At 43.0% G+C, this 120,401-nt stretch overlaps 2 protein-coding genes across 4 annotated transcripts; one reads left to right on the plus strand and one right to left on the minus strand.

The window, feature by feature from the left end:
• Window positions 1–2,440: 2,440 nt before the first annotated feature.
• KIF20B (kinesin family member 20B) lies at window positions 2,441–83,640 on the minus strand. Of its 3 annotated transcripts, none has more exons than XM_083149033.1 (35): window positions 83,411–83,640; window positions 75,658–75,820; window positions 73,834–73,923; window positions 73,628–73,747; window positions 70,708–70,846; window positions 61,785–61,969; window positions 60,177–60,249; window positions 58,409–58,642; window positions 57,254–57,365; window positions 56,153–56,224; window positions 55,163–55,309; window positions 54,322–54,484; window positions 53,765–54,046; window positions 53,536–53,675; window positions 52,951–53,089; window positions 52,146–52,305; window positions 49,297–49,358; window positions 48,443–48,562; window positions 47,446–47,569; window positions 34,904–35,996; window positions 33,982–34,120; window positions 30,603–30,725; window positions 27,366–27,423; window positions 22,239–22,364; window positions 21,771–21,910; window positions 20,169–20,324; window positions 18,316–18,492; window positions 15,970–16,086; window positions 14,240–14,356; window positions 13,042–13,251; window positions 12,174–12,242; window positions 5,890–5,985; window positions 4,779–4,896; window positions 4,535–4,677; window positions 2,441–2,720 (listed from the first exon to the last, which is right to left on the minus strand). In XM_083149033.1, exons 2-35 carry the CDS (start codon window positions 75,817–75,819, stop codon window positions 2,643–2,645), a joined length of 5,484 nt encoding a protein of 1,827 aa, XP_083005159.1. In that variant the 5' UTR covers window position 75,820; window positions 83,411–83,640; the 3' UTR covers window positions 2,441–2,642. The 3 variants fall into 3 exon arrangements, with proteins under 3 accessions (XP_083005159.1, XP_083005158.1, XP_083005160.1); XM_083149032.1 differs by having other exon boundaries at window positions 52,146–52,350; XM_083149034.1 differs by lacking the exon at window positions 12,174–12,242 and having other exon boundaries at window positions 52,146–52,350; window positions 83,411–83,639.
• Window positions 83,641–83,715: 75 nt separating this feature from the next.
• LOC146009042 (C-signal-like) lies at window positions 83,716–90,032 on the plus strand. Its single transcript, XM_083149035.1, has 3 exons — window positions 83,716–84,214; window positions 86,968–87,145; window positions 89,681–90,032. Exons 1-3 carry the CDS (start codon window positions 83,888–83,890, stop codon window positions 89,965–89,967), a joined length of 792 nt encoding a protein of 263 aa, XP_083005161.1. The 5' UTR covers window positions 83,716–83,887; the 3' UTR covers window positions 89,968–90,032.
• Window positions 90,033–120,401: the final 30,369 nt, after the last annotated feature.

A 120,401-nucleotide genomic window follows, 5' to 3' on the forward strand; every position in this document is an offset into this window, starting at 1 on the left:
TCTGTGACAGTGCCCCTGTACTGTGCGGTGCAATGGCGTACCTGACTCTGGAGTTGATGGCTTCAGGAATCTTCACGGCTTCTTCTTCGAGAACCTAAGGCAGGGGGTGGCAAAACCCATGGAGAACCCACAAAAGGAATACTGCTACTGTTAGCAGCGACAGTAATTTATTTGCTAACACACGGACTGGCTGCTGCAATATTTCAATAGGCTGCAAGTGACATAATACATACTCAAACAGGTAGTCACAGTAAAGCATAAGATAACACAATTATCACTTCAATATTCTATCCTGTCATCAACTTTAACAGTTACAACTGACGCTATGAAAACACTATAAAACTCTCTGGCTCTGTAGCCAATCTAAACGCTTCTTCAACATTGATGCACATTAATGGTAACTCAATATACGTGGTCACGGTTAACCAGTCACTGTCTCTGAACAATGGTCCCTCGTTGACAAGTCCTCAAACATATTAAGGGTACGTCCCTATGATAGTGTGCACACTTATTTATGATTCACAGGGAAGGGTGAATGACAAAAACGGTCCTCACTGAGGGGCAGGCAGATTCCCGGCTCAGGGGTAACCTCCTGTTTGTAACTGTAAAACAGGCTGCAGGGATAGCCTCAATATAGAGCTGTCCTGGACAGGGTGAATCTAGCAGGCACTTCTCTGCCCTGCTTCTATATCCTTTTACTGGGGTTAGGCAGACCTTGTCCTGTCTGTAGGGCTCAGTAGGGTACTAGCATTTGTAGTGGGAGTCTATGAGGTGGCTCTATTTCCTGATATCCCCTTACAAGGGTGCAGATGCTGTCTCAGGGGGACTGAATCAGTACCTTGAGTGTTGCTGGCTATACTGCTGCATGCTGTCTGGCCCCTCTGCTGGTTGCTGCAGTGTGCTCCCTCTCTCTCTTCCTTCTCCTCACACTTGGGACAGCAGCCTTTCTTCAGCTTTCTTCACACATGCCTCAGTGCTTCATCCTCCTGCAGCAGCACACTCCTATAATCACACTGATGCACTTGTTCCCTCTGTCTTTAGGCAGCACACTCCTTTTCTCCCTTCACAGGGCTTTCTCATCTCTTCCTCTCTGCACACTTCTGCTGGGATCACCTCTGACCTCTCAGCTTCCTGGGGAGCTGGGTCACTAGCTGAGTCTGTTAACCCCTCACAGCCCTGCTGACAGGGGAAATAATCTGTTCTGGCAGCATTGGCTACAATTGGGAGATCTCCTGTGGGCATACAAGGGGTACCCCCTGGATCAGGGTACCACACATCATTTAATTACATTTTATTGATATTCTAATATTCCAATTTTGCGCAGTTTATTCTTCCTTCTGTTGTTTTCACAAAGCCTAGTGTTAATTTGACTCCAGGTCTTGTACCCATGGCGCTAATCAGTGCAATGCAGGTGGCATCTAGACTGCACAGAAGTGTGGCTACCATGTGGTTACACTTCAAGGCCTCACCCACTGACCGGTGCTGAATGGTCTCTAGCATTTCATTTAAAGTGCTCCTGTTTCTATTTAGTTGCAGAGCTAGACCCATTCTGGCCTCTGTGCCACAAATACTAGTAAGGTTGGAGGATAACTTGGTGCATCGCGGATGGTTAGCATTACTGCCTCACAGCGTTGAGGTCATGGGTAACTGTGTGGAGTTTGTATATTCTCCCCGTGCTTGCGTGGGTTTCCTCAGGGTACTCTGGTTTCCTCCCACAATCCAAAAATATACTGGTAGGTTAATTGGCTCCCAATTAACCTACCAGTATAAATGTATGAATGTATGTGCGTGTACATGTGGTGGAAAATATAGATTGTAAACTCCCCTGGGACAGGGACTGATGTGAATGTTCAAATATTTTCTGTAAAGTGCTGCAGAATATGTGTGCGCTATATAATAACTGATAATAAATAACTAAATCACTGCCCACACACAGACACTCACCTACTGACGCAAATTTTCTGCAGTAGGCAATACTAGTCATTTTGGAGTCAATCATGATCTGATATTAGTTCAAGTGACTGTTATTGGCTAAGATATTCTAGTATGGGCGGCCAGCATTGCTATAGACCACATGTCTTCAACCTGTGGCCCTCCAGATGTTGTAGAACTACATGTCCCAGCATGCCCTGACAGTTTTGGCATGCTCTCATAGGAAAAAAGTGGCAATGCATGTTGGAACATGTAGTTTCACAACATCTGGAGGGCCACAGGTTGAAGACCCATGCTATAGACAATAGTATTGAGACAACGAGTATAATCAGAAACTGTAGTATAGTTAGCATTCTATGATTGGATGAGGAGTGGGCTTGCACGAAAGTGTACTTGGTGCCTTTTATAGCAGAGATTTGAGACCATTAAGTTTTGGCCCTTTCCATGGCAAAAAAAAAAAGAAATAATTACCAACTCTGGAATACGGTTCAGGGTTTATTCCGTAATGTACCAAAAAGTACATGTAAATATTATATTGCATGCTTAAGAATATATAAAGCTCAAGATATACATTTACATACAAGGCAGTAATCATGCTTTAATAAGCTTATTTTTGGGGGACTATCAATTTATACAGTAAGGTTATATAAAAGCAGCATAAAACTTATCTACATATTTTCTATATACCACAGTATAAATGTACAAGAAGTTTATTTGGCTGTTCTTGATCTTAGTCGCCTCTTCATTATAAGGTGGTCACTTTCTTTTTCATTAGTGTCCATAATGATCTGAAAGAAGAACACACTGTTATCAGAATATCTAGTAATTATATATTCTATAGAAGGTTATAGAATACACAAACTGCCACTCCAGCGGAAACCTATGTGAATGAGAAGGTTTAGGATCTCTATAATGCCCCCTACACACGGTGCCATTCAGGGTCACTTTCACAATTTGATTTTGACTAGTACATCTTTGCCTCTGATATGATGTCCAAGTTTGCACATACAGATAGGCGGTAGATTTTTTTTTAACTTAAATTTATGAACTTTTATTATTGTATTTAAGTGTTGTTGCTATATTATAATACAATATTCGATATCCATTTCTTATGTGGGTACCAACACGTATGGATATGGTCATAATCTGAAGTGGGGCGATCATAGAAGGGATCCCGATGATATTTTGCATACGCTGAAAGAATAGTGGTGTGGATACCACTTTTTGCAGGTACTACCTTAATTAATAGGGTGTTTTTACATCACCAGGTGGTGGGTTCACTGCATATTATAATACTACACCAGGGGGCGCTGTTCTCACCCTCTTCTCACAAACACACACACACACATATATACTGGATTGAAAAGTAATGCCTGCATGGCTATCAGTTTTTTTTATTTGTGAACACATTTGAACACTTTTTTTTTGTACATAACTCAATTTATCCTCTATGTAATGCACTATTCACTTTTCAGCATAGTCCCGATTCCTTTGCAGCGCCTACAGTTCAAGGAGGTTCTGCCACACCCATCTTACAGCCCCGACCTTGCACCCTGCGACTTTCACCTCTTCCCAAAGATGAAAGAGCACCTTAAGGGTCAACACTTCAACTCTGATGACAAGCTGAAAGCTGCCGTTCAGACCATATGTCGACAACAACCACCAGCTTTCTTCTCCGACGGGTTTGCCAGACTGGTCAAGCGTTGGCGCACATGTGGGGAAGGGATGGGGACGTTAAAAAGTGAATAGTGCATAACATAGAGGATAAACGGAGTTATAATGTACAAAGAAAAGTGTTCAAATGCATATACTTATAGCCATGTAGGCATTATTTTTCAATCCAGCCTAAATAGGAGGCACTCAGATGACTTGACAAAAGACACAGCAAATCTGGTGTATTTTATCAATGTTTCAGAACCATTTTATATGTTCTTTTGTCAGGATGACATATGAAATGGTTCTGAAATGTTGACAAAATACACCAGCGTTGCTGTGTTTTTATCAAGTCATCAGAGTACCTGTCCTTCTGTGACCGTTCTATGGGTATTGCCTTTGGCTTTACTGGAAGGCAACCGGATGCAAGGGGTGCCGGATGACTCACAGACAGTAGGGATTCCGACGGTCGTTTCTCCAACAATTGGAATCCCAACTGTCAGGAGCGCAATAGTGAGAATCCTGTCTTAGGCAGGCTATTTTCTCTTATTTTCCTCATAGAGGAAGAAGAGAATAGGTGACAAGCGTAGCTCGCCACCGCACCCGCAATGGGCTTGAATGCAATTGCATGTATAAAATGAATATCTAGGCTCATGAAGTTTAAATGTCGATCCAGTTTATGGTGTACCATTAAAATCACAATATTAGATGGCACTACTGTATTTGTAAAATTAGTTGCTTTGAACAATAACAGACAAAAACGTCAATGAAGCCATGGGCAAAGGCTAGTTTAAAATAATTGATCAATAATAATCTTCACTTGTCACAAATCTTGTTAATACAAATGCATAAACATGAGGGACATTATCTTGGCTTTATCCAAAATAATTACACAAAGATAGGAGTTCTGCAAGGTTACCAGTTACTTGTCCACGCTACATCTACTTACCGCATGAGCAGGGATATCTAGAGGAGCCGAGATCTCAGTAGTGTACAACTTTCTCTTTCTTTTCGGTTTATGTTCCTCATCTTTTTTGACAGCCTTTACATCTGATGTCTTGGGAGCCCCAATTGTTTCAAGTATTTTTTTTGCTAAAAAAAATAAACATACCTTTAAATTGAATCTTCTTACCCAGAATAATATAATTAAAAATGTTCTAAGACTCAAAACAAAATGGCAAATGGGACAATACCTTTGGTCTGGAAGATGGATGGAGAACTCTGTAAAAATTCCCCAAGCTTTTGTAGGGTCCTTTCTTTTTTTGTCCTTGATGCAGTACTTGTAGTAGATGGCTGTTTTTTCAATGTGAGCTTGTAAAAGTAGAAATTGGAGAATTAATGAAGTACATTCTACATAACAAAAATATTGTGGTTATTATTTTCAAATACATTTTTAAAATATGAAAATATTCAGGAGAGGAAGGCTATTTTACCTGACCCTGGTCCGCACCCCCACTACCAGGCGCCCTACTTTATCATTGCCACAGTTACCACCCCTCCATGATCTGACCCAAAACAGTCGGCCTCCCAGACAATCTTCACCATACATTTAAAAAATAAGGCCCTGGAGAAATCAGATATTTTACCATGTTCAAAAATCTGACCTAGCAATCCAAATCTCTTTTTGAGCAAGGGAGCCCATACATCAGCAATCCTCTACAGGATGGAGAATTGACCCAAGTTATCGCAGGTGTATATGGCCCATTAAGTCAGGACTGGCCAAAGCATGGCTTGTGATTTAACAGGCCAAGTTTTCCAGACCACCTAGCTGGTGCACACACGTCATCATTACTAAGGCTACACAGCCTCCTATGCGGCTGCACACACATACTGAACCTGGAAGACCGATCGTCCGATTTTTGCCGCAAATTGGCCGATCTTGATCAGATGCTCGCTCCCACGGATGTTTTGCTAAATCTTCTGATCTTACATGCTGCATGAAAGATCAGAAGATTTAGCAAAAGATCAATAGGAGTCCAGGATGGACAAAAGATTTCAAGGCTAATTTATGCGCACATCTTAAGATCGCAGAGCTTTCTAGTATGTGGGCACCTTTACCTATGACGAATAGTCACATTGCAAACTGACAAATAGCAAATTAATTAAGTGCCAGATAAGGACCTATATGGATACTGAATGTGAGAAGAGAACTGTGGAAACATGAAGACAGACCACCTTAAAATAAGTCAGAAAAATAAAATAAAGAATTATGTACATTAAACTAGCACATGCATTTTTGCAACTTCAGCACGATGTCAGGGTCATCAGACACTGGGGTATAATGAAGATAAAATGTATACAGACCTTTGATTCATAGCTGTTCATGGCAGGACTTGGCAAAGGTGAAGGGGTCATTTTATTTGTTCTTGTATTTTTACGGTTCTCATTTCTTACAGCATCCTAAAAAAAATAACAAATACAACTAACTGTAAAAACAAAGTATATTATCAGTGCTTTAAGAGAATAAATTCAGATATGACTCTAGTCTCAGTGGCCGCACATGGACAAAGCTTCATTTATTTACAAATCGACCATAGCTGCGGCCTATGCAATAATCCTTGATAGACTTGAGTGCATTCGTGGCTTGTACTGTATTTGTCCATTCTAGAGCCAGAGTATGGATCATTTTTGACTCAAGGGGTGGAATGTAATAGGGTGTGAGCAGTTTCCCATTTTATTATAGTGGCAATCATTTACACTGCAAAACAAGGTTCATTATGTCATGTAATTGATATTTTAATAAAATAGGAACATCTCACAATATCTCTATTTCTTATTCTCACACCCCATTACATTTCCACCAATGAGTAATCCTCAAGGGATTATTATCAAGTTGTTGTAATCCTTAATATCTAGATTGGTGCTCTTGAAAACCCTTTTCTGAGATTTTCTTTCACAGTTCTTGAGCTGGATAAAACCCTTCATTGGAAATGCATGGATAGACTCTCAAATACAGGCTGTTATATGTGATTTTGAAATCATAGGAAAAGTATTGAAAGATTGCCACACACTAGAATGCTTTTTTTTTTGCTGATCGGCCGATTTCCGACCTATCAGCCGATTTTTATCGCTGATCTCGATCGGATGCGCGCTCCCGCTGATCTTTTGCTGAATCTTCTGATCTGACATGCTGCATGAAAGATCAGAAGATTTTGCAAAAGATCCATAGGAATGCACATCAGATCTTAAGATAAATCTTTGGTAAAGATGTGTGCTTGCCTGAAATCTTTTGTCCAGGAAGGACAAAAGATTGCAAGGCTAATTTCTGCACACATTTTAAAGGCCGCCATACACTATGCGATTTGGGCCCGATTTGACCCGGTTCAGAGGAATCGGGCCGTGAAATCGGGCCAAATCGCATGTGCAGACATCCCATCCGACCCGATGCACGGTCCCGTGCGCATCGGGTCGGATTCGGGAGGTCGGACGGGCTGCACATAAGATTTGTTAAATCTTATGTGCAGCCCAAGGCAGGCAGGGGACGCAGCGTATAGTACGTGTGGTGGAGTGAGCCGAGCGGGGGACTGTAAGCAGGGAGCCGGGCTATAGAGTCAGTGGGCGCACTATCCTGGGCGGGGGGGGGAATGCCGCAAATAGATACTTCCAGGTGGTGAACGCCGCAAGGGGATCAGAGACCGGGTAGCATAGGGGAAGCCGGGCACATAGAAATGAATGGACAGCCAGTAATTGGCTGAGAGCTCTCTGACTGAGAGAGCTCTCAGAAATGAATTAACAGTCAGTGATTGGCTATGTCCGCCCGCTGCTGCCCGGCTTCCCCTACGCTACCCGGTCTCGGCCTGGACCAGTGCGCCCACTGCCTGGCTCCCTGCTTGCAGTCCCCCGCTCGGCATCTGGCTCCCTCCACCGCAGGTACTACAGGCTGCGTCCGCTGCCTGCTTGCAGCCCCCCATGCCCTGCTCAGCTCCCGGCTCCCGCTGACAGCAGCTCCCTGGGGGGACTGCATGCGATTTATCACATGCAAAAATGGCACATCAAGTGCCAAATCGTATGTGACCCCCCCAGGGGAGTTGTCAGTAGATTAGGTCCGACTTGTCCTGCGGACAAGTCGGCCTAATGTATGGGGGCCTTAAGATTGCAGATCTTTCTAGTGTGTGGCCACCTTAAGGGGGGTATTCAATGTCAGGGGCACGGCTGTCGAGCTAGCGCGACAGCCGTGCCCCTGCCCCGTTCTCGGTGAGCTCGCCTGGAGCTCGGCAGTCGGGATTCAATGTCCCGGCCGCCGAGCGGCGAGAAGGGGGCGTGGCCGCGAGTTGCGGCCGGGAAGTGACGCGCTGCAGCCGGCAGCACGTCACTTCCCAGCTGTTCTCGGCAGAACGAGCCCGACAGCTAGAGATGTCGGGCTCGTTCTGACAGGAAACCCTGTTCAATGCTGTCGGGGAAGACAGCATTGAATAGGGCCCGTCGAGCATCTCCCCCACGGGAGATGCTCGACGGCGATTGAATCTCCCCCTAAGTCTACTCTATTTATTTTGCCAAATGATGGCAACTAATGTCATCAGGGATTATTTTTATGTGCACTTTATTCATATTTAAATAGACTTATTTATTTTGTAATAAATAAAACTTAAATGTTAAAAGTTAAACCGTTGTTTATAACTAAAGTAGCGTAAAGCTGTGTACACATTGTGAGATTTTGACTATATCGATTTTGTCAAAATTGAATAAACATCGAACGGTTTTCAGCCTCATTTAATGCTAATTCGATCCTGATTCGAGCTCCCGTTTTGTGTAAATTGAACAGTAAAATAGATGGTTCAGGCAAGACAATATAGTACAAATTTGTACTGTATAGTCAAAATCAAATACGTTTTGCTTGCCGCTCAATTAGATCCCAATTGAATCGCAAGCAAATTGCACCGTGTGTACACACCTTTACTCCGACATCGAATTCCAGTTTTTAGGCATTGCTGTGTTTTTTAGATCAGTCAGATGTGAAAGGAAATTTGTTTGGTCTGTGAGTAGCAGCTGAGCTGATGTCAAGTAAAGTTAGTGACAATTTTATATCTGTGACTTTATATCTCCATTAGAGAAATGGTAGATGAACAAGTAGCTAAATAATTCCTTTCTCTAACCAAGAAAAAGTATAAAAAGCTTGTGGTACTATATTATTGTAAATATAATTCTTCACACAAACCGATAGGCAAATCCCATGGGAACAGATTTAAAGTTGACAGTACCTTTAACACCTACAGAACTATACAAACAATTTCCCAAATGCAATATTCCACTGAATGCTAAGGATAATAAACAAAACATAAAACTTAAAAAATAAAAATACATTTTTACAACACTACCTGATAGAACAAGACAGGAACATGTGAACCTGCATGGTTTTTCCCGATGTGAAAGTACATAGAAATATTACAATAATCACTTATAAACATACATCTGAAATGTATAATGGTGCAATATGTGGTTGCAAGATGAGCAAGATAAATAATCAGAAATAAATGCTTAGTATATTGAAGATAGTAAACTGTAAATGGGATGGAACACGATGTTTGGTATCAGACTGAAAGGTTGAATAAAAAAAAAAGAAAAAGTCCCCACTCGCCATTGCCTGAATGAAAGAGCTGATAGACACAGTCTGCCCATAGTTATACATTACCTTATAAACTCTTCCATGAAGTACAGTTGAATTGATATATAGTATGTGACCTGTAGTGTTCAAGCACTCTAATTCGTATAACAGGATGGATGGACCAACACATGTAACAGGAAGGATTGTTTTAATCATACATGGGGCAGTATTGTCCAATATAATTTGTATATACATGTTTAATAATAAACATTTGGTCATACATGTTTCTTCACACAGAACCCTAATTATCTCTATGTTAAAGTTTATGAAGATAAGCAGGAGCTGCCATCTTGTTTGCTTTGGTAAGAAATCCCAGCCAAACAGGCCCCTGGGAATCAGTGGAGAATCATGTTATCAAGAATGCATTCAAAAACTTTACATAAAATACAGGGGCAAATTACTATTACACATCAATTTCCAAACATTGGGGCAGATGTATTAAGCTTTAAAAAGAATTAAACACGAGGGTGATAAAACGTCCAGCCAATTGGCTACTAACTATCATGTTATAGGCTGTGTTTATCACCTCATGTTTATCTCTTTTTAAAGCTGAATACATCTGCCCCATGTGATTTTATGACTATTTCCATCAGACACTCAATGGGGTGTTTTACGTAGCACAACCCGCGGATGTAGGTCATGAGTTGGCAGAAGACACTGATCAGAAACATGATGAGGGATATTTGTGGAACCGAGACTATGGGGGGTAGTCAATCCAGGGTCACGAGTGTCGGTCCGTCCCGACAGCCGTGACCCTGGCCTGTTTTCGTTTTCCTCGATTGCATATCGGCAGGCGGCATTAAATGATATGCCTGCTGATCAGCAAAAAGGGGGCGTTCCCGTGAGTTACGCCCGTGGATCGTCGAGATACGGCCCCGATCTCGACAATCCACAGTCTATCTCAGCAGAACGGACCCGACAGTTTTTAAAGTTCTGACGAGATGCCTGTTTAATGCCGTCGAGAAAGACTGCATTGAATAGGTGCCCGCCGCTATTTCCCCCATCAGATATCGTGGCGGGGATTAAATATCTAACCCAGAGCAACATGACCTTGGCTTAATGATGTAAACTACACTAGAGAAATAACTCAACAGGAGTTTGCAATTAGTTACAGCAATCTCTAAGGCTGTGTACACACGGGGGCGATAGGGGCTATAATCGGTGGGAATATGGTCGCAGGCAACCATATTGCCAGTGATGGAAGTGTGCCCCTCCCGTTTTCTGCCCCATTGTAATCGCTGGTCGCAGGAGCTTGCTCCTGCTACCAGCTAATTACCTCTGCGGCTCCCCCACCAGAGCTTCCTTTTCATCAGCGACCATCTCTGGTCGCTGATGAAAAGGAGACACTGAGCAATATATTGCTCAGCAATATATTGCAAGCAATATATTGCAAGCATTACTGTTACCTCTCAGTTTATAAAAAGTTTTAAAGGATTACTCTCCGGTCATATATTTTGCTTGTAGACTAAGTAACTTTGGTGTAAGAACCACATCAGCAGAAAGAACGTCTCCTGACACACAAAGTCTTACAGCATGGCTATATTCATCCTGCTGCTGGTAAGAATAATTATTGGAGAAGGAAATATTAATCCATAGGAGATTTTGGGGCAGGACTACAAAGAGTCTCTACTTCTTAATCTCTGCAAGTGTTTCTCGTAATTAACCTTAGTTATTAAAATTCTTCTTTAAGCAAAACTGTAGGTGATCCTCCATATATACATAATGCATAACCCTCAGCACTCACATAACAGGCAAACGTTTCTTCTACACCACTAATTAAATTAGAAATCATGCAGCGGTTTGTTACAGAAAAGAGCGCATGAGGCGACTGAAGTATGAATGGGGAAGCTCCCAATATGGTTAGTAACAGAAACACAAGTTTATAATAAGGTCCCTTTGCAATAAACCATAATACTCTATATGGGAACAATTTACTAATGGATGAAAATGATATTAAATCATTTATTGAAGAAAGTAAACCGGTAAAAATCAATATTGATTGCCCAGTTACCAAATTTGATGACAAGAAAAACATTGCCATGGGAGAAAATAAAATGTGACCACATACCTAAATTTATAGTAACCTATAGAGATGTGGGGCCAATGCAGAATTCACCTGTATCTGCATTCGAGAATCAATGTTACAGATTTTTCCCCAGTAAAACACTACCGTTGCACATTATTTGCATATACAGCCGCAATGACACCGAATAATATAGGCATGCTGCATATCATTGTAATCAACATAAGCTCATTGGGAATCCTATATGCTTCAATTTGGGAGACCTATCTCTATAGGCTACTTTAAATACTTAAATTGAAAGTAACCTATAGGGATGTGGGGCTGATGCAGAAATAGCCTGTATCTGCATTTGAGATTCAATGTTACAGATTTTTCCCCAGTAAAACACTACCGTTGCACTTTATTTGCATATACAGCAGCAATGACACAGAATAATATAGGCATGCTGCATATCATTGTAATCAATATAAGCTCCTTGGGCATCCTATATTATTCGATTTGTGAGACGTATTGCATCATAAAGAGTTGCACACAAACACGCTCGGCGCTACCGAGTCATGTTGTGCTCAGGCGTTATGTGTGAAGTGACTCGTAGTGCACCATAGACGTATGTCAACACATCTGTAGTGATGCAGAATGGAGTGCTCAACCATGGCATGGGATGAATCATTGCTTTGGAATTGGTCAGTAGAGTCTTGAACATTTATAATTGAGACTAGATATGATGGCAATGTTTTTCTTTCTATACAGATTCAAATTAGCAAATTATTTTTATCAATTATTCTTTTTTAAGGTTATTAATCTACAATCTGCACATTTTTGTGTTTTTATTTTGGATTGGCTTTAGAATTTTGCCATTGACCCTTTTATAAACAAAGCATCAATATGAAGACATGAATGGGGTCACAGGAGATATGACTGCAGGTAATGAATTTACCCAACACCATCAAGGAAATTCAATACCTGATATAAGTTGCCAGACATATGTGTCTCTTTATAATTCATTTTCCAGCAGCTTGAAAGAATTTTATTCTTGAAGAAAATCAATTAAAGAAAACAATTATTACAGTAATAAAGATTTGAGCCAATTTACGTAATTTATTGCTAGGTATTATGAAACGCAAATAACGAACGCCTTATAATGAAAATCAGAGACACTGACATCTTACAAACTTTTGGCCTGGGATCGGCATCTCGCTTTGGGTATATTCCCCATATGCAGACATGTAACCATGCCTGCTAGCCCCAGATGCAACAGACATCCTTGGGACTTGTATCCCCCATAAACCTGAACTAGGACCCAGCCCAGTGCTAAGGTATTTGGAGCCGCAAGCAGGGTGCACTATCCGGACTGCATCCTGCCACTTTCCATTCTTGCTGGCTCCAAATATACCCTTAGGGGTAAGAAGACTTCACATGTTTTTTACATGTTTTACATGCTTATTATAAACACCGTTATATATATATATGTTTATGCATCAATAAACCTTGTCATATTTTAAACTCCTGGCGCCAATCCCGATTGTCACACCTAACTTTCAATACTTCCGCCAAACCCTAAGGTCTGAGGGTGACCTTAGTGATAATCTGAAGGCAGCCGGAGTAGGTGTGCAGGTACGAGCCCACCTAAAACCTATAACTACAATATACGCTTCATTGGCAAATATCAGCCTTTAGTGTTTAGCAAGGCAGAAATGTGAATATGTACAGAGAAGAAGCCAATAACTGTGAAAGTAGAGACTATACATTTTATTATGACAAAAATGCATCACTGAGGCAGGGAGGCTTATACCACATTCCTTAAAATATTTCTACATTCAACAAATATTACCTGCTCCATTTCATTACTCTTCCTCTTTCTTGTCGTTCGTGATATTTTCACAGTAATGGGCGAATCGTCCCCATGATGTTTTACTTCCATTCGGTTTGGCTTGACTGGACTGAATCGGATTTCCATCTGAGGCTTTGGAAACCTGCTGGCTTTTCCATTTTCTGTAGAAATCATAGAGGAGTCTAACACTGTATCCGACACGTCCGGTGACTACAAAAACCAAACAAGATGCAGATTTTATTACACCCAAATCATTATCTTGCAGAACTTTGTGATCATCTTTCTATTTTCTAGGACAGTAGTCCGAGGAGTAGGTAGTGCAGGCAGCATTGCTTGCAGTGCGCAACTTTAATTTTTCTGGAACTTTTGGAGGTGATCATCATCTGACAAGCTCATCGGTAGCCAAGTGGATTGCGGTTAGAATTGCTTTTCAATAGTCTAGAAAGTCAAACTATTCAATAATCTCTAAATTAATAATTACCCATGAGCTACATATAAAACGGAACATTAGCACTATATAGGGGGGTATGCAATGTGCCGCTGCTATATCCGACCTGGGAAATAGCGGTGGCTCCCTATTCAATGCGGTCATTAACGACAGCATTGATGCGGCAGAACGGGTCCGACTTCAGAAGCTGTGTGGCCCTTTCTGCTGATAACGGCCGTGGATGGTCGTTATCCGGGCCACAGATCGATAATCCACGGCCGTTTTCACGGCCACGCCCCCTTTGCGCCCATCAGCAGGCTGGACATTGAATCCCATCTGTCGTTATGTGGTCGATCTGACCACAAACGGGCCAGGATCACGGCTGTCGGCGGGGATCGACAGTCGTGATCCCAGAGTGCATACCCCCCATAGTGTCTCAATGGGGGAAGAGATGGTAACATAGATAATCCAGATAGTGACATGCACAGTATCAATGACAACATCACGGCATACTTATTGCCTATATTCATTGGAGCTTACTATTCTATGTAACTTGGAGATCAAAAGTTAGATAGTTGATAACCCCCTTTACATGTTTCCATGACCAATATGCCAAGGGTTCCTAGCACCAGAAACAATGTTTAGGGAAATACACATGGTCTTTGAGAACCCCTTTAGCATAGGGGAACACAAAGTCTTTGTCTAACAACTAGACAAAATTGCAACCATAACATTTATAGCTGCCAATATGTGTTCTCTCCGCGTACTGACCTGACTGTCACTTGTTGAAACATCACTGCTTGTGGAAGATTTTGCTTTATGGCAATGGCTGCTCAGCAGGGTTACCGTTTCAGGTTGCTCAGTGATGACAGCTTGTGGTTTCATCACCTGTGTAACAAACAAACTCAGAAGTTCAATATTTAGCCAAGGAAATTATTGCTGCACATGTTACAGGTGCACATATTACGCCAGTCTTTTTTTATTTACAAAAAGTTTCATCCGGTTTATTTAAGCTGTTACCATTTATTTCTGTGGAGGAAATTTATTTACAGTAAATAAATGTACAACTGTCAGAGGTATGACTAAAGTGGTGGATGCCATTGGTGGAGCGTCATTCTAATTGTTAAAACAATGCCATTTCACATTGCTCTTGGGTTTCCAGTATTTGCTTATTTTCAGTCTTTAGGCCAGTATTCAATGCCTCAGATTCACCATAGTTTACAGCGAATCTGGCATTTATCCGGGCTAACGGCGAATTTTGAAAAAACGATTCTCCCTATTCAATGGAGACAATTCGCTGCAAATGAACAGCAAATGTCTGGCCGATTCGCCGTGTGCGAATTCGCCGGTGGTTTTCAATGGGGTTTTAAGTCAAATTTGCAGAGTGTATTCAATGCTCAAATGAAGAACTGCTTTCTCCAGTGATTTTCGCCATGATTCACCATTTTGCATTTGTCATCTTTTTTAGTAGAACTGGAATGTGATCTTTTAAAATCAAGGTTTTTTTTTTTTTTGGTGTCAAAAAATCTGATTTTTTTTTCTGTGAAGGGGCATGCTATTCTTATTCATGTGCTTGCAGCACATGAATATATATTTAATTTGTTTTGTTTTTTACACATTCGCCAGCAGGGGGCCGGGAGCCGCTAATATTCATATATTCACTGCACACTGGTCCCGATCATTAAATATGCAGGATCAGAACCAGTGAGTGCAGCGGCTCCTTATCCCAGTCCCCTGCCAGCTCTCTGGGGGCTCTCCCTGTGTCCCTCTGCCAGCCCTCCTTCACCCCCAGTGTCCGGCGCAGGCAAGGAGGCTTCCATCTCCCTACCGCCGTCCCACGACTCCCTGCGGCATTTGCCGGGGGTTTAAATTCACCGCCAGGGGCAGCGAGCCCCTGAGGCGTCGAATAGGGGGTGAGGGAGGGCTGGCAGGAAATACACCAGCCCTCCGGAAATTGTGCAGCGAATCCAAAACAGGATTCACTGCACAGGACGAATTAGGTCATTGAATACCTGCCTTAGTATTCAATCCCTCACCGCTATTTCCGACGGGGGAAATAGCAGCGGGCGTCTATTCAATGCGGTCTTTCCCGGCAGCATTGAACAGGTATCTCGGCAAAACAAGCCCGACTTTAAAAACTGTCGTGCTCGTTTTGCTAACCACAGCCGTGAATTGTCAAGCTCGCGGCCGGACCTCAATAATCCAGGGCTGTTTCTCATGGCCACGCCCCCTTTTCGGCACTCGGGACATTGAGTCCCGCCTGTCGAGATGCAGTCGAGCGGGTCGAGAACGAGAACGGGACCGGGTCACGACTGTCAAGCGGCCCGACCGTCGAGACCTGGAATCAAATACCGCCCTTAACATGAGAAGTCAGCGTTTTCTTTTTTTATTTGCCCTGGGTGCTATTAACCCTGGTTATACATCTGACCAGTATATTTTCTAAATTGAAGACTATAAGCCAACTCTAAACCAAACAGTCGTACAGGTGCTGCAATCACTACCTTCCCTTCCGATTCTACAGGAACATTTTCCAACTTCACTAATTGGTCCTGTAGCTCCTTGACCATGGCTTCTCTTGCAGCCAGCTGCCTCTTCATTTCCTCCAAGACAGAAGACTCCTAAGGTTATAAATAGGAGTCAATCAACAAAATCCCAGTAAAGGAAACATAAAAATGAGCATTATAATTGCTTTCTTTTTAAATTAAACTTAAAAGATTCTTTGGGCAGAGAAAGCTTTAATCTGTTCAAAAGTAACAAGAGCAGTATGATGAGATTTTATTTTTCTTAATACAGAAAAAAAGATACTCAAACCGTATGAAAGCAGACTACATGGGAAAGCCACTATTGCTTAAAGACATGCTTAATGCGTGGAGAGATCATTTACATCTCTTTGAAGTACTGCTTTAAGGTTTTACTTCCTAACCACAACAAAACCGTTGTGTTACATCTTACGGAAACAACAATGTTTATGATTTCTAACCGCATGAAAACAGCAGGACCGGCAGCAAAAAAATAATTGTGCTGGAGTTATACATAAATGAAATATGTCTAACTTAGTTATTCTCAGAACTAAAAGTACTGCATACAACTACATTTACTTTGAGGGTTCTATTATAATAATCAAAACTGAAAACTTGTTACTTAAAGTTTGTTCTTCCCATTGTGGGAAGACTGCACACACTATATTTCATCAAGGCCCTATAGCAAAATAAGATTTGAATATGAACTAATATAAATATAAATATATATGGAAGTCACTAACATTGCAGCTCATGCTAGAGCACAGGTTCTCAATCTCGGTCCTCAGGACCCCACACAGTGTATGTTTTGCAGGTCTCTTCACAGAATCATAAGTGAAATAATTAGCTCCACCTGTGGATCTTTTGAATGTGTCAACGAGTAAAGAATGCACCTTAAGGGTGACCTGGAAAACGTGTACAGTATAGGGTTCTAAGGACTGAGTTTGAGAACCCCTGTGCTAGAGTAAGAAATCACCTGATTAGGAAGGTTGATATTCTAGTATTGATGTCACCAAGCTTTCCCACAGGTTAGTTAGGACACCAATGAAACAAGTTGGTCATCTCTGACCAAGCAGACATTGCCTAACAGAAAAACATAGAATTTGACGGCAAATAAGAACCACTTGGCCCATCTAGTCTGCCCCTTTTTTTCTTTAAACATGTTACCTCAAATCATATTTGATCCTTATTATTTTTGTAAGGATATCAATATGCTTATCCCAAGCATGTTTAAATTGTACTACTGTATTTGCCTCTACCACCTCTGATGGTAGGCTATTCCACTTATCTACTACTCTTTCTGTAAAGTAATTCTTCCTCACCATTCCCCTGAATCTTCCTCCCTCTAGTTTCAGTGCATGTCCTCGTGTTCTGTTGCTCCTCTTCCTGTGAAAAATGTCTCCCACCTGTACCTTGTTAAAACCCTTGATATATTTGAAAGTTTCTATCATGTCCCCCCTTTCCCTTCTCTGCTCTAAAGTATACATATTTAGATCTTTTAGTCTTTCCTGGTACGTTTTATCATGTAGGCAATGCACCATTTTAGTTGCCCTTCTTTGTACAGTCTCTAATGTATTTAAATCCTTCTGGAGATATGGCCTCCAGAACTGAACACAATACTCTAGGTGAGGTCGTACCAATGACCTATACAGTGGCATTACTTCTTTCTTTTTACTGCTGATACCTCTCCCTATGCAACCAAGCATCTCACTTGCCTTCTTCATTGCTTTGTTACATTGCCCACCTGCTTTTAAGTCCCCTGAAATAGTGACACCTAGATCCCTCTCTTCCTCAGTAGTTTCCATTATAGTGTCATTTATACTATATTTAGTCTTTGGATTTCTGAGACCCAAGTGCATGATTTTGCATTTTTTGGCATTAAACTGTAGTTGCCATGCTCTTGATCATTCCTCTAATCTACCTAGATCCTCAATCATTTGTTTTATCCCTCCTGGTGTGTCTACCCTGTTGCATACCTTTGTGTCATCTGCAAAAAGGCACCGTTTACCCTCAATTCCATTTGCAATATCACCAATAAAGATATTAAAAAGCACCGGTCCAAGTACAGATCCCTGGGGTACTCCACTTGTAACCTTTCCCTCCTTTGACTGTACTCCGTTTACTACAACTCTCTGTTTTCTGTCCTGCAACCACTGGCCCCATTGATTTATCCACTTTCAGTTTTGAGAGTTCTGTGAGGACTTTCTCCTCTGTAAATGTACTTGTCTCTCCCTCAGTTTTCTGACTATACTTGCAACTTAACGTGATACCTACTTAGATGTAACATACCCGGGACAGAGAATGTAAGATACTAAGACAATATCTCACCCCTTCTGTGTTTACTGTGCTAGATTTTCTCATATTTTCAATCTCTCGGTCCTTCTCGGCGTTGCTGGTAAGTAAGCTTTTCAGCTGCTGTTCCAGTGCTGATAGGAGACTGTCCCTTTCCTCCCGCCACTTTTGAAGTGTGCTGTCTTTACCAGCCAGTTGTGTGGAGAGTTGTTCCTGGAAGATATGGGAGAAGTGGTGGTTATTATATATGGCTTTAATTATTTCCAGCTTCGAAAAAACCCTACAAGACATGCAATGGAGTTACTATGAAATAAGCTAGGGCTGGCCAAAAGGTTGATCGCGGAGCTCTCACAGGTAGATCAAGATTAAGTTCCTAGCAAATAGCTGCTGAACCCTCCTAGACAACATTCTGTATGGCATAATGTGGATTTTGGCTCATTCTTTGTGGCATATGAATTATGGCTCAATCCGTGTGGCATAATGTGCATTTTAGGTCATACTTTGTGGCATAATGTGCATTTTAGCTCATACTGTGTGGCATAATGTGGTTTTTGGCTCATTCTGTGTGGCACTATGTGAATTTTGGTTTACTCCGTTATGGCATGTGTAAGGGATGTGTTGACTGGGAGGAGAACATTTTGCACAGGGAAAGATGCCGGTAGATCACTAGTAAGTAAGTGTACAAAACGTAGATCCCGGGTTACAAAAGTCCAGCCACTCCTGATGTAAGCACCGCTGAACAATACATTAATAATTAATTCGATCAAGTCCCTGCTTGATATCTGCAGGTGTCGCAACAGTCAGTTACATTGCATCACATATCGGCATGTAGATAGAAAAACACCTGTCATTTCACACATATCTTCGACTTCATACATAGCCCAAACCCTGAAAAATAGCCCCATACCATTTATCCCTCCTCCACCGAACTTCACAGTTGGCATGAGTCAGGCAGGTAAGGTCCGTCTCTGACTGCCAAACAGAGAAGCATGATCTGTCACTCCACAGCATATGGTTTCCCTGCTCCACAGTTCAGTGTTGTTGTGCTTTGCACTACTCCATCGGATGCTTGGATTTGGACTTGGTGATGTAAGGCATGTGTAAGTCTGCTCGGCCGATGAAACCCATTCCATTATGCTCCCACCACACACTTTGTGCTTACATTAAGGCCAGTGGAACTTCTCAGCTATGGAATCAGCAGAGCGTTGGAGCACCATGCGCCTTAGTGGTCATTGACAACACTCAGTGATTTTACGTGGTCTTCTGCTTCATGGCTTAATTGATTGCTATTGTTCCTAAATGCTTCCACTTTCTAATAATATCACTGTTGACCGTGTAATAACCAGAAGGGATGACATTTCATGAATCATCATATTAGGAAGGTGGCATAATATCACAGTACCACGTTTGAAGTCACTGAGCTCTTAAGTACGACCCATTTTGTATCACAAATGTTTTTATATGGAGACTGCACAACAGCTAGGTGCTTAATTTTATACACCTGTGGCAATGGGTCTGATTAAAACAACTGAATCCAATAATTAACAGGTGTGTCCAAATACTTTTGTCCATATATTGTTCCTTTGTTATAACGGCACAAAGTACCACCTCCTTACTAGGAATTCACATTTAGACGCACGTGTTCTAAACCTTGGGGAGAGATAAAGTACCAACCAATCAGCTGCAAACCATCATTTTTAAACAAGGCAGCTAAGTGATGAGTTGCCGGTACTTTATCTCTTGCCACTTTCTCTCTCGTCAAGGCTTTATACATATACACCTAGGACACAATTATAAGCACTTGCCCTATCCCTAATTGATGCTATAATTTAAACAAGTGACCAAGCCCAAGTGACTCAAGTTACAATCCCAAACATGAATTCATTTACCATCTCTGCCTGTTGTTTGGCATAGCGCTCTCGGTCCTCTGCAAACTTTCGCATCTCTCTGTTCCTCTGACTCTCCGATTCTTTAGCTTGTGCAATAAGGGACTTTTTCTCTTCTAACCAGTTCTTTCTATCGTTACTGTATTTTTCTTCAAACTCCTACAAAGGAATAAAGAAAATAAACATATACCAAAATCATACACATACAGAGATCTCAGCAAGACTATTAGTGAGTTTTATCTGTTTGCTGGTACAGCTAGCTGCTAGAAGATACACACACTAAGCTGAAACAAGGAAAGACTCATCACATATACCACAGTGTGTCCATAATTATAATAATAATAAACATTTCAAATATTCCACAACACTTTGTGACTTATTTACTAGTTTATATAAGTGCATACCTCCCAACTTCTGTCCGTATGAAATAGGGACACTCGCACGGCAAAGCCGCGCGAGCGCCCGAAAAGGGGGCGGGGCGTATGCAAATGAGGGCGCGGCTTATGCTAATTAGCCGCGACCTAATTTTCATACGAGAATAGACGCTGTGCGCATGCGCACAGCGTCTATTCTACTAGATTGGGGGTCTCCCAACTGCCTCCCCCCCCGCAGCGGGACAATGCCTGCCGCGGGTGGGACAGCGGGACAGGACCCGAAAATCGGGACTGTCCCTCTAAAATCGTGACAGTTGGGAGGTATGTAAGTGTAATAGGATGAGTGGAAAGTCCATGCAATTTAAATTATTACAAAAAAACTTTACATTTCCATTTTTATTAAAAGAAGGGAAAATGATTTTCTATTTACCCAGAATAAATCATACAATCATACAGTAACTGGTCTGATGTGTGCAAAATGCTAGACTCAACACCATTACATACAGCTCTGAGATCTCTCCCAGGTGGCTTCCATCATGCAATTCTTCAATGCCTTATACGAAGAGCTTATAAAAGAGGCTTCCCAGGAGAGAGGGTAAGGTCAGTATTAAGCCTAACTATTAACCCCGAGTGCCAACATCTCTGTGAGAGAAGGTCAAAATAAACACTAAAAATGCCAGCGTCGCTCACATTGGTTATATAAATTCAAATAAAAAATTGATGTGTAAAAAAGATTGTATTTCCTATATAAAAGGTAAACATTACAGGTCACAATGATGAACAAAAAGGTTTTCTTGCCAATTTTCACATCTATTTGGACATACTCACTAGGCACTCAAAGGGTTAAGTCATGCTATCTAATCATAATGGATAAAGATTTAGCAATCCTTCTCAAGAGGACAAGCAACCAACCATTCACACTTAAGGTATTATTTATGGTAAACCCCTTCACTTGTCCTCTTTAGAAGGTTTGATAAAGCTCCATGTCACATACACCATTTTTTCCATTGTTCTATTCACTATCTGACAGTGTGTTGGCACCTTACAAATCTATAATAATAGTATACTATGGTCTGGGCAAGGAAGGTATAGCAACTAAGCATACTTTGTTAGAGGAAGACAACAGTCAGCGGCTGTGCAGGATGCAGGCCAAACTCAGATGTTTTTTTAAAGGGGCAATCAGTTATTGTACAAGGCATGGGCAGCAATAACTCCCGCCATATACACCTACCTCTAGTCGGTTCTTTAGCTTGGTCACTTCTGCATTAGTAGCCTCTGCATTCTCATTAGTTCCGCAGCTGAGCATTGTCAAAGCTTCTTTGCTGGAAACCTTTTCGAGCTCTCTATATCTTTGTTTCCACATTTTCAATTCTGTAGGGAAAACAATAAATGACATGTGGAATAAAGCAGCCAGCGATACCAGTGTTAGCACATACCCAGTGTGTATGCACTGGTGGCAACAATGTATATGACACTGTAGCCTATAAACTACTGTCATCACTGAGACATGAGACTTCCAAAATAGCTGAATCCAATGCGCAGTGTTGTCTCACTTTAAAGGTAACACATTAAAAAATGACAAAGCTTCAATGTAATAGTGAGTACACACAAAACATACAGCGGTGTTGCCTGACATATAGTCAATACCGAGCCTCGCTCTTGAACACAAATTACCCTTTTCAGCAGACAACACACTTACTTTCAGATAATGCTTCTGCTTCTTCTACTTTGGCTTCAAGTGCTCGCTCTTGTTCCTCCTGAGTCTGCTCCTGCTCAATAAGTGTCAGCTTCATATCCTCAATTATCTTTTCCTTCGTCTTCACATCTACGACACACAGAAGCAGATAGTTTTGCTTTTTTTATAGTGATTGTTTTTATTTATTTATTTTTTATCTTTTTATATATATATATATATATATAAAGACAAAGAAACAGAGTGCGCTTATAAGTGAAGGTACACAACTTATTCCTCACATTTGTTTAAAACATTTATTCAGTAAAAGCCTTAACAGTTCGGCTCATATAAAATACACAAATACATATAGTCTTTTTGTAGATGACCATTGACGTAATGTACAATTTTTCCGATACAACAACTGGCCCAACGCGTTTCGTCACCTGCGTGACTTCCTCAGGGGCACTTGGCAACTTGGTTGACAAAGGTACAATTGCACTTTATGTAGTATCTCAAAATGAATGGGTACAGAAAAATAGTTTTTTTTGCAGGAATGTATATTTTACCAGTTAACAGCGCTCTTGTTAAGGCTGGCCCATACAAATAAACAAAATTTTTGTCCCAGTTTCACTGAGTACACCCACTCAGTGGTAGATATCAACATCCAGGTCAAACTAAGCTGTGTGACCAGGAAGTAACCTCTAGTGTATTCAATGGCAGAATACACTAGAGGTTACTTCCTGGTCACACAGCTTAGTTTGACCTGGATGTTGATATCTACCACTGAGTGGGTGTACTCAGTGAAACTGGGACAAAAATTTTGTTTATTTGTATGGGCCAGCCTTAACAAGAGCGCTGTTAACTGGTAAAATATACATTCCTGCAAAAAAAACTATTTTTCTGTACCCATTCATTTTGAGATACTACATAAAGTGCAATTGTACCTTTGTCAACCAAGTTGCCAAGTGCCCCTGAGGAAGTCACGCAGGTGACGAAACGCGTTGGGCCAGTTGTTGTATCGGAAAAATTGTACATTACGTCAATGGTCATCTACAAAAAGACTATATGTATTTGTGTATTTTATATGAGCCGAACTGTTAAGGCTTTTACTGAATAAATGTTTTAAACAAATGTGAGGAATAAGTTGTGTACCTTCACTTATAAGCGCACTCTGTTTCTTTGTCTTTATCTCTATCTGTCTTAAGTCCCGGCTAACAGGGGACTTTCAGAGTTGCTGCTAGCCATCTTTAAGGCGCGGACGGTTAGGTATCCCCCTTTTTATATATATATATATATATATATATATATATATATATATATATATATATATATATATATATATATATATATATATAGTAGAAAATATAGTGATTGTTAACTGTTGCACTACATCATGCAATAAACAATAGCATCTATCCAGGAGTTTCCATCGGTCAATCGGCCATATCAAATCTCAGTGATGGAGGTAGAGGCGGGGTTTTACTATGATAGCAATAAGTCACTACTGCTGCAGCACGTATATTTTAGGCAGCTGATATGTTTGAGATGTAGGTATAGTAATAAAATTTGGGTACAATTATAAACCAGAATAACCTACTTCTGCACCTAACTATTAAAATGTTTGCACAATGCTATTCTAAAAGGCACAATCAAGTCTTCCAAACATCATGCACAGAAAAGAGAAAGCGAGAGAGGTAGAGGTGGTGGTGGGGAATGCGCCCCATATGTAGAGCCCCATATAAATAATCATTACTATGCTTTTTCAGACCCACGCAAATTTAGATAAAAACAAGCAAACAAATACACAACTAAACCCAACACTAATTGGCGCAATAAAAAAGATCAATTGAATTTTGCCCCACGATCTCATATAATGTTGGGAGATCTGGTGGCGAAAACATCTGAATGATCAACTATGACACCAGACCGCGGGGCCGATTTAGCCCCATCCCTAAAGGTGGGGGTCTGTGCATGTGAAAACCCCTGCAGCGGGAGCCTTTGGTGAAATTTTCATTCACCGAGACGCTCACTGCCGGAGTGACAGGCAGGGGGCGTATGCTTGGGTCACCCAGTGTCTTATGTTTGTGCCTACAAAAGCGGTGGGCACGTCCATAGTAATGTTGGGCGGACCCAAGCAAACGCAGGCTTGCCCTTGTCTGCTCGGTCAGATGATGTCACATGACATCAGCACCCGCCCCCATTTCGGCGGAATGTCCTGGCTTACTTATCATAACAAACAGAGGGAAAATCATTCGATGGTAAGTAACCATAGAATGGTTTTTCCTCTCTGTAGGTGCAAGTGAGCGGCTGTGCAAGCGTACACATCTGCTATAGATTGTAAGCTTGCAGCAGGGCTCTCCTACCTCCAAGTCTGTCTGTTGTTACCCAGTTTGTTTTATCACTGTCTACTATTGTAAAGCGCAACGGAGTCTGCTGCACTATATAAGAAACTGTAAATAAATCCGCTCGCAACGTAATGCGGGGATTGGACAGCTGGGGGGAGGCGTGTATTCAGCGGGCTGCGTTTACCTGCTCACAAGGCAGCGTATATATGCAGCCTAGCGAGGAGGTCTGAACAGGGCCCTATATATCAATAGAACAAATGAAACAGAGGAATTATAGGAGAGACCGCAGCACACTAGTACATCTGTAGAAGCCGCTGGAAATTATGCAAATAACAATAATACATTAACTTGCACAAATATGGAAAACGGTTTTGAAGGGAAATTATCTCGTTAATATCATCCAGAAAGTGCAGCAGGAGAACACGAGCACAGTATCTCACTTGTAAGACCACAGAACAGCTGATTAATCCCAGTGCAATGCTGGTGCCTACTGTTTGCTGCAGCTGTCACATTTCCCATGCATTAAATCAGCCAATGCAATAACAAGCTGATTGCCGATGCAAGTAAAAACAAATACATTCCCGGCTTTTCATTCCTATTTTAATTAAAAATTCCATTAAAGTCAGATACAAGGTTGTAGATATTATGGTCATTGGCAGTATTAAATGTAATAGAAATACAGACTATAAACCCTGTTCTACAGCTCCTCTACATCCTCGCGGCAGAGTTAGCGTCGGATTATTGCCATAAATTACCTTCTTGATGATTTCTGGTTCTCCAGGTACAACTGGAGTGCGCACAAATGCTTCCCAAGCGATTATACCCTCACCCAAAATATATGTATTTGCAATATCTGAACATTTTTATACATATTTTTACAAAGAAGTCACACTTTCTTTAGAAAGTATTTGAATTTAGTTTGCCAACCAATGTGGATTTCCATGCACACTTAATTAAGCATGGAGTACAGATATGTTGCATGTGATATAAATAAAAATTGCAGGGTAATAAAATAAGCACTGGAAAATAGCAGACCTGGGGCCTAATTCAGAATGGATTGTACAGCACATTTTCTCTCTAATGCAGTGGTTCCCAAACTGTGCGCCTAGGCTCCCTGGGGTGCCTCGGAGCACTTGCAGGGGTGCCTCAGGTTGGTGGTCCAGAACCAATTCAAATTATTTATGGCCAATTAAACAGGCAAAATCAGTGCTTGGGGCTTCCAATTATAAAATATGTGGGGAAAGAGAAATTAATTGTGTTCCTCACCACATAACTGGACCTAAGGATGACATTTAAGCACAACTTATTTCATTATTTTTTTTTTCTTGGTAACAAACTTTGGCCTAGGGGTGCCCTGAAAAATATTCTGAAACTCTAGGGTGCCGTGATTCAAAAAACTTTGGGAACCTCTGCTCTAATAGATAAAATAATGTGCACTGCAGGTGGGGCAAATGTGCAGTTAGATTTGGGCGAGTTATACTCCTTTTACACCAGCCGGAATAACCTGGGGTTATTCCGGCTGGTGTAAAAATAAAGCAGCCAGTATTTACCCTGCACAGAAACTAAATTGCTTAAAGTGCTTTAGGAAATGTCCTTTTCCAGTTTTTGCCTTAATCCATTACTCACTCGTGCTTTTGGGTGGATATAGAACTAGTATAAGGCTGGTTGCACCTCATATGTCCGAGAACAACGTTGTTCACAAACAGATCACGTCTGACCTGCAGCACAGCCGTCATGGATATACATTCCATATATATTGATACATCTAGATGTGTGTACGACTGGACCATACAATAGGTCAGCGGCTGACGCCATGACATCACAAGTGGGAGTGGACTAGACATATTGATGGGATTGGTAGGTAGGTATGTATGTATGCACAAGATCCCTTGCGCATACACCTCACCAACTTATTGATAGATTGCCGGCTTGGCTGCATGTCCGATCTATCGGCTTAATATGTACTCAGCTTAAGCTGTAATAAATACTTTGCAACCCTTAAGAACCTCATCTGTCAGGGAAATGTTTATATTTTATTTGATTGCAACAAATAGGTGAATATATAAATGAATGAAGAACCGCTGAGTGCCTTCTTGTAAAAGCCACAAGTAGGCTGCAATTTGTAACTGTTAAATTATGCGCTTATTGAGCAGAAAATACATTAAACAGCTAATTCATTTACAGCGCCATTCCCGGAAATAAATGTGGCCATATATAAACATTAAAAGACTAATTCTGCTTATCTTCATGAATATTAAGCATTTACATTTCCAACCAAGGAACTATAAATAGATATTGATTGTTAATGCAATGCCATTTAACATAGGATAGATAGGACCTACACTTATGTTTTATTGCCTGGATTAAGGCCCTTATTTTGGTTCACTCGAAAAGGCAAATTCATTCTCAAATGGACAAAACCATGGGCACTGCAGGTGGAGCTGATGTAACATGTGCAGATAATTAGATTTGGGTGAGTTATTTTGTTTCTGTGCATGGAAAATACTGACTGATTTATCTGTACACTGAAATATAGATCTTACTTTGAAGTAAAATCCCACCCAAATCGAATTCTCTCTGCACACCTGTTACATCTGCCCCACCTGCAGTGCACACGTTTTTTTCCATTTGAGAAGGAATTTACCTTTGCAAGTGAACCAGAATAAGGGCCTCAGTGTCACCTATTTATTAAAACTCAGTTTCGGTGGAAGCACATTCAAATATCAAAGTAATCCAAACCACTTTAAAAAAGGAGGTTACATATGTATTTAGGTATATACAGCATATCCAATATTAATCGTATTACCTTGACAAGTCTTTTGGTAAAGCTGCATTGTGTCTTCATTTTTCTCATCGCGGTGTTCCTACATATACAGGGGTATAAAAAAAATGTTGAATCTCAGCTTTTCTACAGTAACCTTTATGAGAACATAAATCAAAGACTGATCAGTAGGTACAAACATGTCCATGTCACAATGATTAACCAGCTTTATTTTAGCGGATGCCCCAGTTATGAAGTAATATCTTATCATCTGAAAAGGAGAAATTAAATGAAGACAAAATGATTAAAAACCCAAACACTTTGACAACACAGTTGTTCAGATCTGTTATTTCATATAAATGAGACTTCATGACCTGGGGCTCTTCAGATGTGGAACTACAGCTGCCAGCATGCCCATCAGCTTTTGACATAATAAATAACTATATTTTTATCATCTTGTTGCGGATATAAGCAAAAACTTGTAGCCAACAAATCCTTATGTAAACAATAAGAGAGCTTTGGGGTAACAAATTCTTTAGTTGTAAAACCAAATTTAAAATGATTCCTTTTATGCGATTTAAAATAAATGGTGCCACATGTGACAGTGATTGTCGTACAGAAAACTGAACACAAAGGTGCAAATATTTCAGGAGCTGTTCTCATTTGTCTAGACTGGTCAGATCAATATATGTACATAGGCATTTTATTTATATTTAATCAGTAAATGGGTCCACAAAGTAAGAATAAAAGTGCATTTTTAGATGTATAAATCTAATAACCAGAGCTCGACAAATACCGGTCGCCAGGTCGCCATGGCGACCAGATTCTGCTTCCTGGCGACCAGATTTTTTGGGAGAGAGGAAGCAGAATCTGGTCTGGTCAGTGGCAGCGTTTCCTAGCCCCCACCTGCTGGAGGTCAGCAGAGTGGCCAGGGTGCATGACCCCCCTCTCCCCCTCCCAAGGGACCAGCGGCAGCGCACTGAGCGGCGCCCGCCCCCTGGAAGTCAGCAGCGCGGGCTGGGTGCCCGACCCCCCCTCAGGGAACAGCGGCAGCGCACTGAGCGGCGCCCGCCCCCGTCCCCTGGAAGTCAGCAGCGCGGGCTGGTGGGTGCCCGACTCCCCCCTCAGGGAACAGCAGCAGCGCACTGAGCGGCGCCCGCCCCCGTCCCCTGGAAGTCAGCAGCGCGGGTTGGTGGGTGCCCGACCCCCCCTCAGGGAACAGCGGCAGCACACTGAGTGGTGCCCAACCCCGTACCCCACCTGCTGGAAGTTAGCAGCGCGGACAGGGTGTCCAACCCTCCCCCTCCTAAGGGACCACCAGCGGCAGCGCACGGAGTCTGCAGGAAGTCAGCAGCGGCAGCGCACCGTCGACCACTTCAGTGCGGCAGCTGCTGCTAAAGAACTCGGTGCCTCCTCTATGCCCCGTGTAAGCACATGTTAACCCCTGCAGAGAATGTTAACCCCTGGAAAAGTATGTAACCCCAAGGGGATAGGGAAGGGGATATGGGGGGGGGGGGGTAATGCACACTACCTCTTGTGTCATGTTTTGCCCTAACCACCAGCATACATATGTCAAACCCCCCCCCCTTGTGTGGGCCTGCACCCCCCTGCAAGTGCCAGCCTGCCCCACCTGTGTAGCCTGCACCCCCCTGCAAGTGCCAGCCTGCCCCACCTGTGTGGCCTGCACGTGCCAGCCTGCCCCACCTGTGTGGCCTGCACCCCCTGCATGTGCCAGCCTGCCCCACCTGTGTGGCCTGCACCCCCTGCACGTGCCAGCCTGTCCCACCTGTGTGGCCTGCATCCTCCTGCAAGTGCCAGCCTGTCCCACCTGTGTGGCCTACACCCCCCTGCAAGTGTCAACCTGCCCCACCTGTGTGGCCTGCAAGTGCCAGCCTGCCCCACCTGTGTGGCCTGCACCCCCTCTAGTGCCAGTCTGCCTCACCTGTGTGATCCCCCCATACTGTCTGCCCATTTGTCCATCTTTGCCCCAGTCCATCCATATATTCATAGATGCAGCATATGGTGCTCATTCCAACCATTTTCCCCAATCTGTACTGTACCTCTATCCATCCATCCTACCTGACTGTCCTGGCAATGTCTCTCCTGCTCACTCTCCTTTTTCTACCCCTATCTCTCCCTGACTCTCTTGCTCTCTGACACTCTCTTTCTCTCCCTCCCTGATGCTGCCTCTCTCTCCCAGACACCCTTTCTTTTAGTTACGCCCCTGGCCATGGGCATTACGGCGTGTGGTATTATATGTAATGGGCATTACGGTGTTTGGTTTACTGGGTAATGGGCGTTACGGTGTGTGTGGTATATGTAATGAGCATTATTGTGTGTGGTATAGTAATCAAAAGGTTTTTTGGTGTGTGGCACAATGTGCAATAGGCATTGTGGCATGTGGGTATGTGTAATGGGTATGTGACATGTGCAATAGGCATTATGGTGTTACTTTTTGGCGCACACTGTCACTATTTTTTTTCTGGCTCCTACATTTTCATCCAGGCTCCTAGATTTTTAATAAATTTGTCAAGCCCTGCTAATAACACAAATGTAAACATATTGCACAGACATGTCAAGATGAGACAACCAACAAATAAACCTGTGACAAGCCTGTGGGACTCAAAGACCTGTATAAAAGGCATAACAATGTTTAGTAAAATATGTGTGTAAACATTTGATGCATCGCAGGATTAACTCAGAAACAATCTGCTTTTGAAGAACGATCGGTTTGCTGTAAACGCTAATCAAGGGGCATCTGTGAAAACAGCCAGAGACAGCAAAATAAACACTACGGTTTGTATTTAAATACTTCGCTCAATTAAGTAACCTTATTCAAGCAGACTAGATGGGCCAAGTGGTTCTTATCTGCCGTCAAATTCTATGTTTCAAAATAGCTAAATAAGTAATTAACTTTGATAACTCACACTCTTAAGTGCATATATGCTCTTCTGAAAGAGGAAGCTATTTATATTTCTCTTAAGTGGTAAAATAAAACAAATATTATATATCAGAACTGACTGCTGGGCTGCTAAGCTTCATAACACAGCAATCAGGAAAACCTTGCCCTGCCAGACTGAAATACTGCCCCTGTGCAAGGCTACTAATGGCATTGCAGCAACAGCACGAAGCACTATTAGAACACATATATACACAACTAGAACACACACACACACATATATATATATATATATAAAGTAAGGCAGCCACATTGTATTTGCAACACCAAGCTGGCGGAACGCCCGGATTGCAGTAATAATGACATGCAGAATAGGAAATAACCTTGCTCAGCTGTAGAATTGTCCGCTGTTTCACTTCTAGATCACAAGACATCTGCTTCTTCAGTTTATCATATTCATTTATTTTGTTGGTTAGCGTCTTTTTCTCTTCCCGCATTGTAGAAATCTGAAATGTTTCAATAAACAATAAATTAAAGATGATAGGGTAAACGTACCAGCTGGTGAGTTACAGGCAGCCGCAAGATTTCAACGGTTTAGTTGCTATATTTAAAAGGATAAAAACATGAATTTGGTACTTACCGATAATTCCATTTCTCCAAATAAATCGGGGACACTGAAGTGTGACATACATTTGGCGGATAGAGTGGTCTCTGAGGTGTCAGCAATTTAAGAAGATTGAAGTGTGGCTGGTTCCTCCCCCTCTATCCCCCTCCCAGACTTCAGTGCCTGAGAGGAGATAGAGACCAAGGAATATCCAGAGAGAGAGAGAGTGAGAAGCAGAAGAGAACCAGCAACAAGATGAAACAGAAATAACCGCAAAACAGAACACGACCAAGATATACACACCAATGGACTTGAGCAGCGCTGGGTGGGTGTTCAGTGTCCCCTATGGATTTGGAAAAATTGAATTATCGGTAAGTACCAAAATTCCTGTTTTCTTTTTCATCTTATAGGAGACACTGAAGTCTGTCATACATTTGGGGACAGACCCAAAGCTACCAAGTTGGAGAGCGATGGAAATCCTGTAACATCGCCTCACCAAACCTAGAAATGGATGTTGCAATGGTGTAGAATCTGTAGAATTTGATAAATGTGTGAGGGACTGACTAAGTAGCCACTCTACATAACTGTGAAAGAGACATCATGAAGGACCCACTGAAATGTTTGGTGGTAGTCGTCGAGCAGAAGCTGTATAAGCTTGCTTAATTGTAAGACAAAACCAACGTGCCAACGTCTGTGATGTCCTTTCTTTGTACATATGCAGGGCTCGTACCACATCTAAAGAACCTGAATCCCCCAAACAATATTGGGACCACTATTAGCGGATTCATATGAAATGACAATACTACTTTTTGAAGACAATCCAAACTTGTCCCCTCTATCTTCATCGAACACCAGGTGCGCTGATCGACAGGAGAAAATGCTAAGATCAGAGACTCTTCTGGCGGAAGCCAATTCTAGCAGAATAACAGTCTTCCAGGTTAACAGTCGTATATCCACTGTTTCCTGTGGTTCAAAAGTGTCTCACTTGAGAGTTTAAACCAATGACAAATCCCAGGGTTCTGTTGGAGCTCTAGCAGGTGGCTGAATGTGGAGGACTCCTTTGAGAAAGGCCTGAACCTCTGGAATCAGGGCAAAACGGCAGTCAAAGAATATGAACAAAACCAATATCTGTACCCTTAGAGATCCCAAGCTGAGTCCTGCTGAAAAAACTGCTTGCAAGAAACATAAGAGGCAAGTTAAACTGAAAACTGTTGTGGGAAGCCTGTGCCTTTCGCTCCAGGCCACATAGGCCTTCCAGATTCTGTGAAAATGGGCTGAAGTAACTTCCGGGCCTTAAGCATTGTTGGTATAACGTATTCCGGAAAACCCCACCTACTTAGCAATATGGATTCAATAGCCACATTATTAAACGCAGACGCGATAAGTCTGGGTAGACGAAAGGTCCTTGCTGCAGTCGGTCCTCTTTCTTTCAGGAGACTTTCATGGGTGGTTTGCTAGAAGCGGCTGTAAGTTAATGTCCATACACACTGGGCGACTATGCCCAGTGTGTATGGACAGCAATGATAGGGTACATCGCTGTGGGGAAAGCCGCTCAGTGCATACACACTTAGCGGCTTTCCTCCTGCCCGGCGCCGACAGAGGGGGGAGGGTGGCGTTGCATAGCAGGAGCGCTATGCAACGCCGTCCTGAAAGCCGCTCATCTGCTGGTATAACCAACAGATGAGCGGCTTTCCTGGCGATGTTGCGGGAGCACGCAGCAGCGCTCATCGCTGGGCCATAGACACTGGGCGGGTTTGAGCTAAAAGCAGCTCAAACCTGCTGTTTTGAGCGACTTTTAGCTCAAAGTCGCCCAGTGTGTATGGGCCTCTAGTGTACCAGGCCCTGCGTGTCCAGTTTGGAGCCACTAGAATGATTGAAATGGACTCCCTCCTGATCCACCTTGGAATAAGTGGAAACAGGTATAACAGAGTAATATCAAACAACGGGTCTTTTTCGGCCTCACAGCGCTCCCTATAATCGCTGCCTGGTTATTCGTTCAAGGAGCACCACTCCTTAACATACGTAGTCACAAATACAAGAGAACAATAACCGGCGCTGATTATAAAAAATGACTTGTGAGTAGATTTCCTCCTTAGTCTCCACAAGTCCTACTGGACTTGTCTAAGGACTTGTGGAGACTAAGGAGGAAATCTACTCACAAGTCATTTTTTATAATCAGCGCCGGTTATTGTTCTCTTGTATTTGTGACTAGGTATAACAGAGTGTAATTCCAGGGTACAGACAGGGCATCCACTGCCCCATCTTATGAATCCCTCGTGCGACAACAATACAGTGAAAGTTTGTGGTTCAATCCGGACGCCATCAGATAAATCTGTAGGGTTCCCCGATTTTATGTAATCTGATAAAACACACTCAGATGAAATGCCCACTCTCCTGGATGAATCCTGATGGCTGATGTAATCTGCCTCCCACTTTTCCACTCCTGGGATAAAAATTGCCAAGAGACCTTTTGCATAACGATTCACCCATCTTAAGATCGGTCGGACTTCCTGCATAGCTTGTTGGCTTCGTGTGCATGCTTGTCTGTTGAAACAGGCCACGGCCGTGGCATTGACTGACTACATCCTGGTGGCTTGTCCGCTTAGGAACAGATCCACCTAATTTAGAGCAATCAGATCGCATCGGGACTCGCATCTCACGGCATGCTAGAGGGGCACAATTTAGACTATATAGTCTTGCATGCCCTCTCTATCTGGCTGCCGAATTTGCACTCACACGGGAGCGCGCATCGGGCTCGCAAGCCCTAAAAAAGCATGCAATATAGCTTCCGATGTTCTCTATATTGGGAACATCGGAAGCCAAATCTTACCATGTGTACACACTATAAAAGTGCCGACTCCTCAGACACCACTATATCCCCCAAATGTAGACAGACTTCAGTGTCCCCTATAGGATGAAGGAGAAATGTTAACCCTTTGAGTGACAACTTTGCTGTGAGAGATCCTCAAAATAGCCGCCAAATATACCAGCACCTTGGCTTTGAGCGACACTGGCATTTTTAGAGGATCTCACAGCAACGTTGGCACTCAAAGGGTTAAAACGGAAAACCCAGGTTGGAACTATTAATTGTACCCCCAGTTACTTATACCAGTAAACAAAATGTGTACAAAGGGAAAATAAAAAAAAAAGTGACTGACCTCTTTCTCCACCTGCTGTATTTGCTTTTTGGCATCGGTTAATTTGTCTTTGAGTTCCGTATAATCCTCCTCTTTTCTCTGAAGCTCCAGCTGCACCACAGTCAGTTGACTAGTTTGTTGCCGAAGCTCTTTCTTTAACCTTAACAACACAAGGTATAGTGTAAGCCTAAATAACTTGATTATCAGCCTGGATAAGTGACACTAGCCAAGCTTAATCCCTACTGCAGCAGTAAAAAGGTCATTGTTAAATTAAAGTAGAATTGGTACTTGCCTCCTAGCACGGCGCCCATCGTGGGTCATCGCATACCTTAACTTAAGGTATACGATGGACGCAACTAACGCGATATTTGGCTATTTTTAGCCTTTATTGTCGGCAATGCGAAAATCGCGTTGATCGCGTCCATCGCATGCCATTATAATGGCATGCGATGCGACCGACGCGATTTTACATAGGGAGCAATGTTAAATGGGCCAATGGCCCCGATTTTTGATTGTATAGGCACCCTAATGGGTAATGTGTATGTTAAATGCCCCCCCATTGTTAACGGCAACCCACGATTAACGCCAACCCGAAGCCCGGGTCTCAGGGACCATTTTACATTGATTCCAATGTAAAAATCAGGTCGATCGCATGCGATTTGGTTGCATGCGATCAATGTGATTTTTTGGGTCCCGATGGATACAATTAAAATCGCTGGCGCCGTGCTAGGAAACAAATACCGTAGAATTTAACATGATGTACAGTAACTGAAGCCTATTTACCGTTCTAGAGAGAAAACTGCATTAGATGACAAAAATCAATAACTAACTTAATACAAATTAATGTAAATTTGAACTATAGCTTAAAAGCCTTCACTCAAGCATTGGGTTCGGAGTAAGTTCAAGCAACCTTGACACAGAGCATTTATCATTAAAAACTTACAGTTTAATTTCTTCTGCTGACTCTTGGACTTGTTTCTCGCTTTCCGTCTTAGCACGCTCAGCAGCTGCACGTTCTTCCTGTACATTTCTATTTCTTTCTTCCAATTCAGCTCTCTCATTATTTAATGTGTGTATGTTCTTTTCACAGTCCATGTGCACCGTCTGGAGTTCTGCCAAGCGTTTATCCAATTTTTCAATGGCAACAGATTTTTCTTTGCTCTTTTCTTCAAATCCATTACGCTTTTCATATTGGTCTTTGTAAGAATCAGCAAGGAGCCCCAAGTCCTTTATCTTTTGACTATTTAACAATAACTCATTCTTATAGTCAATTTCTTGCTTTCTGTGTTTCTCCAAATGGTTGCTGAGGTCTGACACTTGTTCTCTGAGCTGGACAATCACTTCATCTTTTTCCTTCAGAAGACAGCATTGGGAAGACACCTGGATTAGTTGAACATCCTTTGTGTTTCGCAGTATAGACAATTCCTTTTGTAGGTCATCCAGCTGTTTTTCGAGATGCTGGATCCACTTGTTCTTTTTGACCGATTCCTGGAGAACGTCTTGACATTTTTTCCACAGGCCTTCAACAGCATTGTAAAACGCACTCTCTCTACCGGAAACCAATTTTTCAGACTGACTCACATTTCCGTCAAGATGTTTCTTGGATTCAGCCAACATGTCATTTAAGCTATAAAACTCTATCTCACCAGAGTGGTCTTTTGGCTCACTATTGCCAAAGTCATCCAACTTATTTTGAATAGTTTTTATTTGAGCAACCTTGCTGGCAATGTTTAATTGATTCTGATCTACCTCCTGCTTTAATGTTTCAACTGTACCCTCTAGTCGGATTGTGAGATCTTTTTGGGTCTGCAGTTCAGTGGCTACGGTTTCTTTTTTGGACTCCAAATTAATCACCTGCTCTTGACATCTGGCAAGCTTCTCTTCCAACTCTGCAACTTTCTGAGTGAGGTTGACTATCTGTGTTTCATTTTTCTCCTTTTCAGCCTTAGCTTCCTCCAGTTCAACCAGTGCATGCTTTAAGGTATTGTTTTGCTTTTGATCGCTTTTCATGTTAGTGTCATTACTTTCAGCAAGTTCTACAAAGCATAAATTAAAGCTTAATTAATAAACCATAATGTTAGAAGATTAAACAATCACATGTTATTTAAAAAAAATTTTAAATGCAGTACAGCATGAACCCTGTCCAGCTACCAACTTCAGCTATGGATACTTTTATGTTCTGTGTGGAATTAGTTCAGCTAGCTTGGTTTGTTATATCAATGGTGGATTCGAGAAATCTAGAAAACATGCATAGTTGAGGGTATTAGAACATCAGGCTAAATATTAAGAAATCTTTACAGGAGATTTTGACATTGCATCTGGAATAATACAGTTTTGTTAATTTAAAATGGATATGAAAAAAAAGTCTACACCCTTGAAATTCAGCGTTCCCTTTAATTTTACAAAAACTTTCATAGTTTTTTAAACCTTTAATGTGAATTTTCAAGTGAGGAACAACTTCTGCTTAAAAAACGAATTAAAAAAATACCCTGGTTTCAAAAGTATGCATGACGTTTCATAATGAGACGGTAGCGAAGTACAAAGTTAATCAAATTCAAAAGCTTACTCAAAGTTAATTAACATAAAGCCACAGTTTCAAACCACCAAATAAAAATATTTTAGGTGGAAAAATTGTATGTGATGATTTATCTTTATTTCAGGCATTACATCACAAAAAAAAACCTGTACTTTTAAGAAGAATATATATAGTTTTTTAGATCCATTGTAGGAAAAGCTGAGAGATATATAGGACACCATTCATTTAGGTGTGAGGTTTCAGCTAATGCATATAGGCAGACTGGGAAATCTCACACATTGGGCCAGATTCAAATCTTTTCACACCGCCAGCCACTAGAGGGCACCCAACGGAGCTATTCAAATTGTGTTAGTGGTGCATTATTGGGGGTTATAGGATATCGTTTATAGCAGGGGTGGCCAACCAGTCAGAAACAAAGAGCCAAAAAATATGTTTAGAGATGCCGAAGAGCCAACATCATGCACATACGTACATTTACACACCGCCACCCTCATACATGATTACATATATACACCGCCACCCTCATACATACATACCATTTATACACCACCACCCTTATACATACATACTGTACATACCATTTATACACCGCCACCCTCATACATACCATTTACACACCACCACCCTCATACATACATACATACCATTTATACACCGCCACCCTCATACATACCATTTACACACCGCCACCCTCATACATACATACTGTACATACCATTTATACACCGCCACCCTCATACATACCATTTACACACCACCACCCTCATACATACATACTGTACATACCATTTATACACCGCCACCCTCATACATACCATTTACACACCACCCTCATACATACATACATACTGTACATACCATTTATACACCGCCACCCTCATACATACCATTTACACACCACCACCCTCATACATACTGTACATACCATTTATACACCGCCACCCTCATACATACCATTTACACACCACCACCACCCTCATACATACATACTGTACATACCATTTATACACCGCCACCCTCATACATACCATTTACACACCGCCACCCTCATACATACCATTTACACACCACCACCCTCATACATACAGTACATACACCACTCTCATCTATCAATTTATACATGCATGCATATATCCATACACTGTCTCTCTCATATACATCCATCCATTGCCTCTAACGCTATACAGTACATATAAATGCAAACTCTACCTCCACCAACATAACAGTATAGCTACATATATGGTCGGCTCAGCAGAACGCTGCATAGGAAAATATAAAGCTGGGAGGGAAGGAGGGTGCCGCTAGCAGCACGCTCACGCTGTGCAGGGACTGGGATGACGCCAGACGTCTGTCATATGGGGAGAGGGGGGGGACGGTGCTTCGCGGCCGTTCACTATGGTATGCAGCCGCTCACTGTGGGGAGGCGTGGGCTGCCCGATCACTGCTGCCCACAGTGATCGGGAAGAACTTACACGGCACTGCAACAGGCCGTGGGTGGTTGAAGGAGCCGCAGCTCAGTAAGGGAAGAGCCGCATGTGGCTCGAGAGCCGCGGGTTGGCCACCCCTGGTTTATAGGCTTGAGGAACAATGCAATAGATTTTCGGTCCTATATCTAGAATTGCTATATTCAATAATAAATGCACAAAGATATACATTTATACACTGCACATAAATTCATGAACTCAAATGATGTTTTAAATGTTATGTGACAAAGGCCATAAAAAAAATGTGGTTTTCATTTTCCACTGTAAAAAGCAGCCATCTAAAAATGAACGAACTCAGAGAAATAAAAACATTCAAGGAGATGCGCTCATTAAAATAATTCTGTAGAGAATGTTCTGTCCTACATCGTTACCTTACACAAAGAACACAACTTTCTAAAGTTTAGAAAATATTATCTGCAATATATATTGTATTAAATGCATCAAAGGAGCAATTGGAAAATATAAACGGGAAGATCAACATTTGATTTTACTCAGGAATTAAAAATTACCCCATATTGCTATAAATATATCAATGATTCATCCATCGAACTCCCAATCCATTTATTTGGACTAAAGATAATCATGGAAGACTTATCGGTGTTCCTCTCCCAATTAATATCAATGGGCAATCATTTCAATGAGTGGAGAACCCCAATTAAATGCATTATCCTGCAGAAAATTGGGTACTTGTTTCCTATCTGGGCGCCCACGATTTTGATCGTGGGCATCGCAAGCAAAAAGATCGCGTCGGTCGCGTCGCGTGCTGACAAAAAAACGCATGCGATGCGACCGACGCGATTACCGCGATTTTACATAGGGAACAATGTTAAATGTCCCAATTGACCCGATTTCACATAGGGAACAATGTTAAATGCCCCCCCCCCCCAATTGTTAACGCCACTCCGCGATCAACGTCAACCCGAAGCGTGGCGAGCGCAGCGGTACGCGTCCTCCGACCTTTTCATACCCCTACTATCCACTAGGGCGTGGAGTGAGAATAGAATAGTGTGGCGAGCGCAGCGAGCCCGAAGCGTGGCGAGCGCAGCGAGCCCCGCGAGGGGACGCGGACACCTGTGAAGCCCGCAAGGGGATGTGGATACCTGTGAAGGTATCCGCGTCCGCTCGCCACACTATTCTATTCTCACTCCACGCCCTAGTGGATAGTAGGGGTATGAAAAGGTCGGAGGACGCGTACCGCCACCCCTCGCGGGCTCGCCACGCTTCGGGTTGACGTTGATCGTGGAGTGGCGTTAACAATTGGGGGGGGGGGGGGCATTTAACATTGTTCCCTATGTGAAATCGGGTCAATTGGGACATTTAACATTGTTCCCTATGTGAAATCGGGTCAATTGGGACATTTAACATTGTTCCCTATGTAAAATCGCGGTAATCGCGTCGGTCGCATCGCATGTCATTATAATGGCATGCGATGTACACGCGATACCCGCGATGGGCGCCCAGATAGGAAACAAGTACCGAAAATTGTTAAAACCATGGACAGTTTTACATGGCAGCCATTTTTTTCCAAGGATGCCCCTGCTACAACACGACTGGTATTGAGTAACTCAACAAGCGCCGCTACCTCCAAGCAGTCCAAGAGTACCAGGGAACTTTTAGATGCACAACAGTATTTTTTTTTCTTTATAACTATGCATTTTACAATTTAAAATCACCAATGCATGTCTTTTATTAGGCTTTATATGCAAAATTGAAGATCTACATGAGGTTTCGAAAATTGCCTGACACAAAATACTCTGGGATTTCTATACTGTAATTTAACTCTTTTAGAACAATTTTACTGTTTTATCCCATTTGGAGAGTACAATTTTTTTAAAACCCTTTAGTTTACTCAAACCTGTAAATCTTGGGTGAACTTGGGGACCAAAGAGCATCGCCATTTACTCATCTTATGAAATATGCAATCACAGAATGAGGAAAAGGTTATCAAGGTCCAATACAAGCCTGACAAATTACCAAACAACTGTCTGCTTGGATGTCAGCAGACAGCTCTTATGGGCAGCAAACAATACCAAAATGTCACCTGCCTTGTAGGAATTTAAGTCCACAAAGGCATTCCAACACCCATAGACTTAAAAGTAGTCAACTTTCGGTGACCTAACACGGGTCTCAGGTCAGAATGACACAATTAGGATTTAGAATTTGGAATACTTAGACCAAATTGCATGGTCTTCATTAAAGTAAAAAATTCCTATAGATGTGTCCTCATACAGGTTTGCTGCAGTCACACCAAACCACTCCCCATGCCACGCCATAACAATGTGACCAGGACGTACAAGATTAATGTGTGGATTCATTTTTATATATGGCACTAGTATATCTGCTCACAACGGAGTCTCTGAATCTGTAGAAGTACTACAACAGATTTTTTTTCTCCTCTCCATATAAAGACTGTCATCCATATCTATATCACACTCGCATTTAACTCTTTTTTAAGGCTTAATACATCTGTCCCTTAGTGAGGAAACTGGGAGAGGCGTGCTGCACCTGCTAGCCAATCATCAAGTAATCGCACATTGGGGCGCATAGCACACCCCCAAAATACTTCCTGCTTCACCTCATTAGCGAGGCAAATATTGACAAGATGTATTAACATCTTGTCTACCGAAGCGGGGGGAGCGCAAACTGCCCCCTCCTGGAGACAGCGCATCACTGACGTGCTATATCCTCTCTCTCTCCCCCCCACCCCCGGACTGGGCATGAGTAGAATCTCACTACTCACACGAGATCTCCAGCACAGCGCAGCCCAGATCCAACAGCAGAGATAGCCTGCTGCTAGCGAAACAGATATATACATTCGGCCTGCTATCATTTAGACAGCAGCGCCGATATGGACAGGGGCACATAGCACCCCTTCTCCTCCATACCGCACCATTATACATCTGCCCCACTGTTCCTTGGCCCTTTTTGGGACTACCCAGTTGAAGCCATTTATTACACGGTCCCCATGGACACATGCTTGATGTAGTACCTTAGTTTCAAGATGTTGATGACCACCTATGGGACTTAATACTAGTAGGTATATTTGTAACTATGGAACTCATATTGGATCCATGCTGTTTCCGGACAGACCTCTCGATGGGAAGATCATGTGACCAACATGGACGTCACACAGGATCCCCAAGTTGCCTGTATGCTGGCACCCTGTCTTGTCTGCCACACGCCAGCCCAACGCTCTGCACCTCAGTGGAAGCTTCAAGCAACAAGGGACTCCAGGCGTAGCGCCATCTCCTGCATGGCTGCAGTGAGTTGATACACTATCTGGATCCTGCTGCACAGTGTAGAGCCGGAGACTGGATCACTGGGTCTACCCCTTCACGCTTGTCCCAACACACACTGATCCTGGCCATGGCTTCGTCCCGCTTAGGGCAGCAGTGAGCAAATACACTATCCGGCTCATAACGCAGTGTGGGGACCGAAGTGCCTGGTCTTCCTCCTATTGAATTGATCGGAATTCAATATCAGTCTTTTGTCAATCTGTGCAGCTGCAGAGACTTGTGTCACAAGCCTCCCCCTTGAACTGTAATTAGCACCAACTGACACACCAATGGGGCACATTGGGGCAGATGTATTAAGCCTTAACAAGAGATAAATGCAAGTGTGAAAAAGAGAGATAAACGTCCAGCCAATCAGCTCCTTACTGACTTTTTTCAAACACAGCCTGTAAATGGCAGTTTGCAGGTGATTGGCTGGACGTTTATCTCTCTATCACCCTTGCATTTATCTTTTGTTAAGGCTTAATACATCTGCACCAATATTACTTGCCCAGAATTTGTTGCTCCATCGATCTTTTTGTGGTACAATCAGACACCAGAACAAATCTAAGAGTCAGACTTTTCACCTCATCAGACCCAACATTTGGTTCTTGCTACCTGCCTATAAACAACCCAGGGGATTTTTCTCCCTGTACAGTGGTATATAACGGCATCAGTAGTTGTTATATACCTATGCACTACATATATATTTGTTATGAATGCTGACAGGCTGATTTAGAAGTACGTAGTTAACTGTGAATATATTTTCTCTTTGTATAAAGCAAACTACAAGGTCAGGTTTAAAACACTTTATTATTGCAAAGACCTCATCTGGCTACTTCTTGATGCAGAACCCTGCAGATACATTACTATTCACAATGTAACAGAACAGAAATCTATTTGTAGTTGATGTTATTAGCTTAGAAGAGGGTTATTAATCTTACAATAGCAAAATATGATGTGTCAAGGCCCATACACACTAGGATAATTTCATTTCAAAAGACTTTGGTGAAAGATATATCTTTCAGAGATTTTTAGCAAAGCAGTGCATACACACTGAGCTATTTTCCCAAAGAGCAAGGGATTTTCAGGAGGTGAAATACTTTGATGAAAATCTTTTATTATAAAAGGACATTTACATAATGGACGGGGTTTGAATTCCAAGCTTGGGAGCAGCGGACATTTTATTCAGTGCATTTCTCCTCTTGAGGCCTGATTCAGAACTGATCGCTGGGCTGTGTATATTGGGAGCCCGGCGATCAGGTAAACACTGCCCCGCCCATGTGCACAGCTACGATTTTATGTACAGCCATGCATGAAGGGAAAAATCCATTCACCTGTGCCAGCAATGTATACATTACCACATAAAATATACATAGGTAGTGGTAATATATACATGGCTGGGGCCTACACCAGCCATGTATACGTTGCAACCATAAAATATATACATTGGTGGGCAGAGGTGATGGTAACGTATACATGGATGGCCTGTGCCAGCTATGTATACTTTGCCACCATAAAAAATATATATATACATTGGTGTGCAGTGGTGTATGTATGCTCCACACTTGGGACAGGGGGCAGGGCGTTCCACCCAGACAGCAGTGCAGAGTGGGAGCGGGGCATGCTAGCAGTGAGTAGGCTTCATCTGGTGTAGGGCAGGGGAGGGTGCCCGGCGGCCATACACACCTAGCCAGGATGGCTGAAAAACCATCCATCAGCAGTGAACATTGAAGAGCCACTATATGAGTGCCCCTCCATTCACCAACATGGTGAATGCATAGGGTAAAGGTAGGGTACCCTACCATTATCTTATGCAGACAGTTTGAGTAGGAGCCAGTCGCACAGGATTCATATACTGATCTCTAAGATTTGAAATTGTGGCCCCGTTTGTTTATTCTATAAAACAGTAATCTGTGATTAGTTCAGGGGTGTGCTGCCGGTAACATAGTTCTGTTAATATGATGAGAGGATAGACAAGAATAGGTTTGGACGTGGTGCACCAATAAGAAAAATTACACAATAAAAAATATTTTACTTCATAATGTTAAGTGGCTCCATTGTGGTTATTCATTTTAAATCATATTTATGTATAACAATAAAGGATACTTGCTTTTATCATAAACAAAGTATCCAAATTGTATTATTCTATATAATACACCTTATCTGGATGATAAGCGAGAGGAGGAATTGTGTTTAATGCAATCAAAAATTCACCATATCGATAGGAGGTTCACCAGGACATATGCCAGATATGGTTCCTGATAGATCATTGATAATGTGATTTTAAAGTACTCATCTTGTGAGTGTCCCCATAGAAAACTTCCCATTACACTAGTATTAACGTGTGCATTGAACTAGACTTTGCCGCTGTAGCACCAAATAGTATTACACAAGGGGGATCTGCCCTCCTCTCCCTTCTTGTCTTTTCATATGCAAAAATGGGACAAGCGGAGTGAAGAGACTCATCAGGACCCAATTCAATAAACAGGGAAGTATTAGCCTCTTTCATGTCAAGCGCCCATATTCATATTCTGAGACCCCTTTTTTCTATGTACGGTCTCCCAGGTCTGACTATGAGACCCTACTACCCTCACCACAATCACAACTCACTGGGGATATTCTAGGTATATCAATCTTTTCATACAAGGCCTTATGGCATCACCCCCTTTTAATTCTTATTTCTTACTCTCTGGCTTTTTTTTTTTCTTTAGTGATTATTCTCACTTAAAGTGATTGAAATTATTTTAATGTTATGTGTTTTATGTCAGATGCAGAGACGATAACAATACATGGTCCCTGTGCTTAAAAATGTCCTTAATAAAAATATTCAGTTATAAAGGGATCTATACAGTGTGTGCTGCATCCTTGTGCTTAGCTTGTGTAATTTACATAACTACACATCAACCCTCTAGCGCAGTGTATAACTCCCCTTTCCTTGTTTAGGAATGAACACAGCACATGTTTGAAAACGTGAGTTAGCTGGTACACAGGTATAGTCATTACTAAAGCACGATTTTCAAACATGTGCTACGATCATCCCTAAACTACACATTCTACAGATCCACTGATAGTCTGGAAAATATAATCGGTTGGTAGATAGAGTACCAGTTTGGCCACCCATGGACTATTTGTTTACTCATTTGGAATGGAAAGTCCAGACGTTACCCAAATGTTGACAAAAACATGCAATTTTCATTCAAAAATGACAACTGGATTTTAAAAACGGTTTGATAGTGTGTACGGACAAGCCTATCAACCAAACTACTTCTACAGATCGGGATTAACATGAGGCATTTAAGGAAATGCTCTTATTTGGACATGGACAGCCACCCAAAAATGTAAGTAACAGTACTCCCATTAAATTCCAGAGTACTAGCATTGATCAGAAAAACTCATCTGCTGTGGAGATGATGGTATTGTTCCTAAAGTACACAATAGGTATCTAATGCTCTGTTATACTTTTTTTCATTGCCTGGGTGTGTAAGTAATAACTGAACAAAGGTGTGTAAATCAACTTCTTCATTAAAACTAGTGTGTAAATCATTACTCTTCAGCTCTCAAGATCGAAATGGATCCACTTGTTAGAAGATTCTGGCAAATTACTGAACTGAAGCTTCACGTATTCCAACCTACATCTGGCATCTGATGGGGTTTTTTTTAAGTCATGTGTGGACAAATCAAGACAAATTGCTTCTGTTCTAAAGCCACTGTTGTGCTTGCGATGCCTACAGCGTGCAAGACTCACGTTTAAAGGTATTTTAAGCTTCTTGGTCAGTGAACTCGGTCCTCATTACCCCACGCAGTGCATGTTGTGCAGGTCTCCGCACAGAATCACAAGTGAAATAATTACCTCCACCTGCAGACCTTATAAAATGTGTCTGAGTAATTAGTACACCTGCAAAACATGCACTGTGTGGGGTAAGGAGGACCGAGTTCCCTGGCCACTGTTCTAGATCACCATTTTGCATGTGATATGGTCATTAGGGCTACAGGCCTTAAAGTCAAAACTTAAATAGGTCGGCAACAGGAAGGTAGTCAAAAAGTATACATGAGTTTCAAGGGTTTCTTTAGCCAACATGCGCAGAAAGGCATTATTTCATACCCTACCATTCACTACGGCACTGTGGGAGAATAAAATAGTGCCTGAAGCGCGGCAAGGGGATGTAATACAGGTGGACAGTGTCCATGTCGATGGTGTCAACATTAGGGACGAGTCATGTCTACCTTCCCATGGTCAACATAATGATTGTGTCGACCTATTTCAGGTGGTGACCGTCTGTGGTCGACCCAATGCACGTCAACCAAAACACTTTTGCATAAGGTGACCATAGCATTGCATATTATTGATTCACAAAACTGCAACAGATCCATTTTACTGCATACTGGGCCTAATTCAGGCTGGATCTCAAAACACATTTGTTTATCAAACTATCAAAACCATGGTGCACTGCAGGTGGGGCAATGTAACATGTGCAGAGAAAGTTAAACCCTTTTACACCAAAATCCCAAATCCGACCCGGTATTTGATACACTGTTCCAATCTGGGATTTGCCCAGTTTACACTGCGGTGCAGACCCGGAATATTACCGGGTCGGTACATTTTACACTGCACACAGGGGAAGGGGGCAATGCTTGAAGAGGACATCTCCAAGTGCCGGTACCGGCAATCGCCATGCTGGGGACAAGCCCAACACCCGGGAAAGCTGCTGGGCTGACCCCAGCCTCAATGCACCCCTAGCCCCCATCGGCAAGGTGAATGGATGCTGCACACAGGCATCTATTCACCTCCTCCTTTGCTCTGCTGCCGTCTGCACAGTAGAGCAGCGGAAGCTGTGTGCGCCCCCAACCTCCATACTGACCACAGGACGCTGCGATCGGGATGTTGGGCTACCCCACTGGAAGAACTGGCGCCATGTTGGATGACCCGGCATACCCGTTTACACTGCCCCACGACCCAGGTCCTTCCCAGGTTCCACCCGGGTCAGGATTCCCTGGAAAATGGACCTGTTTTTTTTTTTTTCACATACCCCATTTACACCAACGCTGACCCGTGTCAAAAACCCTGAGTTTTTGCAGTGGTAATAAGAGTATTCGATTTGGATGGGGTGTGTACAAACTTAAACTGCTATATAGATTTCAACCACACACAAACCAAATAACTCACCCACAGCTAACTATTTGCACATGTTAGATTTACCTCACCTACATTGCAACATTGTTTTGTCCATTTCAGAATAAAATGTGCTTTGCGATCAAATCGGAATTAGGTGTCATCTGTTATATGGTCACAAACTGTATTCAGTGGTAGTCGCTGTGAAAGGCACATTATAGGACAAAAAAGGCTTCAAACAAATCTTGTAGATCTGAACTCGTAGAATAAAACATACCAAAGGAACTTGACAAGTAACTTGTCAACAGTACAAGTCTTAAACTGGACGCACACTACTAGATTTTTGCTACAACCGTCAAAATTGGACCGATAATCTTAATGCATGGGAGCAAAACAACAATTTGCTTCCAAACAATGAAAAACTGACAAAAATGGGACGTTCAGACAAATTGATTAAATCCATTTGATTTGCCTAATTCTCTGGCTTACGAAGCAAATGGTCGATTGACATTTGCTCCCATACATTACTAGATTTTCGCTCCAACCATAAAAATTGGACAGGTAAACTTATAGTATGTATCCAGCTTTAGATCAGGGAACAAAAAAATAAAAATAAACCTGAGCTTTCCATTGATTATAAATGATTGTTTCCTTCTTTTTGTCTATCAATATGAGCATGCTGCATACATGGCAGCTGTTAGTATGTATATAGAAGATAGGGTTATATAAAAAATATAAATAAAAAAAGGGATGGGGAAATGGGAGATTTACGTTAATAGGGTAGGTAAATTAAGAGCAAAAATGTTGCAAGAAAGTGGTTATTTCCAGAGGAACATGCAGTTAGTCAGGAGCACAGAATTAAGGAGAAGCAGCAAGTTAATAAGTTAGTTTTATTTTACATAAATAATCACTTTGAAGTAGGAGTTTAAGAGCACATTTAAAATCATTTCCATTTTTTATCATTGGAAAACACAGATTTTCTTCTTTTGAGACGTAAAATCCTGCGATTTGCAGCAATCTGCCTCTGCATGGACACATAGGGAAACTGGTTCACGCTACTTGGCTGATCAGAACCTATACCTTTCTTTTTCGGCGGAGGCGGATCTGAAGGATGGTGCTCATCAGGGGGACGCTTTCGGCTTGCAGAATCAGAAGAGATAGTGACTTTAATCCCACCAGCTCCAATGCGGTTTACAGTTTTCTCCTGTGTAACCAAAACAAAAAAGTTAGTTTAATAAAAAAAAACACCACTGGTAGCTTAGCTTTCAGTTAAGTGTCATTTACTTTTGTGGGGCATATAAATAGGGCCAATTTAGCTAGCACCGCAAAAATCTCTATTAGGCAATTATCGCACTACTGTGCATGTGCAGTGCCAACAGTATGCATGCTCTGTGCATTTTGGTGATCAGTGAAGCATTGTTAGGAGGGCACGTTCTGGACTATGCAGGATTGTCCTAGTCAGTTTTGAGGCTGTGACAAAAAAAAATGGCAGCGTTGCACCTTCCTTCGCAGCCAGCTACTGGACGTTTTTTTTTTGCTATGTGATCACAATTAGATTGTGACCGCAGGTCACAACTTTCATTCCCGAGCATCCTTACCCTGCACTGGGTAACCCCAATAATGGGAGAGACTGCAGCTGCAGTTTTGTTGAACCAGGCCTCACATGTATTGTAAAAGCAATGCCACATATGTGGTTTAGTAAAAGATCAAAATCATGACTGTACATTTATATCTTCCACATAACCAGGGAAGAAATATTGTTTAGTTGTAATCAGTTATAAATTAATAATTTCTACTGGTGTAAGTATTCTGCGTACAAGCGCAGTTTTTATTTTTCAGGCTTGGGATCATACAGTAGGAGCAGCTGCAATCAAAGTCTAAATGGGTGATGCAAGAGGTAAGAGTTTTAATGCATGTTGGGCAGATGTTGATCTTTACATACTCGGGATGGTTATCGACGATTAGAAAAAAGTAAAGCGCCCCGAGATCAGTTCTGAATTAGGCCCACATTACCTGCAGAGTTGCAGATATACAAACATTTAAATGGCCTTATAAAGATGCTGGAATGATTACTTACATAGTCTTCACATTTAGCTTCCCAGTGAGAGACTAGGTCTTTAAGGGTCTCAATTGCTGTATCCTTCTGCTGAATCAAATCCAAGAATTGATCAAGCTGCTGTCTTTGGGAGGTTATTTTCTGCAAATATAAAGAAAATCAAACAGCTTTTATTAATAAAAAAAATGCTAGTGATAATGGGCCCCATACATCAGCAATCACAATTTATGGATTTTCAGATATAGGGATATTTTGGCCAGATAAATGGATTTTACAATCCATCTGACTTTGCCCACACATTACAGATTTATTTTAGTGATCGGCAGATTTTTCCATCTAAAGATTGCATCTTCATATCTGGAAATTGCCCCAATCGATTGTCATTTCAGCTGTTCATAATGTAAATAGATGAAAACGAATTGGGAATGCCCACACATATAAAAAAGATCTGCAGATAATACCAGATTATTAAGCATGTTTAAAAACCTGATTAAGCAATCGATTGGCGATTTTGATTGGGATTGCCAAAAGGGGGAGCCCACACATCTAAAATTAATTGTGGCAATCATCTTCATATCTGAAAATTGTCACAATTAATTGCTGATGTATGGGGCCCTTAAGTTTGAAGGTACAGTACACAAGGCATGCCAAATTAAAAAAATATATAATAAATAATCTAGGAGCCAGTATACAAGCGTCGGCTGCTGCAGCGCTGGCTGTTCTATCTAACAGTATAATCAGCAGCTGGGCCCGCTGCTGTCAATAAATCAACCCACCACTCTTGCCTGGGGGGGGGGGTTCTGCTTCCTGGCAAATCTGGTCACCAGGAAGCAGAATCTGGTCGAGCCCTGCAGTACACACATGCCAGGTCTTACCTGTTCAGCCTCTTGCAGTTGGAGACTCATTCTGTTACACTGTTCAAGTTTATTCTCCAAATCTAGAAAATCATTAAAATAATGTATTCAGGAAGTAAAAACCTCTCCACAAAACGCTTATGACGTGTTACCTAAAGGTTCCCCATACATGGTACAATTATTGTATGCAATTTGGATTAGATTGGCCGCATCGCATATGTTTTGCAATGCGGTGCAATCTAATCCAAATTGCATACAATAATTGTATCATGTATGGGCACCTTAAGACATTACCAAACTGCAGTTATGGTTAAAATAATTTAAAGCACATTTGAATTTAAAAAAAAAAATTGCTTATTTTGCTATACCTGGACCTCACAGTAACCTAACTTACATATGCAAGTATGGTGTTGTAACCAGGGTCATTCCTTATTTGATGTCAACATAGTACATACAGTAAGTTTTTTTGTGGATAAAAAAGATGTGATCTTAATCCTAATCTAAGTGCATACAGTTCTGTTTAATTGCCAGATACCAACTGGCTATACCGGAGTAGCAGCTAAATTGGTTCTATAAATCTTTTAGAACAGGGATCAAGGCAAGTCAGTGAGAAGACACTAGTAAGCTTTGTAGTTTTTTTATTACTTAAGCAGAGTACACACCTTTGTGGTCACTCACCTGATTGCTGATCAGGAGCATTTACCCAGAGTGCAGTGTCCCCAGCATGACCTATACACACTGTGCTAGAAATAACTATGTACTACTGGCTTCTATGGGATCAGGAGCTCATCCTTAGAAATGTTAAACAGCAGGTTAACAGCCAGAATCTCCTACAATGGGCCAGGATACACAACTGACCCCTTCACCAGATATGGAGACTGTATAAGAATTTACCTAGCACCTGTCCAGCTTGATGTATGCTCCAATTTACGTTTGTAATATTGTTACAATTAAGTCTTTGGGCAGTATTCAATGAAAAAAAATTCGCCGTGCATGGCGAGAGATTTTTTCTCTCGCCCTGTTCTGGAGGGCTCGCTGCCACTCCTGCTCCCTCTATTCAATGTGGTTAAGACTCGCCGCCACTTGCGGCGAGTCTTAACCCCTGCAGCGGACGAGCGTCCGCGGCAGGGAGCCGTGGGCAGCCAGGGAGATTAAAGTCTCCCTGGCTGCCCCAGAACATATGTGGAGGGGAGGTGGGCTCCCCGGGACCCTGGCAGCACAAGCTGCCCCCCCCCTAAAGCCAGCGGGGGACCCAGTATTCACTGCACCCGATCGTGCATATGTAATGATCGGATGCAGTAAATATATGGATGCAGTGAATATAATGATTTAATTAATTTTTTTAATTAAATATATATTCATGTGCTATAAGCACATGAATAAAAATAACATGCCCCTACACAGAAAAAAAATCCTGATTTTTTTACACCAAAATTAAAAAAAAAACCTTTTAGTTTAAAAGTTCACATTCCAGCTCTCCATGAAAAGATGGAGAATTGTTACACGGAGAAAGACGGCGAATATTTCACATTGAATAGGGTTGCTCGCTTTTGGAGAGCAAAATGCTCCGTCCAAGGCGAAAAAAGCACAAATTCGCCATAAAACAGGGCAAATTTTTCTCATTGAATACTGCCCTTTATCATATCAAAATATTGAAATGGATACAAGATTGCTCAGGTAGGTTTCCATTACCTTTTCAACTAAAAATAAAATGATAAATGTTGTTCCAACTGGTTTAAAAAATTCCTTATATCTACTTTTATCATGGTAAAGAGAACAATGGGAAGGGGGGGTTCAATACACTATTGTTGCATTTGCTGCCTCAGATGTCCCGTAAAAAAATATACCCCTTTAACACCACCTACCCGGCAATTACCTGGGATTTATTTTTATTTTTTTAGTGAAGGGTGCAGCCGGACCCCAATACACCCCATCAGCAAATTACCAGTTAAACGCTTTTCAACCCAGAAATTTGCTGAAAAACTTAGGATTTCTATGGTGTGAAAGGGTCAGCCTGGGTCTTGAATCCCGTCTCAAAGACCTTGAATTTAGGACCCGGGTGGACCCTTCAACAACACAGAAAAACCGGGGTTTTCAGCAAATTCCAGGGTTGAAATGTTTTAACCTGGTAATTTGCTTCTTGGTGTGAAAAGGTTATAAACTGCATATACTCCCAGAGAATAATTAATTGCCCGTGAGGCAGTGAAGTGCTGTAAGTCTAGCAATTATTTGCAGACTCTACTTTTATTGATACCACAATTGTGCCAACTGGCCTAGTGCTGGTGAGCCATCTGCTGTGGCTGGAATAGCCTCCTGCTGGTTAGTACTACCAATCTAGGCTAACGGTTAAGGTTTCTTTATTACTTTGGGAAAGATCCCACTATACAATTGTTAATTCACTGCAACATCAAATACTACACAAAATTTTAAACTTTCCTAGGAAATGGTTACATATCACGCCATTATTACTGCACCATCACAGAACACCATGCAGAGAATATTTAACCATATTTACAATGACCAGTGCTCTATTGGAATGTATACTTGAATTCTTACACTTTATGCTGTAGAATTATGGGAGGAAACAGTAGGAGAGACATGAAAGAGCAGCTAAACGCAACTGAATCTAGTGCCAACCACATGTGGTATGATAAATGTTGACATAACAATTTCCCCAGCTTTTTAGACTACAAGTCAACATGGCATTATCCTGGCCAGCCATTTGAAGATTAATACAACTAATAGGAGAAATATATATATATATATATATATATATATATATATATATATATATATAAATAAAACACACCTCCATACTCTTAGAATGTTATACAGTATCTGACATCTACAATCTTGGTCTGAGAACTTACCAGCAGATTGCTTTTTTAGATCTTCCTGCGACTTTAGAAAATCAGCTGTGACTTGCTTTATTTTCTCCTGCAGATCAAGGATGGTTTGGGGATCATCCCGGATAGCAGCAATGTGATGGTAAGCCTCCAATGCCTGCTTTTTGATTACTCCCAGATTAGTCTGCATAGAAGATAAGAATTCAAGAGGCATGCTGGGTTCTTCTGCCTGGTAAGGAGAAAGTAATATTCATCTCCTACCAGCACATCTAGAACATACCATATTATGAAAAAAAAAAAAAATTCATATAGAATATAAAAGATATTCTTTCATATAGAATATAAAAGAGGATGCAATGTCCAAATCTAGATCATTTTTATACTGTGAACCCTCTAATGCCTAGGCATGTATGTCTACAGAGAGCCCCTGAACACAAAGTAAAGGGAACAGCCATCACTAATTTAGAAGATTGGCCATTACTTGTGCACAGAAACCAAGTGACTAAAAGATGGCGTTCTATCCCCAGAAGTATCATTAGTAAGCAGAGCTCATTGCCTTGTGAAATACCTTTTTGCGGCCTCAAACCACATCCCAAACTCGACTTCTCCCACACCCTGAATTACTTATACAATGTGATGAATTAAGGCTCCGACCAGGATTGACATGCATGCAGCCAACTGGTGACAGAATTCACTTTGAAAATCACCTGATAACGGACACCTACAGGAAGCATATACAGTGCTCCAACTGCCCCAAGCTGTAATGCCCAGCAATCCCATCCTGTCAGATGCCCAGTTCAGACACAACTGTCCATACTAGTCTATATACCTGATCAGTAGGGTCTGTCACACTGCACAGTTCTTGGTCCTCTGCTTCATTGGAACATTTTCTCACCAAATCCTTAAAGATCTCTATTCTTTCATCACACCTTTCTTCCATCAGCTCTTTTTCCTTTTGCAAACGTTCACTATTGTACAAGGTGGGAGTTTAAAGTCAGGGCAGCTGAAGGAGACAATGCTGGACAACTGCAACAATTCATACACCTCACCATAATTCAGGTTGTTCAGCGTGTAGAAAGGCAGGACTCCCTGCCCACTGGTGTGTGGCATGCAGTGGGGTCTGGCAGTAATAAGTAAGTAATAAGTAGAATGCAAAACTGCGGAAATCAGTGAAAGCACCATTTTCGCATTGAATATACTTTCCGCTAATTGGAGTCAAAACCCCATTGAAATACTAGCGAATTGCAGAGACTACCAAAACAGTGAATTGGCCGGCATTCACTTTTCGGTGAACACTGAATACAAAGAATATCATTTTCATTGAAAAGATTCACCATGTCGCTGAAAAAAAAGCGGTGAATCAAGAGCATTGAATACTGGCCTAAGATTTCCTGGCCGTGGATGAGGCACTTACTTGAAGTCCTTCTCCCGCTGCTCTAAATGTTGTGTAAACTCCTCAGCAACCTCTTTTCGGATTTTCATTTCCAGCAGCATTGTATCTTTTTTCTCCTTAGCCAGTTGGGTTTTCAGATCTTCAACAAGAGCCAGGAGTTTCTGGATGAATATATTTTATTTAGAATAGTGTTACCCATATCGAATATGCCCCCACATTAACAAATAGAACATGTATAGAGGGAAGTTACCTCATAGTCCTCCTTTTTAATGATGAATTCATCCTCGTCATCATCATCTTGCTCCTCAATGTTCGTACAGTCCAGACACTCTTCATCAGAATCCTCCACGCACGGTTCATCTCCATCTTCTTGAACATCTTCTAGGTGGGACTCCCACTGCACAGTTGCCCGTTTTCTTGCCAACCAGGTCTTGTTGTCTGCATTATTTATTATAAAAGAAAATTCCCTGGCACTCTTTCTTTGTGCATCGGATATAGTTTCTGAAGCCTGGCATGTGTCCAGAATTAGAACCTGATAACATGGAGAATATTCACAATGCATTAGAAGTAGTTTAGAAGGTATACTCCAATACCTTCATTGGTAAACACTTGCTGTGCGGATACTCAATACTTCAGAACACCAGGTCTATGGATACGCCCCAACATTTTATCCCTTTTCATCTGCTTTTAGCCTGATCTTCACATTTTAATCCACCCCAAAAAAAATAAAGAGTACCCCAAAAAATAATCTGTAACATGCCAGGATTGTAGTAATGTGACACGCACCCGCTTCATCACCGTTCATACCTTTTGAGCAACAGCTGAAAATTTGAGTACGTTGAGAGTCTCGTCATAAGCAGAGGCAGACTGGCAGATGTTGACAATCATGGACACTTTTCCTTTGCCGCTGAAAAAGCTCTGAAGGTAGTGTGTAAGCTTGCTCTCTCTAAATGGGACATGCTGATGGGCCCTAGACAGACAAGGTGAAATGGTCATTTCAAAAAAATAAATATATAATAATGGGGCTGACACACAGGGAAATTTCAGCCTATTTTCTAAGCAATCTGACTAGATTGCTTAGATAATGACCCTACATCACTGTGTGTAGGGGCCAAAGCAATATGTGGCCCCCACACATCGATGTTGCCTTGCCATTAAGGATAAATCTAGTCAGATCGCCAGTCAGGTCAGGGTTCTCACCGGAGAACACTGGCTGTGACAGATCGCTCAGCACACATTGCTGTGCAGTGATGTGCCAAGTGACCTTGCTCAGTCGCAATGTGTGTAGGCCCCATTAAACATGAAGGAGAGAAGTAAAAGTAGTTCTATATTAAAAAGGACACAATTTAACTGGTTCTACCATTGAAGGATTCTTGTAGGCATAAAAGCTGCCTGGATGTAGCAATGCAACTTTCATAGTAAAGTGAATCTACCATTATATTGAGGCGGATCTGATTTTGCATTCACATCTTCATAGTGAATCAGCCTTACTTTTGTCATTTTAAGATGTGCAACTTTTCATTTCTATTTGTGCCTTTAACTACAACAACGACAAATACAAAAAAAAAAAAAAAAAAAAAAACACTACAGAAAGTAAATGAAGTAAAGCTAGAAACAAGGGGAAATAGATGCCAGGTGGTAAACCTACTTTAAGTGCTGACTGTTCTTCAATGCATTGATACATTTACCAAGGATCAATAGAGAAGTATTTATATTCCCACTTTCTTTCAGCCTTTCTCCCTGGTGTTGAGTTTTTGTGCATCTTTCAGAACCTGCCAAGTCGCAAAGCGCTAATCTGTAAACAAAGAAAATAAGATATATAAAATTTTAAAAACCACCACTACCACACAAAAAACTTTTTTGGTCATATAAAAGAAATAAGGAAATTCACAGATCACCCAAGTAATGGCCATTTAACTTAAAGGTGGTAGGACATTCAGTAGGTGCAAATAGTTCTACTGACACTAGGCCAATTAACGGCAGTGGGAGCGACAAAGAATAACTGCTTTGGCAGGTGTGAGACTGGTAACACTTTATAACCAAATCTGATGGCAAAATTAAAATGCAAGAAAAAGTTCTGTTGCACAGAAATCTACTTGGGTCTTTCTAACAGCTGTATCTGGCAGCACGAAGCCCATGAAAAAAAAAAAAAACACACTACAGCAGTGTTATCCACATTACACAACTAAAATACCCTTATGCCCCTTTCTAGGCCAACCGGTATCCTAATTTATGGATAACTCAGAAAATCAGAGCTGGTAATCGCAATTAGTGAGAGCTAATTAAGCCCTCTGGTTTTGTAAAAATAAATCTAATATAGATTTTAAATAAGTTAAAGGCCTCCTTTAGCACTTATTCCAGGTACGGATTATCTAGAGAATAAAAAAAAAAAAAAAAAAAAAAAAAAAAATTAACCACTTTAGTTAAATGGATTCCACAAAAAAAAAAAAAAAGTGGGTGTGAGCAAATAAAACCAGTATATATTCACAGCATTTTTATTTTTAACAGTTTTAAAAATAAATATTACATAAACATAGCAAGAGTCTGATATTTGTGGAAACTACTACAAAGGGTCTTCGGAAACCCAATAGTCCAGGGGTGAAACTAAAAGACTGGAGATTTAAAAATTCTCACTTACTCGCTGACTTTTACTACTCGAGGAACATCCCCATCTTCAATTTTTAACAGGCGAACAGAAAATATACTGTGACTGAAAGAAAAAGCCAAATATAAGTTAGTTCTCCAAAACACCTTATTCTGATTGCATAGTTATACGACAGCCTCAGTTATACTCATTTACCATTACAGAATCCAATAGAATACATATTTCTACTGAGGATATGGAGCAAATATACCATAATCAGAATTACACACTAAATAAATACGGGTAGGTAATAAGACTACCATGCACATTTGGAGCAAGGTGTAAAAGGTCCATACACTGAGGGATTTTCACACGTCCCAACGCGATTTTCCATAGCAGGATGCTATGGAAAGCTGTCCACATGTCGCTCATCTGCTGGTAATACCAGCAGATTAGCAGCCGGCGATGTGGGAGCGCGCATCAGAGCTCATCACCGGGCAGCTTTTGAGCTGAAAGCAGCTAAAACCAGTTAAAACCAGTAAGTGAGCAGCTTTCAGTTCAAATTTGCCTTGTGTGTAGGACAGTGGTTCCCAAACTGTGTGCCGTGGCTCCCTGGGGTGCCTCGGGACACATGCAGGGGTGCCTCGGCTTGGTGGTCCAGGACCAACTCAAATTATTAATGGTTAATTATTTATGAGCAAAACCAGTGCTGGTGGCTGCCAATCATAGAATGTGTACAAACAGAAGCAAATCCTGCCCTTTACCACATAACTGCTGCTTAGAATCGCATATAAACCCAATCAAATAAAAAATTTTGGGACCTAGGGGTGCCGTGAAAAAAATTCTGATTCTCTAGGGTGCCGTGAATCAAAAAAGATTGGGAACCCCTGGTGTAGGACGTGACTCATTTCTCTCCACAGCTCTGACTGCAGGGGAAAGAACCAAGTTGTAACCTGGTTAAGTGCAGGTGCCAGGGGTGGAGAAGAGACCACTCATTTTTAAACCGTTTTTGAAATCGCCACTCCAAAATAAAAAAACTCTAATAAGATAGTTTTACAGGAATATGGATTTATGCTCTCCTTTTATAGACCAATTATATTCACAAATTTTAAAAAGGTATATACACTATAGAGATCGAGAAAGCAAACAACTCACCTCCTACTTGAGGAACTATTTAGTTTTGTGAAAGCAATACTTTGGAACTTTATTCCCAAGGCAAGAATCCTGCATGCCTCTTTAGCATCAGAAACCTGTATCCATTGGATATCTGTTCAAGGGGGCGAAATAGAGATACATAAATTGTAGAACAGGGTAGAGCCATCAGATTGTGGTGCTATAACATGTAGTGTTATCACTTGGTAGGCTGCTCATCAACATCTGTGTCCACCGGTAAGGGGCTAATATGTTTGAACCGGAGGCAATGCATGGCTCACATTGGGGGCTTCCTGACATACAGAGCAGGGAATATGGTCCCCTTCAGAAGTCTGCATTAGAAGCACAGTCTTATGGACGGATTAGTTTTACAAGATTGTAAAGTAAAAAACTAATCCTGTGCTATTAAGTTGTGTGCATATTTGAGGTCACACAGTAATGCACACAAAATGTACAGTAGTTAGCATCTTGGTAAAAAGCCTACGCACCCTGGGGTCCAGGATTAAAAAACATTTATGGTCAAAGCCAAAAATAAAATAAGTGCTGGCGGCTGCCATTCATAAAATGTGAACATTCAGAACCACAACCACATAACTGAACTTAAGTGTAACCAGTAAGCACAATTTAGTTTGTTTCATTTATTTTTTTAAAGCAATGAAAAAAATAATAATTTTGGACTTTCCTTGAATAAAAAAAAATAAGAATAAAAATAAAGGGAGGTGGGATTCAAGAAAGTTTGGGAACCACTGACAAGTTTCCTTCAACTATTTTAGAAGACATGGAGGTAATTCAATAGTACATAAGAAATATTCAAAAGGACTTTGGTAAAGACTGTTTCAGCTGACCGGATTTTAAAATCAGTTCAACAGCCCCCATGCTTCTAACATCTCCGGATAATTCTAGAGCAGTGCTTCTTTTACAGGTCATATGTACAAGAAACTTACACAAGCAGAATAATAATTTTCCTTATGCAGAGGATACGTGCGCATACTTCTACAGCTGCAAGAGTATACAGTTATACATACCCAAAACGATAAAAACAGATTAACACATCCAATGTGACCTTAACTTTTTTGCATATACTTCACTTTACATACCGAACATGCGTAGGAAAAAACCTTAATATACAAGAACATGGTAAAATAAATATTAGCTCACCTTTAACAAAGGAGAAACCTTTACTATCCTGGGCAAGCTTTAATGTTTTTCTTTTATTAAATTTGTCCCCTGATATGGGATCTAGCAGATCAAAAATGCACTCATTGTAGATCTCACAGAATGAAACCCAGACAGAGTATCTTATAGACTCATCTACATCAAGTTTGAGTTCTTCCCTTAAAGGATCTTCAATTTCAGAATGGACCTTGGAAAAGTTTGCGAATCCTCCAGCAACTACAGGGTGAAAGAACAGAACAAATTCAGACCTTTCCCCACCCCTATGGTGAGCAAACTCCTACAGTAATGACCACACGACACATGAACTTTTAAAGCCTTTTGGATTCTCTTAAGTCAAATATTACTTTGTAGAGATATAGATTTAAGGCTGGTTTTAAAGTCAGGGTTACAAAATGCAACTCGGACTGTAAAACCAAATATCACACAAGGGTTTGTCCATTTTTAGATATATATATATATATATATATATATATATATATATATATATATATATATATATATATTTTTTTTTTTTTACACACGCCAAGTGCTACTTCCATATTACAAAACTTAGGAGAAAGTTTCCTAAAGCTTATACACATGAAAAGAGGTGATTTGCCCATAGCAACCAGATTCTGTCTAGCATGCGACAGAATCGGATTGGTTGCTATGGGACATTTTACCTATTTTCATTTTTAGAAACTTTAGTAAAATGTACCCCTTATATGAAAATTGGTCTTCTGAGTGTTCATCTAAGACTAGGGTAGCCAACTCCAGTCCTCGACAGCTACCAACAGTTAATGTTTTCCAGGTCTCCTCACAGAATCACAAGTGAAGTAATTAGCTCCACCTGTGGATCTTTTGAAATGTGCTAGTGAGTAATGAGTGCACCTGTGCAGCAACTAGGTGGTCTGGAAAATGTGAACTGTTGGTAGCTCTCGAGGACTGGAGTTGGCTACCACTGCTCTAAGATATACAGGTTGTCTCCCTTATGTGAAATGCTCAGGACCATGAGCATTTTGGATAAGGGATTTTTGCGGACTTCTGGATTTTTTTTCTTTTTCTCTTTTCATACTTACCTGGTCTCCATCGGAATCAGGGTGACAAGGCAAGTATAAAAAAAAAACAAAGAAAGGTAACGTGTACCTACAGCAAGGAGAGTCCCAGCTCCTTATAACATTGCAACATACAACTATCAAGTGCAAATCAATGAAGACCATTGGGATGTAATATGCCATACAGACAAAATGTTACAGCTTTTGGATTTTTGACTTAAAATGTAACTACATCCTATGGAGAGCTCCTCATTGATCTCATTTATAGTCAATTGTTTCTACTCTATACAAAGACTCCTGTGCTGACCACAGCAGAGTTTTGCCTTTATATAGACAGTGTTTCAGATAGTTGGAAAATATTATTATTAAACTGATCATGCAATTCATTAGTTCCTCAGGGGCTGCCCTGTGGCTCATCTTACAGCTCCAGCAGAATAGGAAGGCTGAGTTTCTGCGCACATGACGACGATGAATCAGAAGCAGCAGTCTAATGATATAGAGAATGCGTGGGCGATTAAGCTGCTGCAATCTCCTCTACAGTTATTTACGGGTGCTGAATAGGAAGAACTCCCTATCTACTTATTAGTGCAGCTTTAGAATGATTAATGTCCGTTTTATTGCAGAGTACACAATGGTGGCAGACATAATATATGTAAAAACAGCACACTGTTTTGTTGTGCGTGTTAGATGGCAACACTCTCAGGATTACACATTACCTTCATCACTTAGAAAATCTGTGTCTGCAGATGTTCTACTGTTGTCACTCTTAATGCTACAATGAGAATCAACCTAAAGGGGAAAAAAAAGTGGTAAGTGAACAAAGCACCTGTAAAGGAAAGCATGGGGGGGGGGGGGGGGGATGTGCAAAATAACTGCTAAAAATGGCAGTATTGCTCACATTTGTTATACTAAAACGGGTGTACAAAAAAAAAAATATATATATTATATCTCCTATACAAGGTAAACATTACATTGGGGGTATTCAATGCCGCAGCGAGCGTCCGGCGAGGGGGTTAAACAGCGAGGATTGCTGAAAACCAGCGATCCTCGCTGTTTAACCCCTGCGCCGGCCGCTCTATTCAACGTTCTGGGGAAATCCTCGCCGTCACAGGATGGCGAGAATTCCCCAAAACAGCGAGACGGCTGCTGCAGAAAACTCGCAGTTTTTAGCCGCTTCTGGAGCCGCATCCGCCAATTCCCCCTCGCTCAAAAAAACGGAGCGAGGGGGAATTGGCGGATGCGGAGGCGGTGTTGAATGCTGTCAGGGTGAGTGGTGACAGCGAGCAGGAAGACCTGCTCGCTGTCACCACTCGCAAATAGCATTGAATACCTGCCATTGTCATGATAATGAACAATGTTTGCTTGCCAATTTTCACATCTATTTTGACAAATTCACTTGGCAATCAAAGGGTTAAAATCACGTCTGCTTCGTGTTCAGTAACCTCCGTGGATTATTTTATTAGACGTTCAGGTTAAACTGAAAAAAAATTTTTAAACTATCAAAAAAAGGCAGAAGAGAAGTGGGAGGTGCATATAAGTTTGACTTTAGTTTCTTATCACTGATCTTTCCAAACTTTTCCTATTGCACCCCCCCATCCCGGTAATGTTTCCAACTTTAAAGTGTGATCATTTCAGTACACTTTAAGGACCCTGCAGTGCGAGCGCACAGGTGCAGCAGAACTATGGTGGGACGGGTTCCAATTGAAGTTTCTTGCACTTGTTTCTTCAAAGTGTAGCCTATAGGCTACTGTGACTAAGGTTGGGTACACATAAGAGCTATATCGGGACAATTTGCAGTTTCAGAATGTCAAATAGTTTAGTGTAGAGGCATAATTGTGCGCTCCCACGCGGGAAATTATGGGGGGGGGGGGTGTCTAATACAAGATGCTGCTTCGGTAGTTTTTAAAACGCTGACCATGGCACCCAGTCTCACGCACATTGGTGCCAATTCTGCCCTCAGTACAGAGGGAGCACTGCCTCAATGAGTCGCACCAGCAGTCACGTTTACTAGGATCAAACCGCTTTGTGTGGTCAGTCGTGCTGCACTGTAAATTAGGCAATATCATATGCCCCACTATTCAGTGTAGTTAAGGGCAGAAAGCGGTATTTGTTCATTAAATTCTAGTTTGTAAGCTTGTGAGCAGTTCCCTCCTGCCTATGAGTGTTACTACCCAGTTTGTTTTATCACTGTTTCCTACAGGGGGGGGGGGAGATGCACTTAGTAGTTGCAAGTAATTCCAAGCTTTTGGGTGAGATCATGCAAATAATGTTTGAGACAGGGACCCCTGTGCCAATAGCCAGATTATAATGATTACTGCACACACCTCTTTTGTGTGACGAAGAACACCATTTTTAAAAGCCGCTTCTGTTTTAACTTGTTCTTTTGTTAGCCTTATGTAGTCTCTACATCGGTGAGGTTTCACGTCCATTTTGTTATAAACCTTTCCTTTAATGGTATTAAAAAGCATTTCCATGGACCTCGGTAAAATCCCTACATCCTCCTTTGTGCCTACAATAAAAACAGAAAAAGCACTTACAGCTAGTACAGAAGAGTTGCATGTTAAGCAAAGCAAACTTCAACATGATGATCATCCAATAAAATATATGGTCATGGCATACAATTAAGGCAATAGGTTTTACACTGTGCAAACAATGTATTTTGGTACTTGCTGGTAAATCATCTTTTCTGATTCCCCAGGGGACAGTGGAGACTACTACACTGGGGTGTAGGAAATGTGGCTATTAGGAGCCCAAATCGTTTCCTACCTATAAATTTAAACACCTACACACCATGAATTAAGTAGCCACACAGCAAAGTTGCATACTGGAAGTACCGCAACATGTCATATGAAAAGGGTGGAGTGCACCAAAATGAATGTAGGTTGCCCAGCATTGATCACGGAAGTCTGAATGGAGCCGGCCAACCCCGCCAAAGTACATGGAACAGAACGAACATTGCATCAGTACTTTTTGCAATGACACTGTCTTGGGGACATACTATGGCGAAGGTGGAGCGTTCCCCAGAACCCTCAGCCAAAAGCTACACTATTTAGGCAGCTAGAGAAACTTGCATTCTCAGCTCAATAATCATGAAAAATTAGGTATGGAGGTTGGCATGACAGCCTTCAACTCAGATCCCCCGAGGAGCCAAAACCAAACGCCGGAAAGAAAACGGATTTCCTGAAGACAATACAGGAGATTCACTTCTTCCAGCTTCCACTTCTTTACAGAAAAGTAATTAAATAAAAAATTCAGGTCACACCCTGTCTTTAAGTATGTGCTTAAAGATAGATAGGGTAGAGATCTGCACCTTTAAATGAACCCAAATGAAGGCCAGCATCAAACCGGTTTGTAGAAAGTCTATACAAGCGAAATACAGTAGATGGGTAATCCCAACCATGCCACATGAAAAGCTACAACTGCGGTGGTAATGAGGCTGTAACAGGCTTTCTGGGGCACAAAGCATAGTGTGAATGACTCCTAGAATTCCATTGCATCTTAATATAACAGCCTCAGTCATACCATTCAACACAGCCATGTTAGGGATGGGTGCATGAACAGGCCTTGCTGCAGAAGATCTGGAGGAATTGGCAATAGCCACAATTTGCCTGCTAGTAACATTCAAAAGATCAGAGAATCTACACCAAGGCCAGTGTGGTGCCACCAGAATGACCATGACTGGCTCACATTTTAGTATGCAGGGAAGAAGTATAATTGGAGGACCTAAGTCCTTGAAAATGACAGCGAGGACTACTGCACTCCAACCTCTGAGCCAAACCGTTGACAGGAGTATTTTTTATTTCCGTCAGACCACCCGCAGCTCCCTAGGAACATTTTCTAACTGAGAGCTGGTGGGGAATAGAAGGGGAGGAGCCTCACTTCTAAATAGGTGGCCATACACACTGCTGCGATGTCTCAGCAGTGTAGAGCCCGGGACCTTTCCGGGTGGCAGGCTCGTATGCGATACATTGCATGCAGTGCGTCGGTGTGTGAAGTATCCCATGTGACCCTGTTCCCCACTGCTAGGAGAGGGTCTGAGTCAGAGGTCGGATGTGCAGCCGGTCTGACCTCAGACTCCTATTCATACAGGATCATGCATCGGATGTCAGACACATCTGATTTGGCCATTTTTCACTCACTCGATTTCTCAACCCAATCTGTCAGAATCAGGTGAAAAGTGGCAAATTTGGACTAGTGTATGGGGGCCTTTAGCGTGCCAGCTCCCACTATAGACACCTCTAAACCCCAGTGTACGAGTCTCCGGTGTCCCTTAGTTAGTAGAGAATATAAGGAGGGTGGCCTACATTTCATTATCATGGTATTACAAATGTCAGCTCTGCCCTCCTCTTATCTCGCTTTGGGGTCCATAAGGCATTGGTGGAAATTAAAAATGCAAAATAGTAAGATGTGCTTCCCAATTAACATTTGAATGAAGGGAAGAACAAAAAAATAAAAAATATAAGAGCCTTCACAAGCTCTGAAAAGATTGAAAGAATGCTGAGGAAGCGTTCTAAGCGAAGCGTACGCTGACCGAGCAAACACACTCAGTGTGTTTTAAATCCCCTCTCCCCCTCCCCACTTACAAATGTATTGAAATTTCTCTGTATCGTTGCGCAAATCCAGGTCACTGGTTACCTCCGTGACCAAGACGCTAGTCTGGCGCCAGACTCAGCGTCATCAGAGCTAGGCGGGTGAACGAGGCGGGTGCACTCCTGCACACCTCGGATACAAGTTCACCGGGGCTCAAGAGACAGAGCGGTCTCTAAGGCTGGTAGCTGTGCCGGGTGAAATTGTCCGGGCTGGCAGTGTACACTACCCCAGCTGTATGAACCGATTCGTGTGACAGACATATTTTTTGCGACAGTTAGCAAAAATTGGAGATTCAGTCTCTAAAAAATACAGTGTATACCAATAAGCACTTATATGTATCAAATCAGTGAAGACATCCAAACTGTGCACACAGGTTCTACTGCTCATCAAGAGCAATTATTCTCTTGTGGATGCCAATTGCGCTAAACACAATCATACATATGGTAGAGGGGTCACACTGAGTCAAGGGTAACATCTTCCCCTTTTATTAAATGTTGTCATTTTTTTGTATGTGTGGTTTTATTTCGCTAAAATATTTTTAACAAATGAAATAAACGTTATGTATTAAGAGTCTCACTTTATTCTTGGTGCACCAGCCAAAGGCATTCTTTCTGTCTGTTCTATACCTGCAATCCCCAATGCCTTTGGTAGCACACCCTCACCAGTTTTATATAAAATAAAAAACGCATGGGCAATGAGGAGGGTCCTATAATATTTAAATTATTCCTACTTTTCTGTGCGATTGATATTTTTCTCCCCCGATTAAGCTCTGAAAAGAGCAGGGTGCTACCATAGCAGTGAACTTGAAGTCCTTGTTAAAAACATGAGCATAACTCTGGCTGATACAAGACTGTAAATAATTGCGGTTGCGACTGACAACATAGTGATAAGTGTGAGGGACATAAAACGGACAACTTGTGATACAAATCAGCCGAAGCTACAGAGGCAGAGTTCAGGCTGCTGAATAACAGCCAATGGTTGGATCATTTAGAAGGCTGACTGTTTGTAGATCTGCTCTAGAAAGACAGCTTTAAGTCATTTTAGAAGAAGTGATGTCTGACTTTATAGCTCTGCTTGAAAGTGAATTACTTTGTATAATGTAACAAGCTGCAGCATCAGCTTAAAAACAGCAAAAACTGCTTTTAAGAAGTTGAAGCTTTACAGTTTTAAGTTTCTTAAGGTTAAAAGTTGGGGAGGGTGAAATCTAAAACATTGGATGCCAAAACTGTTTGATCCGCAAATGTGGTCCTCTAATTGTAATTAAAAAAAAAAAATTCACTCACCAGTCTTCTTTAAAATAGATCAAGTCCCCTTCACAAATGACATACTTTTTATATAGTGGGGTTAAAACACAAAACAGAACTGAGGATAATCACACAGTATCCTACATTCATTGGTTTTGTTCCGTTACCACCCAAATCCATTAGCAGTCATATTCAAGCAAGAGAATAGAATGGCTAGGTAGGAAATTAGAAAAGTATTGCAGATGGTGAAAACAGGTTTCCAGCGTCGGAGAAGGCCAAAAAAAAAAGACTATAACAAGATTTTCCAGCACATAAATGCAGTTATTGTATTTTTATTCTTAATAGCGAAGTACCTTATACCCCTTTCACATCGCCGACACGTTTTAAAAACCGGTATTTTAAAACGGTAATTAAAACGGGTCAGAGCCTTAACATTGCCGCAGATTACCGTTTTAAATACCGGTTAAGTCTCATTCAACATAGCAGTCAAACCGTTTCAACCCGAACACGTTTCAAGCCAGAGTGTCAACATTGCCTGTCATTTTAAAGGGGACAGCCTATCACTGCTCTGTAGCTTGTGTTGTTTGCCTGAAATACCGTTTCAGACACATTGTACACATTCACATTGCTCAAAAAACGGCAAGGAACCATGTAGGACTGCTTTTTACACGGTTCGAAATACCAGTTAACTTTAAACGGTAAATCGGCTCTGGTGCATTCACAGTGCAGGCTTAAAAACGTTTTAAAATAAAAAAAAAAAAAAAAAAAAAAAAATCGGCAATTTACCGTTTTAAAAGTGCGATGTGAAAGGGGTATTACACTGCACACTGTGGTAAAAAAAAAAAAAAAAAAAGTCCAAACCTACAACTGAATGCTACAAATAAAATCTATTCAAAAACAAAAGCTTATGTTTCGCAGACTGATCGGTCTAAAAGTGCTCATGCTGAAAACTCAGATAATACCTGGAGTCAGAGTGACATCTTGTGGTATTACAGGAGAATGCACAAGCCAAACTGCCTTCTAGCATAGATCTTGCTCGTTCTAGACTCTTACATAAAATTATACAACTACAGGTTGAGTATCCTGTATCCGTGCATCCATTATCCGAATTATTCCAAAAACCGTGGTTTTTGGAATCATTCAAATTTTTTTTTTTTTTTTTTTTTTTTACCCCCCTAACCCTCTTTTCATACTTACCAAGTCCCAGGGTGTCCACAGCAGGCCTCCGGCATCTTCTCCAGGGCCTCCAGCGGTCCCAGGAATGCCTTGCGCGAGTGTGTGCGCCGGTGACGTCACCGGTGCGCGCGCACACCCGCGCAATGCATTCCTGGGACCGCTGGAGACCCAGAGAAGATGCCGGAGGCCTGCTGTGGATGCCCGGGGACAGCCAGACACCATCAGGGGACAGGTAAGTATGCCTTAAAAATTTTTTTACAAAAACTGAAAAATTCCCCTATTCGGAATGCTCGTGGTCCCGAGCATTTTGGATAGGGGATACTCAACCTGTATAAATAAGAGCACAAAACATACCATGGATGTGACCACCACGCCTTCATAAGCAGAAAGATTGCATTAGTAGAGGAACTTTTAATTGTTCAAATTCCAATTTATGGCAAAAAAGGCTGAGTGATAAGGTGCGCACAACACAAAAGCAGCCAGTGAAACAGTTTTAGGGTGTCATTCAACGACCACCAGATATTAAAACCTATTGATTGTTGTTAATCTCCTCAGTAAATAAGAAATGCAAAGACATTTTTTACTTTGCTTTTTTTGTGGTGCGGACCTCCAAAGGGTTAATAAATGCCTTTCAGTATTTCTGCATTAAATAGTGGTAATATCTGCTCATGATTGTAACTAAATTGGAATTTGTAGGCAAACAAGGAGTAAAAACTGTTAAAAGTGGCGCTGATGCTGTTCCCAAATAAATGTCTGTTTTTATAAAACACCAAAAAGTCACAGGATTGTCACCAAACAAGTTTCCACAAATGGTGGATTCCTAAGAAGGTCAGATTCTCAAATAGCATGGTCCTCCCAAGTTATATGAAATGACACAGAAGCAAAAAATAGTGCATAACTTTTGAGACATAGGGCGGTATTCAATGAGCCTGATTCGCCATGTTTTTATGGCGAATTTGTGCTGTTTGGCGAATTTTTGACAAAAACGGTGAATCACCCTATTCAATGACCACATGGCGAATACATTTGAAGGTTTTTTCCGCCATGATTCACCGAGTAGCAATCGCTATCTTTTTATGGTGAAGTGGAAGGTGAACTTTTAAAATAAAGTGTTTTGTGTTTTACAATTGGTGTCAAAAAAATCGGGAATTTTATTCTGAGGAGGGGCATGCTACTTTTATTCATGTGCTGTAAGCACATGAATATATATTTAATTAAATTTTTTTTTTTTACACAGCAGCCAGCAGAGGGCGCCGGAGCCGAGCCGCTCATTACATATTCATATATTCACTGCGCTCGATCGTTACGATCGGGTATAGTGAATATACACTCCCCTGCTGGCACCCCCGGGGGGCAGCCTGTGCTGCCTGGCACCCGGGGAACCCACCTGCCCCCCACAAACGTTCAGGGGCAGGCAGAGAGACTTCCATCTCTCTGCCTGGCACCCTCCTCAGGCTCCCTGCGGCATTCGCCGCAGGAGCTTATATTCGCCTGTCAGGGGCAGCGAGCCCCTGACGCGTTGAATACCGGAGCCCGCTGGCTCCGGAACGTGGCGAATGTGCAGCGAATCCTAAAAAGGATTCGCTGCACCTCGCAGGTCTTCACATTGAATACCGCCCATAGAATTTTTAATAAAGATGTGCACTTACAATTTTGCAGAGTTTAAAAGGCATATAGATAAAATGCTCAGGGCGAAGCTGGAGTGCGACAAAGATGGTCCAAGTAACAGAATTCCACCAGGTCCGGAAGCTGGGGTAAGCTGGAAACTTGTTTGTCAGCACAAACAGCGTCCGTGAGAATAGATCAGGCAAAACACGCCAAATGCATTTCGGACACTAGGTCCTTCCCCAGTAGCGTGTGGTCTACCTGAACTTAACTTCCTTATATACGGTACGCAATCAGGGACAATTGCAGGCCGTTTTCTGGTTTAGAAAATGGCTGTGCGTTCCACCCGTTCATTTCCATGCATAACGCAGCCCCCGGAAGAGTACTTCCGCGTATCTATGTGTTTAACAAATGGCCGTGCGTTCCACCATATCTCCCGATGCGTTCCAAGAACGCACGGCCATTTTCTAAACCAGAAAACGGCCTGCAATTGTCCCTGATTGCATACCGTATATAAGGAAGTAAAGTTCAGGTAGACAACACGCTACTGGGGAAGGACCTAGTGTCCGAAATGCATTTGGCGTGTTTTGCCTGATCTATTCTCACGGACGCGGTTTGTGCCGATAAACAAGTTTCCAGCTTACCCCAGCTTCCGGACCTGGTGGAATTCTGTTACTTGGACCATCTTTGTCGCACTCCAGCTTCGCCCTGAGCATTTTATCTATATGCCTTTTAAACTCTGCAAAATTGTAAGTGCACATCTTTATTAAAAATTGTATTGGCGGTATTCAATGTGAATACCTGCGAGGTGCAGCGAATCCTTTTTAGGATTCGCTGCACATTCGCCACGTTCCGGAGCCAGCGGGCTCCGGTATTCAACGCGTCAGGGGCTCGCTGCCCCTGACAGGCGAATATGAGCTCCTGCGGCGAATGCCGCAGGGAGCCTGAGGAGGGTGCCAGGCAGAGAGATGGAAGTCTCTCTGCCTGCCCCTGAACGTTTGTGGGGGGCAGGTGGGCTCCCCGGGTGCCAGGCAGCACAGGCTGCCCCCCCGGGGGTGCCAGCAGGGGAGTGTATATTCACTATACCCGATCGTAACGATCGAGTGCAGTGAATATATGAATATGTAATGAGCGGCTCGGCTCCGGCGCCCCCTGCTGGCTGCTGTGTAAAAAAAAAAAAAAAAATAATAATAATTTTTAAATTAAATATATATTCATGTGCTTACAGCACATGAATAAAAGTAGCATGCCCCTCCTCAGAATAAAATTCCCGATTTTTTGACACCAACTGTAAAACACAAAACACTTTATTTTAAAAGTTCACCTTCCACTTCACCATAAAAAGATAGCGATTGCTACTCGGTGAATCATGGCGAAAAAAACCTTCAAATGTATTCGCCATGTGGTCATTGAATAGGGTGATTCACCGTTTTTGTCAAAAATTCGCCAAACAGCACAAATTCGCCATAAAAACATGGCGAATCAGGCTCATTGAATACCGCCCTATGTCTCAAAAGTTATGCACTATTTTTTGCTTCTGTGTCATTTCATATAACTTGGGAGGACCATGCTATTGGAGAATCTGAACTTCTGAGGAATCCACCATTTGTGGAAACTTGTTTGGTGACAATCCTGTGACTTTTTGGTGTTTTATAAAACACAGACATTTGGGAACAGCATCAGCGCCACTTTTAACAGTTTTTACTCCTTGTTTGCCTACAAATTCCAATTTAGTTACAATCATGAGCAGATATTACCACTATTTAATGCAGAAATACTGAAAGGCATTTATTAACCCTTTGGAGGTCCGCACCACAAAAAAAGCAAAGTAAAAAATGTCTTTGCATTTCTTATTCACTGAGGAGATTAACAACAATCAATAGGTTTTTTTTTTTTTAAATGGGACCCCACAGTTTGAGATATAGGCCTCTACCAAATGGTTGAGAAATCAGTTTATGATCAACTTTTTTTTGGTGTGGACCTCAAAGGGTTAAGGAAAAACCCATTTGAGGGATAAATAACTAATCACATGGCAGGGTGTAGTATTGTTTGCATTTGAATAATACGTTTATAGTCTTTGTATTATTCTAACTCTGGAATGTACTGGAGGAGTATGATATTGGAGGCTCCGCCCCCTTTATTGCACAGCTCTGATCATTGTACAGATGGAGCCGCCATCAGCCAGCCTGCTGGTGAACTGGCAGACGGAGACGCGCGAGCGTCTCACTCACACATCCCCATCAGCAAAATGTCTTGGATTAATGGCTCCCCTGCCCATCTCTACTTTAGGGAGACTGGCAGGGTGCAGGGGTCAGAGCAGCAGGAGTGGGGAGACTGGCAGAGGGCTCTGACAGAATGGGCCATGTGAGCGTCTCGTACGCGCCCCCCTTCGGTCAGGACAGCAGCCAACTTAAATAAAGCTGCTCTATCTGTATACTGCTCATATAAACCATCTGGCACTAGCCAGTTCCTCCCCAGCTAATAACCTCACCATACATGACTGATCTAGATGTATGGTGAGGGGTAGAGTGCACATTTATAACTAGCAGTGGCAAAAACATTATCCTGTCTATAGGAATCTTATGCAATATTAAAATATACAGATCTAAACAAAAAAAAAACAACGAATTACCTTGGAATGTGAAGGTTTTACCAGCATTTGTAACACCGTATGTAAAAATGAGACGAGACTGCCCAGTCATAAAATCCACCACTTGGTTCTTTACAGTGCCCTCAAAGAACTGAGTTTGTGTTGTTGCAGGGCCAAACACCTATTGACGGAGCAAGATTGTAATAGGATTATACAGACATTAGCTTACACAGATCTTGCCATTTTATGTAGTGCCTTCCTGATCAAGAGACATCATTTGACGCTTATACTGCATTTAGAAGGTTAGGTACTTGTGCACTAGCACGGCTCCCACGATATTAGGTTGCACGACATAAAATCGCATCGCATGCAACACACCCGATGCAATTTTAAATTGTATAAGACTCCTATATGATGTTTAATTGTATAAGCACCCTAATGGGGGCTTACAATGTTAAATGCACCTCCCCCCCCGAAGCGTGCCGAGCGCAGCGAGCCCGCAAGGGGCGGCGGTACGCGTCATACGACCTTTTCATACCCCACTATCCACGTCGGCGTGGAGTTTATTTTATATAGTGCGCGCGCCACCAAGCCCCGCGTATTACTTTACATGTATTCCGCGTCCGCTCGCCACGCTTCGGGCTCGGTGGCTTGTCACACTATATAAGATCAACTCCACGCCGACGTGGATAGTGGGGGTATGAAAAGGACGTAGGACACGTACCGCCACCCCTCGCGGGCTCGCTGCACTTCGGGTTGGCATTGATAGTGGGGGTGCTTTTAACATAGTAAGCACCCAACACGTTTAATTAACTTATAGGGGCCACTTAACATGGGAAAACCCTTTAGGGTGCTTATACAATTTGATGGTATACAATTTAAAATTGTATAACATCAGCTGCCATCGCATACCATATGGTCTGTGATGCGATGGGCGCCGTGCTAGTACACAAGTACCGAAGGTTCGATTAGTTTTAGCGTTAAGAGTGCAATTTATCACAAGGGGCCCCATTCTGGTTCACTCTCAAAAGCAAATTCTCTCTAATGGACAAAGCCATGTGCACTGCAGGTGGGGCAGATGTAACATGTGTAGAGTAACATTGGGTGTTGTGTCTGTGCAGAGTAAATACTGTCTGCTTTAATTTTATGCTGCAATATAGATATCATTTTGGAGTACAAACCCCACCCAAATCGAACTCTGCACATATTAGATCTGCCCCACCTGCAGTGCACATGGTTCTGTCCATTACAGTGAATTTGTTTTTGCGAGTGAACGAGAATCATCCCCAAAAACCCATTGTCAACAATATGTCCATGTCAACATTCCGAATGTTATACAAAACAGATGATTACCCAGCACGCAACTCTATGTATTAATAGGTAGAGAAATACTGGTGTAATTTAGTGCATCGTACCATCTGATGTAGGGACGTGTGTGTGTGTGTGTGAGGAGGGAGGTGGGTGAGAAACAGGGATAAGTGTCTGGTGTGTGGAAAATGAAGGTCTTTCCAAAGTAATAATATGGATGTGTGACCTCTAATCCACAACAGGAGTATAGATGGGATCAGTGTTTATAAATTTTCCCTCCATCAATATAGTGACTGACAATTAACCACACCCAATAAATTATGGATTTGCAATAGGTCAAAACTTTCAAGCGTTCATCTGCATTTAATTCAAACCAGAGACCCAAGCAAAGCAACTCGGTCATGTGCAGAGAAAGTGAAGCACTAAAGCTCCGCACACACAGAGCAATATATTGCTCAGTGTCCAGATTTCATCAGCAACCAGAGATGTTCACTGATAAAAAGGAGACTCTCTGCCAGGAGAAGCCGCTGATCGCAGGAGCATGCTCCGCCGACCAGCGACCACCCCAGGGCTGGTCGTGGGAGCACACTCCCAGTGAGAGTAGCCCCTTACACATGGGGATATGGTCGCTCTACGACCAGATCCCCAGCGATATAGGCTAGGGAAGTTCGATGTAGGATAACACTATACAAAAGGGGGGGCATGTAATCTCCCGCTGCTATTCCCGACAGGGGATATAGCGGCGGGGCCCTATTCAATGCGGCCTTTCCCTACAGCATTGAAAAGGGATCTCGGCAGAACGGACCCGACTTTAGAAGCAGTCGGTCCGTTCTGCCAAGATTTGTCGAGATCCTGACCGCAACATGACGATCCATGGTCGTTTCTTGCAGCCACACCCTCTTTTCAGCGGTCAACAGACCGGACAATGAATCCCGCCTGCCGATTTCTCGGCGAGCCGTCCAAGAACGGTACAAGGTCACGGCTGTTGGGCCAGCCCGACAATTGCGCCCCTGCACGGAATATCCCCTAAAGACTGATTTTCCTGATGCTTGGAAAGCTCTTACATGCTTTCTTTTTGGTAAGCTGAACATGTTAAATAAAATACAATATACTAGGTCAGTCTCTCCTTTATTTTGAGGTTATCTATACATGGAACCAAAGTAATGAAAAAGGGGAGCCTAAAATTACGTATAAGTACAAACTGGCCACAAATACATTGAGAAAAGGACTTAAACATTAGCATACATATACTTCTGTATTACAGTGTAATTGATTATTTTCCAAAAAAAAAAAAAAAAAAAAACCTGCAGAAGTTCATATATTTGTTTTCTATTACCCATATTGAATGTGGCCAGCGAGGGGGTTAAACAGCAGGGATCGCAGAAAAGAATCGATTCTTGCTGTTTAACCCCCGCACTATTCAATGTTCAGGGAGCCTACTGCATTCAGCCACGATTCTCGCTGTTTTAGCATACGCGGATTCTCCCTTGCTCCAAAAACGTAGCGAGAGGGAAATCTGTGTATGCAGGGGGTCAGTTGATTACTGACCCTGCGAGCTGTGACAGCATTGAATACTGGCCCAAGACTGGTGGGCTGCAAATAAAAAAAAAACAAAAAAAAACACAACATTAAATGCAGACGGCAGACATCTTACATGCGTAAAGGTGAATTTCTGTGCAACTGAACCACTGCTTTTATCACTCAGTCGACACGCTTGTGAATTCAGTGGGGCCTTCACTAACACACTGCAGGAACTTGGAATGCTGACACAATCCTGGAAGGAAGATCATTTTACATGAATATATGTAAATATGTGCTGTAGAAATGAATCTAGGCTTTTTGCTGGCCTGTGTCACTCACCTGCGACTCATTCTGTTCAACCTCCGTAGCCGTAAAGGGCCGGACACGGAGATAAACACGCATGTTCTCTTTAGTGTCTGAGGAGCTTTTCTATTTGGGAAAACATGTAAATAATCATTGAGTGAAGTCAAGAACTAGCACAGTTCCTATAGTCCCCATCAACAGCTACAAATGTGACCATTTTATGTATCTACGAACACGCCAGGGTAAATCACAAGTACAACTTTGTGGACCCTGAATCTGGGGTAGATACCCAGAACATTGAACAGATGTGGGGGGCCGCCAAGTGGAGGAACAAAAAGCACTGTGGCACTGCAAGGCAGCATTTGACCTCCGACCGAGGTTATGTGGAGGAAAAGTGTTGCTAAAGACAAGCCTTTCGAGCGCATTTTGTATGCATTGAGCCTCCTGCCAAAGGATACTGCAGTGCCAACTTAGCGCTTCTCTTTTTTTCTGCTTCATTTTAATTATATTGTTAATGATATTGATGCTTTTGCGATTGTTGTTATAATTAATCATTCTTTTTGCGGTTGATATTTATTCTGTATTAATTATCTTAATCAGTTCTTACTAAATTTACAGTTGAACGTTAACATGTGTCCACATTACAGTCTCAAATGTGTTGTATGGATGCTGTGAATGTTCTTACAACCACACCAGTATCCACTCCATCCCAAAGCGTGGCGAGCGCAGCGGTAGGCGTCCTCCCGACCTTTTCATACCCCCACTATCCACGTGGAGTTGATTTTATATAGTGTGGCGAGCCCCGTGGATTACTTTACATGTTTTCCGCGTCCGCTCCCGCCATGCTTCCGGCTCGGTGGCTCGCCACTCTATATAAAATCAACTCCACGCCGACGTGGATAGTGGGGGTGGGAAAAGGTCGGGAGGTCGCGCTGCGCTCGCCACGCTTCGGGTTGGTGTGGATAGTGGGCCAACGCTGCGCTTGCAATGCTACGGGGGTGGTGTGGATACTGGGGGAGTTAGTATGAGGTGGTAGGGATAATAGGGGGGTACCTACAATAGGAGGGAAAAAGTTATTTAGTAATATCGCATTACACGTTTTAGTGCCATAAAATTTCTGATGAACAATGCGATACGATAATAGCGGGAAAAATAACGACATTAATTAGTAATATCGCATCGCACGCATAGTGTGACACATAGTGGACATGCGATGAGATTTCCGTTCGCTGAATAGTCCACTAAGCAAATATAGGTTAGTTGGGCGCCCACTAAGCCAAGTACCAATTTTACTTATGACCAATGGTTCCCAAACAGTGTTCTGGGGTCCATTGGGGGTACTTGCTGGGGAGTGCTGCGTTGTTGGCCCAGGACCAATTAAAATTAGTTATGGTCAAACAAGTGCTTGTGACTTCCAATCAAAAACGTGGACAAACAAATCTTGTCCCTCGCCACACACTCTAACATAAGCATAACATACACATATTTTTACATAATTTTATTGTTTTCTGAACACTGTTTAACTGTCAGCTCTGGAGTTCCTATACCAGAGGTTCCCAAAGGTACTATTTTAATAAGCTGTGCAAAAACATGGTTATCTTTAAAATCTGGACCCTTAGGGAGTCTTGGATACTGTTTGTGAACCTCTAGTCCAGGCATGTCCAACCTGTGACTCTCCAGCTGTTGTAAAACTACACATCCCAGCATGCCTTGCCATAGTTCTGCTATTTAGGGAATGCTAAAACTATGGCAAGGAATTCTGGGATGTGTAGTTTTATCCTTCTGGCGTGCAGATATAGATCTATTATGAACCTCTCCTTACAAATGAAGCTAAAGAGTCATGGTCTGTGCTAGTCATACCTGTGTGGTGTCAGCCTCAGAGTCTGCTAACAACGAAAACACCTCCGATAGATTTGTTCGGATGTCATCCATCTCTTGGGGTTCTTCTCTTTCTACGTAGCTGATGTCCTCCCCAAGATAGGATGGCCTAGGAGGTGGTAGACTGTCTTTGGTTGGCTTCATACTGTGAATACAGGAAGGGTGAGGAAACTATTACTTTTAAAATTCTGAAAACAGACACTATCCTACCAATTATAATAAAGTCCTATAGTTTGCCACACACTATATCCCCAATTAAACGTTTGACAAAAGATATAAAGTGCCCCCTATTTTTCTTGACCCTTTTCCAGAATTGGTAACTAATGTCAGGTCTGTATACTACCCTAGCCGACAACCCTGAGCAATCACACAATATTTATTCACTGTATTATGTGTTTGTAACATACTTGTTTGGAGTCCTCAAGTTATCGGTGGGCATCCAACTAGCAGGAGTGATTTATTGTCACAAGTGTTTTTATGGTTGTGTATATGTATATTTTTGCTTCTGTGTTTTATGTATTGTGTCATTACCTACCCATATATGTCCTAGTATCCGTGACTAATGGGTGCAGTGATCTCCCATTAGTGATGGTATTCATAAAGGAGCATTACTGCTCACTTGTTGCCCCGTGATTATCTATTTTTTTGGGGGAATATTAGTGATATTTTTTCCCCTCATAACACCAGTGCAATTCTGCTACCTAGGAACCTTTGAATTGGTTCCGCTGTTTCCATCGGCCCCATTACTAGAAAGGCTATATGTCCGGACCCGAGTATTTTCTTTAGTTATCCGTGGCGCACTACGAGTCCCAATAGGGCTATCATCACCACTTCTGCTAAGCACTTTGAGTCTTATATGTGATTTCATTATTGATGCAAAGTCGGATAGTCACCGGCTGTGAAACGCAGACGTGTCACTTCCGGGACCCGACTTCCGGTCCGGCATGAGCCTCCAGTAGTGCGCACGGTGCCGGTTTGAGACAGTGGATGGATCTTTACCGCTGCACTGGGTAAGCACATGCACTCTAATGAGCTATATTTTGTCACTGTTCGTTATGCATTACCCTTGCACTGTTTACACAGGTTGGTCGAAAAATACATCATATAGCCGCTCCAGTGTGTCATTGGCTTCCTGACAGGAAGTCTAGTTTTGGCACCTTGTTTGAGCAAGATACTGGGTACATTGACTGATACTCCTGACGATGGTCCTGAGAGGACAAACATTGAGTGGCATTGTGTTCCATACACCCATGAAGGTTTGAATAAAGATATCTAGCATTTTTTTTATTGAAAACTGAAGTCTGGTGAGTGCTTCTCACTCTTCTAAATATTTTGGACTGTGATGGTTCTGGAGGTCACCCCAGCAGTTGGATGAAGCTAGATGTGAGTGAGATATTACACACAATGGAGTTTTACAAGGTCCTAACAATTTTTATTTAAAAAAGAGCAATGCTGCTAGCAAGACATAACTAGTACCCTTTGAAATACGGAACATAAACACTATTAGAATTGCCACATTTTATAGCCCAATACTTTGTATTAAAAAAAATAAAAAATAAAAAAAAAGAAAGAGCAATCTGCTCCTTAAACAAACCATGTTGCAATGAATTTATTTTTTTGCATTACAAATAATAAAAAAAAACCACACACTTCTTTCTAGGGTTTTTTTTTTTTTTAAAAAGGTGGGCACTTCACGTATAAGGCCCCGCCCTTTTTCCCACAGCACTGATTTTCCCTGCTGCTGCGCAGGTAGCGATAGAGTATGCAGGCCAGGACTGTGTGCAGTGTGGGGGACCTTGGATGTACACTACGTCTGACACCGCTCTAGGTTGCCAATCCATTTTAATAAAAGTCAGTCAGGGCAGATGCCATCAGGAAGCTCCTGAACCTTTGCGACGAGAGAGACTTCTGCAGCAGAGGAGGCGGACAGAAGGGTTGTGACATCACGTGGAGGAAACACTGGGTCACAGTGAGCATGCGGTGCAGGGAGGAAGCCTTCCACTGCGCCGCCCTCACACGCTATGCTGACATTTGATTCATTGGCGCTGGAGTTGAGTGTCCATACAATTGATGCCAGAAGAGCCTAGGACGCTACAGACTGCTGTTGCAGCCAGGAAGCAATAAATAAGTGCCAACACTGCACCCAAATTCAAATACTGCCCAGTTACCTCAGTGGATGTGGAACGGTCCTTTACCACTCAAAAATAATATTTTGAGTGATTAAAGAAGTCAATCTTACTACTGAACATTTGGAACAGTACCTAATTATTTACGTTTTCAACAGTAACAAAATGTTAATCAAAGTTTTAGTTATTCTACTGCTTACTAATTGTATACAGATTTTTTTTTTATTATATAAGGTCACATATTTTAACACTTTTTATGCATATTTCAAGCTTTTTATGTTGCATATAATCCTGTCTCTAGTGACCAGACATAAATTACGTCATTTACAAATAAAGTCAGTCTGGCATATGGATTAAGGCCAAAACACCAAATATGTAGTTTAAACATTACAAATAATATCACAATATTTAAATACAAACTAGAAAAAGAGTTTTTAATGTCAACACTGACTGGGAAGGATGAAACACGAACAAAAACAAATAAAATCCAATCCTTATGTTTCCTCCCTATATCCCTATAGATTGTAAGCTTGCAGCAGGGTCCTCCTACCTCCAAGTCTGTCTGTTATTACCCAGTTTGTCTTATCACTGTCTACTATTGTAAAGCGCAACAGAATCTGCTGCGCTATATAAGAAACTGTAAATAAATAATTGATCTCTAGACAGACCCCTTTTTAAATAAGTAGTGTTCATTCAAGCACACTATGTTAATTGCTGAAATACAGTCTAGAGCAGTGATTTTCAACCTTTTTACCTTGTGGCACACTAAATAAGATTTTAAAATTGACAAGGCATACCATGAGATCCCCACAGGGCAAACACATTGGTCCCCACAGGAAAAAACAAACCTATAGGCCCCCGTATAAAAAAAAAAAAAAAACACAGAAACAAAAATAAAATACATTGGCCCTTTAAAATGAAAAGAAGAGACCAGTAAATAACAGTTGAACTGGTGGTGGCTGTAAACTGGGTTGGGCATCTATATCTGGGGGCACACTTTAGAGCAGCTCAAGTCCAGCCCAACCCTATTAACAAAAAAAAATAAAAAACACACCCGACCTGTTTCCACTTTCATTAAAAACACAGAATTGATTTATCTTCTATCCTTGAACCAACTGAACCTGCCAGCTACCCATAAGTCAATGTTTTCAGAGCTGAACTAAGAACATAGCCTATTACGGCAAATCATGAGTACCATGCACACAACTCATGTCTCATATACATCAAACTGGCTGAATAATATTCATATCACTAGTTACAATGGATATTGGAATATGGTGTAGTGAATGGTTTGTGCATATATGTATTTAGCAATCTCTTAAAACCCCTTTCAACCACCACCCGCCCCCCTTAGTTACTTATTAGACTTTCTATCATTGGAATGTCTTGGAGAAATGAGTAATAAGACTACGTACAGTACAGAATGTTTATATTGTTATCAGTTTAACCTAATGAGGGCGAGTCAATTAGCAAAGCAGGGACAAGGCTCCCAGGCCCAGCATCTGGAGTGATTTCATAAAATGTATATTTGCTCACAGTAAGACTGGACGCAGGCTCGCTGCATGCAGTAACTGCATAGTGATGGGCACTAAGTATAGGGGATGCACGTTACTGCAACTAAGCCCCTGGTGTCAGTCTCAGTTAGTTGCACCTTCAAGGTTAAGTCCCAGGCACAATACAGTCAGCTGAGTAGCTATGGGCACACAGCACTGCGGGGTTGTAAATCTTGGGTTAATTGAACCCACATGTTTATTAACTTCACTCAAATCCTATTACAATGACAGCAGAGCATTCTAGGCACATCTCAGCTGTCAAACTTCAAAGCCTTGACACCCAAGCACTGTGAAAGGACGGTCATGTGCCAGAAAACTGCAAAACAAACCTTTGTCTGAAAACCTGCACCCCTTCACATGAGCATATGACAGGACTCAACAAACCACAGGTGCCAGGTCACCACGGCAACCAAATTCTGGTTCCTGGCAACCAGATTTTTGGGAGGAAAAAGCAGAATCTGGGGTACTTGTTTCCTAGCACGGCACCCATCTTGTTGATTGTATGCCTTAAGTTTAAGGCACTTAAGGCATACAATCAATGCGATGGACCCGATTTTCTGTCAATCACCAGCTAATTTGCCGGTGAAAGACAAAATCGCATTGATCACGTCCATCACGGCCCCTAATAAGGGGCCGTGATGCGACAGACGCGATTTTCCCATAGGGAACAATGTTAAATTATTTTTAAAGTGAAAATCGGGTTGATTGCGGGCCATTATAATGGCCCGCGATGCGATCAACCCGATTTTACATAGGTGACAATGTGAAATGGGCCAATATGGCCCATTTCACATTGAATATGGTTAAAAAGTATGTTTAATGGCCCCCCATTGTCAACGCCACACGAAGCGTGGCGAGCGCAGCGAGGGGCGGTGGTACGCATCGTCCGACCTTATCATACCCCTACTATCCACGTCGGCATGGAGTTAATAGTATAAAGTGTGGCGAGCGCAGCGAGCCACCAAGCCCGAAGCGTGGCAAGCGCAGCGAGCCCCGCGAGGGGATGCTGATAGCTGTGAAGCTCGCAAGGGGATGCGGATACCTGTGAAGGTATCCGCATCCGCTCGCCACGCTTCGGGCTCGGTGGCTTGCCACACTTTCTAAAATCAACTACACGTCGACGTGGATAGTAGGGGTATGAAATGGTCGGATGACGCATACTGCTGCGCTCGCCACGCTTCGGGTTGGCGTCAATAGTGGGGTGACGTTAACAATATGGGGGGGCATTTCAAACATGAGGGGTGGTTTGGTATTAAAATGGGGGGGGGGGGGTCCTCAGGGACCATTTTACATTGATTCCAATGTAAAAATCGGGTCAATCGCATCGCATGCGATTTGGTTGGCATGCGATGGACACGATTTTTCCGTCGTGCTAGGAAACAAGTACCTAATCTGGTCTTGGCCGGGTGGGCTTGTGGTGCGGTCGTCAACCCCCCATCCTGCCGGCTGTATAGTAACCAGAGAGAGGCAAGAGCAGGTCTGCCACGGCGAGCAGTTCGGGAGTGGCAGCTTGGCTCCTATCAGCGCAAGTTTTAAAATAGCCGCACCGTACCTGCTCGGGGGGTTTTCGCCTGCCCTCCAAGCTCCTCATTGTACTCGGGTGCCCGTTATCCCGGCTCCCGCCGTACTAGCCATGGTCTGTGCTGAGCGCTGCAGTTGCTTGAGCTGGTCTGCTCACGTGGAGCCCGCTGTCACCTCTCACGCCATTGCAGCCACCCCCACCATGCAGACGCAGCAGTAAGAGCACCCTGCATCTCCCACCTGCATGATAAAGAGGCACTGCAACAGCTGAATGACTGCCTGGCTGTCTACATAGACATGGTGTATGCTAACCCCTGACAGAACATGGTAACCCCATAGCAACAAGCATTTACCCTGGCAGAGCATTAAACCCATAGCAACGATCATGTAGGCAAGCGGAAATTATGTGGCATAATACAAAATTACGGCATGTGGTACTATATGTAACAAGCATTACGATGTTTGGTTTAATGTGTAATAGACACAGCATGTGGTATATGTAATGTGCCTTATGGCGTGCGTACATTTTTGGAGCGCATACTGTCCATTAGTTTATCTGGCTCCTAGATTTTAAATTTGTTGAGCCCTGCCATATGATAACCAAACCTATGGCTCTATTTAAGGAGTGTTAGAAAGCAAACCGTGTGTCTGGCTTTCCAAGTTAAACTCATTACCAAGTAACATCTCAGAACGGCATTAAGTTACCTGCTTAATGGGAGATCTGCAAAGCATCAGTCACTACATGCATGTGTTGTTCCATCATTATGCTTGCACACACAGTAGCGTTTCCTTTCATTGGAAACAATAGGCTACTGGTGAAAAAGCTTCATTGACAAGGTGGAAAGGGTAGACCTTAAATTCCGGTGGGAATTATGGATATCTTAGACCTAATTTATGTTACGTTACCAAGAAGTACTGTTCTCCAATGGTAACTAGACCACCTGATTCAAGGACTTGTTACACGTTTGTAGCCACAGTAATGTGCAGCTAGTAAACATTATCCCAGGTCCATGACCAGCTAAATGATATCGTAGAACAGACTGAAGAACTTAAGTCACAGTCCTAAAATACCCAGAGGACAAAAATACAGAATACCACAAGCTGGTAGTTTGACAAATAGAAAAATATAACAAAAGTTAAGGGGCATACACACGGGGTCATTTCAGCCCCATTTCTAAGCAATCTAAAGGGGCCCATACACGGTCCGTTAAACGGATCGGTTCGGGTCACAAAAAGCACGCATCGGATCGCATGCCTAGTGCATGCGGTGTGCATGCAATGCGATCCGATGCGAAGTTTAGCTAGTACAAAAAGTATGTGCAGCACATACTTTTTGTACCGTACTATGTGATGCGCGGGAGCGCGCATCGCATAGTACTAAACGGACGGTCCGGGAACGTCTATGGGCGCCTTAACTAGATCACTTAGAAATGGAGCCCATTCACTCAGTGTGTATAGCCGACGTCAATGGCCCTGCAGGACGCTATTGCCCGACTAGATTTTGACTGTATGCAGTCACCATCTAGACAGCGCCAGTGTTCTCTTAATTGAGAACACGGGCAGTGACAGATCGCTCAGATCTGTGATTAACTAGATTGCTCACTACAAAGCTCCAGCCACCCCATGTGTACAGGGCTTTACACTTCATCCGCTACACATAAACAATCCCAATTTCAGGATAAACACAATACTAAAAAAAAAGACTTGCACTTCCTGTGTTATACATTTGGTCTACAGTATGTTGGTCAACAAGCGTCTAGGTCGACAGTCAAAAGGTCAACATGGGGTATTTCATGCCCTACCACCCACTAGGGCGTGGTGGGAGAATAAAATAGTGTGCCGAGAGCAGCGAGGCACTGTGCACAAAGCATTGCGAGCGAAGCATACAATGCACTTTAAACGGTCAGTGTTAATATTCGGTTAAAAAAAAAAAAAAAAAAAAAAAAAACACACCATGTCAACCTTTTGACTGCCGACCCAACATTTGTGCCAACCTAGACCCATGTTGACCAACATGCTGTAGACTAAATGATCCCAACCCCTTAGGAGACATGAATTACTGAACATTTGCTTCATACAGGATCCGTGTACATCAGGAATCTATAAGGGCAATTGCCTATTCCGACAATAGCTGTGTTAGCTTTAATAATATCTGATTTGTAGTTTGACACCACCCCAAAAAAAAAATACAAACATACGTGAGATTTGTATGACAGTGGGAACAACCAGTGAAGAGCACTAGAACTGCAATATTATCACACTCTAGTAGTCTAAGCATGTGAGGGCATTGTAGGACATGTAGTTCCACAACACAGCTGCAGGAACACATGGTGCAAGATGCTAATTGCAGGGTACTGTACATAGACAGCAGCTGACCGGATTCTACCCACTACATACTGTAAAGCAGAGTTTCCCCACACAGGCTACGCCAAACTGACCACCACCTGTGCTTAAGCATGGGTATCCTTGAAACATGGCGCGGTTTGGATAAAACTACCATTTATCTAGAGATACACCCCAATCAGCAGCACTCACACGGCAGATAAATGATTCCCCCCTCCGCAAGGACCTCCCGGGACTCCGGCCGACAGTGCGTCTCTCCGGGCACGGCTGCAGCAATCTTCCCCACTGACCGTCCACAGCTGCCTGCCGCCGCCGTCTCTATTTAAACATCCTCCAATCAGAAGTCGCCAAACCTACTGCACCATGGGAATCGTGCGCGCGGTTAGAATGTATCCCAACGACAGGTTTCTTTCTGTCACTACATCTTACTAGGGAGCGGACTGGATTAAGCAGTGTGTCTTTCATACAGCAGCCATCTTGTCGAAGTTTGTATTTCCAATTCCAATTATAAAGGTCTACCATAGGATGGCGCTGTAGTGCGCGTTATGTAAAGCGGTTCTGAACTTACTGGTTACATAGCACTAGTATAGCCACTTGCAGCAGCAATAGTAATGGTGTGTTGTATAACCACGTAACAGACCTCATACGTGCCCTGTTTTTACTACTAGCATGGCAGGAGGGATAGCGCTGGTGCAGGGAGCAAGCCGGGGTCTCGGCCTCCAGTTCTGCAAATTCCTGGTGACCTGCAGACATGGCGTCACTGTGATAGGTACGTGCAGGGAGCCGGGCTCTGCTGCCGAGCTGCGGGCACTGCAGGAGAGGCACCCAGAGGCGATCACTGTCCTGCAGCTGGATGTCACCAGACAGAAGGATATACAGGAGGCTGCACACAGGGTGGCGCTGGAGTTTGGGCGGCTGGATCTGCTCATCAATGCCTCAGCGATTCTGCACCCCAGTGGGAAGGGGGAGACCAGTCTCCGGGAGGTCTCCTCTGAGGTGAGACTGGGCCACTGGGGTTGATGGTAGTGTTTACTGACAGACAGAGGCAGGAGTCAGTGTATATGTTCCTTCCAACACATACCTCCCAACATGACCCTCTCCAGGAGGGACACATTGCTCTGCTCCTGCACTTTTCTCAATGTATGATTGCGACCACCTGTGTTGAACAGGTTAATTGATGAGAAAAGCGTTTCAACACAGGTGATGGTAATCTTACATCAAGAGGGAAGTGCAGGAGCAGAGCAATGTGTCCCTCCTGGAGAGGGTCATGATGGGAAGTATGCCTACATACAAGATCATAACATTAACCCTTTATGGCTCAATGCATGTATATTTAGGTGCATACACACTCATTTTTTATTTTGTACCCCCTGCCCAGCGATTTTTTTTTTTTTTTTTTTTTTTTACCACAGCGAACGGCTTTCCATAGCAGGATCAGAGGCGAATTTAGGGGTCAGGCCGCTGGGTCCACATATAGCTGGAGGGGGGAAATAAATCTTTGGTGAGCGAAGCGAGCCGCCGTGCCCGAAGCATGTGAGCGTACACTGCAGCTAAAATAAAACAAAAAAACCTACAACTGCATGCATTACAGATTAACTAAAAAAACGTTGTTAGGGCATCTAACAACTTCCGCCCTCACTGAACATCACATCCTGTAATCAAAACTGAAGGGGATCTAGTTTCTACCCATTGGGGGGGGGGGGGGGGTGTATTAGGCTGGCTGGCTATATGGGAGCAAACTGTGGGGAGGGGGGGTGTGGGGATAAATATAGGGGTGCGCACTACAGGGGGGTGAAAACTGGCTACAGGGGAGCATAGAATGGGGAGAGGGGTATGGGGATGAATATAGGTGTGCACACTATAGGAAGGGGTGGAAGCTGGCACAGGGGAGCACACAATGGGGAGGTGGGTATGGGGTTGGCTACAAGGTAGCACACTACAGTGGAGGGGGTATGGAGGCTGGTTGAGGATTGCTTGCTTACCTTGGCATAGAACATGGGCTGGGGGGGGGGGGGGGTGGTGTCGGCAGTTACTGATCAATGTAGGAGGGCCAGGTTGTGGCTGACAAGGTTCAGGGTGTCTCACTCTCTTCATGCTGCCGGTGCTCCGCTACCTGTCATAACGTAACAGGCGCAGGCAGTGGAAGCTACAGATGACAGCAGCAGCTGCTGACGGGGCACCAGAACACTTTTAGGTTGGGGGTGCCAGATATAATCTTAGTTTGTTGTCCCTACATTCCTATATGTAGCCCCCCACCGTGCTATGCCTCATAACAAAACCATCCAACTGCCCATTGTGCACTCAGTCACCACTACCTGCTGCTCCATATAGCCTACCTATCCAACAACCTATTATTAATTTATTAATACTTTCTTATATTACATAGTAGGTGAGGCTGAATAAAGACTTGCGTCCATCTAGTTCAACCTATGTTTATAGTAGCTTATCCCTTGTTGTATAGTATGTTCTGATATTTTAAAGACAGATTGTTACTTATTCATACCCATTTTTTTTTTTGTTTTTAACCAATAAATATTTATCCAACCTTATTTTAAACGTATTTATAGTGTCTGCCGACACCACTTCTCCATGAAGAGAGTTCCAAAGTTTGACTGCTTTGACTGTAAAGAAATTATTTCTTCTAGATGAACAAAATCTTTTGGTACTTATGTATTATCTGGGCTCCTATGTTAAATGCACCCCATTTTTTCATACCCCTACTATCCAACTACGCATGGTGTTGATTTTATATAGTGTGGCGAGCCACTGTGCCCGAAGCGTGGCGAGCAGACGCGGTCTCATAAGAAAAACGGGAGCCTAGATATTACATGAGTACCAATCTTTTTTCTTCTAATCTAAATTCGTGCCCTCGCGTCCTAGATTCCTTTCTAGTAGAAAAAAGGGTGTTTGACAGTTCCTTATATTGGCCCCTAATATATTTATTCATGTTGAGCATATCCCCCCTTAAACGTCTTTTCTCTAGTGTAAATAGTCCTAAATTGTTTAATCTTTCCTCGTAGCTTAAATTCTCCAATCCCCTAATAAGCTTTGTTGCTCTTTGGATTTTTTCTAATTTTTCTAATCCTTCAAATAGTTTACCCACTATTGATGTTAAACTAACAGGCCTGTAATTAGCAGGATCCTCCTTTTTTTCCTTTTTTGAATAATGGCACTACCTCTGCTATTCTACAGTCTTTTGGTACCTTTCCTGATGATAGTGAATTATCAAAGATATAATGTGGAGGGGGAGCTGATTCCTCTCTTAATTCCATTAGTACCCTAGGATGAATCCCATCAGCATATTCCGTTGCACTTTACATTAGGAGACACTGATACAACAAATTGGGTATTTACAGACGGTCAAATAACTGTAACCCACTGGGTTACTGAGCTCTGGGAAGGAGGAGCTAAGAGCAGTGTACTGAGGGGAGAGCAGAGAGATGCCAGTGGGGGTCTACAAACTATATATATTTAGCTATTTCTGTGCGTAGTAACCCACTGATTCTGTGTAAAATTCTGAATCTGATGAGTTAATGCAAAATGCAGATGGTGCATTTTAGCATAGATTTTTCCCTCTGGGGCTTAGTGACCAAGGTTCCAGCTTATTGAATCAAATAGCGTTAACAATGTAACATTTGGGTGCCTTTTGGGTTGTGTCTGCAGAATACAAGCTTAATTAGAGTACGGAAAAGATGAAACGTAAACATATGAGAACATTATGTAATTTATGTTGTGCTTCTACTTTATAGGGTCTGTCCGTGGCACTTGCTACAAACACCATCGGTCCATTGTTGATGGCAAAATATTTTTCTCCACTTCTTATGAAGGGAAGAGGGATGTTTGGAGCACAGTCACCTGACCAATCCATGCACCACAATGCCATTTTAGTGAACATAAGTGCTAAAGTAGGCTCTATAACGGACAATGGTAAGCTTATGTAATACACCCATGTTACTAAAAATGTTAAGTGTAATTATATGTGATAGTGGAAGTATTAGTGCTGTTACTGGAGTTTTGTGATACCCAGTGGGCCACAGTGCCCCTCCACCCGCATGTGTGTGACTAAAAAGGTAGCGTGGCCTCTTTGGAAGGAGTGTGGCTTTGTGGCATTCCACTGTTTTCATCACTCTGGGTGCATGCTTAGCATTCCCAGAGAGATGCAGGGTTGCCGCTGGAGACTGTCAGCTTCTCCTCAGTGACAGGAGCTGGGTGCTGCATGATAATGTCACAGTGCAGCACCCAGCTCCCATTCATTGGGGAAGACCTAGCATTTTTGTGTCACCCCCTGGAAGGAAGGATAACACTAAGGGCCAGATGTACTAAGCTAGAAAAGTGATAAAATGGAAAGTGATAAACCACCAGTCAATCAGCTCCTACCTGCCATGTAACAGGCTGTGTTTGAAAAATGACAGGTAGGAGTTGATTGGCTGGTTGTTTATCACTCTCCATTTTATCACTTTTCAAGGCTTAGTACATCTCGCCTTTTATGTAGTATGTACCCCCCTAGTGACTTCTCTGATTAGTATAATGACAATAAATAATACTTGACACATAACAGATACTGAAATAAGTAAACCATAATCAGAAGCAGAGAATACTAGACAAAAGTGTATGCCATAATCAGAAGCAGGCAGACATTGCAGCTAATAATAATTATCATATATCTTTACACCAGACTGCCATTATATGCAAAAGGTAGACCTTCTAAGTAGTGTATATTGGGATGTATCCCTTCCTTGCACAATAATGCTGCTTTCACATTGCAAAACCTGCTTAGACCCGGTATTTAAAACGTTTTTCAAAACGGGTCAAAGCAGGTTATGCCCCTTTCAGACCGCATATATTACCTGGTATTAAACCCGGGTCTAAGCAGGTTTTGCAGTGTGAAAGCACATTGCATGTTGAGCACTGCCACTGAGGTCCCACTCTGTGCATATCTAATGATCAGGACCCAGCGTAATGAATATTTCATGAGTGGGTCCCCGCTCATGAAATACTCACTGCGCTGGGTCCCGCTCATTAGATATGCACAGAGCGGGACCAGCTTGGGCTCACTATTGGCTGGGTCCTAAATACTGTTTCAAACTGCAAAAGAAACGGCATATACATAAAAAATCCGGCAATTTATAAGAAATCAATGAATCATGAATTCTTAATGGGGTAATACCCCTTTTTTAGTGTTCTTAGTAATTATATTAATCTAAATTGTTCATGAGAGATTTATTTTATGTTAGTAAACAGAATTTATAAATTTAGCACACCTGAAAGGTATTAAAACTTCTAGCTGCTCCCAAATAGTTAGCTGGAAGGTCGACATGAGGAAGGTCTACTGGTCATAAGGTCGATATGGGGTTTTTCACTGTTTTTTGAGCCGACATGTGCCGACAGGCGGTAGTTCATGCCCTACCATCCAACAGGTCGTGGAGGAGGTTATTAAAGCTGTGGCGAGCGAAGCGAGCCACCGTGCCCGAAGCATCGTGAGCGATGTGAGGGTCCGATTCTCATTGCCAACTGTGTCCATGTCGACTGTGTCGACATTCGGATAAAAAAACAGTAAAAAACCCATGTCGACCTTATGACCAGTCGACCTTCCTCATGTCGACCTATATGCAAATTCGACCTTAAGTCATGTCGACCTTGGCCCATGTCGACCTTAAATCAGGTCGACCTTCCTGCCAGTCGACCTAGTGGGGTCGACCTAATGACTGTAGACCTAAGTTCATTCTGACAGATGAACCGATTCCGGTTTTAGATAGACACATTTTATTACACATGCAAAATACAGAAATTGATAGATTTACGCAAGAGCTAAGCAGGCAGGCATAGGCCATATAGGCAAATTCCAATAGGCATCTGTGCAGGCTGGAAATCTAAATTGTGAATAGTTGCTTTATTTCAGCAGTGTAGCTTTATTGCACTTTTCTGATTTATTTATTTGTTCATTGCTCATGCTTGTTTGTCATGTCAAATTTGCACCTACGGCACCGATTCCCCATGCTGTGAGTTTGCCACTTATTGATGATCTGCAGGAGCGAATTAGGGCCCTTATTCAGATCTAATCGCAGTACAAATTTGTTCTCAAAATGGACAAAACCATGTGCACTGCAGGTGGGGCAGATGTAACATGTGCAGAGAGAGTTACATTTGGGTGGGGTATGTTGAAACTGAAATCTAAATTGCAGTTTAAAAATAATGCAGCCAGTATTTACCCTGCACAGAAACTAAATAACTCACCCAAATCTAACTCTCTTTACATGTTACATCTGCCCCACCTGCAGTGCGCATGGTTTTGCCCATTTTGAGAACAAATTTGTACTGCGATCAGATAAGGGCCTAGATGTGCATGCTTGGCTAAGCCAATGGCCATGGGAGTCTCACGTGGCAATTGTCACTTTACTTTAGACTCTATATTAATGCATCTAATACACATTACACCATAAATGAATGTCTTTCTCTCTTCAGGCTTAGGTGGGTGGTACAGCTACAGGATGTCTAAAGCGGCTCTAAACATGGCCACCAAAACTCTTTCTGTGGAACTGGGGAGAGGAAAGGATAAAGTGGTCTGCGTCTCTCTGCACCCAGGCACTGTGAACACAGACTTGTCAAGACCTTACCATAAAAATGTTCCCACAGAAAAGCTGTTTTCTCCTGACGACGCTGTGACATACCTTATGGGCAATATTGACAGACTAGGCATGGAGCACACTGGGAAGTTTTTTTCATGGAATGGATCTGAACTTCCTTGGTGAATTATTTCTAATATATAACATATGACTGAAACTATATTAAATTATTACAGCAATTTTCTAAACTTCATTGTTCAAATTATTCCAATACTAGAAGTTGACCCACACGGCCAGCTGTCTTACTGTTTCTCTCTTTCTCTGTATCTACCGCTCTATATGTCTTTATTCCTCTCTTTCCAGTAAGACTTACTTCAGGGTTGCCGACCCTCCCGGAATTCCCGGGAGTCTCCCCCGAAAATCGGGTCCCCCTCCCGGCCCCTCGGAAGGGTGGGCAACCCTCCCGGAATTTGGGGGAGCCCCCCGAATCGCGGCATGTAAATGCCGCAATCGCGGGTCTCAGAGGAGGGGGGCGGAGCTAAAATGGCACCATCGTGTTATTTTAGCCCCCCCACCTCCATGGAGATCTGTAATTTCTCCTATTTCCTATAATGGGGGTGGGGCTTAAGGACGTCACAGTCAAGCCCCGCCCCCCGAGCGGGTAAGGAAAGTCTCCTCTCCGGGAGGAGCATTTAAAAGTCGGCAACCCTGACTTACTTTAAAATGAAGCTCCATAGTAGAAGTGATATTTTTTTGTATAGGTCTTCTCCTATGGTTTCACTCCTTATCTCAGTAATATCTGAGCCTCTTACCAGCCTATATACTTTTAGGGGTGTATTCAAGAAGCAGTGAAAAGACTGGAGACGTTGCCTATGAAACTCAGTTGCTTTTGTAGAATGCACTTTATAAATGTTACTTCAAAGCTGATTGGTTGCCATAGGCAACTTCTCCTCTGGCTTACTTCTCTCTGGTCCATGCCTAAACTGACTTTAAAACAGGGGTTGCCTCAACAGTCTCAGGCACTTTAAACCCTCATGGGATGGACATGTTTTCTGTCCAGAGTAAAGCTCAGATGTCAGTCGCCTTTAAAAATGTTACAGAGCGACAAACCAGGGCCAGCTAAGGCGTCCAGGTGGCGTACTCCCTCATCGCATAAGCGCAGCCCTCAGATTCTGAGACTGACTGATCTGGAGGAAGACCTTGGATCTTGGTTCTTGTCCACAACAGCAAACTAAGGTGAATTTTCTTGTCTTTGGGCCTAGTTGAGACCTGATCGCACGGCTGTCAATTAGCAGGCCAGGTGAGGTCGACACAAGCATTAAGTTGACAATGGCTAGGTCGACTGTCAAAAGTGAAAACCGCACGTTGACCTTGTGACTGTTGACCTAATGCTTGTATTGACCTTCCAACCATGTCATCCTTAGCCATGTCGACCTATTTCATGTGTTGACCTTGTGTGTCTACCCAACGACAGTATACCCTTCTTATTCAGTCTCCATTTCAGGTGGCTCCGTGGGACTTGTCTTTGCTTCTACAGGTGTTACAAGCAGCTCTGCTTGAATTATTGGACTCTGTGGGTTTAAAGTTCCTGACCAAAAAGACCTCTTCCTCCTGACTGTTGCTTCAGTTCGCAGAGTGTCTGATAGACACTGGCATAGAGGGAGAGTCACTGTGGCCACAACATAGCGAGCCTAGCGAGGCACCGTGCCTTAAGCATGGAGAGCCATGCAAGGGGATGCAGTACACTTAAACGGTGTTCATGTTGAAATATGGAACAAAAAAGTGAAAACTCACATCAACCTTTTCACCATGTCAACCTAATGCATTGCAACCTTTTTCATGTGCCGACATTTCGACTGTCGACCTAGCAACCCAGATCCCAATCATTCACAGCTCAATTTAAAGATAGTAGGTATGCAATGAAGGAAGGGAGTAAAAAAGTTAGGAGGAAGTAGAGTACTGGAGAAGGGTATTAGGATTAGATGAGATGATTGAAGAATTCATCCTTGGTGTAGTTTCTGCTGAAACTGATGTTTGGTGATCTTTAGAAAACTGCATTTAAATAAAAAAAAATCTTGTTTAATCTAAATCACTGTACTTTCAGCAACCTGGATGTGATGAATGTTGATGTATTAAGTAGTGTTGATGTGTTTACTCTAGAAAGGCCAGTGATCAGTGCAGTGTTGTACACTTGCAAGGAGACAAGCATACACTATGCAATTTGAGCATGATTTCACCCGAAGCGCATGAATCAGGCGTGAAATTGTCCCAAATTGCACGTGTAGACATGCTGTCCGACCCAATGCGCGTTCCTGTGCACATCGGATTGGAGTCAGAAAGTCGAACGGGCTGCTCCATAAGATTTGCTAAATCTTATGTGCAGCCCGGAGCAGGGCGGCGGATCAGGAGGGGAACAGGTAACCAGGCGGGGGAAGCCAGGCAGTTGGCGCACACACAAAAAAAAAACCATACAAATGAATGGGCAGCAACTGATTGGCTGAGACCTCTCTCAGCCAATTGCGATTTATCACATGCAAAACTTGGCATGTGAATGCCTAATCATGTGTGACCCCTCCTGGGGGCTGCCGGGACAATAAGGTCCAACTTGTCCTTAGGACAATTCGGACTAATGTATGGGGGCCTTTAGTGAAAATGAGAACTGGATCTGGTTGAGGGCATTTCATTCTCACTTTGTGCATGTGGAAGTGTTTGTCAGTGGTTTCCAAACTGTGTGCCTAGGCACCCTGGGGGGCTTTGAGGCTCTTGCAGGGATTCCTCGGGTTGGTGATCCAGCATCAAATCAATATAAACTCCCGGGGAACTGCGGGGGCAGGAGAGTTAAAAAAAAACCTGGCCAGTGGAGGTGCTATCGGATAAGTGTATGGGCACCTTAACCCTTTGAGTGCCAAGGCAATTTGACAAAATAGGGGCAAAAAGTATTCAATGCGGAGGCGAGCTGTGACAGGGAGCAGTGCTGCCTGTTCACGGTCACAGCTCGCACGGTCAGTATTCAACTGACCCCCTGCACACACCGTTTCCCCTTTGCTAGGTTTTTGGAGCGAGGAGGAAACGGCGTATGTGGCAGCTAAAACAGCAAGGCTCGTGGCTAAATGCAGTGGGCTCCCTGCATAAGCCGTGGGCCTCGCTGTTTGGGGGGATCCTCGCCGTCCTCCGGCATCGAGGATTCTCCCGTAACGCTGAATAGGGTGAGCAGCCAGCACGGGGGTTAAATGGCGAGGATCGCTTGTTTTCGTCGATCCCTGTAGTTTAACCCCTTCGCCGGCCGCATCGAATACACCCCCTTTGAGTGTGAACGTTGCTGTGCGAGATCCTTAAAATATCTGTTAAAAATGCCAGCTCCGCTTACAGCTACTGTTTTTTTTTTTTGGGTGCAATATTGAACTAAACTTTAATAATTTGATTTGGCTGTATTTTCATTTACTTATACTAAAAGAACAGTCACTGTGGGGGTTATTCTGGTTCACTCCTTCTGGCAAATTCCTTCTTAGATGGACAAAACCATGTGCACTGCAGGTGCGGCAGATGTTACTTGTGCAGAGAGAATTAGATTTGGATGGGGTTTTACTTCAAAGTGAGATCTACGTTGCAGTGTAAAAATAAAGCAGCCAGTATTTACCCTGCACAGTAACAAAATAACTCACCCAAATCTAATCTAATTCTCTCTGCACATTTTACATCTGCCCCCCTGCAGTACACATGGTTTTGTCCATCTAAGAAAGAATTTGCCAGAAGGCGTGAACCAGAATAAGGCCCTGTGAGCGATGCTGGCATTTTTAGTGGATATTTTGAGGATCGCTCACAGCAACGTTGGCACTCAAAGGGTTAAGGATGACAGGTGAGCACAAATGCATTATCTGTCCATTGCTTGCATAGCCCATGTGCATAAAGGGCTATGGGAGGAGGTGCAGATAGACCTCATAGTAGGCATATCTGTTACTACAATTATAGCACAAACCTTAAGGGGTGTACACACGGATTCTAGTAAGTGAAGTATAGCTTCACTGAGCTTAATAAATCTACCCCATAATCGCTTAGTCAAAATCACTCACTAGCAAAAATGCTAAGCTAAGTGATTATGTCTATGGGCGATTTCGACTATACTAGAATTAGCATACTTGGTTGGTATTCATTGCAGATCGCCTAGTGAATATCTCCCTCAGCAGTGACCACCAGCAATTTTGACCAGACAGCCAGCGATCTAGTCAAAATATTCTTGCCTGGCAACTCTTTTTTTACTAAGCGATATTATAGGGAGATTTGTCTAACCTTAATAGCGATCTTTACTAACCTTCTAAGCAATTTTGTCTATGTAGTTAAAATTGCTTAGAAGGATCGCTCTTTGTGTACACCCCTTTACACTGACTGAAAAAGAAGTGTCAATTGTATACGGAGAATCTGTCCAACTCCACATCCACCCCAATATGTCCTATGTTGCCATACAATATAATAGGATAGAGCTCCAGCTAGTGGATTTCTGGAGAAATACACACCAGTAAAAAAAAAAAAAATTGACTTTCCTCTGTGGATTATAATTTTGTTTTCCAATATGACCCAAGCCATAATTAAACCCATTACAATTTCTGATGTGTGCAGTTCTCCCTACCTTTAATATCCATCAATAGTGCTTAATTGAAAATTTTAACAGGGAAACATACTTGCCTACCTGACCCTCTCCATGGGGGTATCCGGACCCTATGTCGACCATGTCTAGGTTGACATTCATTAGGTCGACAGTCAGTAGGTCAAAACCAATGAATGGTTGACATACAGATGTAGCCGGCCACATCTTTGCAGGTGCTGGCATTCTATCTCCCGCCAGGGGCGCGCATGCATGAGACGCTCCCTGTGGCAACGGAGTCTGCCGCCGGTCCCTGCTGCCTCCGTCGCCGCTGGTCCCCCTCGCCGCCCAGACACCCCCGAACTGGGCAGCGTCTCCCTGAAGCGGAGACGGGCAGGGAGACGCTGCCCAGCCACCGTGATACTGGGCGCCCCAGTCCCTATCGCCGGAGCTAGCCAGTGAAAGGGATCCGGCTCCATCTGTACACAAGTTTTTCACGTTTTTTATGGTCCAACATGTGCCGACAGGCGGTATTTCATGCCCTACCATCCACTACGGCACCGAGCGTAGCGAGGCACTGTGCCCGAAGCATAGCGAGAGTGTCGACATTCAGGACAAAACATAAAAAACTCATGGCAACATTTTGACTGTCGACCATCCCATTGTTGACCTAAAGCTTGTGTCAACATTCAGACCCTGTCGACCATGAACGCTGGGCGTTCTCATGGTAATGAGGCAGAGACGCGGGGGGCAGGTAGCTGACATCACCGGATGTCAGCTGCCCGGCCATATTCGTGCCAGCGTGCACTTAAAAGTCACTTATATATGCGTGCACGCACCCAAAGATGTGGGTGGTTTTTCGAGGCATGCGAATGGATGTTTATGCTAAACATCCATTCACAGCCTGTGCGGGCGAAGCCGCACTTCTAGGGGGCGGCGGGTTGGCGTTCATTCGCCGGGCGGGGTTTGGTGGACCAGAATAACCCCCATAGTTTATTTACCGTTAGGAAGGGATCTAATAATCTCTAACTCTGAGGTCCAGGGAGCAATTAGTGATGTCAGTTGGTCCTCAGTCCAAGGAGGGTAAACCAATTTCATACGGAAATAAATCAATAAAAATAGAATGTAGAGTAGTATGACGAGAGATTTTATAGATGGGAGTAATAACTGTAAAACTAATTGGTGTAATACAATAAGAAGATTTGGTACTTGTGTATTATCACGGCACCCATCGCATCGTATACCATAAGGCATGCAATATCGCGCGATGTTGTACACTGTCATACAATTTTAAAATTGTATGGCATTGTATATGGCATTCAATGCCATACAATGCGATGGGATGCGATTAAAAATTGTATAAGCACCCTAATAGGTGCTTACAATGTTAAATGCACCATAATGGGTGCTTACAATGTTAAATGCACCCCCACTCCACCCCCCAATATAAACGTGAACCCGAAGCGCGGCGAGCGCAGCGAGCCCGCAAGGGGCGGCGGTTCGCATCCTACGACCTTTTCATACCCCCACTATCCACGTCGGCGTGTAGTCGATCTTATAAAGTGTGGCGAGCCCGAAGCGTGGCAAGTGCACGCGCATAACTTCACAGGTATGCGCGTCAGGCCGATGTGGATAGTGGGGGTATGAAAAGGTCGTAGGACGCGTACCGCCGCCCCTCGCGGGCTCGCTGCGCTCGCCATGCTTCGGGTTCACGTTTATAGTGGGGGGTGGCGTGGGGGTGCATTTAACATTGTAAGCACCCATTCGGGTGCTTATACAATTTTTAACCGAATAGGGGGCTAAAATCGCATCGCAGTGCATCGGGTGTATGGCATGCGATAAACGCATTGCGCGATCAATATCGGGGGCGCCATGATAATACACAAGTACCGAAGATTTAGTAACCTTCAAGCCATTTGGGGAAATTACGGTATGATTTTGATTCGATTACTAGCGTATTGTGCTCAAAGTTTGTGAGCCAATAACCTCTGCTACCAAAAAAGTTAAATTTCTGCCACACTCTGCTTAGAGCAGTGCAAGCCATGAAATATTTCTGTAGTTGTCTCCTAATAGCGGACAGTCCTTTACAAAGGTCTTTAGAAGGAAAAAGTCCTGGTTCTGGTCCTGGTTCCCAAAATATGGGAGACAAAACGAGTAGGGGTCCCCCGTATTTCGATAACCAGCACCAGGCCCAACCAGCCAACAGGTTAATGCCACAGGCAGAGGAGACTTTTTATACAAATCCCCACGGCCAAAGCATTTACCTCCTGACTGGTCAGCCCCCAGATAGCGATATTGGCCGCCTAGCGACTCCTGATTGGCAGCTAGGTGGCCAATAGTGCTATTCAGGGGAGGAGCCGCAGAAAGTAAACAAACTCTCTACGTCTTCTCCTCAGTTCATTTTATGATCGCGACAAGCTGGTTTATTATTTTGCCAAGTACGTTGGTACCTACAGAGACCCAAAAGGATGTGATTTACGCCAGAGAACCCTGGTGAGTATGGTTTCCTTCCACAGGTACCCTTATGGATTATGGTCAGGTCCCGCGGACGGACGGATACCTACCTACACGTCAAGGTAGGTAAGTATCAGTATATATGAGCTATTTATGAAATAAAGTTATACTTTAATGGTGTCAGTGTATGTTTTTTTAATTATTTGGGTACTTATGTAATATCTGGGCTCCCGTTTTTCTTATGAGACCGCGTGCGCTCGCCACGCTTCGGGCACGGTGGCTCGCTGCGCTCGCCACACTATATAAAATCAACTCCATGCGTAGTTGGATAGTAGGGGTATGAAAAAATGGGGTGCATTTGACATGGGAGCCCAGATAATACATAAGTACCATTATTTGTACTGTTGTGGAACTACAAGTTCCAGCAGGCCCTTTAATGCCCCCCATGCTGGGACAACACTGGTGATGACTAGGTTTATACTGCAAGCAGTATAAATCTAGCACGGCGATGGCTATCTGTGGGATCAAGCATCGCCGTTGCTGGGGGGGTACAAACACAGTGATCCGTGCTTAATTTTGAGGCGATCTAGTCAAATCTCTTGGAAATAGGGCTACATTTGCCCCGTGTGTTTGCCGCATATGTCTTTATAGGCAAGTCTTCATGAGTTACATGAATTTCTCACCGTGAGATTATAACATCAATACATGTGTCTAAGAAATTATGGGATTATTTTTGGTGATTATGCTTAATCAAATATGCTAATGTATATGTATTGAATAGAAAAAAATTCTCTTTTAATCTCTGTCCAAATCCTGATATTTCTTAAACTTGTATAATTACCAGGAAGAACAGCATGTGCAACCAGACTGTTTTCCCAACTAAATCTTATTGTGTGTCTTAACCTTCCCCCTCCCCCCTTTCATTAGTTCAGACTATGGGGTGTATTCAATGCTTTCTGCGAGCTGTGACAGCGAGCAGTGCTTCCTGCTCGCCATCACAGCTCGCAGGGGCAGTAATCAACTGACCCCCTGCACACGCTGTTTCCCCCTCGCTAGGTGTTTGGAGCGAGGGGGAAACAACATATGCAGCCGATAAAACAGCGAGGCTTGCGTCTAAATGCAGTGGGCTCCCTGTATTAGCCGCGAGCTTCGCTGTTTGGGGGAATCCACGCTGTCCTCGGACAGCGAGTATTTCCCCGGTGTGTTGAATAGGGTGATCGGTCGGCGCGGGGGTTAAATGGCGAGGATCGCTTGTTTTTCCCCACCATTTAATCCCCTAGCCAGCCGCATTGAATACATCCCTATACGGAGGACCAAAGATTTATGTTCGAGAGCACAGTTAAACACCTAGGGAAAAGGAGGGGGCAGTTCAGCTTGGTTTCAATGGGGGTATTGGGTTACCAATCAACAGCCAATGAAGGAAGAGGAGTGGGTTTAGCAAAGGTGGGGGGGGGGTCAGAGGTTAGTAACGGCCAATCAGTATAGTGAGCCTCCTCTTTTGTTCCCAGTCCACCCGCCCCATTTTTTCTTTTTGTTGCCTGCTGAGATTTGTCAACCTACAGGTTTCATGATTGAACGGTATGACCAGAACGGTAGTCCTGTGGCTGGTTGCGCGGCATACATGAGGTGCACTGTCCGGATCTGGGAGAGATGGAGCCTGGACAATTAGTCCACCGGGCAATTGGCCAACTAGGTAAGCACAAGGCGTGTTGTCCCCAAACAGCTGACCGTTCTTTTGTTGGCCACCTCTTTTGATGATGTATTTAAATAAAAGGTTGACTGATTTTAAAAGGCATCACATTGTCAGTGTCTTCATTTATGGGTTATACTCAACATGGAGATATGTCATCTCAGAGGTAACAGAAGGGCACTCTCACATATAGCCGATAGGGGCTTTATGTAAATATATGAGAACAGAGTTTGTCCTGAATTTTACATGGATAATTTATGGTAGCACTCCCTGATATGTATATTATATCTAAATAAATAGCACTCACTCTGGATCTTGATTTCTTACACTCTAATACTTCATTACATTATATACTGGTTTAGCTACTTGTGTATTATCACGGCGCCCACTACGCCGTTTGCGGCGCCGTTTCACGGTAGTGAAATCGCATTGCATACCATATTGTGTGGCATGCGATGCGATTTTCCTATCTAATGTATTCACTGCTCTGTGTCAGTGAATCCATTAAAAAGATAGGGTGCGATAAAAAATCGCATTGCATGCCATTATTGTATGGCATGCGATGCGATGGTGTGCGATAAAAAATCGCATCGCATGCCATTATTGTATGGCATGCGATGAGATATCGGTTCTGATGGAACCTATAATAATGCCAGTTAATGTCCTATACCATTAAATGACATATGTCATTTATCACATTGATACTGGGGGGGGGGGGGAGGCCTTAAAAAATGACATTATATGTAATTTAATGGTATAGTACATTAAATGCCATTATAAGCGTCAAAATCGCATCGCATGCCATACCATAACGGCATGCGATTTTACTACGTTTGCGTATGTAGTAAAATCGGGCGCTGTGATAATACACAAGTAACCTGGTTTATACTAGTTTACATGATACAACTCTGCTGTTTTGTCATGTCAATGTAGTCCTATATACTGCTATGTACCACACCTGTTCTTGACAGTGCTAAACAAACATACTTTCAATCTATTATCTCTGCTCATGTTTCAAAACCACAAACCTCTTTTTAATATGTTTTAATCACTTCTCATCCCTCCCACAGCAAACATTCTACTCACCTCTCTGGCACCAAGCGATCCCTGATAACTCGCCTCTTCAGGCAATGTTATCAAATCCCGGAACAACATAATCTCCTTACACTATTCTCATATTTATGATTTAATAACTGATTTATACAAAGCCCACACACACACAGACACACACAATGCAGCACTTTTCAGAGAATATGGGGGAAATTTACCAAAATGGATTCGTAAAAAATAGGTGTATTCGTAGGCAGAAATACACCTATTTTTTACACATTTGTATTTTCGGGATTTACAATCCCGAAAATACAACAATTCGTATTCCTAATGATGGGACAATCGTATTTGTATTTACAAATACGAATGTCTACACCATCGATAGAATAAGACAGGAATCACCATTCAAAAGAATGGTGGTTCCTGATTTACTAATCAGCCGTATTGATAATACAGCTGCTAATTGGTGTAAAACAGGCACCAAAATACGACAGGAAAATACACCTTGCTTTCCCTGTCGTATTTGGCTTTAGCCTGCACGGATCAGTCAGATCCGTGCAGGCTGCAGTGTAAAAAAAAAATAGAAAAAATAAATAAATAAATAAAAAACCCAGCGTGGGTTCCCCCCCACAGCTGTAACCAGCACAAGGCTGAAAGGCTGTACACAGAGTACCGTGCGGCTCAGCTGTTCGGTCTGGTTCGCGTTCTCGCTTTGTTATTTTGCAAAGACCCCTTCCCTGGACTACGTCGCCCTAGGACAGGTGAGTATAGTTTCCTTCCACAGCTTCCACCATGGATTGCGTCGGACCCGGACACCGACAGCGACGTCGACATGGACAGCGACGGTCAACATGGAGCAGAACGCCGACACAGGACCAGAAGACCAGGACATCAGGACCAGGGCTACCTACGGGATGAAGATATCAAGTATCAGTATGTAAGGGCTTTGGATGTATTAAAGTTTTATTTAAAATGTGTGTCAGTGTGTTTTATTTTACTATTTTTCATACTGTGGAACTACAAGACCCAGCGGGCCCTTTAATGCCCCGCAGGCTGGGACTTGTGGTTCTCCAAGTCCCAGCTTGCGGGGGAGGCTTGCTGGGACTCATAGTTCACCAGTATTAAACAATAGTTTATTCTTTTTTTTTACACCAAGATCAGCCCGGTGGCCACCGCACAGGGCCACCGGGGACAGCACCAGGCTTCAGCCTGGTCAGGTAAGTCCTGGAGGGGGGGGGACCCCTTTATTGGGGGGGTCCCCACTCCCCCAGGGCCCCTGGCCAGGCTGACCAGTCAGGGGGTTAATGTTTTGGCCGCGGGACCTTATATAATAAGTGTCCCCCGGCTGTGACATTACCCTGCTGGCTGGTTTGGCCTGGGGCTGGTTCTTAAAATACGGGGGACCCCTAGTCATTTTGTCCCCCGTATTTTGGGAACCAGCCCCAGACCTGGAGCCTGGGGCTGGTTGTTAAAAATCGGGGAACCCCTATTTGTCGGGTTCCCTGATTTTTAATTAACGGCCCCGGCTCTTTCAGCCTGGTGCTGGTTACAGCTGTGGGGGGGACCCCACGCTGTTTTTTTTTTTTTTTATTTATTTATTTTTTCTATTTTATTTACACCTTGCAGCCTGCACGGATCTGACTGATCCGTGCAGACTGCCTGTAGGACTTCGTATTAGCGGCCGTATATATGGCCAGCTAATACGAATGGTTACACCATCGGAGGGTTACAAAGCAGTCATATATGACTGCTTTGTACATTCCCCTCCGGAACACGACTTTGCATATGACTGAAACAGTCGTATGCAGTCGTAGGGGAAATACTAATACGAAAAACTAGGTTTTTCATATTGGTAAATTTCCCCCTATGTGTCCATTGACATAAGTCCCTGTTCCAGTGGGGCATACAATCTACCATGACTGGACTTCCCATCTTGCACGCCAGAAGGGCAGATGGGCTGGTCTGCCCACACAAAGACCATGGGGGGCAGATGTACTAAGCATGAAAAGTGATAAAGTGGAGTGTGATAAAGTAAAAGCCAATCCATTTCTAACTGTCATGTTACAGGCTGTTTGAAAATTACAGTTAGGAGCTCATTGGTTTGAGGTTTATCACTCTACATTTTGTCAGTTTTCAAGGCTTAAATACATCTCGACCTGGGGTTTGCTGAGCATTCTGGCACGGCTGCCCGGCTCATGAAGACAGGAGCTAGTCAAGCAACTCTGCCTCCCAACACTCTACTTTGGCCATCCAGTATACCACAGAGAGGGGCAGATGTATTAAGCCTGGAGAAGAGATACACTGGAGATAAAGTGAAAGGAGATAAAGCACCAGCCAATCCACTCCCAACTGTCATTTTCAAACACAGTTCATTGGCTGGTGCACGCATACGTAAGGTTGCTCTAAGCAACCTTATACTGTATATGAATGGATGATCAGGGCGAAGTGGGTGGGCAATGAGGTCAGCTGCTTGCCCTCCCCACATGTCCGTCACGGCTGCATTAGCATGAGAACGTCCAGCGTTCTCATGGGAACGCCCATGAAACGCTGGGCGCTCCCATATGCTAATGAACCTGCCGCCCCATGCGCATTCAAAAATCATCACCCCTGTGCGAACGCATATGGGCTTGCGAATGGACCTGAGTAAGGTCCTAATAGTGCAGGAACTTCTACATTCCTCATGGTATGAGCAAATCCAAATAAAGGATGCAAATTTGTACCTAGACAAAACCATGTTTTGATGTAAGGGATGCAAATGCAATTTTTCTTTGCCTGCTTTTCCATGTAGAGCTATACTTATGTGATTTAGAGTTCAGCCAGGACACACATGCCTGCCAACTTTAAATCTGTCAGTATTACTTCAACCTCAAAATTAGACCTTTTAATTAGCATATCTGAATTGAATATATATTGTGACTGATCGCATGAAGCTGTGAATGATTTTGTATATAAGTCTAAATACAATTTATGTTAGTTACTAAATTATCATTTGCCAAATTTATTCCCACAGTATACGTTGCAGATAATGTGCCTCTCGTTAGCATGCTTAGACATTTCCCTGCTTTACTACCTTGTTCTGGAGTACGTTGAGACATGTCAAATCTCTTTTAATGTGTTGTTTTAATGAGAAAAGGTGGGTGTAGGCATTTTGCCTCTAACAATTCTCCATGTGCCTCTGTATGTGACACCGTTCTTGCCTACTTTTAAAAACTAATGTCGGAGATTATACAAGGCTGGATTGACAAGTAATGCCTCCATGGCTATAAGTTTTTTATGTGTGAATGCATTTAAATACTTATTTTGTACATGATAAATCCTTATCCTCTATGTAGTGCACTATTGACTTTTCAAGTCCCTTTGTACCCATGTGTGCCAACGCTTGACGAGTGGGACAAACCCGTCGGAGAAGAAAGCTGGTGGTTGTGGTCAACACTAGGACCAAACGGCAGCTTCACCTCATCATCAGAGTTGAAGTGTTGACCCTTAAGGTGCTCTTTCATCTTTGGGAAGAGGGTTGCAGCACCTGCAGTTCAAGGAGGTTCTATCACACCCTTCGTACAGCCCCAACCTTGTGCTGTGACTTTCACCTCTTCCCAAAGATGAAAGATCACCTTAAGGGTCAAAACTTCAACCAAGGGCATAACTACCATAGGTGCAAGGGGTGCAGTTGCTATGGGGCCCAGAACTGAAGGGGGTCCATCTTTACTGTCTAAGTAATATGTTTTACATACATTTGTCTCCATCAGTTGCTTCATAGGGGGCCCTTACAAACCTTTGCTATGGGGCCTGCGAATATCTAGTTACGCCTCTGACAACAGGATGAAAGTTGCCCTTCAGTCCTGGTGTCAACAACAACCACCCGCTATCTTCTCCGACGGGTTTGCCCGACTCATCAAGCATTGGCGCACATGCGTGGGAAGAGATGGGGACTACATTGAAAAGTGAATAGTGCATCATGTACAAAAAAAAATGTTCAAATGTGTTCATAAATAAAAACTTATAGCCATGGAGGCATTACTTTTCAATCCAGCCTCGTAGTTTAGCATGGCGCCCCATTGAGAGGGTAATGTTATGCTCCACATAGAAGGCGTGTCTAGTTCCATAAATGGAACAGAGCCAGAATAAGTAGGGGCCCAGCACCTCTTGTCTTAGGCCAGTGATATTTATTTTCTTCTCACTCAGCACAATATAAAGGAAAATAAATATAATGCCTATGCATACTTGCCTATTAAATGACTTAAGGCCCATAAGTAGTGATTTTTGCCTAATTTCCAAGCGATCTGTCTTGATCACTTAGATAGCAAATTCTCTCTCTAATGGACAATACCATGTGCACTGCAGGTGGGGCGGATGTAACATGTGCAGAGAGAGTTAGCTCACAGGCGCTTTCAGATTAAGGGGCCTATTTATTAATTAATTTATTTACAGTTCCTTATATAGTGCAGCAGATTCCGTTGCGCTTTACAATATCAATTATTGCATTTACAATGCGATCTAAGCAGAATTTTACCACCCAGGATCGCATTGTAAAATGCAATATTAGCGCTGGGATGTATCATCCCACAAGCACAGGTACAGGGCTCAGAATTGAGCCCATCCCTGCGATGCCCTCAGCCGGAAGCCAGGGGGGTTTGCGCATAAAGGAACATGGCATTCGATTTATCCATATTTATGCTGAATCCAGTTATAGATTCAAAGGAGGAAATCTTGTCCAAAATCATTGATAACGTGTGTTAAGGATTGGCTATATAAAGAAGAATATCCAGGGCCGGCACCACCACTAGGCAAGGTTAGGAACAAGAAGGCGAAGGCAGCGGCTGCAGAGACTCCACACCCACACAGCAACAACAACTGCAGCTTGTGAGTATAATTCGGACCCCTGTCCCTGTCCCCCGCCGGAGCCCGCCCGTGTACATGGCTGCCGGCCTGCCGCCAGCGCTGACAGACAGTAGTCAGTCAGTCGCCTGGACGGTCATCAGGCCTACTACAGTACCGCAGCCAGCGGGAAACTTCGGCGGCGGCGGCAGCCCCTGCCCCCGCTGGCAAGACAGCATGACTCCACTGCCCCCCCACCCGGTGCCGTGCCCGTTCGCTTAGACACCGACACAGCAGGCCTGCAAATCTCCAGCGGTTGGAGGAACCGCCGCCGCCCGCCCCCTCCTACCCACCCAGCTACTCAGTCAGTGTCACTCTGATATGCCACCCACTGCCAGTCATCTGGATGGTGGCGTGGTGGCAGTCATTATTTTACAAGGTGCGCTTCCTATCTCTATGGGGGGGGGGGGGGGTTTGAGCTGCGACAAGTCTATTTACCTGCAGTTTGACATGTAGTGTAAGGGGCATTACAATATGCAACGTATAGTGTGGCGTAATGTGTAAGAGGCATTATGGGGGTGGAGGCGCCTGTAACTAATTTGGCTAATTCGTGTATGTATAATAATGTATTAAGAAGCATAGAGTAACCTTGAAAACGGCTGAAACTGCCAAAACGCATTGGTTTAAACACCAAATAACACACACACTTTAACCCGGCTTCCTACTAACAGCACAAGAAGCAAGACCCCGCTGGAGAAAAAAGAGTCTTGGTCAGACGTTACAGCTGGAAGCAGAGTGAACGGCAAAATCAGCGTAGACCCGCTCTACAGTACCCGGCAAGTGAGAGACGCTGCAAAGAGTGGTCAGCACACGAAGGCGAGCTCCAGACCAGACGTCAGACCGCAGTGAGGGACTACAAAATGTGAGTGTTAACCAGACAGCCTACAAACACTATATATAATATATTTTCTCCTACTATAAAAAGTGCTTGCGTTAGCCTATTACAGCACAAAATATTTTAAAAAAAACTTAACAACTTAACAAGGGACATTAGTGAAATGTTTGGCTGAACAGGAAAGTCTTGAGTCTATTTTTGAATGTTTCCAGAGGGGAAGCATCTCGCACTGTGCGAGGAAGTGAGTTCCATAGAGTTGTAGCCACAGCGCTGAAAGCTCGACCCCCCCAGATGAATTCAGGGAAGTTCTGGGTACTGTTAGTAATTCTTCATCAACCGATCACAGTAATTGAGTGGGACAATAATGGATCAGAAGCTGCTGCAGGTACCTTGGTCCTTGAGCTTTGCAAGTCAGTAATTTAATCTTGGAAATTATTCGCCATCTTATAGGCAGCTAGTGAAGGGAGTGCAGAATGGGTGTTATGTGGCTGGAATGGGGCTGATTGGTTAAGAGCCTGGCAGCTGTATTTTGTACCATCTGCAAGCGGTGCTATTCTTTTGCTGGGAGACCGAGGTAGAGGGCATTGCATTGGTCACGGCGCGATGATACAAATGCATGTATGACTTTAGGCAGATCTTCTGAGGGAATTAAGTGCTTGATTCTGGCTATATTCCTTAGATGATATAATAATGATTTAATTGTGGCTGATTACTGATGTGGTATAGATTGAGAAAAGCAGAGGAAATAAGAATGAGCCTTGCAGTATTCCAACTGATAGAGGTAGGGAACAGGAGGTGGAATCAGAGACACAAACACTGAAAGAGCGATTCAATAGGTAAGATGAGAACAAAGAAAGAGCTCATGTTTTGATGATTTCTTTATGACCGAAAATATATCACTTTAATAGTCACTTTCCCATTTGTATGCTGTATTTTTTAGACTGGTTAGGTATACTATAAAATTTCGTTTTTTAGGTATATCTTTATGAAAACATTACAGCAAAAAGGATTTTCTTTTTCAGTGGAATTTCTACCATGGCAGATAAAAAAAATTATCTGGAGCACAGTTTTGAAAAAGAAGGGCTGAAAAGGAACAAGCCAAGCAAGAAGGATCTTTTCTTAAGTATCTTCGGCCAAAACACCAGGATGATGACGGTAGCTCTACTTCAGAAGTTCAACCTGAGACTCAAACTGAGCCAACTGTCATGTCTTCAGTCTCAGAGACTGACATAGTATATGAACATACTGTAGATGTTGACCTGGAACCATGTGAAGTCCAGCTGGATCAAGAGGTGTCAGAAAATGAAAGTAGCTGCAGCTTCAACTATAGTGACCCTGCTACTTGGATAAACTGTGATGATAATATGCGTCAAATTTTGGTAGAACATAGACCAGAACAAGTTCAGCAGTTTGAATTTCCTAAAGATGCCAATCAGAGAAGATTTTTAACAAATTATTACAAAAGAAGACTTCCTAATGGAGACATAATGCACCGTCAGTGGCTACAATATTCTATATCAAATAACTCTGTATTTTGCTTTTGTTGCAAGTTATTTGGTAATTACACAAACAACCCACTATCATCTCTCGCTGACAAAGGTTCAAAAGATTGGAAGAATATCACTGCAATTCTGTCTCAACATGAGAGAAGTAATGCACATTTGGAAAATTCTCAAAACTGGAAGGAGCTTGAAATACGACTGAGAAACAACAAAACTATTGATGGAGAAAATATGCGCATTATCAAAGAAAAAGAAAACTACTGGCAGCAAATTCTTATACGACTGATTGCTTTAGTGCGAGTTCTCGGTATGCAAAATCTGGCCTTTCGCGGAACAAATGAAACATTGCACACAGCGGGAAATGGGAACTTCCTGAAATTTATTGAATACCTTGCTTTGTTCGACCCCTTAATGAGGGAACATGTTCGCAAAATAAAAGATAAAGAGACCCATGTACACTACCTTGGGAAAGATATACAGAATGAATTAATTCAGCTTTTAGCCAAGACCATCAAAGAAGAAATTATTCAATCTGCCCAAGTTGCCAAGTATTTTTCAATAATTGTTGATTGTACACCTGATGTTGATTGTACACCTGAACAAATGACCATGATCCTTCGCTTTGTGAACATAGCTTCATTACCTGATGATCATGAACCTGTGTGCATAAAAGAACATTTCGTAGGATTTGTGCCACTAAAGGAAACTAGTGGTGCTGGTATGACAGAAATTATCCTTCACCAGTTAGAAGAGATGTCATTACCTGTTGGAAATTTACGTGGCCAAGGCTACGATAATGGAAGCATTATGAAAGGGAAGGAAAATGTGCAACGAAGAATTATGGATGTTAACCCAAGAGCGTTGTTTGTTCCTTGCAGTTCACATTCTTTAAATTGAGTTGTGAATGATGCTGCTAAGTGTTGTTTGGTGGCCACAGCCTTCTTTGATTTATTACAATATGTGTATGTGTACTTCTCCGCATCCCCACGTCGATGGGAAGTTCTAATTGAGTGACACAAGATGGGAAAGTCGAATTGATGCTTTGAAACCTCTACGCTTTCAGCTTGGTGAGATTTATGATGCCCTAATTGAAATTTATAATGACTGGAGCATCTGGCAACACCACGAGAACACAGGCAGAAGGTCTTTCAAAAGCCATTTCGGCTTTTCCGTTTATGGTTTCTCTAGTGGTTTGGCATTGTATATTGTTTGAGGTCAATATGACTAGCAAACAGCTTCAGACAAAGGAATATGACCTACACAATGCCATTAAACAATTGAATGAAACAAATAAATTTCTTGTAGACTGCAGGAGTGATGAAGGGTTTGGAAAAGCACTGGACGAGGCTGGCGAACTTGCTGAAGCATTCGGGGTACCAGCGCAGTTTGATGCAGAACCTGTTCGCATTAGTACAAAGAGGAAACAGTTCATCTATGAAGCAGAGGATGCACCTATCCGAAGCCCAAAGGAAAAATTCAAAGTAGAGTTTTATTTTGCTGTTCTTGATACAGCTATACAATCAGTTGAAGAAAGATTCACACAGATAAATCAAATCAGTTCTGTGTTTGGCTTCCTTTATAATGTTCATAGTTTACAGAATAGAACAACGATGGAAATTCTGGAAGATTGTTGCAAGTTAGAGCAAGCTTTACAACATGGGGAATCCAAAGACATTGATGCATCTGATTTATGTAGTGAATTGCAAAGTATTGCAAGACGAGTTCCAAAGTTTACACCTCCACAAGGTTTATTAAACTTTTTGTGTAAAAGTGAGCTGACAGATATTGTCCCAAACACATGTATCGCTCTTCGCATCCTTCTGACCCTCCCTGTGTCTGTGGCCAGTGGTGAGAGAAGCTTTTCAAAGCTGAAGTTGATTAAAACATATATTCGATCTTCCATGATGCAAGAAAGACTTGTTGGTCTCTCTCTTTTGTCAATAGAACATGAGATCGGTCTAAAAGCGGATCTCGAAGAGCTTGTCTCTAAATTTGCTAAATTGAAGGCACGGAAAGTAAAAGACTAATTTATGGCTGCATTTTTTTTCAGTACACTTCCAGTACAAAGTGTTAATGTTATTGCTGCTGTTATACTGTTTTTTTATTTGTTGCACTTCTTCCTGTACATTGTTAATGTTATTGCTGCTACTATAATGTAGCTTTCACATCACACTTTTAAAACGGTATATTGCCGTTTTTTTGCCTTTTAAAACGTTTAAGGCTGCAGTGTGAAAGTGTCATAGTTGAAATACCATTTAAAGTTAACTGGTATTTCAACACGTTTAAAAAGCAGAGTCCTACCCATTTTAAAGCCAATTCAGAGCCGTTTTTTGTGCTGTCTGAATGGCACTGAAATGGTATTTAGTAAAAAATAAAGGTTAGAGCACTGTGATAGGCTGTCCCTTGTCTTGTGTCCCTTCCCTGAACCAGGAAATAAGCTGTGGGTAGAAACGTGTTCAGAGGTTAAACGGCTTGACTGGTGATGTGAATGGTACTTAAACGGTATTTTTAAATGGTAATCTGCTGCAATATGAACACTAGACCCGTTTAAAATACCATTTAAAATTACAGTTTTTCAAAATGTTTCAAAATGTTTTATGTGATGTGAAAGCTACATTATAGTATTATTTATTGTTGCACTTCCAGTACATTTCCTGTACATTGTTAATGTTATTGCTGCTACTATTATAGTATTAATTATTGTTGCACTTCTTCCAGTACATTTCCTGTACATTGTTAATGTTATTGCTGCTACTTTTATAGTATTATTTATTGTTGCACTTCTTCCAGTACATTTCCTGTACATTGTTAATGTTATTGCTGCTACTATTATAGTATTATTTATTGTTGCACTTCTTCCAGTACATTTCCTGTACATTGTTAATGTTATTGCTGCTACTATTATAGTATTATTTATTGTTGCACTTCTTCCAGTACATTTCCTGTACATTGTTAATGTTATTGCTGCTACTTTTATAGTATTATTTATTGTTGCACTTCTTCCAGTACATTTCCTGTACATTGTTAATGTTATTGCTGCTACTTTTATAGTATTATTTATTATTGCACTTCTTCCAGTACATTTCCTGTACATTGTTAATGTTATTGCTGCTACTATTATAGTATTATTTATTATTGCACTTCTTCCAGTACATTTCCTGTAAAATGTGTCAGTTATTGATGTTACTGTTACATGGTATTTATTGTTGCTATAATTTATGTTATAAAAGTCAATTGTGTATGTGAGAAGTTGGTAGGGGGGGGGGGGGGGGGCGGTATCCTGTAGGTTTACCTAGGGTGCCTAGATGCCTTGCACCGGCCCTGAGAATATCGTCATCGAAAGCCGATATTTTCAATTCCTGAGTGCCTATTTTAATGCCCTTAAAGTCTGGCCAATTATGTAAAGTGCGCAATATAGGGTCCAATGCGATATTGAACAAAAGTGGTGACATATCGTGTGGCAAGCGCAGCGAGCCACCGAGCCCGAAGCGTGGCGAGCGGATGCGGATTACTTAACATGTAATCCACGTCAGCTCACCACGCTTCGGGCTCGGTGGCTCACAGCGCTTGCCGCACGATATACAGTCAACTCCACGCCGACGTGGATAGTGGGGGTATGAAAAGGTCAGAGGACACGTTCTGCCACCCCTCGCGGGGCTCGCCACGCTTCGGGATCTCGTGGATAGTGATACTGTTTTTGGTACACATTCACAGAGTTACGAATAAAACACTACAGAAACAGTATTAACTACTGAAATTGCATTGCATGCCTTTATTTGGTGAACATGCGATGCGATTTCACTACGGTGCCGTACGTATGTTAATTGGGCGCCGTGATAATACACTAGTACCAATTTTTTGTTAAAACACTTTCAAGTGCCACCAGGAAGATAGCACGCTGCAAATGCTGAAAGACAGTCTTGTTTCATGCAGCACAACCCACGATTTGCGGGTCTTCAAAAGGGGACAGAGCCTAATCATGAGGGTGGGCTTAAAGCCACGAAATGTGCAATAAACAATATTTAATATTTTTCTGGTACACAGAAACCTCCCTCTATGCGCCACTGATACATACTGATACTTACCTACTCTATCTTGACAGAAGCATCGGTCCTCTTCTCCAGTAATATCCTCGTTTTGGTACCTATAGAAGGAAATTATACTTACGAGCTCCTATGAGTGTGGATCGGTCCTCTTCTTTCCATGTAACATCCCCATACTTGGCAAAAAAAGAAGTGAGTATGGTACCAGCATGAATAGTGAAGTGTGCTATTAACCGCCTAGCAGCCAATCAGGAGCCAAATTTTGTAAACTCCTTTTTTGAAAAGAGATCGGATCTCTCTCCAATCTGCAGTGCTGCGCTCCCTCCCATTGCGCTTATTGATAGAGCCGCCACTACCTGAGCCCTTCTCCCAGATCCTCAGTCTTGGCTTGCATATTGTCAGCCTGCTTTGCCTCCTTGCTCGGCATAGCTATGTATTGTATGTGTCTGTTCATGTTTGTGTTGGCAAAGCTATATACTGTATGTGTCTATACTTTATCTGTGTCGGCGTAACTATTTACTGTACGTCTGCATATATGTGCTGGAGTAACTATGTACTGTGTGTGTCTGTGCATGTATGTGTTGGCGTAACTATGTACTGTGTGTGTCTGTGCATATATGATTTGGTGTTACTACTGTATGTGTCTGCATGTGTGGCGTAACTACTGTATGTGTCAGCGTAACTGTATTGTCTGTGCATGTATGTGTCAGCGTTTGTATGTATTGTATGTGTCTGCAAATATGTATTGGTGTAACTATCTACTGTGTGTGTGTATGTGCATGTATATGTCAGCATAACTATGTATTGTATGTGTCTGTGCATGTACTGTATGTGTCGGCGTTACTATATACTGTATGTGTCTATACTTTATCTGTGTCGGCGTAACTATTTACTGTACGTCTGCATATATGTGCTGGAGTAACTATGTACTGTGTGTGTCTGTGCATGTATGTGTTGGCGTAACGATGTACTGTGTGTGTCTGTGCATATATGATTTTGTGTTACTACTGTATGTGTCTGTGCATGTGTGGCGTAACTACTGTAAGTGTCAGCGTAACTGTATTGTCTGTGCATGTATGTGTCGGCGTTTGTATGTATTGTATGTGTCTGCAAATATGTATTGGTGTAACTATCTACTGTGTGTGTGTCTGTGCATGTATATGTCAGCATAACTATGTACTGTATGTGTCTGTGCATGTACTGTATGTGTCGGCGTTATTATATACTGTATGTTTCTACATATAAGTGTTGGCGTAACTATGTACTGTATGTGTCTGTGCATATATGATTTGGTGTTACTATGTACTGTATGTGTCTGTGCATATATGATTTTGTGTTACTATGTGCTGTCAGAGGCGTAACTAGAACTTTGTGGGCCCCATAGCAAAAATGTATAATGCCCGCCTATTATGTGACACACCGCAAAGCCCATTACACATTATGTAACACACCGCAATGCCATTACACATTATGACACACCCTATGGCCCCCTTGTGCCTCATAAAGCAATTACAAACTTACCCTCCGTCTTTCTCCTTCTGTCCCACGCTGCTCCTCAGGCACCGTGGCTCCTCTCTGCTTCACAGGTGCGGGATTACGAGAGGCCTCTGGACTATCGCCTTACTGCTGGGCAGTACATGTTGGAGCATGGGGGTCCATTTAATCATGGGACAATAGAAGGAGTGGGGGGGGGGGGGGAGACGGGCGTGCTGTTGCAGGGCGTGGGAGGTGGACAAAATGGGACTGGTGTCTCAGGCCTAATGACAGGCTTGGCAGGAGACCGTGGATCCATATACAAAGCTCCTGAGATGCAGGTGACTGCTGCTACTGTTGTTCCTAGGACTCTGTCAAGCAGATTGGGGACTTGGCTGGAAGACAAACTTGTAGAGACAGCGCTGCAGCATTTTGAATTTGCCGCTCTCTTGAAGCAAATCACAGCCAATCAGAGTGACTGCTGATCTGCGAGGAGTGATTAGTTCATGGACAGAGGCAAATTCAACATGCAGTTGCACTCTCTCTACAAGTTTGGCTTCCAGCCCATTCCCCGATCTGCATGACTCAAGGTTACCTGCCTCTGTCCCTGGGGGGGGCAGGGGTATTGGCGGAAGCCGATGGGGGCGTGGGTATCGGCGGCAGCCGGTGGGGGCGTGGGTATCGGCAGGGGCCGGGGGTATTGATGGCGGGGGGCATGGTATCGGCAGCGGTGCCCGGCAGGGGTATCGGCGGCAGCCAGCGGGGGGCATGGGTATCGGAGGCAGCCGGCGGGGGGCTGTGCCTCTCTAGACACAGCCAGCCACCATCGCGTCCACGCACGTCGTCACTGGCAGGAGTCTTCCCTCACTGCCATGTCAATGGTCAGACAAGGCTCCTCCCTCCTAGCAGCCAGTGACAGCGTGGGTGCATCCGGTTCCCCTCCAGCTCTTTACTCTCCTGCGTGCATCTCAACCTTCCTACAGGCTGCTGCGGCACTCTTAAAAAAATAATAAATATTCTAAGCGTGGTGCAGGGTAGTGCCTGCTGTCCATCGGCCCCCCCCCCCCCCCCCCAGCCACTGGGCCCCATAGCAGCTGCACCCTCTGTACCCCTGGTAGTTCCTCCATTGCGTACTGTATGTGTCTGTGCATCTATGTGTGGTGTAACTACTGTACTGTATGTGTTGGCGTAACTATGTACTGTAGGTGTCTGTGCATGCACAGTATGTGTCGGCGTTTGTATGTAATATGTGTCTGCAAATATGTATCGTGTAACTATGTACTGTGTGTGTGTGTGTGTGTGTGTGTGCATGTATGTGTTGACGTAACTATGTACTGTATGTGTCTGCATTACTATATACTGTATGTTTCTACATATATTAGTTGGCGTAACTATGTACTGTATTTGTCTGTGCATGTACTGTATGTGTCGGCGTTACTGTATGTTTCTACATATGTGTTGGCGTAACTATGTACTGTATGTGTCTGTGCATAGGGATGTGGTAAACATCTCTGCAGACTTAAGTATACAGGGTGGTTTAGCATTAGGCCTGGGGGGGGGGGGGGGGGGGGGATTTGTTGTTATGCCACAGGGAGGGACATTTTGTGTTAGGCACTTAAAAGAGTAGCTTAGGTTTAGGCTGAGGGGCAGGGGGTTAGGGTTAATCTGCAAGAAACGAGAGTTAGGGCAGCAGGTGGAAGGTGAGTAAACTTACCGGATCACTGTCGAGATTCCCTCCATCTAGATCAGGGGTGGGGAACCTCAGGCCCGGGGGCCGTATGCAGCCCTCGTAGATGGTCTGAGTGGCCCTGGTTTTATCGGTAGTCAAGTATAGGGGAATTCTCGAGAGAGGTCGGTAGTTCCTGTGAGATTCCTCTTAAATAGCAGCCGGAGACTGTCAGTCCTATTCCGCGGCAGCCACCAGAGCGTGGGCGGCTGCAGCTGGACAATTTGTAAGAGAAATGTTTACATATGGCCCCCGAATGATTTTTTCCCCATCCAAACGGCCCTTGGCACAAAAAAGGTTCCCCACCCCTGATCTAGATGCTGGCATTGATATTCTGACAGCTGGCATTTTGTACGAAGGTCATCCATATGTACTCCTGTGCATAGATATGTCTGTTTAATTCTATATAGGCAGAGCTCCTGGAGGCAGAGTGGGTGGGCATGTGGGTAGGCAGTTCTGTATAAGGCTGCGGCACTCTGTGTATAATATTACCGGCACACTCCCTTATATGGCTCTCTGCATTATATGATGGGTACTGGGTCACCCTTTGTATTATATGGTGATCACTTCAATGCACTCTGTATTGTCTGGTGATCTTTGGATTGGCAGCCATGGTCAAACGTGTGCAGTTACATACCAGAGAATCAACTGTAAAGGGAAGGGAAATATTGAGTCACATAGAAACAATACCTTTTAAAAGGAATGTCATGGACACGTTATTCCATTTTAAGAGCTTGGTATTGGGGGGGGGGGGGGGGGGGTTCAACATATGTCTTCCTAGCAACTGGTATGAAGTTTCATCATCACTGGCTGCCACTGCAAAATGAGTAAGGCAGCCTGCTCTTAAATGTATGTGTATATTGGGTGCATTTGAACCACTGGCGGTCAGGATGATGTCAGTCAGAATACCGACATCAACATCGCAAAGGAGAGAATCCTGACAGGTGTCAGGTGAGTATACTTACCCTCCCCCTGTATCTCCCCCAACCCTCCCTCCATCCGCAGCCTAACCCTCCCCACTAGCCTAATTTCCGCACCCCACCACCAAACCAGAACCCCTTCCCCACATTCTAATTCTAAACCCACCCCCGTCAGCGCCCCCTTGCTTTAAATACCCTGCCCCCCCTTTAATGCTGAGCGTTATCATATGACCCCTTTATCAAGGGGTCACATGATAAAGTAAAAGAGACGAAACGCGTTGGGTGTGCCTGCTGACTCCTCTATTAGATAAGTTACTCTTTTACACCTACCAATTTTTAAAGGAATACCCCTTTTTTAGGTTTCACAAAGATTTTCTTATATACATATATCCAGTGCTATTTTTGTAGGAAAATGGGTTCAGAAACTGTGGGCGGGGCAGAAGTGGGTGGTGATGTGGGTGGAGCTACCAAAGGGGCGGGTCATCAATTGTTGCATAAACTTTTTTTAACACATAATGCCCCATATAGCAGTGCCATATATACACAACGCCCCCAGCAGTGCTATATATACACATAATGCCACCAGTAATGCCATATACTGTACATAGGTGCCGATTTATGTTTTTGCTGGTGGGTGCTCAAGCCAAAAATATAGGGGAGTGGCTTCATGGGAAAGGGGCGTGGCCACAAAATAATACTGATTTAAATTACGCAACACAGTTGTTTCCAATATTCAAATTATGGCAAAAGTGCCAAATACATAAATGCCCACACAGTGCTGCTACAAAAATCCCCCTCCCCCCCACAGTGTCAAATACATAAATGCACCCACAGTGCCAAATACATAAATGCCCACACAGTACCTGTACCAGCGACAAGGGAGGGGTAGTGCAATGAGACACGGGCGAGTGGGCCGCTGCTGAGCTTGTGGGTGCTCATCAATTTCCGTGGGTGCTCGGGCCCTCAAGCACCCACAGAATCAGCACCTATGGCCATATATACCCACCAGCAGTGCTAGTTACCCAATGTCCCCCAGCAGTGCCAGATAAACAATGCCCCCAGCCAGTGGTGCAAGTCTAAAAAAAAGTAATAAGTGGCACTGTGCGCACGCACCAAAGGCGTGCGCTAAAATATGCGTGTGGCCACAAGGGGCATGGCCAGTGAAAATGGAGGCGTGATACACATATGACTCCAATAGTGCAGTGCCAGATACACATATGCCCCCATGGTGCCAGATACACATATGCCCCCAGAACTTGCGGGCCAGCAGCCAATCAGGAGAATCATGTTCCATCATGTTACAAAGGTAAAATGCTGGCACTCACACCGACACAGTGCTCTGGATACTGTCTGTACTACTCTATGGAATATTTCTGGTGCATTTTAAATAAATAATTACAATGTATGAAGTGTATTAACATTTAGCCAGACAAGGTATGGGTAAGGAGAGAGCATTACATGTGATACCTCACTACTATAAGCAGTAGAACATTATGTAACACAGTAATGCACAATACACAATGTTGCATTGGGCTCCCCACAGTCTGTGGCGTACAATGACCCTTTATCAGGGGTAGGTACTGTGTGTGTCCCTCCAGCTGCTGTTGGACTACACTTCCCAGCATGCCCTGCCCCCGTGTGAGCATACTCTAACAGTAAATTTGTGCATGATGGGAGGTGTAGTTCCACACGTTGCCAACCCCTTCCCTACTTGATCTCACTGCCAGGACCCCACTGCTGCACTGCCAGGACCCCACTGTGCACAAATCACGCGTGATATATGATGTGCGCTGTGTGGTGGATGCAGGGCACATTTTCTGCAGGGCCAGCACCCTCCTGTGCGCTCTCTCCTGGCAGGGGGAGGAGGGAGGGATGCACGCTATACGGAACAGCCAGTTGTTTAAAAACCCGCTCTAAGGAGGGGTAGAAGGCACCAACCTGTGTTCTCCGCACTGTGCCAGTAGTTCTGCTGAGGAGGTGGAGGGAGCATTAGCGCACCACAGAGGGGGAGGACGGGAAGGAGGAGAAGAGACTGTCCATCAACCTGGTTGCTGCGGTGAGGGGGCGCAGCCAGGCGCCGTGCAGGCCTATCAGGATGGGCGCTGCTGATGTCACCATGGTGAAGGGGTTGTTCCCAGGGAGGCTGTGATCACTTCCATGGTGTGTGACAAAGTCGGAGCTCTCTGCAGTCTGCATTGCAAGAATGTACATCAAAGGCTAGAGCAGTGGTAGCCAACCCTAGCCCTCGAGAGCTACCAACAGTTCACATTTTCCAGACAACCTAGCTGCTGCACTCATTAATCACTGACACATTTTCAAAGATACACAGATGGAGCTAATTAGCTCACTTGTGATTCTGTGAGGAGACCTGCAAAACATGCACTATTGGTAGCTCTCGTGGAATAGGGTTGGCTACCCCAGGGCTAGAGGTTCAGGAACGCCGTTCCTGAAGACGTAATTTTTTATCTGAACTGCAGGAACGGCGTTCCGGGGGGGAAATAGCCCTGCATATATCTTTTTATTATATATTTTTTTCTATGTAATTGTCTTACTGTTTGTATCATTGAATTTTTGCGCTGTGCTACTGTGCACATTTTTTAAATAAATATATATATTTTATATATCTTTTGATTTCAGTATACTGTAGGTTCTTAGTCGCTGAACCCCTATTCTTTATTTCTGAATCTCTATTCAATACCTTTTACCAGGGTGTTGTTAATATTTAGGGGGTAGCTGACGCCCTAGAGAAATAAGGGCATATCTACACTTTATTTTATTTTATTGTCTTTATTTCCTCCCTGCTATATAAACCTATAGAGGGATATTAGCAGTGTCTCCTTTCTTGCATAAAAAAAAGATTGTTCCGTGTTGCCAGAGACAAAAGGACTCTAGGTGCATGGCACATGCTTTGTTAACAGTGAGGGTGAATGTACAGAGATAAATAAGATAAATTATTAAATTTACATTCACAAACGTCTGACCCCTGTCACCACACAAAGGACTGTGGTGACAGTGTATGGGACATGCTTTGTTTAGGGTGACAGTTAATAGGATTAATGCAGGGTTGCCGACCCTCCCGAAATTTCCAGGAGTCTCCCGAAAATCGGGGCTCCCTCCCGGCCCCCCGGAAGGGTGGGCAACCCTCCTGGATTCAGGGGGGACCCCCCCTGTCCCCCGGATCGCGGCATTAAAATGCCGCAATCCTCGGGTCTCAGAGGAGGGGGCGGAGCTAAAATGACACAATCGCGTCATTTTAGCCCCGCCCCCTCCACGGAGATAACTGAATTTGCTGGTTTAACAGCATGGGGGCGGGGCTTGGTAATGTCCCGCTTAAGCCCCGCCCCCTGAGTGGCTACTGAATCTCTCCTCTCTGGGCTTCTCCCGGAGAGGAGAAAAAGAAAGTCGGCAACCCTGGATTAATGTACAATGATTTTAGATTTTGTGTAGCCTGGCGCCAGAATAGTTTGGACCAAAGTGGGTCTAGACAAATGAGTTAGTACATTTATTATGCTTGCTGAGATGAAGATGAGACATGTGTTCATCAAATGAGAGAGGCAGGGCCAGTGCTAGGGTGTTCGGCACCCTCCTGCAAACTATAAATTTGCGCTCTCCCATACTTTAGACAGCAAGTGCCGAAGGCAAAAGCTGAAAAAAAAGCTATATAATGCCCTTAGTGGTAGTGTCACCTTATGTGCCCAGTAGCAGCAGTGTAGTAACTATACATTTTGGTGCCCTGTGCCAGAAAAGGAATTGGGTACCTGGGTCCCCCACCTCCTGCCATGCAAACATACACACACACACATACTGAAAAGTGGGACAATGTGCGCCGAAGGCGTGGCTTTGTGGGGAAGGAGCATAGCCACATAATAGTACCAATTCACCTTACATGACACAGTAGTGTTTGTTATTCACATTACACCACACATTAATGCCACTTATACACATTGTGCCAGCCAGAGCTCCTTATGCACCCTGCACTAGATAGAACTTATATAGAAACACTGCACCAGCATTAAGCACACTGTAAATCCCTACAAATTGTCACACACCGTAATGCCTAATACACATTATGCCGCACACCGTAACGCCATTAACATATTATGCTGCACACCAAAATGCCTATTACACCATATACCACACACACACACACTGTACTGCCTATTAGAAATGCCGCACACCGTAATACCCATTACATATTATGCCACAGACCGTAATACCCATTACATATTATGCCACACACCTTATGTTCAATACATATTATGCCACGCACTGGATATCCAGCAGGGGTTAGCAGGGGAGGGGAGCGCCTCTATGACTTGTCGTCCCCCCTCTCCCCTCTCTCTCTCTCCTTATACGGTTGTGCGGAAAAATATACATGTATATATCTAAAGCTGTGTACACACTGGGGCGATAGGGGCTGAAATCGCTGGAAATATGGTCGCTGGCGACCATATTGCCAGTGATGGGAGTGTGCCCCGGCGATAAATTGCCGGGTGCGCGCTCCCGTTTTCAGCCCCGTTCTAATCGCTGGTCGCAGGAGCTTGCTCCTGCGACCAGCTGATTACTTCTGCTGCACCGCCGGCAAAGGTTACCCTTCATCAGCGACCATCTCTGGTTGCTGATGAAAAGGAGAAACTGAGCAATATATTGCTCAGCAATATATCTCCCCCGTGTGTACGCACCTATAGTTGCTAAACTGACCCTCACCGTCATCAAGAAAATGATCTGTCCTTGGTAATGTATGATTGCCATCATCTGTGGTGAAACACCTTTCTTATCAATTACCTAGCTCCCCACAGGTGAGGGCAATCATACATTACCAGGGAAGTCCAGGAACCAAGCATTTTCTCCCTGACGGAAAGGGTCAGGTAGGCAACTATAGCCCCGTACACACGGGGGAGATATATTGCTCAGCCATATATGGCTGAGCAATATATTGCTCAGTTTCTCCTTTTCATCAGCGACCAGAGATGGTCGCTGATGAAAAAAAAACTGCCGGGGGAGCCCGGCAGTGGTAATCAGCTGGTCGCAGGAGCATGTTCCTGCGACCAGCGATCACTACAGGGGTAAAAACGGGAGCGCGCACCCGGCGATATATATCGCCGGTGCACACTCCCATCGTGGGCAATATGGTCGCTTAGCGACCATATTTCCCGCGATATTGTACAAAATCGCCCCCGTGTGTTCGCACCTTGGGGTATATGTGTGCTATATGTGTGTGTGTGTGTTGCTGTTCCTGGAGTTTACAGAAATGAGATCAGCACTCCACCTTTTCCTCAGAAGATAATTTTTATCTTTGCATATCAATCGGTGGTAATATTCCTCCCTGTTCGCATTGCAAATGTAATCCTTGATAAATGGGCCCCCAAGTCACCTGTGCTCGAGCATAGACATCCTTAAATACAATAGAGAGGAAGGAGGGCTGCGCTCACTGTAATGTTGTCTACTCAATGTTACGGCTGCAAGGTTACTG

The sequence above is a fragment of the Crinia signifera genome, chromosome 6 (genome assembly GCF_055691185.1).
Source record: "Crinia signifera chromosome 6, ASM5569118v1, whole genome shotgun sequence".
NCBI classification, from domain to species: Eukaryota; Metazoa; Chordata; class Amphibia; order Anura; family Myobatrachidae; genus Crinia; species Crinia signifera.

Coding starts and splice junctions, on each gene's coding strand:
- KIF20B (XM_083149032.1), bottom strand. CDS start 75,819: ATGAAGCCAACCAAAGACAGTCTACCACCTCCTAGGCCATCCTATCTT. Junction 56,225..57,253: donor AATAGTTCCTCAAGTAGGAG/GTGAGTTGTTTG, acceptor TTTTTCTTTCAG/TCACAGTATATTTTCTGTTC. Junction 54,485..55,162: donor AAGAACAGTCAGCACTTAAA/GTAGGTTTACCA, acceptor TTGTCTGTCTAG/GGCCCATCAGCATGTCCCAT.
- LOC146009042 (XM_083149035.1), top strand. CDS start 83,888: ATGGCAGGAGGGATAGCGCTGGTGCAGGGAGCAAGCCGGGGTCTCGGC. Junction 84,215..86,967: donor TCCGGGAGGTCTCCTCTGAG/GTGAGACTGGGC, acceptor TCTACTTTATAG/GGTCTGTCCGTGGCACTTGC. Junction 87,146..89,680: donor AGGCTCTATAACGGACAATG/GTAAGCTTATGT, acceptor TTCTCTCTTCAG/GCTTAGGTGGGTGGTACAGC.